A 121,788-nucleotide genomic window follows, 5' to 3' on the forward strand; every position below is an offset into this window, starting at 1 on the left:
AACCCCCACACACACTGAACCCACAAACACTGAACCCACCCACACTGAACCCACAAACACTGAACCCCCACCCACACTGAACCCACAAACACTGAACCCCCACACACACTGAACCCACCCACACTGAACCCCCACACACACTGAACCCCCAAACACTGAACCCACCCACACTGAACCCACAAACACTGAACCCCCACACACACTGAACCCACAAACACTGAACCCACACATACTGAGCCCCCAAACACTGAACCCACCCACACTGAGCCCCCAAACACTGAGCCCCCAAACACTGAACCCACCCACACTGAACCCACACATACTGAGCCCCCAAACACTGAACCCACCCACACTGAGCCCCCAAACACTGAGCCCCCAAACACTGAACCCACCCACACTGAACCCACACATACTGAGCCCCCAAACACTGAACCCACCCACACTGAACCCACAAACACAACCCCCACACACACTGAACCCACAAACACTGAACCCCCACACACACTGAACCCACAAACACTGAACCCACCCACACTGAACCCACACACACTGAACCCCCACACACACTGAACCCACAAACACTGAACCCACACACACTGAGCCCCCAAACACTGAACCCACCCACACTGAACCCACCCACACTGAACCCACCCACACTAAACCCACAAACACTGAACCCACCCACACTGAACCCCCAAACACTGAACCCACCCACACTGAGCCCCCAAACACTGAACCCACAAACACTGAACCCACCCACACTGAACCCACACACACTGAACCCCCAAACACTGAACCCACCCACACTGAACCCACCCACACTGAACCCACCCACACAACCCACACACACACTGAACCCACAAACACTGAACCCACACACACTGAGCCCCCAAACACTGAACCCACCCACACTGAACCCACAAACTCTGAACCCACCCACACTAAACCCACAAACACTGAACCCACCCACACTGAACCCCCAAACACTGAACCCACCCACACTGAGCCCCCAAACACTGAACCCCCAAACACTGAACCCACCCACACTGAACCCACACACACTGAACCCCCAAACACTGAACCCACCCACACTGAACCCACAAACACTGAACCCCCACACACACTGAACCCACACATAGTGAACCCCCACACACTGAGCCCCCAAACACTGAAGTCACCCACACTGAACCCACACACACTGAACCCCCAAACACTGAACCCCCACACACACTGAACCCACAAACACTGAACCCACCCACACTGAACCCACAAACACTGAACCCACCCACACTGAACCCACAAACACTGAGCCCCCAAACACTGAACCCACCCACACTGAACCCACAAACACTGAACCCACCCACACTGAACGCACAAACACTGATCCTCCACACACACTGAACCCACAAACACTGAACCCACACACACTGAACCCCCAAACACTGAACCCCCAAACACTGAACCCCCACACACACTGAACCCACAAACACTGAACCCACACACACTGAGCCCCCACACACTGAACCCCCAAACACTGAATCCACAAACACTGAACCCCCACACACACTGAACCCACAAACACAACCCCCCCACACACTGAACCCCCAAACACTGAACCCACACACACACTGAACCCACCCACACTGAACCCCCAAACACTGAACCCACCCAGACTGAACCCACAAACACTGAACACACACACACTGAACCCCCAAACACTGAACCCCCACACACACTGAACCCACAAACACCGAACCCCCAAACACTGAACCCCCACACACACTGAACCCACAAACACCAAACCCCCAAACACTGAACCCCCAAACACTGAACCCCCACACACACTGAACCCACAAACACCGAACCCCCAAACACTGAACCCCCACACACACTGAACCCACAAACACCAAACACTGAACCCCCAAACACTGAACCCCCACACACACTGAACCCACACACACACTGAACCCACCCACACTGAACCCACACACACTGAACCCACACACACACTGAACCCACCCACACTGAACCCACACACACTGAACCCCCAAACACTGAACCCCCACACACACACTGAACCCCCACACACACACTGAACCCCCAAACATTGAACCCACACACACACACTGAACCCCCAAACATTGAACCTGCCAAACACTGAACACACACACACTGAACCCCCACACACTGAACCCCCAAACACTGAATTCCCACACACACACTGAACACCCACACACACACTGAACCCCCACACACTGAACCCCCAAACACTGAATTCCCACACACACACTGAACACCCACACACACACTGAACCCCCAAACACTGAACCCACACACACTGAACCCCCAAACACTGAACCCACACACACACTGAACCCCCAAACACTGAACCCACACACACACTGAAACCCCAAACACTGAACACGTCAAACACTGAACCCACACACACTGAACCCCCAAACACTGAATTCCCACACACACTGAACCCCCAAACACTGAACCCACACACACTGAGCCCACACACACTGAACCCCCAAACACTGAACCCACACACCCTGAGCCCACACACACTGAACCCCCCAAACACTGAACCCACACACACTGAACCCCCAAACACTGAACCCACACACACTGAACCCCCAAACACTGAACCCACACACACTGAGCCCACACACACTGAACCCCCAAACACTGAAGCCACCCACACACTGAACCCCCAAACACAGAACCCGCCAAACACTGAACCCACACACACTGAACCCCCAATCGCTGAACCCCCACACACACTGAACACCCAAACACTGAATTCCCACACACACTGAACCCCCCAAACACTGAACCCACACACACTGAACCCCCAAACACTGAACCCACACACACATTGAACCCACACACACTGAACCCCCAAACACTGAACCCCCACACACACTGAATCCCCAAACACTAAATTCCCACACACACTGAACCCCCCAAACACTGAACCCACACACACTGAACCCCCAAACACTGAACCCACACACACATTGAACCCCCACACACTGAACCCCCAAACACTGAACCCCCAAACACTGAACCCCCACACACACTGAATCCCCAAACACTGAATTCCCACACACACACTGAACCCACAAACACTGAACCCCACACACACTGAACCCCCAAGCACTGAATTCCCACACACACTGAACCCACACACACACCGAACTCCCACACACACTCAACCCACACACGTACTGAAACCCCACACACTGAACCAACACACACACTGAACCCACACACACTGTACCCCCAAAAACTGAACCCCACACACACTGAACCCACACACACTGAAGCCTCAAACACTGAACCCCCAAACACTGATCCCCCACACACACTGAACACACACACAGTGAACGCCATACACACAGGACCCCCAAACACTAAACCCACAAAGTGAACCCCACACACACTGAACCCCCAAACACTGAACTCCCACACACTGAACCCACACACATTGAACCCTACACACACTGAACCCACACACACACTGAACCCACACACACAACACCACACACACTGAACCCCCAAATACTGAACCCACACACACAGAACCCACCCACACACTGAATCCACGCACACACTGAACCCACACACACTGAACCCCGACACACTCAACCACCAAATACTGAGCCAACACACACTGAACCCCACACACATTGAACCCACACACACTGAACCCCCAAACACTGAACCCCCAGACACACTGAACCCCCCAAAACTGAACCCCACACACACTGAACTCACACACTGAACCCCCAAAGCACTTAACCCACACACACTGAACCCACACACACAGAACCCCCAAACACTGAACCCCCACACACTGAACCCCACACAAACTGAACCCACAAACACACTGAAATCCCACACACTGCACCACCACACACACTGAACCCACACACACAGAACCCCCCACACACTGAACCCCCCCAAACACTGAACCCACACACACTGAACCCCCACACACACTGAACCCCACGCACACTGAACCCACACACTGAACCCCCAAACACTGAACCCCCACACACACTGAAGCCCCACACACATTGAACCCACAAACACTGAACCCACACACACTGAACCCACACACACTGAACCCCCAAACACTGAACCCACACACACTGAACCCCCAAACACTGAATCCACAAACATTGAACCCCAAACACACTGAACCCACAAACACTGAACCCCCCCACACACTGAACTCCCAAACACTGAACCCACACACACACTGAACCCACCCACACTGAACCCACCCACACTGAACCCCCAAACACTGAACCCACCCACACTGAACCCACAAACACTGAACCCACACACACTGAACCCCCACACACACTGAACCCACAAACACAGAACCCCCAAACACTGAACCCCCACACACACTGAACCCACAAACACTGAACCCCCAAACACTGAACCCACACACACTGAACCCACAAACACTGAACCCCACACACACTGAACCCACAAACACTGAACCCCCACACACACTGAACCCCCAAACACTGAACCCCCACACACACTGAACCCACACACACTGAACCCACACACACTGAACCCACACACACACTGAACCCACACACACACACTGAACCCCCAAACACTGAACCCCCACACACACACTGAACCCCCACACACACACTGAACCCCCAAACACTGAACGCACACACACACTGAACCCCCAAACAGTGAACCCGCCAAACACTGAACCCCACACACACTGAGCCCACACACACTGAACCCACACACACTGAACCCTCAAACACTGAACCCCCAAACACTGATCCCCCACACACACTGAACACACACACAGTGAACCCCATACACACTGAACCCCCAAACACTGAGCCCACAAAGTGAACCCCACACACACAGAACCCCCAAACACTGAACTCCCACACACTGAACCCACACACAAAACCACGCACACTGAACCCACACACATTGAACCCCACACACACTGAACCTCCACACACTGAACCCACACACACTGAACCCACACACACACTGAACCCACACACACAACACTACACACACTGAACCCCCAAATACTGAACCCACACACACAGAACCCCCACACACACTGAACCCACACACACACTGAACCCCCACATACTGAACCCACACACACTGAACCCCCACACACTCAACCACCAAATACTGAGCCAACACACACTGAACCCCACACACACTGAACCCAAACACACTGAACCCACACACAGAACCCTCAAACACTGAACCCCCAAACACTGATCCCCCACACACACTGAACACACACACAGTGAACCCCACACACACTGAACCCCCAAACACTGAACCCACAAACAGTGAACCCCACACACACTGAACCCAAACACACTGAACCCACACACACTGAACCCTCAAACACTGAACCCCCAAACACTGATCCCCCACACACACTGAACACACACACAGTGAACCCCATACACACTGAACCCTCAAACACTGAGCCCACAAAGTGAACCGCACACACACTGAACCCCCAAACACTGAACTCCCACACACTGAACCCACACACAAAACCACGCACACTGAACACACACACATTGAACCCCACACACACTGAACCCCCACACACTGAACCCACACACACTGAACCCACACACACACTGAACCCACACACACAACACCACACACACTGAACCCCCAAATACTGAACCCACACACACAGAACCCCCACACACACTGAACCCACACACACTCTGAACCCCCACATACTGAACCCACACACACTGAACCCCCACACACTCAACCACCAAATACTGAGCCAACACACACTGAACCCCACACATGCTGAACCCACACACACTGAACCCCCAAACACTGAACCCCCACACACACTGAACCCCCAAAAACTGAACCCCACACACACTGAACCCCCAAAACACTTAACCCACACACACTGAACCCACAGACACTGAACCCCCAAACACTGAACCCCCACACACTGAACCCCACACAAACAGAACCCACAAACACACTGAAACCCCATATACTGCACCCCCACACACACTGAACCCCAACACTGAACCCACAAACACTGAACCCCCAAACACTCAACCCACACACACTCAACCCCCAAACGCTGAACACACACACACTGAACCCCAAACACTGAATCCCCAAACACTGAGCCCCCAGACACTGAACCCAAAGACACTGAACCCACACACACTGAACGCCACACACACTGAACGCCACACACACTGAACCCCCACACAAACTGAACCCCCCCACACACACTGAACCCCCACACACACTGAACCACCAAATACTGAACCCCCACAAACTGAAGCCACACACACTGAACCCCCACAAAACCCCCACACACACTGAACCCACAAACACAACCCCACACACACTGAACCCACACACACACTGAACCCCCAAACACTGAACCCCCAAACACTGAATCCCCACACACACTGAACCCACACACATTGAACCCCCACACACACTGAACACACACACACACACTGAACCCCCAAACACTAAACCCCCACACACACTGAACCCACACACATTGAACCCCCACACACACTGAACCCCACACACACTGAACCCCCAAACACTGAACCCCCACAAACTGAAGCCACACACACTGAACCCCCACAAATCCCCACACACACTGAATCCACAAACACAACCCCACACACAGTGAACCCACACACACTGAACCCCCACACACACTGAACCCACACACACACTGAACCCCCAAACACTGAACCCCCAAACACTGAACCCCCCCACACACTGAAAACACACACAGTGAACCCCACACACACTGAACCCCCAAACACTGAACCCACAAGCAGTGAACCCCACACACACTGAACCCCCAAACACTGAACCCCCAAACACTGAACCCACACACACTGAATCCACACACACACTGAACCCACACACAGTGAACCCCCAAAACACAGAAACCACACACACTGAACCCACACACACACACACTGAACCCCCACACACTGAACCCCAAAACACTGAACCTTCTTACACTGAACCCACACACACTGAACCCACACACACACAACCCACACACACTGAACCCCCAAACACTGAACCCCCACACACACTGAGTCCCCACACACACACTGAACCCACACACACACTGAACCCACACACACAGAACCCACACACACTGAACCCCCACACACTAAACCCACGAACACACTGAAAACCCACACACTGAGCCCACAAACACACTGAACCCCCACACACTGAATCCCCAAACACTGAACCCCCACACACTGAACCCACGAACACGCTGAAACCCCACACACTGAACCCACAGACACACTGAACCCACACACACTGAACCCCCAAACACTGAACCCCCAAACACTGAGCCCCCAGACACTGAACCCAAACACACTGAACACACACACACTGAACCCCCACACTGAACCCACACACACTGAACCCCCAAACACTAAACCCCCAAACACTGAACCCACACACACTGAACCCCCACACACTGAACCCACGAACACACTGAACCCACGAACACACTGAACCTACAAACACACTGAAACCACACACACTGAACCCCCAAACACTGAACTCCCACACTGAACCCACACACACTCAACCCGGAAATGCTGAACCCGCACACACTGAACCCCCAAACACTGAATCCCCAAACACTGAGCCCCCAGACACTGAACCCACACACACTGAACCCACACACACTGAACCACGAAACACTGAACCCCCGCAAACTGAAGCCAAACACACTGAACCCCCAAACACTGAACCTTCATACACTGAACCCAAACACACTGAAGCCACGCACACTGAATCCGCACACACAGAACCCACACACAGTGAACCCCACACACGGAACCCACACACACACTGAACCCACACACAGTGAACCCCACACATTGAACCCACACACACACTGAACCCACACACACAGAACACACACACACACACTGAACCCACACACACGCTGTACCCACACACATTGAACCCCCACACACACTGAACCCACACACACACTGAACCCACACACAGTGAACCCCCAAAACATGGAAATCACACACACTAAATCCCAAACACACTGAACTCTCATACACTGAACCCACACACACTGAACCCACACACACTGAATCCACACACACTCAACCCCCAAACGCTGAACCCGCACACACTGAACCCCCAAACACTGAATCCCCAAATACTGAATCCCCAAACACTAAGCCCCCAGACACTGAACCCAAACACACTGAACCCACACACACTGAACCCACACACACTGAACCCCCAAACACTGAACCCCCAAACACTGAGCCCCCACGAACACACTGAACCCCCACATACTGAAGCCCCACACACTGAAGCCCCACACACTGAAGCCACAAACACACAGAACCCACGAACACACTGAACCCACAAACACACTGAACCCACAAACACACTGAACCCACACACACTGAACCCCCAAACACTGAACCCCCAAACACTGAACCCCCAAACACTGAGCCCCCACACTGAACCCACACACACATTGAACTCCCAAACACTGAACGCACACACAGTGAACCCCACACACATTGAACTCCCAAACACTGAACCCACACACAGTGAACCCCACACACTGAACCCACACACACAGGACACACACACACACACACACTGTACCCACACACACTGAACCCCCACACACACTGAACCCACACACACACTGAACCCCCACACACTGAACCCACACACACTGAACCCACACACACACCGAACCCACACACAGTGAACCCCACACACATTGAACTCCCAAACACTGAACCCACACACAGTGAACCCCACACACTGAACCCACACACACAGGACTCACACACACACACACACACTGAACCCACACACACACTGTACCCACACACACTGAACCCCCACACACACTGAACCCACACACACACTGAACCCCCACACACTGAACCCACACACACTGAACCCACACACACACTGAACCCACACACAGTGAACCCCCAAAACATGGAAACCACACACACTGAACCCCAAACACACTGAACCCCCAAACACTGAACTCTCACACCCTGAACCCACACACACTGAACCCACACACACTGAACCCCCAAACACTGACCCCCAAACACTGAATCCACACACATTCAACCCCCAAACGCTGAACCCGCACACACTGAACCCCCAAACACTGAATCCCCAAACACTGAGCCCCCAGACACTGAACCCAAACACACTGAACCCACACACACTGAACCACCAAACACTGAACCCCACAAACTGACACCAAACACATCGAACCCCCAAACACTGAACCTTCATACACTGAACCCGCACACACTGAACCCCCACACACACTGAACACACACACAGTGAACCCCACACACACTGAACCCCCACACACACTGAACACACACACAGTGAACCCCACACACACTGAACCCACACACACTGAACCCACACACAGTGAACCCCGAAAACATGGAACCCACACACACTGAACCCCACACACACTGAACCCACACTCACCGAACCCACACACACACTGAACCCACACACACACTGAACCCCCACACACTGAACCCCCAAACACTGAACCCCCAAACACTGAACCCCCACACACTGAACCCCCACACACGCTGAACCCACACACACTGAACCGCCACACACGCTGAACCCACACACAGACTGAACCCACACACACACTGAACCCCCACACTGAACCCCCACAAACTGAATCCCTACACCGAACACCCAAACACTGAACCCCTACACACTAAACCCCCAAACACTGAACCCCCACACATTGAACCCACATGCACTGAACCCCCACACACACTGAACCACACACACACTGAAACCACACACACACTGAACCCCCACACACTGAAACCACACACACACTGAACCCACACACACACTGAACCCCCCACACACTGAACCCCCACATACTGAACCCCACACACACTGAACCCACACACACTGAACCCCCACACACTGAACCCCCACACACACTGAAACCCCCCACACACTGAACCCCCAAACACTGAACTCCCAAACACTGAACCCCCACACACTGAACCCACACACACTGAAACCCCACACACTGAACCCACACACACTGAACACCCCCACACACTGAACCCACACACACACGGAAAATCCACACACTGAACCCACACACACTGAACCCACACACACTGGACACACAGTGAACACACACACACACTGAACGCCCACACACTGAACCCACACACACTGAACCCAAACACACTGAACCCACACACACTGAAACCACACACACACCGATCCCACACACACACTGAACCCACACACACTGAACCGCCACACACGTTGAACCCACACACACTGAATCCCCACACACTGAACCCCCACACTGAACCCCCACACTGAACCCGCACACACACTGAACCCACACACACACTGAACCCACACACACTGAACCGCCACACACGCTGAACCCACACACACTGAATCCCCACACTGAACCCCCACACTGAACCCACACACACACTGAATCCCCACACACTGAACACCACACACTGAACCCACACACACTGAACCCACACACACACTGAACCCCCACACTGAACCCCACACACTGAACCCCACGACATTGAACCCACACACTGAACCCCCACACTGAACCCCCACACACTGAACCCCCACACTGAACCCCCACACTCTGAACCCCCACACTCTGAATCCCCACACCGAACACCCAAACACTGAACCCCCACACTCAACCCCCACACACTCAACCCCCAGACACTGAACCCCCACACATTGAACCCACATGCACTGAACCCCCACACACACTGAACCACACACATACTGAACCCACACACACACTGAACCCCCACACACTGAAACCACACACACACTGAAACCACACACACACTGAACCCCCACACACTGAAACCACACATACACACTGAACCCACACACACACTGAACCCACACACACACTGAACCCCCACACTGAACCCCCGCACACTGAACCCCCATAAACTGAATACCCACACCGAACACCCAAACACTGAACCCCCACACACTCAACCCCCAAACACTGAACCCCCACACATTGAACCCACATGCACTGAACCCCGACACACACTGAACCACACACACACTGAACCCACACACACTGAAACCACACACACACTGAACCCACACACACACTGAACCCCCCACACACTGAACCCCCACATACTGAACCCCACACACACTGAACCCCCCCACACACTGAACCCACACACACTGAACCCCCACACACACTGAACCCTCCCACACACTGAACCCCCAAACACTGAACCCCCAAACACTGAACCCCCACACACCGAACCCACACACACTGAAACCCCACACACACGGAAACCCCACACACTGAACCCACACACACTGAACACCCCCACACACTGAACCCACACACACACGGAAACCCCACACACTGAACCCCCACACACGCTGAACCCCCACACACTCTGAACCCACACACACACTGAACCCACACACACTGAACCGCCACACACGCTGAACCCACACACACACTGAATCCCCACACACTGAACCCCCACACTGAACCCCCACACTGAACCCCCACACTGAACCCGCACACACACTGAACCCACACACACACTGAATCCCCACACACTGAACCCCCACACTGAACCCACACACACACTGAATCCCCACACACTGAACACCACACACTGAACCCACACACACACTGAACCCCCATCTGAACCCCCACACACTGATCCCCCACACACTGAACCCCCCGACATTGAACCCACACACTGAACCCCCACACTGAACCCCCACACACTGAACCCCCACACTGAACCCCCACACTCTGAACCCCCACAAACTGAATCCCCACACCGAACACCCAAACACTGAACCCCCACACTCAACCCCCACACACTCAACCCCCAGACACTGAACCCCCACACATTGAACCCACATGCACTGAACCCCCACACACACTGAACCACACACACACTGAACCCACACACACACTGAACCCCCACACACTGAAACCACACACACACTGAACCCACACACACACTGAACCCCCCACACACTGAACCCCCACATACTGAACCCCCACACACACTGAACCCACACACACTGAACCCCCACACACACTGAACCCCCCCACACACTGAACCCCCAAACACTGAACCCCCACACACACTGAACCCCCCCACACACTGAACCCCCAAACACTGAACCCCCAAACACTGAACCCCCACACACTGAACCCACACACACTGAACCCCCACACACTGAACCCACACACACTAAACCCTCACACACACACTGAACCCTCAATGTTGCCCGACCTCACTTTTGCAGTTACAGGCCAATCGGAAAGAATCCCACATAAAATAATACATTTCTTTCTGAAGTATTTTACCGAAAGATGAAGCTCAGAACTGCTGCAGACTCTCAGCAGGATGGTGCAGAGTGACAAGAGAAGTTGGGGGTTAGGTGGGCAGACAGGTGCCAGATGAAGTTCAATGTGGGGAAATGTGACGTCATTCATTTCGGTGGGCAGAACACAGAGACACAAAATGAAATAAAGGATACAAACACTAGAGAAGATTCAAGAACAGAGTGATCTGGGAGCACATGTGATGCACTATCATCAATCAAGCAAAGACTAGTTTGTATGCAAGAACAAATAGGCTTTTATTAGCAAAAGACTTGGAGTACACCCATGCCGATGAACTGGTCCAGAGACTGAGGCTGGGGGGTGGGGAGCAGTCACCTTTATACTTGGACCAGGGGGGGAGGAGTCCCAGACAGGGCCAGCAGGGGCATGTCCAGGCATGTCACACACACACAGGCAGTAAGCTAGCAGTGGTTTACCACATTCACCCCCTGCTTTTAAAAAAGAGTCCGGCGGAGGTGAGGTGGGTGGAACTTGTACTTCGGACCTGATAAAAGCCCTGTCTGCAGCACTGTACCGTCTGCTCTTGGTGGCGATGGGCTTGCAATCAGGGGTGAGATTTTCAAACAGTGAGGGAGGGACGACTTTAAGGCTGCAGGTGGTGCGCGGTGGGCGATCTAAGGCCCATTATACTCCATGGTGACGCTCTTAAGGTGACACAGGAAATCTAGCCCCAGGAGTACGGCAGCCGTAGAGTTGTGGCAGCACGAGGAGCCTGAAATTTTTGTACACTGTGCCCCGTACAGTCAGGGTCGCCACGCAGTAGCCGAGGACATCCACCGAGTGGGACTTTGAAGCCATGGAGATCGTTTGCTTCACTGGCAGTACTGAAAGGGCGTAGCGACTCACTGTGTTAGGGTGAATAAAGCTCTCCATACTCCCACAGTCAAATAAACAGTTTGTGGTGCGACCGTTTACCTCGATGTCCATCATGGACCTGGCGAGTTGGTGAGGCCTGGATTGGTCCAGCGTAACCGAAGCCACCGTTGGATTTGGCGACGCGGCTGACGGCGTCCAAGATGGCGGCCCACACGGTTCACACGCGGCTGATGGCGTCCAAGATGGCGGCCCGCACGGCTCACATGCGGCTGAAAGCGTCCAAGATGGCGGCCCGCACGGCTCGCACGCGGCTACCGGCACCCAAGATGGCGGCCCCCACGGGTCGCACGCGGCGCTACTGGGCTTGAAGGTTGATTTCGCCCTGCATACCTTCACGTAGTGGCCCTTCTTTCCACACCCGGAGCAGATCGCATCCTTCGCTGGGCAGCGTTGTTGGAGGTGCTTTCCCAGGCCGCAGAAGTAGCACTTCGGGCCTTTGGAGACTGCCGCAGCGGTCAGGTCATTGGTGGGACATGGCGTAGGCCTGTGGCCCTCCCAAGTAAAGAGGTGGCGGCGACTGCGGTGTCCACGATGCGCCCCCGTGGTCGGGGGTGTAGGCCTCGAGATTACGGAAGGCCACCTCTAACGAGTCGGCAAGCGCCACAGTCTTTTGTAGGTCCAGCCCATCCTGTTCCAGCAGTCGTTGTCGGATATAGTTTGCCCTGATACCCATGACATAGGCATCTCTGATTAAGTCCTCAGTGTTTTGGGCGGCTGTTACGGCCTTGCAGTTGCAGGCCCTGCCAAGTGCTCGCAACGCACACAGGAATTGATCACCCGATTCTCCTGGCTGTTGTCTGCGAGTAGCCAGAAGATGTCTGGCGTAGATTTCATTAGACTGTTTGTTGTACTGGCCGTTTAAAAGTTCGATCACATCCTTGTAAGTTTCAGCGTCTCTAATCATCGAGAATACTTGATCGCTTACCCGGGCGTGGAGCACGTGAAGCTTGTCGGTTTCGGTCCGGACGACGGAGGCGGAGAGGAAAGTTTCGAAACAGTGCAGCCAGTGATCGAAGCTGTTAGAGGCTCCTACGGCTTGAGGATCCAATTTGAGTCTATCGGGTTTTAGTATCTCATAAAATTGATGTACTATCAATCAAGCAAAGACTAGTTTGTATGCAAGAACAAATAGGCTTTTATTCGCAAAAGACTTGGAGCACACCCATGCCGATGAACTGGTCCAGAGACTGAGGCAGGGGGTGGGGAGCCGTCACCTTTATACCTGGACCAGGGGGGAGGAGTCCCAGGCAAGGCCGGCAGGGGCATGCCCAGGCATGTCACACACACACAGGCAATAAGCTAACAGTGGTTCACCACAACATGTACCTAAGGAAGGTGGCAGGATAAGTTGAGAGCATCTTTAATAAAGCGTAGTGTATCCTCAACTTAATTAATCAGGGCACACAAAGATAGAAGTTCGAAGCAGGACTAGGCCATATGGCCCCTTGAGCATGCTCCACCATTCAATCAGATGAAGGTAGATCTGATTGAACTTCAACTAAATGTGTTACCTACCCCTGACAATCCGGAACAAACTAGAGTCGCAGGCTAGCTATATGGACACCCACTGATTAGGGCAAGGTCTGCAACACACAATAGGCTACAAGATGAAGGCATGTAGAATCGTCAGCAAGAATACATCCCTCCCCAATGAGCTCAACTCATTCAATGCCCATTTTGAGCAAGAAGTCAGCAAGAGGACGCCTTCCGCCCTGGAAGCCTTGACCGAACCAGTATCCAAGGCCACCATCGCAGAAGTCAGATCAGCCTTCTTGAAAGTTAACCCTCTTAAAGCAACTGGTCCGGATGGGGTAACCGACAAGCATTCAGATCCTGCATGGACCAGTTGGCAGGTGTATTCGCAGACACCTTTAACCTCTCCTTACATCGATCTGAGGTCCCTACCTGATTCAAGAAGATATCAAAGAAAAGCCAGGCAATGTGCCTTAATGGCTATCGCCTGGTGGCTCTGACAGCCATCATTAAGAAGTGCTTCAAAAGTTTGGTCATGGCACTAATGCCTCTACTTTCTCAGAAGACTAAGGAAATTTGGCACGTCTGCGACGACTCTCATCAATTTTTACAGATGCACCATCGAAAGCATTCCTTCTGGTTGTATCACAGCTTGGTATGGCTCCTGCTCCGCCCAAGACCGCAAGAAACTACAAAGTGTTGTGAACATAGCTATCACGCAAACCAGCCTCTCATCCATTGACTCTGTCTACACTTCCCACGCCTCAGAAAAGCAGCCAGCATAATCAAGGACCCCACCCACCCCGGACATTCTCTCTTCCACCTTCTTCTGTCAGGAAAAAGATACAAAAGTCTGGGATAACATACCAACTGACTCAATAGCAGCCTCTTTCCTGCTGCCATCAGACTTTTGAATGGACCTACCTTATATTCAGTTGGATCTTTCTCTACACCCTAGCTGTGTCTATAACACTACATTCTGCACTCTTTCCTTTTCTTCCCTACATTCTCTATGAACGGTATGCTTTGTCTCTATAGCGCTAGAAACAATACGTTTCACTGTATCCCAATAAATGTGACAATAATAAATCAAATCAATAACCTTTCTTATTCACAGATCTATCGACCTCTGCCTTAAAGATATCCATAGAAACATGGAAAGTAGAAGCAGGAGGAGGCCATTCAGCCCTTTGAACTCCGCCATTCATTTTGATTATGGGTGATCATCAAATTCAATATCCTGATCCCGCCTTCCCCATATGCCTTGATCCCTTTAGCCCCAAGCGTGATATCTAATGTAGAAATTTCATTGACTCTGCTTTCACCGTTGTCTAATAATAATGTCTACTAGTTCCAGATTCCCCCACAAGGGGAAACACCTTGTCAGCATCAACCCTGCCAAGTCCCTTCAAATCTTAAGTTTCAATCTTTTCAACTCCAATGGACACAGGCCCAACCAGTCCAATCTTTCCTCATAAGGCACTACCCTGCCATCCCAGATTTCAGTCGAGTGAACCTTCTCTGAATTGCTTCTAATGCACTTATATCCTTTCTTAAATAAGGAGACCAAAATTGTACACAGTCCTCTAGACCTGGTCTCACCAATGCCCTGTACAACTGTAACAAAACATCATATTCAATTCCCCTTGCAACAAATGACAATACTCCATTTGCCTTCCTAATCATTTGCTGTACCAAGATACTAACTTTTCCTGATTCAAGTCAGGGTGGCACGGTGGCACAATGGTTAGCAATGCTGCCTCACATCTCCAGGGACCTGGGTTTGATTCCGGCCTTGGGTGGAGTTTGCACGTTCTGCCCGTGTCTGCGTGGGTTTTCTCTGGGTGCTCCTGTTTCCTCCCACAGTCCAAAGATGTGTGGGTTAGGTTGATTGGCCATGCCAACTTGCCCCGTAGTGTGCTGGGAGCTTAGGTTGGAGGGATTAGCAGGGTAAATATGTGAGGTTACGGGGATAGGGCCTGGGTGGGATTGTTGTCGGTGCAGACTCGATGGGCCGAGTGGCCTCCTTCTGCACTGTAGGGATTCTATGATTCTTTGATTCCAAGTGCCAGGACACTCAGATCACTCTGTACCTCAGCAGAGAATACAAGAACAAGGAGATTATGTTGAAAGTGCGTAAGACATTAACTCAACAGCAGCAGGAGTGTTTTACCCAGTTTTGGGTGTTGCACTTTCGGAAAGATTTGAAGGCAATGTAGAGAAGGCAGAAAAGATTCATGAGAAAGGTTCCAAGGATGGGGAACTTCAGTTGTCACGATAGATTGGAGAAGTTGGGACTGTTTTCCTTGGAGAAGAGAAGACCGGGAGGAGATTTGATAAAGGCATTCACAATAACGAGGGGTCTGGACAGATAAGAGAGGGAGAAAATGTTGCCACTTGTGAGAGGATCGGGAACAAGAGGGCACAGATTTAAAGTAATTGGCAAAAGGAGTAATAACAACATGAGGAAAATCTATTTTCAGGCCGTGAGTAGTTGGAGTCTGCGTGAGAGTGTGGTGGAGGCAGGTTCAATTGAGGCTTTCAAAAGGGAATTAGACTGTTAGCTGACAAGGAAGACTGTGCAGGGTTACTGGGAGAATGGCACTCGGATAACTGCTCGTTTGGAGAGGCAGAGCAGACAAGATGGGCTTAATGGCCTCCTTCTGCATTGTAACAATTCTGTGACTCTGTGATTCAATGATTTATTCAAATACATTTTAAAATTTATTTTACCAAAAAAAAGTTGCAATCAATACTCCACAACCTCTGAGTTCATTTGGAGTTGGAAACCCAATTGACTGAAATTTCCTGTTTGTATTTCTTCAGCATTCACTGAATCATCAGAAGCATATTTTGCAGAAGGATAAGCAATAGGCCAAATGGGTACAAGAACTTACAATTGCTAAAGGACCACACAGTAGTCTGTGTCAAGCCAACTTGTTTTAAAGCAATAGCTGACACTGTGACACTGACAGTAAGTCTGACACTGTGTATGTGCAAGTCGTGCTCCCCCTAGTGTTGTGGTACAAATAAACACAGCCTTATGAAGATAATAATCCAATATGTGGAGCATAAAACATCCCCAACATCCCTCGCACAACTAATACAAAGGCAAAATACTGCAAATGCTGGAAATCTGAAATCAAAAACAGAAAATATTGTAATTCCTGAGCAGGTCAGGCAGAATTCTGTGGAGAACAAATCACAGACCTTGCCACAGACTTTTTCTTTATTCATTCATGGGACATGGGCGTCGCTGGCTGGCCAGCATTTATTGCCCATCCCCATTTGCCCTTGAAACGTACCATTTCAGAGGGCAGTTGAGAGTCAACTACACTGCTGTGGTTTTGGAGTCGCGTGTAGGCCAGACCAGGTAAGGGCGGCAGTTTTCTTTCCCTAAAGGACATTAGTGAACCCAATGAGTTATTCCAACAATCAAGAATGATTTCATGGTCATCAATAGATTCCTAATTCCAGGTATTTTTTTATTCAATTCAAATTTCACCATCTACCGTGGTGGGATTCGAACCCAGGTCCCCAGAACATTAGCTGAGTTTCTGGATTAAGTGTCTTTCCATAATTCAATGTCCCGATAGATTTTTAAAATGCATTTGTGCGACATGGGCATCACTGGCTGGCCAGCATTTAGTGCCCATTCCTAGTTGCCCTTGGAGGGTAGTTAAGAGTCAACCACATTGCTGTGGCTCTGGAGTCATAGGTAAGCCAGACCAGGTAAGGATGGCAGATTTCCTTCCCTAAAGGGACATTAGTGAACCAGATGGGTTTTTCCAACAATCAACAATGGTTTCATGGTCGTCAATAGATTCCTAATACTAGATTTTTTTATTGAATTCAAATTCCACCATCTGCCTTGGTGGGATTCGAACCCAGAATCCCCAGAACATTAGCTCAGTTTCTGGATTAATTTTCTAAGGATAACACCACTAGGCCATTGCCTTCTCATGATCATTATTAGATGTAAAACCATGCCAAGCATCAAGTTCCCTGCAGAAATGTTTGTGCATGTCCATGACAATGTTTAGATGGATTAGGTTGGAGTGACGTTATGTATCAATAATGTATAGAATATGCATCCCAGTGGCCTTGATAAAAAGTGCAGCTTATTCACGTGGGATATAGAACCATAGAACATTACAGCATAGTAACAGGCCTTTTGGCCCTTCTTGGCTGTGCCAAACCATTTTTCTGTCTAGTCCCACTGACCTGCACCTGTACCATATCCCTCCACACCCCTCTCATCCATGTACCTGTCCAAGTTTTTCTTAAATGTTAAAAGTTCTACCTTAGTTTGTCCTTCCAAAGTGCAATACCTCACACTTGTCTGCATTAAACTCCATCTGCCATTTTTCAGCCCATTTTTCTAGTTGGTCCAAATCCCTCTGCATTCACCACTTCATCTGGCAGCTCATTCCACACTCCCACCACTCTCTGTGTGAAGAAGCCCCCCCTAATATTCTTTTTAAACTTTTCCCCCTTCACCCATGTCCTCTAGTTTTTTTCTCCCCTCGCCTCGGTGGAAAAAGCCTGCTTGCATTCACTCTATACCCATCATAATTTTATACACCTCTATCAAATCTCCCCTCATTCTCCTACGCTCCAGGGAATAAAGTCCCAACCTATTCAACCTTTCTCTGTAACTCAGTTTCTCAAGTCACGGCAACATCCTTGTAAACCTTCTCTGCACTCTTTCAACCTTATTAATATTCTTCCTGTAATTAGGTGACCAAAACTGCACACAATACTCTAAATTCGGCCTCACCAATGTCTTATACAACCTCACCATAACATTCCAACTCTTATACTCAATACTTTGATTTATAAAGGCCAATGTACCAGAAGCACTCTTTACGACCCTATCTACCTGTGACGCCACTTTTAGGGAATTATGTATCTGTATTCCCAGATCACTCCGTTCTACTGCACTCTTCAGTGTCCTACCATTTACCTTGTGTGTTCTACCTTAGTTTGTCCTTCCAAAGTGCAATACCTCACACTTGTCTGCATTAAACTCCATCTGCCATTTTTCAGCCCATTTTTCTAGTTGGTCCAAATCCCTCTGCAAGCTTTGAAAACCTTCCTCACTGTCCACTATACATCCAATCTTTGTATCATCAGCAAATTTGCTGATCCAATTTACCACATTATCATCCAGATCATTGATATAGATGACAAACAACAATGGACCCAGCACTGATCCCTGTGGCACACCACTAGTCACAGGCCTCCACTCAGAGAAGCAATCCTCCACTACCACTCTCTGGTTTCTTCCATTGATGTGGAGATGCCGGCGTTGGACTGGGGTAAACACAGTAAGAAGTTTAACAACACCAGGTTAAAGTCCAACAGGTTTATTTGGTAGCAAAAGCCACACAAGCTTTCGAGGCTCTAAGCCCCTTCTTCAGGTGAGTGGGAATTCTGTTCACAAACAGAACTTATAAAGACACAGACTCAATTTACATGAATAATGGTTGGAATGCGACTACTTACAACTAATCCAGTCTTTAAGAAACAAAACAATGGGAGTGGAGAGAGCATCAGACAGGCTAAAAAGATGTGTATTGACAATACACATCTTTTTAGCCTGTCTTGATGCTCTCTCCACTCCCATTGTTTTGTTTCTTAAAGACTGGATTAGTTGTAAGTATTCGCATTCCAACCATTATTCATGTAAATTGAGTCTGTGTCTTTATAAGTTCTGTTTGTGAACAGAATTCCCACTCACCTGAAGAAGGGGCTTAGAGCCTCGAAAGCTTGTGTGGCTTTTGCTACCAAATAAACCTGTTGGACTTTAACCTGGTGTTGTTAAACTTCTTACTGTGTTCTTCCATTGAGCCAATGTCTAATCCAATTTACTACCTCTCCATGTACACCTAGCGACTGAACCTTCCTAACTAACCTCCCATGCGGGACCTTGTCAAAGGCCTTACTGAAGTCCATGTAGACAACATCCACTGCCTTCCCTTCATCCACGTTCCTGGTAACCTCCTCGAAAAACTCTAATAGATTGGTTAAACATGACCTACCACGCACAAAGCCATGTTGACTCTCCCTAATAAGTCCCTGTCTATCCAAATATTTGTAGATCCTATCTCTTAGTACTCCTTCCAATAATTTACCTACTACTGACGTCAAACTTACCAGCCAATAATTTCCTGCATTACTTTTTGGGCCTTTTTTAAACAACGGAACAACATGAGCTATCCTCCAATCATCCGGCACCTCACCCGTGGATACTGCAGTTTCAACCCTAGTCTCCTTCAAGATCCGAGGGAATACCCTGTCCGGTCCTGGGGATTTATCTACTCTGATTTGCCTCAAGACAGCAAGCACCTCCTCCCTTTTAATCTGCATAGGTTCCATGACCTCCCTACTTGTTTGCCTTATTTCCATAGACTCCATGCCAGTTTCCTTAGTAAATATGGATGCAAAAAACCCATTTAATATCTCCCCCATTTCTTTTGGTTCCATACATAGCCGACCACTCTGATCTTCAAGAGGACCAATTTTATCCCTTACTATCCTTTTGCTGTTAATATACCTGCAGAAGCTCTTAGGATTATCCTTCACCTTGTCTGCCAAAGCAACCTCATGTCTCCTTTTAGCCCTCCTGATCTCTTTCTTAAGTAGTTTCTTGCACTTTTTATACTCCTCAAGCATCTTATTTGCTCCCTGTTGCCTCTACATGCCATACATCTCTCTCTTCTACTTTATCAGAGTTCCAATATCCAATGAGAACCAAGGTTCCTTATTCTTATTCACTTTGCCTTTAATCCTGACAGGAACGTACAAACTCTGCACTCTCAAAATTTCTTCTTTGAGAAGGCCTCCCACTTACCAATCACATCCTTGCCAGAGAACAGCCTGTCCCAATCCACGCTTTTTAGATCCTTTCTCATTTCTTCAAATTTGGCCTTTTTCCAGTTTAGAACCTCAATCCGAGGACCAGATCCATCTTTATCCATGTTCAAGTTGAAACTAATGGTGTTATGATCACTGGAACCAAAGTGTTCCCCTACACACACTTCCGTCACTTGTCCTAACTCATTTCCTAATAGGAGATCTAATATTGCATCCTCTCCAGTTGGTACCTCTATATATTGATTTGGAAAATTTTCCTGAACACATTTTACAAACTCTAACCCGTCTAGACCTTTAACAGTATGGGAGTCCCAATCTATATGTGGAAAATTAAAATCCCCTACGATCACAACTTTATGTTTCCTGCAGTTGTCTGCAACCCACTTGTTCAGATCCCACTTAAAAGATGAGATCAAAAGGTGCCTGCGAAGAAATAACATCCACATTACCGAAGGGTCTAACATCCATCTTTAGCTGTGCCCCAATAAGCCACTCAAGGATCATGTCCACGCCAAATGGCATAGGTGGTTGATGGAGAATAAATCCTTCAGTAAGAATGGAAATATATGTGCAACCCATTTTGATATTTTGCGTGGTTTCATTATCAAGGTAGGGTACAGCAAATGTTATCAGATCGTTCAAAAATGCAGAATATTCAACTGGAGGGAGAGAAAGGTGATTTGTTGTATAGGGTAATTCTGAAAATGAAAGCACCCCATCTGATCGAATGTGGAATCCTTACAATTATGTGATATATTAATTTGATGAGCTCTTTGCGTTGGGTGCCAAAGACAATGAATTTGACAGTTTTAAAATGCTTTGGTTGTGGCTAAAGGTTTTTTTGTAGAATTAGTTCATTCAAGAAGCCATGCCACATTAATTTAATATGAGCTACCCATGTTATGTTTTCCTTTCACATTTCAAAATGGTGACCATCCACACCCGAACCAGAGTTTAACATTTTATTCTCGGAATATAAGTCAACAAGTGGTTTTGGAAAGATTTTTGGATGCTTCAAAGATCAACATAATCACCACAAACTAAGGTACCAATTTTGGTGTCAAGGATTATCACTCTGTGGTCTCATTCTTTCAATAACAGCTTTTCCTGGGTTCCAGATTTTCATGATTACATTCTGTGCACATGCAGTTTGTCCTGTCATCAGCTTAGCCAGGGATTTAACATGCTTGTTGAAGAGTTGACCTCCATCTACCTGAGCATCAATAAGTTGTTGTCTTACTTCCTCCTGGTCACTTGGAGGGATGTTTCTTGATAATGTTGCCGTATACCTTTTTCCATTCAATAGCCCTACAGGCGATTTCATATCACCTTACGAGGTGTAGATTGGAATCATAATAAGGTAAGTCTTCTTTTGTCTACTAACATTTCATCAGATTTGCTTGATCTTTTAGAAGTGTCTTTCCATAATTCAATGTCCCCATAGATTTTTTTTATTCATTTGCGGGCACTGGCTGGGCAGCATTTATTGCCCATCCCTAGTTGCCCAAGGGCAGTTGAGAGTCAACCACATTGCTGTGGCTCTGGAGTCACATGTAGGTCAGACCTGGTAAGGATGGAAGATTTCCTTCCCTAAAGGACATTAGTGAATCAGATGGGTTTTTCAACAATCAACAATGGTTTCATGGTCATCAGTAGGTTCTTAATTCCAGATTTTTAAAATTGAATTCACCATCTGCAGAAGCAGGATTCGAACTCGGGTCCCCAGAACATTTGCTGAATTTCTGGATTAATAGGCTAGCGATAATACCACGAGGCCATTGCCTCCCCTTTAAATAACATGATGATGAAGTGATGGAACCTAAATTGTACATCAAATTTCTTAAATTTTCTGCAGGTGAATTGGGTTCTGATGTCGTATATTTTCTTTCAGGAATTCCTTGCTCAGTACACAGAACTCTTACTGCAAGGATGATTGTTGTAGCTCTCAAATCTTTCACCTTTCACATAAAAGGGAACTTTGAGTAATAGTCTGTAACTATGAGATAAGATTCTTGATTGTGTGTGAATAAATCAGCTCCCACAGTATGCCATGGTCTGGCTGATACTTCAGAAACTATCGTCTCCTCTTTCTGCTGTGTGTTTCCATACTTCTGGCATATCTTGCACTTTGGCACCATTTTTCCAATGTCTTTATGAATGATTATCCAGAGCACACAGTTGATCTGATTCTGAGCACATACTTCTCCTTTCCGATGTGGCCTTCACGTATCTTCTGGAGAAGGTCTTGCTGCATTGGGTTGGGTACGATTATTCTGGATTTGGCTAGTAGAACACCATCTTTTCGTGAGATATCATCTCTAATAGACCAATACTTTTGATTTGATTTGATTTATTATTGTCACATGCATTGGTATACATATTGTTTCTTGCATACTATACAGACAAAGCATACTGTTCATAGAGAAAGAATTGAGAGAGTGCAGAATGTAATGTTACAGACATAGCTCGGGTTGTGAGAAAGATCAACTTAATGTGAGGTAGGTCCATTGAAAAGTCTGGTGGCAGCAGGGAAGAAGTTTTTCTTGAGTCGGTTGGTACATGTCCTCAGACTTTTGTATCTTTTTCCCGACGAAAGGAGGTGGAAGAGAGAATGTCCGGGGTGCGTGGGGTCCTTAATTATGCTGGCTTTTCCGAGACAGCAGGAAGTGTAGACAGTGTCAATGGGCGGGAGGCTGGTTTGAGTGATGGACTGGGCTTCATTCACAACTCTTGTAGTTTCTTGCTGTCTTGGGCAGAGCAGGAGCCATACCAAGCTGTGATACAACCAGAAAGAATGCTTTCTATGGTGCATCTGTAAAAGTTCGTGAGAGTCGTGGTGGACATGCCAGATTCCATATGGCTGGCTGTGTTTGCTGTATCTTATCCGACCATCCATGGACACTTGCTGAGAGACCATCTGTAACTTCATCTTTGCTCTCTAATTTGATGCAGTTTCAGTGGTGTTACATTCATTAGGTGCTGGATCTTTAGATCTAGATATTTTATCTCATGTTTGCTGACATAATCTGCAGCTGTTCAGAACTGCTCAATGCCAGGATATCAGGACCATTTGTTTCAGTGACATAGAACATAATTAACATATTTTCCTTTGTATGTCTCTTTGATTTGGATTGTTCCAAGATGTCAAATCTCAGTTCCCTGTCTGCTGTTGACCAGATGTTGCTCGGTTCCAGAGCACCTTTCCTAGGTACCCATTTACTTACAAATTTTTAGGAAAGATCTTCTGGCATAGTCTGAGTGTCATGATGTTACTCTGTTCAGTGGCATGGTGGCACAGTGGTTAGCCCTGCTGCTTCACAGCTCCGGGTTCGATTCGCGGCTTGGGTCACTGTCTGTGTGGAGTTTGCAAGTTCTCCCTGTGTCTGTGTGGGTTTCCTCCGGGTGCTGTGGTTTCTTCCCACAGACCAAAAGATGTGCTGGTTAGGTGCATTGGCCATGCTAAATTCTCTCTCAGTGTAGCTGAACAGGCACCGGAGTGTGGCAACTAGGGGATTTTCACAGTAACTTCATTGCAGTGTTAATGTAAGCCTAGTTGTGACTAATAAATAAACTTTACCTTACTTTACTGCTCACTGCTATAAAGTTTCAGCTTCAGATTTATGGCTTATTTTCCACCTCTTCCACATCTGAACGGTCTCTGGGAATTGTCACATCCTGCCATTTCATGCAGTTGTATAGTTCCTATGCCTACTGTGATCTCAATCTCATGGTCATTTTTCAGGATATGGATGTTTTGTTTCTTTTCCTTCTCATACGCCTTGTTTCTCTGTCTCTTTCTTTGTCCTGCACATCTTTTCCCAGTAATTTGACTTTCCATAGGCTCTGCAGTTTGATCCATGTGTGGGCCATTTCCTTCTGTTTGTGAGCTGAGGTTTTTTTGTAGAATTAGTTCATTCAATAAAATTTGAGAAGTGCTGACGTGGAATATTCTGGGACTCACGGTAGTTGCTGAAATGCGCAGATTACATTCCCCTGATTTTGTGGATGATGTCCAGAGGCTCGCTATTAGGCCTGCTTGCAGTTACCTTTAGCAAGAATAGGGCGGCACGGTGACACAGTGGAGCACCAGGGACTCGGTTCAATTCTGGCCTTGGGTGACTTTCTGTGTGGAGTTTGCACATTCTCCTCGTGTCTGCGTGGGTTTCCTCCAGGTGCTCCGGCTCCCTCCCACACTCCAAAGATGTGTGGGTCAGGTTGAGTGGCCATGCTAAATTGTTCCTTAGTGTCAGGGGGATTAACAGGGTAAATACCAGGGGTTACAGGGATAGGGCCTGGGTGGGATGGTTGTCGGTGTGGGCTCGATGGGCTGAATGACCTCCTTCTGCACTGTAGGGATTCTATGATTCTAACAGAAGCTGACTTGTTTGCGCTCACAGAAAGGGAGAAAGTATTTTGGATACTTTATATCTGTATAGTGGATGGATAAGGTTTGTATAGTAGCTCAATGTTGGGTTTAAAAAATGCGGATTTGTCACAACCTAATTAATTTTGGACTTCACAATCTGTAAGCGGACTGCAGCGTTTCAAGAAGGCAGCTCACCACCACCTTCTCAAGGGTAACTAAGGATGGGCAATAAATGCTGGCCCCCAGCGACGCCCATGTGCCACAAATGAATAAAAAAAGTACACTTATGATACCTGAAAGCTGACAATCTTTCCCAAATTTCAGTACATGTTTATTTCTATGAATGCTGTTTTGAGTGGGAAAGGGTTAAGTTCACAGCAAAAGCTGAGCACAAGTGTTAGGAGCTGCTGTTTGAATTCTTACAGTTACGGTCCTTTGCTGTCATTGGATATGGTTTTATGATAATATCCTACTTAATATTAATGCAACATGCACAGCAGTCGCTCTCAGCTCTGAGGAATGCGATGATTCAACGTTTCCGTTAATACCTAACAGACTAATGTGATTATTATTGGGTGAGTACACTTTGACCGGCCTCACATTGTCTCAACGGGAAGTTTAACTGCAGCGATGTATCAAGACAGAAAGATCTGTTAAACAGACCAGAGATTATCCAAAGTCAGCTTGGAAGATAAACTTTGCAGACTTTAGTTCAATTGTAAGTGTATTTTTCGCCATGAATCACACAACTGTGCGATAATTGTCTAAATTCTGTATTCTATTATTACAGTGAATGGTTTATAAAATGAGGGGCACAATAACTGAAGATAAACATGGAAATAAACAATATTTAAAATGTTAAGTGCTTTACGGTAAAGAGTAGAACCACCGCCATTTATGGTGAAAAGTCAAGAAAACATGAACCATTTTTTAAAGTGCTTAAAAACGATCAAATTCAAATATACACAGTACAAAGTGCCACTTAAGTAACTAACAAGCAGGACATTTGCAAAATTAGCATTTTGTCTGGTAGTCTCTAACTCTGCTGAGGATGGACTTTATGTCTATCCATAATAGTTGACGGTAGACGTTTACTTTAATCGTTTCACTCGAAGGATAAGATCCTCAACAACATGACACAAGGATTCTGAAATGGCACTGACCAATGGACAGTTTTTTTTTTGCTCCGTTTCTTTCTGAACCATAACTGCCCTCTGGTCAGTCTGAATGAAATCATAACAGAGTCCACACACCTTTAAGCTTGAAATGTTAAATATTTCTAGAATTCTAATAATCATTAACTTCTCAGTCCATCATTTTCGAAAGCAGCTGGGTCGAATGTCAGTTAGTTTAGGATTGATGCCGAGTGACAGAATTGTGTCCTTTTCACCAAATCCGATTGCATCTTTCCCCCAGGAGCTTGCTCGTGCATCCATCCTGCTAGATGGTGGTCATGTGGTGGCTCGAAGTTAAGTTAATGTTAACCTCAGGACACACACTTTGAAAACATGTCGGTCAAAATCTTCCCCTCTTGGATTGCAAGCAACAAGGTGTAAAATAGAAGATACGCATTCAGGACACAGACCAAGAAATTTAAACTTCCGATGAGCGGCTCAGTGGCGCAGTGGTTAGCACAGCTGCCTCGCGGCACCAGGGACCGAGGTTCGATTCCAGCCTTGGGTCACTGCCTGCGTGGAATTTGTACGATCTCCCTGTGTCTGCGTGAGTTTCCTCCGGGTGTTCCAGTTTCCTCCCACACTCCAAAGATATGCAGGTGAGGTGGATTGGCCATGATCAATGTGCGGGGTTACAGGATAGGACGGAGGAGAGGGCCAAGGTGGAGTGCTCTTTCGGAGGGTCAGTGCAGACTTGATGGGCTGAATGGCCTCGTTCTGCACTGGATTCTATGGCAATTCTCCTCCAGCCTGTGATCTTATGCAAATGTCTCCAACTCTGAGCTTGAGTGGGAGACTTGGGACTCCAATTTACATTGATAGTTACCCAGGAAACATTAGTCAGTTTGAAGCCTGGTCTAACAACTGTGCAAATAGACAACTGACATTGTTTTCACACCCAATCTCCCGACCATCTCCCCGACCACCCGTCTACCCCTTCAACCCAACTTCACTACCCCTGACCCATCTATGCACTCACCCACCTACAAACTTACCCACACCACCCATCTACCCAGCCATCCAGCTAAATATTCACCCACGACCCAAATCACCCATCTACCCATCCATTCACCCACTCACTCACCCATTCACGAACCCACACTTAAAGACTGGACCTTTAAACTTATCTGAATATAGCAGCTAATGCTGTAAAAAGGGGATGTGTCCTCTCTGCCCCTGAGTCCACTCCAATCCAATGGAATTATGCCAGTGCAATAAGGCAAACTTGCTTGCATCACATTATCTTTAATCCATAAGACTGGTTTCATCTTTTCTACACTGACATTGTGGTACAGCTATGTCAGTTGTAGTTCAGTTGGTTGCACTCTGATTCACAAGCGTCCAGGCTCAAGTCCAACTCTTAGGGCGCTATATTACGACTTTTTGTCTAAGTGTTGGAAGGGCGTCGAACTGGGAGAGTTCCAGATCCATTGTTTGGGCGCGTTCTCAGGCCCCCCAATATGCATCCTGACTGCTCGCTGCAGAAGTCTGTGGGTGGGGCTTGTAGAGGGAGGTATTGCACATGTGCAGACCCCTGAGGCTGCACATGCGCATTAACAGTAGCAGGGGTCTGACAGACAAAGAGCGCTGTCAGGCCCCTGCTACTGCAGGCAGCCTCAAGTATCCCCCCTCAATTGTAGGGGCCCTCAGCCCCAAGGTGCAGCCCCTACCTCCGCCCCCGCTGCTGCCCAGACCGATTGCGGACCCTCTCCCTCCCCCACCAATCGTGGCCTCGCTGCCCTCCCCAGCAATCATGGCCCTGCTGCCTCCCCCCACCAATCACTGCGGAGTGGCAGCGGACCCCCCATCCTCCTCCACCAATCACTGCAGAGTGGCAGCGGACCCCCCATCCTCCCCCACCAATCACTGCAGAGTAGCAACGGACCCCCAACCTCCCCCACCGATCGCTGCAGAGTGGCAGCGGGCCCCCCTCCTCCCATTAGCCTTGCCCCCACTGGCCCCTCCCCACTGGCCTCACCGCCTGGCACTGCCCAGTGGGCATTGCCCAGGTGCCAGGCTTGCAGTGCCAAGATGCCAGGCATTGCCCAAGGGGCACGCCTGTCTTGCCCTTGGCCTCCCTGAAGGGGGGACCTTAATGGCCTCCGGTTCCACCAGTGAAGCCAACATGACTGTTCATGGGAAGCAGGTGTTTTCCTCGTCGGTGAGAATCTCTCCCAGTGAGGCCATAAAGGGAGTGAGCCCGGACGATTGAGGGCCGGGCTCACTAATCACATTAAAATGAGTATTTTAATAAATTTAAATAAATTAACCAGTCTCTTGCCCATTCCCGGCGAGAGGCTGACCGCACCGGAAATCCTGGGGTTGTAAAATCGTGCCAGTTGCCAAAACTGGCGGCAATCGGGCTAATTACTTTACAACCACATTGCACCCAAAAACAGGCATGACGCAGTTGTAAAATTCTGCCCTTAGAGTATAAATCAAGGCTGCCATTCGTACAGTACCTGAGGGAGTGCTACACTGTCAGAGGTGAGGCTTTTGGATATGGCCCATCTACCTGCTTGAATGAATATAAAAGATATTCTTGCTATACTTCAAAGGAGAGCGGTGTGAGGGCGTCCTGGGTGTCCTAACCAATACTATTTCTCAATTAACATCTTATCTGGGTGTTATTTTGTTGTATATTGATTTGTTTGGCAGCAAAGACCATGTCGGAGGTTCCTCTGGAAGGTCTAAAGCTACACTATGGGCCCTAAGACATGATAAAGTTGGGTGTGAAGCCATTTACGCGATCCATACCCACGTCCGCGTAGATTGCCACTTTACCGAGACCCGGGAATGGCCACGATCCGACTCGCACCCGAAACGGGCGCAACGGCGATTTGAATGCATTTGCATGCATTTAACTTGAATTAATGAACTGCCCGCCCAACTTTATCAGCATTTCCCCCTTTACCGCCGCGTTCGGTGATCCGGAATCGCGCCGAAATAAAAGTCTGAATCGGGTGCCCCAGCTGCTGAAGAGCGAGTTCAGAGCTTCCAACGGCTCTCCGACTCAGATCGGGAGGAGGAGGGGAGTGAGGCCAGATCATTTTCTGGGGGGAGGGGGGAGGGGGGACTGAGGCCAGATCGTTGTCTGGTTGCGGGGGGGAGGAGGAGGAGGTGGGTCAGATGTATCTCTGTTGGGGAGGGGGGGGAGAGGGAGGCCCGATCGTTGTCTGGTTGGGGGGAGGGCCGATCGTTATCAGGTGGTGGGGGGGGGGAGGTGATCATTGTCTGGTTGTGGGGGGGGGGGGCGGGGGCGGTGTGAGGCCAGATCATTCTCTGGGGGGAGGAGTGAAGCCAGATCATTCCTTGGGGGGCGGGGGGATTGAGGCCAGATCATTCCCTGGGGGCGGGGGGGGGGGGGGGGAGTGAGGCTAGATCATTCTCTGGGGAGGGGGGGAGTGAGGCCAGATCATTCTCTGGGGGGGATGAGGCCAGATCATTCTCTGGGGGGGGGGGGGGGAGTGAGGCTAGATCATTCTCTATGGGGGGGTGGGGGTGGAGAGTGAGGCCAGATCATTCTCTGGGGAGGGGGAGGGGGGAGTGAGGCCAGATCATTCTCTGGGGGGTGGGGGGGAGTGAGGCCAGATCGTTCTCTGGGGGCAGGGGGGAGGGGCAGGAGGGTAAGATGTATCTCTGGTTGGGGGGGGCAAGGGCAGGGGGGTCCACTGCCACTCTGTGGGCAATCGGTGGTGGGGAAGGGGCTCGGGCCCGTGATCGGTCTGGGTAGTGGGGGGGGTGGGTGGATAAGGGGGACCGTGATGTCTGTGTAGTGGGGCGGGGGGGGTGGATAAGGGGGACAGTGATGTGTGTGGGGGCCATTGCTCCCGCTTTTCATTCCTGGGCCGCTTCCTCTGCTTTCTGTGGCTTGGGAGCGATCTGACACGGGCGCGCTTTTTCAAAATTCTTTCTAACTGCGCATGCGCAGTTCAGAGCTCCAATCGTTTCGGGCGCGCTAAGCCCCGCCCACAGCGTGATTTGGACCGGCGATTTTTTTTTCAGGCTGAGTGCGTATGGGGGCGCCTGAAAGCAGATTACCAAGTCAGATCTGAATTGTGCCCAGATTCAGCACTTAGAATGAAAATGGTAAAATCAGGCCCTCTGTCTCTGGGAGGATTTCCTCGGCCACAGGAAGTAGGCGATTCAGGAGAATGTGTGTCAAGTTTTGCTGTAGACAAGATGGAAATACCTTGATGTTTTTCCATGGCATGATTAATCTCCCTTCCTGACGACAGTTATAATTATTACTTTATTAAAGTTGGTGGGGTCAAGCAAGGCTGTGTGATAGCCCCCATACTATTTACAATCTACCTGAAAGTGGCTAGTCACCTCATCAAAGATCAACCACCCTCTGGTGCTAGTATTAAATACCATCTAGATGAAAAATTCTTTAATCTCAGTTGCCTCCATGCCAAAACTAAACTGACCACCATAGACATATATGATCTATAGTTTGCAGGATGACTGTCATGTCACCAGATTTGTGAGCCACTCTCGATCCCTTCAATCCTGCATAAAAGAAACTTGGCCTGCCCTTGAATTTTGCCAAAATAAAACTCATATCAGCTCACACATGATCAGCCGAGTATTCCACCTCCTATATGTTGAAAAGTGACTCTGGAATGTGTTGAGCACTTCTCATACCTTGAGAGCTACTTCTCTCAAAAAGCCTCCACTGACAAGGAGATCTAACACCAGATCAGCTGCACCAATGCAGCCTTCCACAATCTTTGAGAACAAAGACCTCAGCAAATCAACAAATGTCCTAGTTTACGGAGCAGTTGTTGTCACCACACACCTCTCCAGCAGAGAGACCTGGACTGCATATCAACGACACATAAGTGTGCTCAAGAAATTCCATCAGCAATTCCTCCGCTGGATTCAATGGGAAAATCAACAAACACTCGTGTCCTTCCGAAAACAGCTCCACAAACATTTACGCAAAACTCCTGCAAAATCAACTTTGATGGATTGGATGCTGTGTCTGGATGGCCAAAAAGCCATCTCCCACCAGGTTCTGTTTTCTCAACTCTCAAACTGCAAATCGTTCAGGGGAGGGCAACGAAAGACATTCTGAATCTCTCCTCAAAATCCAGCAGCATTGACCTTAATGATTGAGGAGAATTTGCTACCAATTGTTCAAACTGGTGACAACCTGTCCACGAACCTGCATCACGCTTTGAGTCACAGTGTCGACACAGAGCAGCAGCAGAGAAGGGAAGAAAAGGAAGCAAATCCTTCACTATCTCGTGGGACATTCTGTCCCTTGTGCCCAAAGGTCTGTGGGTCAAGAATCAGCCTGTTCAGTCGCATGTAGAACCATGGCAGAAATGTGCAATTCTGAGTAGACACCATCGTTGAATCGAGGGACAGCCGTCACCGCTGATTATGGAGCTTCACTGCGTTGCCACAAACATTTCCTCTAATACAAGAGGCCACACTTCAAAAGTATTGAATGCAAAGCAGATTGAAATGTTCAAAGTTGTGAAAAGTGCATTATAAATACAAGCCGTTCATTCTTTTCTTTTACAGGGTCAAGAAGCAATGTACCTAAAATGTAAAGGTTGCACAAAACAAGGTTGTCTACTTGTCTCAATGAAGTATGTGTACTGCTGAAACATTGTCCACCAAACAGCCTTTATCCCCATGTGTGCATGAAGGAAGAGATCAGGGAAGGAAGGCCTGCCTGATGTGTTTTCTTCCCTATTCTGAAATGCTGAAGTCAATGCTGTTGCACATCCAGCTAAACTCCCGCAACTCAGCACATTCCAGGTATACAAGCTGGATCCTCCCTGATTTGTATGGGATTAGAAATACTGTACTCAGTATATTTAGTCACTGAGCCATCTCCCTGTCTCCCATCCAACGGCTTAGTTAAACAAATATATGGTGGGGGGCCAGATTGGTCTCCGTAGTACCTGTTTTATTTGGGTGCTGTGAGGCCTCTTAAGCCACCAAAAAGACAACAGCAATGCGCACACACACTTCTGATGGTAAGTGCAACTGACATCAAATGGATTAGAACCTATTGACCATCAGCAAGATGCAGAATAGGCAGATCATGACATCAATCAACATGCAATACTGATTATACACCAGAGGTCCCATTTTGGAGCTCCACACTACAGCCATTCCCTCTCTCAGCCTCTCACAGGTGAACAATGTATCCAATGGAATGAATGATCCCCCCCTCAGCTCCCATTGTGCTAGACCCACACCAGCCCCAATACCTTACCAGTGCTACATAAAGGGATCATTAACCACATGCAGGTCATTTCTTGAAATTTAATTTGAATGAAAGTGAAATTGAAATTTTTTGAAATGAATTTTGACGAAGAATCACTGCCACTGCGAGCGTGCTGGGAGGTGTGGATGTGAGGCTGACAACAATGTTAAGTGTGTGTGGGTGAGACGAAGTACATGAGTATTAAATGTGTGTCCCCAGTTGATAGATGATGTTGGTAGAGTGAATGATGTGTTGTGGAGAATCGAGCAGCAGCTGAGAATACAACAATTGCAAATTGTTAAAGTTAAAGATAAAGTTTATTTATTGGTAAGGCTTACATTAACACTGCAATGAAGTTACTGTGAAATTTCCCTAGTTGCCACAGTCTGGCGCCTGTTCAGGTCAATCCACCGAACCAGCACATCTTTCAGATTGTGGGAGGAAACCCAAGCAGACACAAGGAGAACGTGCAAACTCCAGACAGTGACCCAAGCCGGGAATCGAACCCGGGTCCCTGGCACTGTGAAGCAGCAGTGCTAACCACTATGCCACCATGCCACCCACTGTATTTATGTAACACATTTGACCTACTAAAAATATCTCGAAGTACTTCAGAGGGGCATTTTAAAATAACATTTGACACCGAGTCATGTAACAAGATATCACAGAATCACAGAATTATTACTACACAGATAAGGCCATTCTGTCCATTGTGTCTGTACTGACTCTCCGAATGAAAAATTCACCAAGTACCATTCTGTCACCTTCTCCCCACAGCCCTGCTCATTATTCCTTTTTGGATAACAGTCCCATATAAATGCCTCAATTAAATCCATCTCCACCACACTCTCAGGCAGTGTATTCCAGATCCCAATCACTTGCTGCATGGAAAAGTTTTTCTTCATCTCTTTATTGCTTCGAATGTCAGTTACTGTAAATCTGTGCCCGCTTGTTCTCAATCCTTCCACCAATGGGAATGGTTTTTCTCGATCCACTTTGTCCAGACCCCTAATTATTTTACAGATTTCTATTAAATCTTCTCTTGGCCTTTTCCTTGCCAAGGAAACAGTCCCATCTTCTCCAATACATCAATGTAATTAAAGTTTCTCATCCCTGGAACGATTTTGTGAATTTTTTCTGCACTTTCACATCTTCTCTGACGAGTGGCACCCAGAACCGGATGTAATACTCCAGTTGAGGCCAAACCAGTATACAAAACCCGCTCTGACGAAGGGTCATCCAGACTCGAAATGTTGGCTTTGTTCTCTCTCCACAGATGCTGTCAGACCTGCTGAGATTTTCCAGCATTTTCTGATTTTGTTTCAGATTCCAGCATCCGCAGTATTTTGCATTTATTTTACAAAACCAGTATTTTGTTCAAACTTAACATAACCTCCTTGCTCTTGTACTCTATGCCGAGGGAGGCCGTGACGTGGTGGTATTGTCACTGGACTAGTACTCCAGAGACCCAGGACAATCCTCCAGGGAACGGGGTATGAATCCCACCATGGCAGGTGGTGGAATTAGAATTCAATAAAAAAAGCTGGAACTAAAATTCTAATGATGACCATGAAACCGTGGTGGATGTCAGAACAACCCATCTGGTTCACTAATGTCATTTAGGGTCGGGGTATCTGCTGTCCTTATTTGCTCTGGTCTACATGGGACTCCAGATCCACAGCAATGTGACTGACTCTTGAATGCCTCTGAAACGGCCGAACAAAGCCATTCAGTTTTACCAAACCACAAATCAGTCTCAAAGGAATGAAACCGGACGGACCACCTGCCATCGACCTCGGCATCGGAAACAACAGCAGCAAACAGTCCTGTTGATCCTGCAAAGTTCTCTGTACTAACATCTGGGGACCTGTGTCAAACTTGGGAGAGCTGTCTCATAGACTAATCCAGCAACAGCCTGACATAATCATCCTCACAAAATCATACCTTACAAATAATGTCCAGACACCGCCATCACCATTCCTGGGTATGTCCCGTCCCACCGGCAGGATAGACACAGCAGAGTGTGGCGGCACAGTGGTATACAGTCAGGAGGGTGAGTCCTGAACATCGACCCTGGGCCGCATGAGGTCTCATGGCACCAGGTCAAACATGGGCAAAAAAACCTCCTGTTGATTGCCACGAATGGTGCCCCGACCATCAGCTGATGAATTCAAAGAATCCCTACCACTCTTGTCGAGATTCATCCTATTAGTGTGCACCGGCTCTCTGATGGAGTATCTTACCCAGGCCTTTTCCCTCACCCTATCCCTGTAACCCACACATTTATCATGATTAATCCATTTAACCTGCACATCTTGGGACACTAAGGGGCAATTTAGCACGGCCAGTCCACCTAACCTGCACATCTTTGGACCGTGGACAGAAACCAGAGCATCCGGAGGAAACCCACACAGACACAGGGAGAATGTGCCAACTACACAGACAGTCATCCAAGGCCAGAATTGGACCTATGTCCCTGGAGCTGTGAGATAGCTGTGCCAACCACTCTGCCACCATATCACCTCTCCATGTTGAACACCACTTGGAGAAAGCACTGAGGGTGGCAATGACACAGAATGTACTCTGGGTGGCAGACTTCAATGTCCTCACCAAGAGTGGCTCGGTAGCACTACTAACAGTCGTGAGTCCAAAGATGTGCGGGTTAGGTTGATTGGCCATGCTAAAATTGCCCTTAGTGTCCTGGGATGCGTAGGTTAGAGGGATTAGTGGGTAAATATGTAGGGATATGGGGGTAGGGCCTGGGTGGGATTATGGTCGGTGCAGACTCGATGGGCCGAATGGCCTCTTTCTGTGCTGTAGGGTTTCTAAGTTTCTAAGTTCTAACTGAACTGGTTAAATCTTGAAGGGCATACCTGCTAGACTGGGTTTGCAACTGGTGGTGAGGAAAATAGCAAGAGGGAGAAGCATACTTTACCTCATCCAGACTGTTACGAAGGGAAGGGCTGACCTCCTCTCTGACAGCTAACACCGAAATCCCTAAAGAGAAATACCTCCCTTCATAATCTGTTGAAGAGTGTGTGAGAAGGGGTAGTATCTGTGCTTCAGCAACTTTTAGTGGTTAAATCAAAATAACTACCTGAGACTCTCTTTGTAAAAGCAATAAATAACACTTCATTTATCTAATGAACAGTGAACAGGTTAACTAAACTATTAACAAACCAAATAAAACTAGTGGAATGCTGTTTAGATAAATGCAATTTCCACTTACTATCAAAAAAATAGAATTTCTAGTCACTCAAAATACAACCAGGTTTTATCTTCCAGAATCTTCTGTCTTCCTTGCTGATTTCTTCTGTCTTCCCGATCGAGATGAGGCTTTCTTTTAAGACATAAATGTGCTGTGGCAGAGGCAGTTGTTGGCAGGGGCAGTTGCTGGCTTGGTCTCTGGAGCTGGGAGCTGTGGCTCTTATACCCTTGATGCCATACCAAAATCCCCACAATAGGATTGGTTTACAGGTTACCAAAATATCAAATTCAAATCTGATAGGCTACTGTTATTCAAATTCCTTTTTAAAATTGATTGGTTAAAATTCAAAAACATGTTCTGATTCAAATGCCTGAAGCCTGTTACCAAAGCAACCCTGCTGTTTGGCCCCTCGATACACTGTTTCAGTCTGTGTACTGCATGTACCTGCATCTCTTCAGTACAGAAAAAAGCTACCTTTTAAAGGGACCATGCAATTTTACAACTCTTAGGACTGTTAACCTAAGGCAAGCAAGCCTGCCTGAGTTTTGCTATACCAGTTGTAGACAAAATGGCTCCAAAAAACTGCTAGGATTGCAAGAAATATCCTGCAAATAAACATGATTAAAATACATTTCTTAAAGGCAGGGTATTGTCACACTAGGTTAGCAGTTAAGAATTATATCGTCATTTTTATGCATTGTTCAGTTGTTAAAAGTTAAGCTCATTCATTTGTTATAATTAAACTGTGCTGTTAACATAAGAACATAAGAACATAAGAAATAGGAGCAGGAGTAGGCCATCTAGCCCCTCAAGCCTGCTCCGCCATTCAATAAGATCATGGCTGATCTGATAGTGGGTTCAGTTCCACTTACCTGCCCGCTCCCCATAACCCTTAATTCCCTTAATGGTTAAAAATCTATCTATCTGTGACTTAAACACATTTAACGAGGTCGCCTCCACTGCTTCATTGGGCAGAGAATTCCAAAGATTCACTACCCTCTGGGAGAAGAAGTTCCTCCTCAACTCTGTTCTAAAGTGACTCCCCCGTATTTTGAGGCTATGCCCCCTAGTTCTTGTTTCCATTGTAAGTGGAAATAACCTCGCTGCTTCTACCCTGTCTCGCCTCTTCATTATCTTATATGTCTCTATGAGATCTCCCCTCAACCTTCTAAACTCCAATGAGTACAGGCCCAATCTACTCAATCTCTCCTCATAAGCTAACCCCCTCATAGAACATAGAACATTACAGCGCAGTACAGGCCCTTCGGTCCTTGATGTTGCGCTGACCAGTGAAACCAATCTAAAGCCCCTCTAATCTACACTATTCCAATATCATCCATATGTTTATCCAATAACCATTTGAATGCTCTTAATGTTGACGAGTCCACTACTGCTGCAGGCAGGGCATTCCACGCCGTTACTACTCTCTGAGTAAAGAGCCTACCTGTAACATCTGTCCTATATCTCTCACCCTTCAATTTAAAGCTATGTCCCCTCGTGCTAGCCATCACCATCCGAGGAAAAAGGCTCTCACTATCCACCCTATCTAATCCTCTTGTATGCCTCTATTAAGTCACCTCTTAACCTTCTTCTCTCTAACGAAAACAACCTCAAGTCCCTCAGCCTTTCCTCATCTCCGGAATCAACCTGGTGAACCTTCTCTGTACTCCCTCCAAAGCTAATATATCTTTTCTTAAATAAGGGGACCAAAATTGTACACAGTACTCTAGGTGCGGCCTCACCAGTACCCTGTACAGTTGCAGCATGACCTCCCTGCTTTTATACTCCATCCCCTTCGCAATAAAGGCCAACATTCCATTTGCCTTCTTGATTACCTGCTGCACCTGCAAACTGAGTTTTTGTGATTCATGCACAAGGACTCCCAGGTCCCTCTGCACAGTAGCATGTTGTAATTTTTCACCATTTAAATAATAGTCTATTTTACTATTATTCCTTCCAAAGTGGATAGCCTCACACTTACCAACGTTATACTCCATCTGCCAGATCCTTGCCCACTCACTTAGCCTATCCAAATCTCTCTGCAGACTCTCTGTGTCCTCCACGCAATTTGCTTTCCCGCTCATCTTTGTGTCATCCGCAAACTTTGTTACCCGACACTCGGTCCCCTCCTCCAGATCGTCTATGTATATGGTAAATAGTTGAGGCCTCAGCACCGATCCCTGCGGCACGCCACTAGTCACTGATTGCCAACCGGAAAAGCACCCATTTATTCCGACTCTCTGCTTTCTGTTCGATAGCCAATCCTCAATCCATGCTAACACTTTACCCCCAACTCCGTGTACCTTTATCTTATGCAGCAACCTTTTGTGAGGCACCTTATCGAATGCCTTCTGGAAATCTAAATACACCACATCCCCTCTGTCAACCGCACTCGTTATATCCTCAAAAAATTCCAGTAAATTCGTCAAACATGACTTTCCCTTCACGAATCCATGCTGCGTCTGCTTGATTGAACCATTCTTTTCCAAATAATGTTTGTTTTGATAACAGCTTCCCAGTGTGTCAGTAGACTCATACCTGGAGTGAAACATCTTATCCTCACACTAATGCCAAAATAGAAAATATTGGGGTTGTGGTCTGGATTCATAATATACCTTGGGGTTTCTGATCTGGTATCCTATCAAGTCTCTTCTTCACATCGAGGACAGCCTTTTCTTGATATCACACGGAGTGAATCAAATTGGCTGAAGGCAGACATCTGTGATGCTGGGGACCTCTGGTGGAGGCCAAGATGCATCATCCACTCAACACTTCTGACTGAAGATTATTGTAAAAGCTTCAGCCTTATCTTTTGCACTGATGTGCTGGGGTCCCCCATCATTGAGGATGGGGATATTTGTGGAGCCTCCTCCTCCAGTTAGCTGTTTTATTGCCCCCCACCATTTAGGGTTGGATGTGGCAGGACTGCAGAGCTTCGACCTGATCCGTTAGCTGTGGAATTGCTGAGCTCTGTCTATTACTTGCTGCTAATGCTGTTTGGCACACAGATAGTCCTGTGTTGTAGCTTCACTAAGTTGACACCTCATTTTCAGATATCCCTGATATTGCTCCTGGCATGCTCTCTTGCACACTTCATTGAATCAGCTGTGATCCCCTGGCTTGGTGGTAATGGTAGAGTGGGGAATGTGCCAGGCCATGAGGTTACAGATTGTGGTTGAGTACAATTCTGTTGCTGCTGATGGCCCACAGTGCCTCATGGATGCCTAGTTTAGAGTTGTGAGGTGTGTTCAAACTATCCCATTCAGCACAGTGCTAATGCCACACAGCACAATAGAGGGTGTCCTCAATGTGAAGACGGGAATTTGCCTCCACAAGGACTGTGCGGTGGTCACGCCTACTAATACTATCATGGACAGATGCATGTGCGACAGGCAGGTAGGTTGGTGAGGATGAAGTCAAGTTTGTTTTTCCCTTTCGTTGGTTCCCTCACCACCTGTTGCAGTCCCAGTTTTGCAGTTATGTCCTTTAGGACCCGGCCAACTCAGTCTGCAGTGGAGCTACCAAGCCACCCTTGGTGATGGACATTGAAGTCCCCCACACAGAGTACATTCTGCACCCTTGCCACCCTCAGTGCTTCCTCTCAGGGCAATTCCCTCCTAACTGTATACCGCTGATTAGACTTTAAATTCCAGATGTCTTAGATTCGAACACAGTCCCCAGAGCATTACCATGGGTCTCTAGGTTACTCGTCCAGTGACAACACCAACACCTCCCCTCATTGGAATAGTCAAGTCTAGGGGTAACTAGACATGGATGAGTGTTTCAGCAGCAGGTGAACTGAAGTCGGGGCAGAGCCAGGTAGTGTTATACAGGGGATTTTCACAGTAACTTCATTGCAGTGTTAATGTGGAATTGCCAGTATTGTGATGACATAGCTATGTGGCCAGAAGTTCATCTTAGGTCAAAAATGACACTAAGATTACAAACAGTACGGTTCTGCCTCAGACAGTTGGCTGGGAGGAAATAGAGTTGGCAGCAAGGGATCAGAATTTGTGGCGGGGACCAAAGACAATAGTTATGGATTTCCCAGTACTTAGAGGAAATTACATCCATTACTGGCAGGCTATCAAGTTCGATACAGTGGAGGTGACGGTGAGGTAAAGTTTATATGTGGAAACTGATGCTGTGTTTTGGGATTACGTCACTGGGGTGTCCCATTCAGAATGCAAATAGGAGGAGGCAAGAACTAGATCCTGGGAACACCAGAGTTAATGGTGCAAGAGTGGGAAAGAGAGGCCATTGCAAGTCATGGTCAGGCTTTGATTAGATACATAAGAATGATCTGTGGTGAGTAGTAAGATGTGGTACTTCACGATGCATTTGCTCACCTTGACCAATTGAGTAAGACCATTAAACCTCTTGCATTGCATTCGCGCTGTTGGATCCATATTCCTGGCATTGATTTCCACAGCTATCTCTTGTCATTGCCTTCTGAGCATAGTGCCTGGAAGGTCTCCCGCCCACCCACCAACTCCACACCCCCATCTTTGTGAGCTACAAGAGCTCTAGTCCACCTCATTGACCTAGATTCCTATTGCCACATGCAACAACCTCAGTGTCCACTCTCTCACATGGTTTGCCATTGTTGATTTTTGGGGATAGTGTGCTGTACCACAATCTCGGCACCACCAGCAGGTAGAACGCACCTTTCCCCGAAAGAAACATAGGCAAGTTTTAAGTGGCACTGGACACTCACAATAACGTGTCGCTAATAAGCAGCTCAGGAAATGTTAACTGCAGGATGAAATCATGGTAATACATGGTCAGTATGAAGTTGGCATCTTGCCTGTAGTTCAATTAGTGGGTGCAGGTTAATCATGCATTGTGATCCCTTCACCCATTTTAGGGCATTATTCATTTTAATCCCCAGTAACTCCAATTATGAATAATTTGAGTGCTCACCTATCTCATGTTCAAAATGTCTATTTTTCTTTCTTCCATGTAATACTGGAAGAAATTATACAGTGTTGAGAAACAGAATGAAATGTAATAGAAATGTAGAGAAAGTGTATTTTTATTTCAGAACATCTTCTGTCCACATTTAAAATTTGTTTTTTTGAAGAAGTCTGCTGAGCTGGACTGCTACATTCTTTTAAGAAATTTAACACGTAAAGCTGAACAGAGGCTCTGTGTGCAGGCCTTGAATTCTTCTTAGCGGATACCCAATGATAAGATCAGTCAACAAGCACCTACATTATGGCCATTGACTTTTATTTCTGGTTGTTAGCAAGTTTAAAGAAAGCATTAAATTGAAAAGTTAGCAAAGGTGAATGGAGGGTTGCAAAGATGTAAGGGGGAAGACAGGTGGCATGGTGGCACAGTGGTTAGACCACTGCTGCCTCACAGCACGAGGGACCCGGGTTCAATTCTGACCTCGGGGCACTGTCTGTGTGGAGTTTGCACATTCTCCCTGTGTCTGCGTGGGTTTTCTCTGGGTGCTCCAGTTTCCTCCCACAGCCCAAAGATGTGTGGGTTAGGTTGATTGGCCATGCTAAATTGATCCTGGTGTCGGGGGATTAGGAGGGTAAATATGTGGGGTTATGGGGATAGGGCCTGGGTGCGATGTGGTCGGTGCAGACGTGATGGGCAGAATGGCCTCCTGCACTGTAGGATTCTATGACATTTTCTTCAAAAAGTAGTAAGATGCTAAACCTGTTCATTAATAAATTTTAGGAATGAAAAATGCTCCAACAGCAACAGGAATATTTCCATAGGAGCAAGTTAAAATGCATCTGTACAAGGAGCAACCACTAATCAACCTGGACTGCTGTTACTGTTGGGAATAGGTAACATAGGAAAATGGGAAGTTACACACTTTGGAAGAATAAAGGAACACAGTGGTTGGCACTGATGCCTCAGTGCCAGGGACCCGGGTTCAATTCCAGCCATGGGTGACTGTGTGTGGAGTTTGCATGTTCTCCCCATGAGTGTGGCTTTCTTCCGGGTGCTCCGGTTTCCTCCCACAGTCCAAAGATGTGCAAGTTCGGTTGATTGGCTAGGCTAAATTGCCCCTTAGTATCGGGGGACCAGCAGCGTAAATACATGGGGTTACAGGGATAGGGCCAGGGTGGAATTGTGTCAATGTAGGCTTGACGGGCTGAATGGCCTCCTTCTGCACTGCGGGGATTCTATGGTTTAAATGAAGAAGGACTGCAGAAAACAGAGGGGGATTTGGAGGGGAGGGGAGGGTCTTTGTGCATAAATCACAAAAAGCTCGCATGCAAGGTCAACAGGTAATTGGGAAGGCAAATGGAACATTATTTCAAAGAGAATGGAGTATAAAAATAGGGAAGTTTTGCTAAAACAATGCAAGATACTCGTCAGACCACACCTGGAATTCTGTGAACAGTTTTGGTCCCCAGATCTAACGAAAGATATACTGACATTGGGATTCCACTGTATCACATGCATGTCGTCTAATACTGTAGCTTCGCCAGGTTGGCAATTCATTTTTAGCTATGCCTGTTCCTTCTCCTGACATGCTCTTCTGTACTTCCCATTAAACCAGGGTTGATCCATGGCTTGATGATCCTGGTAGAGTCAGGGATGTGCCAGGTCATGAGGTTACAAGCTATGCTTGCACATAATTCTGGTGCTGCTGAGGGGCCACAACATTTGATGGTTGCCCAGTTTTGAGCTGCTAGATCGGTTCTGAGTTTTTCCCATTCAGCACACTGGTGTAGCTACACAACATGATGGAGGATGTCCTCGGTGCAATGGGACTTTGTCTCTGAAAGAACTTTCATGTTGGTCACTCCCATTAATACTGACGTGGACAATGCATTAGTGAGAATGAGGTCAAGTAGATATTTCCCTCTTGTAGGTTCATTCATCACCTGCCACAGGCCCAGTCCAACAGCTCAGACAGTAGTGCTATGTTTCAGCCACTCTTGATGGTGAATGTTAAAGTCCGTAACCAGAGGCTATTGCTTTTCCTTGCTACCCTGTATTTCTTCCCAGTGGTGTCCAACATGGGGGTTGGGTGCGGCTGGCGGCAATAAATGATGATCAGCAGTTGATTTCCTTCGATGTCTTTGACCTGATGCCATGAGACTTTAGGTGCGGATTAATATTGAAGACTCCCAATGGCACTCCCTCACATCTCTGCCTTTGGTGGCTCCGTCTTCTGGTGCCTCAGGACATACAGCCAATTCCCCAGTATTCCAGGGTAAGGTATGATTTGGTGTGTGCGACTGTCAGGCCATTGCTTAATTATTCTGTGAGGAAGCTCTCCTAATTTTGGCACTCCTGCTGTTTGGTTCGTGAGGTGATCATTGCAGGGTTGACAAGGCAATGTGTTCCTTTGTTATTTCTCAATGCCTTGGCTGATTCTGGATTGTCCATCCACTTTTTTTTTACTTTTCTGTAGCAACCGAGTGGCTTACTGGACCATATCAGAGGGCAGTTTAGAGTCAACCACGTTGCTGTGGGTCTGGAGTTACACATAGACTTGCTAAGTGCAGCAGATTTCCTCCCCTGAAGGACATTAGTCAACCAGATGGGTTTTTACAACAATCCAGTAGCTTCATGAACATTATTAATGCACCAAAAGGAAATTTAAATGTTTCATAGAGGTTAGTGCATAAATCAAAACTACACTTGTACATTGAGTGTTCTGTAAAACTCTGTAAAGTTTTGTTTCCACAACATAACCACTGTAGCAGTCACATTTACCACACCTGGCATGTGAAGGCAGTTATTTACAGATTCTTGCTTATTTACAAGAGCAATAAGCAGTCTCATATAGTTAAATTACTACATTGCATGCATCTTTGACAATTGCCAGTATATCTAAAAACATTCTGAAAATTATTTAATTCTTCATACAAGGTGGGAACAAAAAAAAGCACCTTTCTCTCTCAAAACAGGTCAACGACCATAATTTAATGGTTTCAAATTTTCTTGTACAAACGGATGCAGCATAATGTAAACAAACTAACCACTTCTGAGAACCACAGACCCCGGATCAGTACAGCCTTGTTTGCTTCAGTTCTGGGTCAATAATTTTTTTTCAAAAAGCTTTTAACCACTAAGTACATAAAGATGTCATAGAAATGACACATTACGGTTTGTCCAAATGACCGACCTTTTTCTTTACTTTATGTTCTATGTTCCACATTTGTGGATTTCTAATTGATCTCCTGTGCCATTGCTCACAGGCCAGGTGGGATTCTTGAGCATTGTGGCGATGTTTGACTGTTCAACCATCCTTTCCTCTTCGAGGTCACTAAACAGCTCCATCCTGTGGGAAAATGGTAGAAATCGATCCGCATGCATTTCAATTAGAACTTTAATGTTGTTTGATGAAGGAAGTTCGTTGATTGCCAGGTATTCGTGGCTGTATTGCACAACCTGATTTTCATTGTCCCACCAATGCTGCTCTCAACTTCCGCTACCTGAGCCTCAAGCTCTGGAATTCTCTCTAAATCTATCCCGCTCACTCTACTCTTTTAAAACATTCCTTAATCTCTTTTTGGCTTTGACCAAGCTCTGGTCAGCTGTCTAATGGCTCTGTACTGAGATCAGTATCAAAATATTTTTGATAATCCCTTGAAAAGGATCTTGGGATGTTTTACTATGTCAACAACACTATACAAATGCAAGTTGTTGTTATCAAAGTCTCAAACTGACAAGAGCGCCCCAGTATTTAATGATTCCAAACCTTCGCAAAACCCTTAGCTAATTTCATCCCCTCAGACACTATTTTTTTTCTGTGGGTATTACCATCCACTTAACAAAGACACCACCTTCCCTTTCTTTCCAAGGCTGCATTTATTTGTGTCACAACCCCAGGGAGAGCAATGACAGTAATGTCACTGACAGTGAGGCCCCAGGCAGATGCCTGCATGCATGAAGATATGTAATTAGGAAAACTGAACACTCATTTGCTTCCATCCCATGACAACTTGCTGATTTCTCACAACCCCCCCAACAGCCCCTCATTACCTTCGCACATTCCCCCCACTACCCCCATGTCCCCTTGCTGTTTCCCCAAGCATCATGTGCTCCCTCCTCCTTCCCCCACTGCCCTTCGCGGCTTCCTTTGCCATCTCCCCATGTATCACCTGCTCCTTCCTCACGCGATGGTGCATCACTGTTTTGATCAGGCTGGAAGGAGCCAGCTGTCAGCAGGTGGGAGCCAACAGCAGGCAGGAGTTGGCAGCTGCCAAGGGGTTGACAGGAGACCTAGGGAATCAGCAGTAGGCAGGAGAAAACCAGCAGCAGATTGGCACCAGATGGGAGGAAACCAGGAATAGGTGTGAGCCAAGGTTTCGGGATGCACAATGATGGCTTCAATAGTTGGAGAAACCGCACATGCACCGGCCACCAGAGTAGCACCTGGCTTTTCAATTTCCTTTTTTTGTTTGGCAACAGGAATTAGTGTTAACTTTAACCTCAACTTATATTTTCTTTCCAAGTATTAGTCAGTGGTAAACCAGCTTCCTGCTAGTGGCAGCTGCACAGTTATTCAGATGACCAGTTGAAACTCGAGTCATACCGCACAAAAACAGGCTCAGCATCCCACCACTTCTAGGCCAACTATTAAATACCAATCTATACTTCTCCCATTTATCAACATTTGGTCCGTAGCCTACCACGCCTTGGCAATTTAAGTGCCAGATTAAAAGAAAGGGCATACATTGCTGAGAAGATTAGTGGTCGGCCTAAAGATTGGTAGAAATTTCAAAACCAACGAATGACTAAAAAAAGTGGAAGAAATTAGAGTAAATGAGAAGAAACATGAAAATAAACAGCAAGATCTTCTACAAATATATAAAAAGACAAAACAGTAGTTAAATTAAATGTTGATCTCTTGTATGATGAGATTGAGAAAGTTATAGTGGGAAACAAGGAAATGGCAAAAAGTGTATTTTGTATCAGTCTTCATGGTGGATGACACTAAAAGCAGCCCAGTATTAGAGAATCAAGGGGCAGAAGGGAACATAAAACGATCGGTATCACGAGAGATAAAGTACTGAGAAAACTAAATGGACTGAAGGCCAACAAGTCCCCCGGATCTGATGTTCTGCATCCAAGATGTATAGATAGTGGATGCATTGGTCGCGATCTTCCAAAATTCCTTTGATTCAGGAAATGTCCCAGTGGATTGGACACCTCTATTCAAGAAAGGAGAAAAGACGAGAGAGAGAAAGCAGGATATTCATGGCTAGTTAACCTAAAATCTGTCATTGGGTAAATGCTAAAATCCATTCTGAAGGAAACAATAGCAGGGCATTTAGAATATCATTGTACAATCAAGCACAGTTAACACGGTTTTATTCAAGGGGGAAAATAGTGTTTGACAAATTCATCAGAGTTCCTTGAGAATGTAATAAGCAGGTGGATAAAGAGAAATCCGTAGATGTAGCACATTTTGATTTCCAAAAGGCATTCGATAAGGTAACACGCTAAGGTTACTCATCAAAGCTGCTTATATTGGGGTAATTAGTTTGGATAGAGAATTGGGTAAGAGAGAATCAGGATAAATGGAGTCATTTTCAGGTTGACAAATTTCAACCAATGGGGTGTCCTAGGTATCAGTGCTGGGGCTTCAACTATTTATAATCTATATTAATGACTTGGATGAAGGGGCAGTGTGCATTGTAGCCAAGGTTGCTGGCATCCAAAATATAAGTGGGAAAGTGAGTTGTCAGGAGGATACAAAGTGGGTGCAAAGCGAGAGAAGGTAGGTTAAGTGGACAAACATGTTGCAGATGAAGCATAATGTGAGAAAATGAGAGGTTATCCACTTTGGTTGGAAGAATAGAAAAGTGGATTATTTAAATGGCGAGAGACTGAAGAACTCTGCAGAAGAGGGACCTGGGTGACATTGTACATGAATCACAAAAAAGTTACCATACAGGTACAGCAAGTCATTATGAAGCCAAATTAAGTGTTGGCCTTTATTGCAAGGGAGATGGAGTAAAGTATAGTTTATTTATTTATCACAAGTAGCTTACATTCACACTGCAATGAAGTTACTGTGAAAATCCCCTAGTCGCCACACTCCGGCGTCTGTCGCGTACAGAGGTATAAAAGGAGGGAAATGTTGATCCAACTGCACGAAGCATTGGTGATATGAACCCTAGAGTGCCACAGATCGTGTTGGTCTCCTTCTTTAAGAAGAAATATACCTGCATTTGAAGCAGTTCAGAGAAGGAGTTGTCCTACGAGCAAGGTTGAGCCGATACTCCTGGGAGTTTAGAAGAATGACAGGTGATTTGATTGAAACACACAAGATTCTAAGGAGATGTCTGACAGGGTAGACGCTGAGAGGATGCTTTCCTTCATCGGGTAGTCTAGAACCAGCAGACACAGTTGCAAAATAAGGGGTCTCCCATTTAAGGTGCAGGTTGTTATTCTTTGGAATTCACTCCCACAGAGAACAGTAGATGTTGGGACATTGAAAATATTTGAGCCCGGGTTTGACATATTTTTGAACGTTAAAGGAGTCAGGGTTTGGGTAGGTAGGCAAGTAGCGTGTGGACACAATCAGATCACCCATGATCTTATTGGATTGTGGAGCAGATCCCTATGGATTATTCCTGTTCCTCTTTCTTAAATTATGTTCTTCTGGAAAAAGAAGCATTTATCAAGACACGAGTTTTAATAGATAATGTGGACATGAACACTTTCCTTTAACAGTTGTTTTAGCAACCAGATACTCAATACAAATTATCATGTCTATTTGCATTTCAATTAAAATTAATCTGCATTTGCAAACTTGACACAATCTCAATGCACAGACATGACCAGACGAGAACACAACACTTGCGGAATTTTGTATCTTTATTATAATTGATAAACTTTAGTGTAAAACAAGGGACCTCTGGAGCAAGACAAAGACAAAAGGAAAAAGTTCTACAAGTCTTTTGAAATATATAATAGAAGCTTGATTTCATGGAAAGCTCAACAAAATCACAAGCTCTCTTCAACATACTCAACATTTATGATCTTTTGTTTAGAAGTAAACATAGGGTATTGCTGAATTAAACTAACATTAAGCCAAGATGGATATATGAAAAAGCCACTATGCTTTCACTTTTTTCTGGGACAGGTTGATCTTGTCACCCAAACTGAGAGCCATCCCCTGTAAGATAACAGAAACATAGTGAAGGAAAGATGCCTTACAGGGCATTTGCTAGATGCTGAGAGTGTTCAAAGTTATATTTTAAACACACATGCAGTTTAAGATTCAGCGCTTACAAAAACAAGCATTTTCTGACCAAAATAAGTTGATAGTTAACCATTGTGGATGTGTATTTTACCACTTACCTGACTCTTTGCCCGAATGCGTATGTGACCAGTCACAGGAGCATCTGGCCCAAGGTGAACTGGTTTCTCTATGCTGACATTTGCAAGTGCATCCTCTCCAAATATGGAACGAGCGTAGAGGTTGGCAGCCATAAAGCCACAGTAACCAGAAAGAGCCTGAAATACAAGGAAAACTCATGTGAAGTTGTCAAGTTGTGCATAATCCAAGCTGTTTCCCAAGTGATTTAATTACTTGCCATCAAGAGTCTTTCTGAAAACAAACTATTGGAGGGAAACTCCCTGAGCAAAGAAATTACTTGAAATACAAATGAACTGCTGTGAGGCATGGCACAGGTGCAGGAAATGGAGAGATTCATGTCAAATAATTAACTGAAATATATCAGGAAAGTAAAAATGATAAACGATCAAAAAAGTGAATTTGCAAACAATTATTATTTTAAAGGTTCCCCCAAAATAATGTTTTTATACAATTAGAGAAATCCTTTACGAATTACATTTCAGACCTCTGCAATTTTGCAGTGGAAAGCTGAAGTTTGAGGGCCTGTGTGTAGAGAAGCAACCCATCTGCCCTCAATCGATCCTCAAGGCCAAGTATTAAGTAGAATGAGATTGCTTCATAAGCAAAAGCAAAGAAATAACATCTGTCATAAAAGAATAATGCACAGCTTTACATATCAAATGTAAATAAGTTTTTGTTAACTAAGAGGTTCCTTCACTCATTATATCTTGCCTCAGATGGTCTACACCTAGAATAATCTGCAGAAAGTGCACAATTTGTCCGTCATGTCAAATTGCTGCACATACTTCTGTTTGGTTCATTCTCCCAACGTGACTCACCTGGACTTCCAGTTGGCAACGTGCAACATGGAGCTGAGCAATACGGCTCTGAACAGCTTCGCTGTGCTCAGGCTTTTTGTTCTTTGAAGTGCTTTTACTGCACCTGTACTTTTATATTTTTAAAAGCTGCAGTAAAGGAGCAATGCTGGACAGATCCAACTCACCATCTGTGCTTGCGACACACACCTGTAATTGTTTGGTTTGATACCTGCCACAAGGCAAAGGGAAGGAATGGGTGTTGGGTCTGGTTCCCAAGCACATTCGCAGTCCTTATTTACCTGCAAAGCTACATGACCCATTGCTCATTTCTCCTACTCTCCTCCCAACCTGTGACAGGTCATCAGATGCTACTCATGAAACAGAAGCTTGATCCAAGCCTGAAGCTTTTTGTGAAGAACATTTCCATTAAGGAATAGGGTCTGGTCACGCTCTCTTGGGCTCAACGCTGCCATGTCACAACATCCATCTCTTTGCTCCCAGGACCAGGAACCGCACACACCCAGTTTTATCAGATTCTGGATATGCTACCCCATTCTGCTGCTAGGTTCAATCACCTGAGCTCCATTTTCTTAGTGGTGCCAGCCCTTTTTATCTGAAGCAGAGTAACACTCAACAGTTTTCATGCAACAAAACTCAGATGTCTGTGCCATTCTTGTATCTACTGTAGTTTGCTTACAATTTTGTGTTTCCCATCTTTTTAAAAAAAAAACAGAAATTGAACAAATAATGGATCATGGCTTTCAGAGAAAAATGGTTGGTCATGAAATTATTTCCAAAACATTACTTTAAACCTTGAAGTGGTATCAAAATCAGAATATGACTTACTCAGCCAGTGCAATTAGTAGGCAGAACAATGTGATTTACCAAAACAAAAGCAAAGGCCTATCGTGTAACATTGCCTCAAACTCCACCACTCTACCTCTAGCTGTGAAACTCACCGTCTAGAATGTAGCTCTGTGACAATTCCACTAGGTGGCAGTGCATTGCAAGGCTCACAAAACATATCCAATGACCTGCTCTCCAGATTTCTCTCCTCATACATAGAGTTACATAGAACACCACCTTTCAGAATAGGCTCTTTACCCCAACCACCTACACAAGCTCTAGTTCACAAATTAATTAATGTATTGTCCAGCTCACATTATCAAACCTCTTGCGATTATTCCAAGGGGGAGGGGATCTCTGGGGCAACTCACTGGTTGAGTCCTGTCATATTTCTCTGCTGCATAGAAAATTACAATGAAACTCACCTGTAGCTGCATAACATTATCTAAAGAACAAAGAACAGTACAGCACAGGAAACAGACCCTTCGGCCCTCCAAGCCTGTGCCGCTCATTGGTCCAACTAGACCATTCGTTTGTATCCCTCCACTTCCAGACTGCTCATGTGACTATCCAGGTAAGTCTTAAACGATGTCAGCGTGCCTGCCTCCACCACCCTACTTGGCAGCGCATTCCAGGCCCCCACCACCCTCTGTGTAAAAAACATCTGTCTAATATCCGAGTCAGACTTCACCCCTCTCACCTTGAGCCCGTGACCCCTCGTGATCTGTTGTACGAAAGGAACTTTTTCCTATCCTATTCACAGTCCTCTCCTCTCACCCACTCGGCCCACATTCTCCACTTCTCCTTCAGCTTGCTCAACCTCTGATCAATTCTCAGGACCCGGTTACCCCTAACCAGTGCAATCTATCCAACCCAGCCCCTTCATCTCACTCTGCTTGAACTGAATATTGCATACGCGACGCCTAGTGAAGACGACTGGTAGGACATTGGAAAAAAAACACATGAAACTCTGTATGTCATACCTTATCTAATGCAACCTTCTGCAGCACAGTTGATATCAGAACCAGAAATATCTGTAGCACTCTAACTGACCTCTCCACAAGATAGCTCGGACTCTTATCTGCAGCCTGACCGTTAACTGACCCTAAAGCTAAAAGAACGCAGAGCAATTATACCATGTAGTTAAAAAATGTACACACCAAAATTTCACACCAAAATAATATGTTGTGTTTCGCAATGCACAATGTTCCTGTTCTTAACACAGGCTCTGACTCAACATTCAGTATTAGCCTCAGGACTCCTCTCTGCACTGCCTCGACAGCTCAACTGTTCCCCTGAAGTCTCAAGTGACAGAAATGAACACAGTATCAAGATTCAGTGAGGCCTGGGCATAATTAAACTCAATTACAGATTGCTCAACTTTATGATTTACTGTTTCGAGTTAAACAGTTCAAAGTTCCTCAGCTTTATTGATTCCCACTATCTTGCTGAATATGTTGAGCCATGAGTTTATTAAGACTTTTTGATGCCCGGCTTGAGTCACTGTCTGTGTGGAGTCTGCACGTTCTCCTCGTGTCTGCGTGGGTTTCCTCCGGGTGCTCGGGTTTCCTCCCACAGTCTCAAAGACGTGCTGGTTAGGTGCATTGGCCATGCTAAATTCTCCCTCAATGTACCCGAACAGGTGCCGGAATGTGGGGCCACAAGGGGATTTTCACAGTAACTTCATTGCAGTGTCAACGTAAACCTACTTGTGACACTAATAAATAAACTTTAAAAACTTTTGCCTTTATCGTCAATGACTTTATCACAGATGTCACATGCTGTTGCTTTTCCTTCCTGAATGCAATACAGCTGCAGCCCTTGTTTTGGATCCATTTAAGCATTTTTATTCCAATTTTCAAGACGTTTCTGATTCTGACATGCCAATTAAAAACACTAGTAGCCCCAGTCCTGAATTCTGGAAGAATTCCTTTCTATTAAAAGGCCATATCTGTATGTTTCATAACAATGTATCAAGATTTGATGAGCTCCATTATGAGCTTACTTTCTTTAATTTTGAGTTATTTAACAAAAATCCGTGTGAAAATTTCAACGTAATGAAAAGATTTTCATCAAAAAGTTTCATGATGCTGAATCTTTTAAAGTTGGAGGCTTTTATACAGTTGTTCTCAGAGAGATTTCAAATGTTTTTCTGATGCACTTAAAATGAGAAATTGTTCTCCTGTCACCATGTGGAGGTTACAGAGATTGATAAAAGTAGAAGATTTGGGGCAAGTGCATGTATCGAGAAGTTATCAATTTTTGGATGGGCAGAAAAATACTTAACGGATTTTGATTAGTTGACAGGAGAAATGTAAAAAATGGAAAAAACCTGAAAGCTAGAAGATCTCCTGTGACATTGAACAGTCACAGGATACATTGATTTGAAAGAATTGCCAATAAGAGGTTTCTATACCAATCTGCGCTCACTTCTGGGAAAACACACAAGCAGAAATAGCTGATCTGTTGATACAGCACTTATCACAATGTAATTAAATGAATGGCCAAAAGGAAAGTGGTCTTACTTTCTGAAATCTGGTCCAAGGACAGAGTACACTGAATTTGTAACCTGACGCTTGAAATTAGAATTCCCATTCTAATCCCTTCATGGTCTCAACCCTCGCCATCTCAATATCCTGCTTCAGCTCCCAAGGGTCCCCCAAAGCTTTCTCAGACTTAGATCTTGTGCATCTCAATCCCTCCTTGCTCACTAGGCCTTCAGCCCAACATTCTAGAAATTCCTCAATATATGTTTATCCGCTGCTTTACCTTCCTTCCCTCCTTTAAAAACAGTCCCAAAAACTCCATGGACCAACTACCTTTTTAGCCTAGCATCCATTTTTGTCTGGTGATGCCTCGAAAATGCTTTTATATGTTTTTCTACGTTTAATGCGTCACATATATGAGAGGCGTCATTGCTGGTGTTGATTGGTCAAAGGGATTCCACACTACATCAGACACACATCCTCACATGTCTTAACAATACAGGTTGCTTTAAAGCCAATCAAGGACCATCCTGCAGCAAATACCACTTCAACCAACTGGAATTATACAACAACTTGCTTCAATGCTGGCAAAGCACAACACTCGATGAGCAAAATAGATCAGTATATTCCCACGTTTGATCATGGGTCAGTGCAAATTTCACTTATCGCGGCCAGGTTGGAGATAGGACAGAGAAGTTCAACTGAGGGTCTGATTGGCACACCATCCACACCCTCCACCACTGATGCACAGTAGGTGCAGTGTGTACCATCTACAAGATGCGCTCTAAAAACTACCAAGGCTTCCACAGCACCCTTCCAAACCCACAACCACTACGATCTAGAAGGATAAGGGCAGCAGACACATAGAAACACCACCACCTGCAAGTTCACCTCCAAGCCACTCACCATCCTGACTTGGAAATATATCGCCGTTCCTTCACTGTCACTGGGTCAGAGTCTTGCAACTCCCTCCTTAACACCAATATGGGCTTACCTACACTACATGGACTGCAGCGATTCAAGAAGGCAGCTCGCCAGTGCCTTCTCAAAAACAATTAGGGATGGGCAATAAATGCTGGCCTAGCCAGCAAAGCCCAGATCCCTGGACTAGATTAAAAAATCATTTTCCCTCCAAAATGCATCACTTCACCCTTCTCTTCGTTAAATTGTGTGTGTTTTCTCACTTCAGTCTGTCCGGGTTATTTTTAACTTCAACTTCATCCTCTACTATATTGTCAAACTTTTTGCCACCTGCAAACTTTAAAATTATACTCCTGATATCCCAAGTCCTGTCATCAGTATGCATCAAAAAAGATGACACCACTGACTACTTCCTTCTGGTCTGAATCTTTTTAAACCATTACTCTTTGCTTTCTTTCGCTTAGTCAATTTCCTCAGAATGGTGTCACTGCCCCTTCATTCCCACGAGCTTCAGATTTGCTCAAATATCCATTATGTGGTGCTTTAAACACCTTCTGAAACTCCATGTACACAACAATCATGGAGACATAAGCTTACTCAAAAAGATTTACAATAGTAGATATTAATTTTGCCCAAGATAAGAATTGGTGTTCCAGACTAGCTGGGGAGATTGGGTTTGTGGAGGAAATCAACATTGTATAAGAAAAACGATCAAGTGTTCAGGTTTTTAAAAGATGCACTGATTATTTTTAACACTTCAATATCAAAGCAATACACACCTTCTCTGGGGTCAAACACTTCATGTTGGTAGACTTAAGAATGTGCTGCAAGTATTCATTTAGGTCAGTAATGTTTGTATTAACTGTAACCTTAAAGAGAAAATAAAACAAATCAGAACAATTCAATCACTAATTTATGAAAACTTACTGTAATCAATAAGAGTGAAATATTAGTTTGGCAAATTGTTTCTCTACCTTGTTCTCCCATTCAAACTCTGCCCACATCTGACGAAACTCTGCATCAGTGCACAAGGCAGGCTGAATATAGTCCATGATATCAATGTGAATATCACTCAGTACCACGCAGTTTCTATCACTGGCAGCTCCAGAAATATCATACACTGCAAGCACAGACATGAGGCACAACTGTCAGTTAAATAGTTGGTCCATTTCTTCCATACGGGAAAGTCTTTTCATAAGTTCAAATTAAAAACTGCATTCAAATTTCAATTTCCCATTGCTCAGAACTTTGAATATCCCATTCTTTTCAATGGCCAAAAGACGACATGTTGCTGCTTCAAAACAATCCACCATGTTTTAATTTAATGACAGTAAGAAGTCTCACAACACCAGGTTAAAGTCCAACAGGCTTATTTGGCAGCACAAGCTTTCGGAGCGCTGCTGATGAAGGAGCAGCGCTCCAAAAGCGTGTGCTGCCAAATAAACCTGTTGGACTTTAACCTGGTGTTGTGAGACTTCTTACAGTGCTTACCCCAGTCCAACACCGGCATCTCCACATCATGGCTTAATTTAATGAGGCAGGAAGTAACAATTGCAAGAGTGCCATTTCTTTGGCAATAACACAAAGAACCGTCGGAGTAAACATATTCCTGACTCACCTATATTACCAAAAATGATACCATTTTCTGTTGAAGCTACTTTCACATTCGCCTTAATGTTAGCAAAATCATGAGGAGCTAGAGTCAGAGGTGAAGGTTTCTCGACCAGTTTAAGATCGCCTATTGAAAACAAAGCAAACACGATTCACATTTAAATGCCCACTGATCCCATTTCTTTATCAAACCTTGTAGAATGATCCATGTGTTCAAAAACAGAATACAGGGCATAAAACTTGTCCATGTTGGCTTCGGTGAAACACTCAACCCTTTGAGTCAGAAGATTGAGAGTTTAAAACCCATTTGAATTTAAACACAGACTCTAGGCTGATATTTCAGTGCAGTACTAAGGGAGCTCTAAATTGTGGTAGCTGTATTCTTTCAAATGAGACATTGAAATGAAGTTTCATCTGCTATTATTAACCAGATGCAAAAAATCCAATGCACTATCTGGAGAAGAGCAGTTGGTTGTGAAACACTTCAGAACATTCCAAAGACATGAAAGGTATAAAATCAGAACCACTGGTTTCTTCTCTGGACTGAAAACATTAACTGTTTCTCTCCACAGATTCTGCCAGACCCGAGTTTTTTTTCAGCAAGCCAAGGGACTGCATTGACACAATGTTGGGAGCTGGAGTGCATTATGTCTTTAAGGAAAATGTGATATACAGGTTTAAAAGAGGTTGGAATACCACGTTAACCCTTGCAATTTGAATATTTAAGGAAAATAAGAAATCAAAGAATGTCCTGAGATGTTTTACAACCAACTGCTCTTCTACAGATAGTCCCAACCTTGAACATTTAGTTCATAATAGCAGATGCTTCATTTCTGAAGAAATCAAATTGGACTTGAAACATTAACTCTGTTTCTCTCTCCACAGATGCTGCCTGACCTGCTGAGGTTTTCCAGCACTTGCCCTTTCAGAGGGCATTTAAGAGTCAACCATATTGCTGTGGGTCTGGTGTCACATGTAGGTCAGATCAGATGAGAATGACAGATTTCTTTCCCTAAAGGACATTAGTGAACCAGATGGGTTTTCATGACAACTGACAATGTTTTCATGGTCATCCTTAGATTTTCGATTCTAGATTAATATTGAATGCAAATTTCGCCATCTGCCAGGATGGAATTCAAACCCAGGTCCCCAGAGCAATACCCTGGGTCTCTGGATTACACGTCCAGTCACAATACCACTGCGTCGCCACTTCCCCATAACAACCTCTCACTCACAGGTCTGTGAACATAACTGAACATTAAAATATGAACTTCAGATCTTTGTGATCTGAAACACATTTAGTGCATTTACCGATTGAGTCAACAGGCTTTAATGAGGTTTATCACAGTTCTCCCCTTTGCTCTACAACCACCTTCCCCCCCCGCCCCCCCCCCACACCCGAGAAAGCAACAGATACCCACAATTTCTGACCAGCAGGATGAGTTCAGGACTGGAATGGGAGGTGGGACTGTCTGGGAACATCGGCAGGCACTTACTCAGGCATCAGGCGGGCGGAGACAACTCGATCATTGGCCCCCCTCTCCAAATCGGGTGCCAGGAACTCTCTGAAGCAGGACTTCCACTATAGGGGCAGATACCCTACCACCAGTCAACTAACGTTCCATGGAGTTTTAAATGGCTGCGGGGCTGCCGTGAGAAGTACAGATATGTTTCCCACCGACTCTTCAGGTGGCCGGGTGGGAAACCCTGCCACACAAATCCTGCCTAGTATCTTGGACTTAACTGTTAAAACCTACCCAACGTGGCTAACTCCAAAGTGCAGTTCTGAAGTGTGTCGCTTGTTTGATTGACCACAAGTACATCAAGTACAATATCATATTGGTTAACATGTACATAGGCTTCTGCATACACTGGATCAGAGAAACCAGTCAGCTGCGTAACCTGCAAGGGATAATAATATAATTAACACAATAATCCTTTCGAATAGACAGCTAAGGATAAGCTTGCATAACACAGGATTACTGTACCATGAATGAAACAGTATTTGCTTAATATCTGTTTATGATTTAGCTAATTTGTAAATAAAGTTTAACGTTTATTTATTAGTGTCACAAGTAGGCTTACATTAACACCGCAATCTCGTCGCCACATGGTGCTTCCATAATGTACTGTAGATTATCCATTTCCAATTACTGAATGCAATGGACATTGCATACCTTATGGATTTGACTGCATAATCATGGTTTATATCAGAAGAAAAATGCTTAAAATGCAGTCAGGTGACGCACAATGACCTATAATTTGCTGTCATAATAACAGCAAGACCGTCATTTATTAGCAAATGTTGCAGCAACTTCAAGCAAGGGCAAATATGAAGCTAAACACAGATACCAAAACTTGTTGTCCCGGAGATGCTCATCTACTGTTAACTTTGTAAAAACTGCATCTCCCAGACTGCTCCGCCACTGAAATGCATTCAGCAGCGTGAAGGTGTGTATTTCGGTGTTAGATACGAATTAAAACCATCACAGTGAGTAAAATCAAGTAATTTCTTGCCTGAGTACTATTACTAAGATGGAGTCTCAATCCTTCAGGTTGTATTTTTATTTTTAGGGAGATGTTTAAAAACGTAAAGATAATTTTCTTAAACTTTCCATTCTTTTTCTTCATATTTCTCTCACAATCTAATCTTAAAAGTCTTGGTTTCCCTTTCTGTACTTGATGTGGCATTGAATTTGCCTGTCTACATCTTCTATTCAGTCATTGTGCTGTCAATTTCACAATCTATCAATCTGATTGGTTGCCTTCACTTACATTCCAAGTGCCCTATTTCCTTTGCTGCACCATTATGGGCTCATAGCTCCAGCAATGTGCAAAAAATGTAAAAATCTAAACTTGCAAGGACAAGTCTAACTCACGGCAAACACTGTTAGTTTGTCCTGACACTTTAAATTATGGTCTACTGAAGTGAAACTATTTCAGATTAATAATCCATTCCCCAGAAAATTTCAGCCCACTCGCCTCCAACAAAATAAAAAACACAGATAGAGCTGTCCACCCTTTGGCCAACTGCACAATATCACTCCGAAGCGGGTGTGGGGGGGGGAAGCATCGTCAGAAGACTGTTGTAAGTTCAAGAAGTCATTACGTGGATAATCATTGGTGCAAAGCCACACAAGCGTCTATGTTGCAAAATAGGAGTACATTAATGCTCAACAAACATCATTATGCAATCAGAGGCAGCTTGAGCACAAAGCTGTCTGGTTTCAAATGTTCAAAAATGATTGGAGAAAAAAAAAAGTAAACATATTCATAACTATAACAAAACGAAAATCCACAGGGTCTGATGTACAGAGTTATACATTTTCACAGAATATTTCTCAGCCGTGCTAAGACAAACCTGGCTTAATGATTGTAAAAGGTCATGCATTTTCACAGTACCTTGCTGAGCTTGGATGTCAAGGGATCAGAAGCTTCCTTCCGCTGCGTGTTACCCATTGCAGCCAATAAGCTGAGCTGAAACTGGTCCTCCTTCGAGGTCATCTCATTCTTAGCCATCAGCTGCATGAAGGAAATGGGATCGTCTGCCTGTACCACTACGTTTCTCTTTTCGGATTGTTTCTAAATAGCACAAAGTAAAATGTTCGAAGTGGTCAGCACCCAAATAAATTTAACCAAACAAATAGGCATGTATACAGTACAGTAAAGTGAACATGAGGTTTCCCATTTCTGTGTTTAAGAAGTTAATTGTCAGCACGCATCAGAACTCCCAAATATCCATTTACTGGACTAGATTCACTGTGAAAATCACTTTTCTAACCCAAGTGAATCCGACATAGTTCACCATATTTCACCAGGTGCTTTAGAATAAAGTGCAATCAAAAAGGATGCAGAATAAACCCTTTCCAAAAACATTTAAAAAAGCACACTTAATTCTGCATTAACTAACATTTTGTAACACCTACGAAGATTTGCAAGCGAATAACAACTTATATCTGTATAGTACCTTTAATGTAGTAAAACACAGAATCCCTTCAGTACAGGAGGCCATTTGGCCCATCACGCCTGCACCAACAACAATCCCACCCAGGCCCTATCCCCCTCGTAACCCCACATATTTACCCTCCTAATCTCCCTGATACTAAGAGACAATTTAGCATGGCCAATCCACCTAACGTGCACATCTTTAGAGCGTGGGAGGAAACCGAAGCACCCAGGGGAAACCCACGGAGACACGGGGAGAATGTGCAAACTCCACACAGACAGCGCTCTGAGGCAGCAGTGCTAACCACTGTGCCACCCTTGAGTGTTATCAAAACAAACCTGAAACAGAACCATAGAGGCCGATAAGAAGACAGGAGAACTGGGTTTTACGGAGCATTTTAAAGGAGGAAGAGAGTAGAGAAATGGAGAAGTTTAGGATGGGATTACATGAACTTCTTGTTTAGCGCACCTAATGTGTTCCCAGAAAATGGCATGCTGGTTGAAAACACATGAAACACAAATAAAATTCCCATATGATAATACGTAATAAGGGGGAATTACATTCTGGACCTGTAATTTTTAGATTAAGCTGACTAACTCTGGTGGCTGCCCCTCTTGTTGGACACAGGAGTCTGCTTTTACTCAACAGCTGAAAATGATGGAGAGGTTACCGGGTCTCGACTTCCACCTCAGCGCTGGCAACGTGCTGCTGGCTGGTGGCAACGCGACAGGGGAAAGATGAGGCGCGAGTGCCGGTTCCAGAGTCTCGGATTGATACCCAGCCCAGAGTACGAACATATGTGATGATTCTACAGGAACTAGAGCAAGGGGCAAAACAAGCCTGACAGTGCTAATTTTTGAAAAACCTAAATGTTGTTTTTAACCACGGATTTCAAGTTTTATTTCAACAAACACCCTTATTCAGAATTATGCAGTGTCAACAGAACAGATGGAGAATTATAATTTGATTATTAACTTTCTTCATATTTGGATGATTTTCAGAGCTGTTTCACTGGCGAGCTCACTTGCTATTATCACATCGTGCTTTTACTGAGGTTATTTGAAACTTTAGTTTGATGGATTTCTTCATTTCATAGTCACAGAATGCTGAGCAACAAGAAATGTTTCAATTACTCAACACTCAGCACAAATATTACATGCTTGATTCCCGTACAAATATTACCTTCTGAGAAAGCTTTTCCTCTTCCAGTTTGGCTGATAGCATTTGAGAGAGAGATTTCCTGCATTCTTTGTTAAAAATGTTGCTCATCAGTGGGGAACACTCTGAAAGGACTTTAAGGCATAGCGAGATACGGTCCACATCATCATCTGTGATTGATTTCTTTGGGAGTGATGATTTACCAAGGTGTAAAATGGTGGCCATGATCAGCATGGCCTCTGCAGCAAAACTCTTTAAAAAAAAAACCACACACAACATAAGAAATAGGAGTAGGCCACGTCGTACATGGAGCTGCCATTCAATTTCAGGGTTGAACTTCTACATCAATTCCACTTCCCCATTCTATCCCCAAATCCCTCGATACCCTCCGCGACTGAAAATCTATCGATCGCAGTCTTGAATATACTATGGACTGAGCACCATAGCCCCCCAAGTTAGAGAATTCCAAAGATTCACAAATGTCCCTCATTTGCTTACCTAATTTCCCTTAAATACATTTGTTATTTGCCTCAATTGCTCCTTGTGAGTTCAGCACTCTGACTACTCTTTAAATAAGATCTCAGAATGGTTACTGTTCAGTCAACCATTCAACTAGTCATACTTGTGCCAGCTTTCAGCAAGAGAAACTCAGCTCATCTCTCTCCCCAATCTTTTCCCCACTGCCCTGCAATTTTTTTCTCTTCAGATAAGTACCCAATTCCCTTTGGGAAACCACGACTGAATCTGTCATCACCACAATTTCAGATAGTGCATTCCATATCCCAGGTATACACTGCATACATGAAGTTTTTTCTCATGTCGCCTCTGGTTCTTTGGCCACTGACTTGAAGTCAGTGCCCTCTGGTTTTTGGCCGCCCTGCCGATGGAAACAGGTTCTCGCTATCCAATCTGTTCAGACCTCTCACGATTCTGTCAAAATCTCTTCTCAATCTTGCTTTCCCGAGGGAGAACAACCCCAGATTCTGCAATCTATCCATGTACCCAAGTCCCTCATCCCTGGAACCATTCCCGTGAGTCTTTTCTTATTCTCTCTAATGCCTTTACCTCTTCCCAAAGTAAGGACATAAGGCTCCTCCTGAGGCCAAACCAGTATTTTAAAAGGGTTCAACATAATTCCTTGCTTTCATTCAACATTTGTAAAACCCAGGATCCCATATGCTTTGTTAATCACTTTCTCAACCTTCATCAGAAACAGATGACATTACAAAATAATAAATCACCACACCCATGCTGACATTTCACTTTTATACTCAGTGTATAAGTCGACCCACCAATTTGGGAGGGATTCTGAAACTTCAAATATCAACATCTGCACTGACATTGACAGTAACTTTGACCCAAAATATAGCTCCTAAAAACTTTCCCTCCATCAAGATTAAACTGACTGGCCTGTTGTTGCTGAATTCATACTTGCATCCTTTTTTGCGCTAGGGTGTAACATTTGCGATTCTCCAGTACTCTGAGATACCCCTTTACCTAAGGATGATTGAAAGCCAATGGTCAGTGTCTCTGAAATTTCCACCTGTACATGCCTCAGTATCCTCAGATGTATCTGATCCGGCCCTTCGTGATTTACCAACTTTAAGAATTGCCAGCTTTTCTAACAGCTCATCAGTTTTTCACCTACCTACTGTCACAACTACCTCCTCTCTCATTATGACTTGGGCAACATCATCTTCCTTGCTCAAGATAGATGCAAAGTACTCAGTTAATATCTCAACCATTCTCTCCATCTCCGTGCGTTAATCCCCTTTTGCTTTAGATGATTACCCAATTCCCTTTTGAAAGACACAATTGAATCTGTTTTGGTCCTAGCATCTTTTTACCACCTCTTTAATATTTATATGTCTGTACAAACACTTTTGATTTTCCTTTTATGTTAATTGCAAGGCTCTTCTCATACTCTCTTTGCTTTTCATTTCCACTCCCCACCTCTGAACTTTTGACATTCAGTCCGGTTCAGGCTTGCATTATCAACCTGACATCTGTCATATGCACTCTTTTTTGCTTCATCTTGCTGTCTATGTCTTTCATTATCCAGAGCTCTTGGCTATGTTTGTCCTTTCATGGGAGAAAGAACTTCCTCCTGAATTCTCTTCTGGATTTACTGGCATCTACTATATACTTGTGGTCCTTAATTTTGATCTTGTCCTCAAGTGGAAAATTTTGTCCAATTCTATCCTATCAAATCCTTTCATTATCTTAAAGACCTCTAATGGTCATCCCTCAGATTTCTCTGGTCTGGAGAAAAGAGCCCCAAGCTATTCTGTCTTTCCTTAAAGGGATAATCTCTCAGTTCTGGTATTGCCCACCTGCATTTTCTTTGGACATTTTCCAATGCATCTATATCCTTTAATAATGAGACCAGAACTGTTCAATGTGGTCAAGACAAATTTAACGCAACTCCTCTGCTCTTCAAATCTATCACTCCAGATATAAACCCCAGTGCTCGGTTTGTTTGTCTTCATGGCATCAGCTTGCATCCTGCCTATTCAGTGATTTGTATATCTGCACCCTGAGATTCCTTTGCTCCACTAATCCATTGAGATTCTGATTTTGCAACAGTACGTGGCTTCTTTCATATTCCTATCAAATGCAACATTGAAAGTTTATTAAAAGTCTTCTTGTCATTTGCTGCACTCTCTCTCTGTCATAGCCGCACCCCCAGTAGGTTGTTGTTCACAGATCTTAAAATTGTACTTCTGAATCCAGAGTTGCTAATATGAAGAGTGAACAACAACTGCAACTATCCATGTAGAACGCAAGTACTCAAATTAATCCTCAGTTGCACTAAATTTGAGTTGTCACCAGTACCACAATTCCTGCTCCAATCATGTCAAGTTGTCCAACCAACTACGCTTGAACTGTTCCATCCGCCTAAACGACCCATCACAATTTGTAACAGGAAGAGATAAGCTAGTGGGCGTTGCCCACATTCAGAACTTGAGCTTCTGCATACACCTTGAACACGAATCATTGCAAACTGTTTACAAATTTTCAAAAGCATTAACAATCCAAAATTAATTGATGTATTTGGCCAATAATTCTGATATGGGTAGATGTTCACTGAACAGCATAGAACAGTGATTCCCAAAGGATGCGGCGCACCACACTGGTGCGGCGAGAGAGGATGGCAAGTGTGGCGGGAAGATTCAAGGACAATCAAAGAAACACTTAAACATGGATAGATATTTTTCCAAAGTGATTGTTTTATACTTTCTGGATGTCCCATGATCATATTATAAAGTAGTTTTGTTCTATGTTATGAATCAAGCACTGCTAGGAGTTGTTTTTTTTTGTTTTTGAATGTATTTCTTATCAATAAAAAATTTGGTGTGGCGCAAGCAAATTTTTGTTGCGAAAGTGCAGCCCAGTGAAAAAAGTTTGGGAACCACTGGCATAGAATATCTGATCTATTTTTAAACCTATTTCAGTTTACTGTCCTTCTCATTTATACAAAGACACTGGAAATTATGTGTCCCATTTTCAAATTATGCCAATTGCTACTTACATTCTGTTTCTTCTTCTCTTGCACAAGCGTCACATAACGCAGAGCTATTTTAGTCAGTGTAGTTGCAAGGGCACCAGCCACAAAGAAATCCCCATCCAGCAGGAATCCACGCAGAGGTGGTCTTGAAGGAAGAACAGTTCATTTAAAATTGAGATAGTTAGAATTTCAGAGAGTCAGTGCAGAAGGAAGCCATTTAGCCCATGTCTGCACCAAGCATCTTACCAGATCCTTCCCCTCCTCCCCGCCCTACCTTGTAACTGCTTGCATTTAGCACGGCGAATCCACCTTACCTACACATCGTTTGGACACTAAGGGGCAATTTTAGCACAGCCAATCCAACTAACCTGCACATCGTTGGACTGTGGGAGGAGACGGGAGTACCAGAATGAAACCCACGCAGACACGGGGAGAACGTGCATACTCCGCACAGTCACCCAAGGCCGGAATTGAACCCTGGTGCTATGAGGCAGCAGTGCTAACCACTGACACCAAGAATCAAGAGCGAAAATATAAAAATGACTCATCTTCTAACAACTATCATTAGCCTTTGGATGATTAAATTTTACTTTTTTCCCTCCTAAATTTCGGCCATAAAAATCTTTGCTATCAGCACCTGCTTCTTCAAAAATCAAAAATAAAACATTTGTAATGTAGTCGTTCCAATTCACAAACTAAATTCTAAAGGGAAATAAGTCACTGATTAAATGTACAAGTGCTTACAACTGTTTTCATGAAACTTTAAGCTAAATGTTCATGTGCATTATAATAACTGTATTTTCAACACCTCTCCGATTATGGAACTTAATTCATTGCAGATGACAGGAGAAGCTGCAAAAAGATATATTTTATGTAGATGCTATCATTTGGATATTATCAAGTTCACTCCCCAAATCACTATTTGTCTCTATCCTTCTAACAAAAATGTCAGATTTCAAATCCGGACAGAAAAATTCTAATAGTACCTATCTTCTTCCTTTTTGGAAGGCCTTGTGCTCAGGGCGCTCTGAGTTGCATACGTCCCCATCTCCGTCACCAGTTTTTGTGTTGGAATCACCTGAACATCATCGTCAATTTTCATCTCGCCGGTTTCTTTCCTTATCTCAGACTCAACAATCGGAATCTATCAACATAGGGGTCAGGGAAATACAAAATACAGCATTTATGGTTTTAAAGAGTGTCAAACTATTTCAAATTCAAACCAATCGATCTGGCATTTCCCACATGATCCCGTTTCTTTTGAGAGAAATACAGCAATCACATTTTCACTTTAATTGAATAACATTTCTTCATTGGCATTCTTCAAGCTACTTGCTTCAAATTCAGCTTTCCTCCCAGGGAACATTAGAACCAGAACTTTTTATGGATGTTGGATGTAATTTCTGAAAGCAGTTTCAACGTGCGTGCGTCCTAGCAGGATATCATTTCTTGTATAATTAACATTTAAATTATCGATCAGTACAAGTTAATCTCTAGATTAATGGACAACTTACCATGTTATAATAGATTTTGTTAATATTATTTTAAATTGCTATTTACGGACATTACTTAATAATTCAAGGTCTAGGTTTAGTTAAGAAAACCACATATGCCTGACTTTTCATTGTCGGGCCTGTTTTGTGAATTTACGTCGAGAAAATTGGAAATGGAACCATAAGGGCTGTGCAGCAATTTTAAGAGAGTTGTGAACTTCCCAGGGAATTGGGCAAAGCGACCTAGAAAAGGGAGGAAGAAAATAAAAATATTCCACACACACACCTCGCCCAAGGATCGGCGAACCTCGGTCATTACACTCTGAATGTCATCCTTGGAGCTGCAATACTCTCCCAAAATCCAGAGAGCTCCCCGGTATATCCTGTCACAGAGAAGAAAATAGATTAAATGCTTTGAGGACTCGCAGGTGCTTTTGAGTTTTGATCTGGTCAGATTCACAGGATTTTTACTTCATTATAAATTCTACTTCTCTTTAGCAGAAAATCTAATATCACTTTCATGCTTACAATTAACTGAAGATGATTTACTAGGTGAAGGAAAACTAAATTTAGCAATTTAAGCGAAATCAAAACATTAAACGGCAGCACAGTGGGGGTTAAGAGAAAAACCAACATGAACAGCAATGAGAATATCACCGATTGAAATAATGTTTGAACTTTAAGCTTTTCTGATCTTGCTAAATTACTGCTTGTTTCTATTTCCATTATTCCGAATCAAATAAACAACCTTAATTCATTAAAATTACCATGAGCTTGCTGAGCAACACTTCTCAAAAGTAAAAGGCAACCTATTATTCCCCAACTGCATTGCCAACTCACTGGATCTTGCAACTGACACACTGCATACTCCAGTTACAATATTAAGATCGCATAAAACCCAAAAACTCATTCCATGATTTATTGATTCAATTCCAAGAAACTGTAAGTACATTTAGGCATCTCAGCTTTCCTAGCTCACACAGATAATTGCAAACATGCTGACAGGATTTGGAACATTAAGTCCCCAAATGGAAAAGCAGTGTATACAGCCACAACAATCAACCCTTTGAAAACCAGTAGTGAACAGACACATACAACATTAATTCAAACTGGTGGGACAGTGGGTGTACATTTACAGAAATAACCTTTCGATCAGTTTCTCCTACTGAATACAGCAAACCCAAGATTACACTCTGTCCAACTTAAACAACTTGCAATTGCAGTATACACAAATTATTAGCTCATACTGTAAGAATAAAACTACCATTTTATAAAAATGAAAATCAAGCACACAAGAATTTCAAAGACTGTTTTGCAACTAAGCTATTGTGTCTAAAATGCCTTCGCCCTTACTTGACAGATTTGATGGAATGGAACACCTCCAACATCTTCTCGATAATGACTGGCCGAAGGCAATCAAAACTCTGAACAGCTTCGCGCACAAACTCCAGAACATCAGCAGCAGCTGCCTCATTACTGTCACTGAGGAATTCCATCAGCTATGGAGAGATCATGCAGGTATTATTAAAACACTAAAAAAAATAAAATTGCACCCAGCACGTGACTGTATGTGCATCGTTCAATAAATATATTTAGAAATCCATTATTATTGACAAAGCATACAATGCTAAATTATCAGACATGTCCATGCGTCTTTTCAACAACCAACAAACAAATACTTGTTATCAATATGTTCTGTCAATTATTTACACTTCAATTGAAGAACTTAATGGGACTACCAAGTGATATTTAGAGTTAAATCAAATTCAGTGTACTAACAAAAGCAGAAAACATGAGCCTGCAGGCTAACAAAATACATAACAACATGGCTGCGTGAAAGACTAAGTGGCTAGGTTAGTGTGGAGGATACATGCTTTCACACAACCTGTTACAATCTTTTTACGAGGAATGCAAAGTTGAGGTTTGCTACAACACAGCTTCAAAATCAGAGTTCATCCAGTTGTCATCAGCTGTAAATGCACCACTTAAAATAGCCAAGACAAAGACCAAAAAGGAACTTTGTATGGTATTGAGGTAGCAGATTTCAGCAGGATGATGGAACAGCATTGCCTGGACTTCAGGAATGCAGAAGGTTAGCCAAGCTTCATATTTCTGACCGATATTGTGCCAACTGTACAGCAGATGGACAGTGATGAGGACATAGTAAGATCACCTACATCCACCCTCACTTCTTACCATCACACGCACAAGATTGCTTGTCAACACTCTCCATCTAAACTTACATGTGAAATCTAGAGGGTGTGATAATCTATGCAACTACAGCCCTGCATGAGTCAAAACATGAAGGACAGGATGGTAAGAAAATGAATAGATAAAACTCACTTACCACTGGGATAACATTTCCAGCCATGTCTGGAAAACGGACACTGCATGAATGTAATGTTCTGACCAGAAGTTGTCGATACTTGTCTGTGTCTTCATGTTCTGATACATTGTTTGTTTTAATTACTTCCTTTTTGAGAACGATGACGAGCTATGGGAAACCAACATTCAGTGAACTTGTTGTCAAGTACCGATTTGAGATTGGAAACTAACAATTAAACAAAATTACTCAGAAGCTAGGTGGTCATACCTCTTCAACATTACGAGAAGACACAAGGTCCAATGCCAACTGCAATGTCTTCTTGCGTACCTCCAAATCTGGAGTGGTCAGAACTCGCAGGACGTCCATTACCAAATCCTGAAAGGGACATTTTTAAACATAGACTCAATTAATGAAATACATTTTTTTTTATTTTAAAATTTCAAATCTCCACCTGCCTTCTCCAGAGAAGGTGTTAGTCATCAAATCTCTTCTGGTTCGCTGAAAGTTTTTTTAAAAAGTTTTCTTTCCAAAAATGTCCAGGGTAGGACTAATTCTTTTGGCACCCAAATGTCCTACCTACATATCTGATCAACTGTCAGAAAATTTATCCAAATTAAACAGCCAAGTTCAAACCCAAATGCACAAAGGTGGAACCTCTTGGAAAGTGCACTGCATGGCTGGGATGACAAAGCCTTCGTGTTAGGAGTTTTTCTTCTTTCTGGATGACTAAGAAAATGGGGCTGCATGGTAGCACAGTGGTTAGCACTGCTGCTTCACAGCTCCAGGGTCCCGGGTTCGATTCCCGGCTCGGGTCACTGTCTGTGTGGAGTTTGCACATTCTCCTCGTGTCTGCGTGGGTTTCCTCCGGGTGCTCCGGTTTCCTCCCACAGTTCAAAGATGTGCGGGTTAGGTTGATTGGCCAGGTTAAAAAAATTGCCCCTTAGAGTCCTGGGATGTGTAGGTTAGAGGGATTAGCGGGTAAAATATGTGGGGGTAGGGCCTGGGTGGGATTGTGGTCGGTGCAGACTCGATGGGCCGAATGGCCTCCTTCTGCACTGTAGGGTTTCTATGATTCTATGAGAAATTTCACATGCAAACCTCAATATTGCAACATGAAAACTTTTATACTGCAGCTTCAAAAATAATATCTTTAAATAGGATGTAACTGCCATTTACTTTCCCCATCCATCTTCCGGCTCTTGACTCATATTTTTCTTTTGTAAAGATTTTGGATTCCAACTTATCACTGCTTCTGTCTCTTTGCTCTTTATTACTATATGCCTGCTCGCTTGTTATTATCCCAGTAAATTTCTGCCATACCATCTCCATGGCCTTGGCTTCCTTCATAAAGTAGATGATAAAACTGACAACGATCATCTAACTGCAGTCTGACCAAGTCTAAAAGTTTGGCACCGCTTCTGTGCTTTTTTACTGTATTAATAAAAATCAAAAAACAAACCAGGTTTCATTTGAGAACAACTTTATCAGGCTGTCATCCAAAGCATTTGCTCGACTAAACACAGAAAACAAGTTGACCAGGCTGACAAGTTGAGCGTCCTCTGCAATCTGTGCATGGCTAATTTGTATCCAGGTTGCTAGTCTTCACTCATCAAAATAAAAACATTTCAGCTTTGAAAAATTCAACTGATACCCTCTGCATTTCCTTCTAAAACTTTTGACCACTGAGCATATATTCCGTTGTTAATTTGCTCTGTTAAAATAAACCACCTCACGTTCATAGAGAAGTGAGAGAGATGGTGCACAAGAGAGTGCAAAAGGAGAGAGAACAGGTGGATTTGAACAAACCAGATCTTCTTCAAGGTGCTGAAGGCAAAATCAAAGACAGTGGTCACAATTTCAAGGCATCAGTTCTGGATTTATTACCTGCAGCACTCTTTCATGTGTTGGATGCTCTCTCAGTTCAATAAGGCGATCCAGAACAATTAGCTTCACGTTGTTGTCACTTTCTTTAATAATCAAATCAATGTAGCACTGTGCAGCTGCCTAGAGTAAGACAAAGCAAGTATCTATTACATTTTTATTTAGGAACTATATCCAAGTTTTGAGACACATCTGTCACACATTAATGCACATTTCCAAAAATCAGTTTATATACAAGCGTTGCCGTATTGATTGTAAAGTAGTTCTGTGGACTGGAAAGGGTCAGGTCAGTTAACACACACTCGTCAGCAGCCAGCACAAGAATACATTACAAAATAGCCTATTCTGACACTGGCAATCTGGACATGTTTTGAAATTTATAAATGTGTTTAATAACCATGCACATATCATACTTTTGATGCTGGTCACCAAACCCATGGTTAAACCTTTTTTTAAAATCCATTTGCCGGTCATGGGCGCTGCTGGTTGACTGGCATTTATTGCCCATCCTTAGTTGCCCAAGAGCAGTTGAGAGTCAACCTCATTGCCATGGACCTGGAGTCATATGTAGCTCAGACCAGGTAAGGACGGCAGATTTCCTTCCCGAAGGACAATAGTGAACCAGATGGGTTTTTCCGGCAACCGACAAGGTCATCAGTAGATTCTTAATTGCAGATATATATTATTTTAATTGAATTCAAATTCCACCATCTGCTGTGGCGGGATTCAAACTTGGGTTCCCAGAACAGCAGCTGAGTTTCTGGTTTAATAGCCGAGTGATAATACCACGAGGCCACCTGGGCACATTCAGATAGGAACAAAACCTTCCGAGAACTGTTTTTGTTTTTTGGCAAATACATGCATTTGACTTTAGATCCATTGCCTATGAAATGGAAATATTACACAATTGCTACAACTGAAATAAAATCATGTTGCATCAACATAGAATTACAGCATTTTAATTTTCACAAGTTTACAGTCTTTGATATGTGTCTCTAAATTCTAGCATAATACGAGTTTTAAAAGTTTTGAGTCACTACATCATAAAATCCGTACCTTGACGGCTGTTGGAGCACTTGAGAGTGTAACTAAAGTGCCGGCAGCTTCATATTTTACTGCAGGGCTTGAAGACTGGAGTAAGTTGTAGATACAACGGATAAATCGGGCTCTCTCTGTTGGATTGGCGTGGCATACCTAACACAACATATATAGTTAATTCAGTTAATACTCAATTAAACATCCAGTTCCTCATTTATTTCAAGGCACTCTTACATCATGTTTGTAATTGCGAAGTGACAAACAATACCAGGTTTTCTAATAAACATATACACCGTATAATATAAATCCAAACTGGATTATTGGTACCGCCTAGCAATAGATAATCTCCAAGTAATTAGTTAAAAATAAGCACTAAAGAGAAATTGATCCAAAATTATCCACGCATTGTTTTATTCCTTCATGGTGTCGCTGGCTGGGCCCGCATTTATTATCAACTCTAATTGCCCTTGAAATTAGTTACTTGCTAGGTCATTTCAGAGGGCAGTTAAGAGTCGGCCAGTCCAGGTAAGGATAACAGATTTCCTTCCATAAAAGGGCATTAGATGGGTTTTTACAACAATTGACAATGATTTCACAGTCGTCATCATTTAATTCCATTTTTATTCAATTCACTTTGGAATGGCATTCAAACCCAGGTCCCTTGGATCTCTGGGTTAGTGTCCAGTGACAATATCACTACATCATTGCCTACCCTAACGATGCCACCAATTCCATCATCCTGTTTACATTGTACATGAGCACACACAATGAATGAAGCTGAAATTTTGTCACTTCACCTTATAAATTAGCTCAACTATAACCAGCTGCAGAATGTCTCCAAAAGTATGAACCTGATCAATACACGTACTCAAGTAATCCAGAGCTCGGTCCTAGGGAAAAATTAAGAAACAGTATGAGAAATAATTATCTTAAAATTACAATTTCTCATCTATATCAGTTCACAAATCAATTATTTAAGGATTAGATTCATTTAGATTAAGTGTGATCTGATTTAACTTTGCTTTCAAATCTTCCAATACTTACTGCATGTCTTACTGCAGATATACAGGGCCTTGGTGAGACCACACCTGGAGTATTACAGGCAGTTTTGGTCTCCTGCCTAGGAAAGGATATACTTGCCATCAAGGGTGTGCAGCTCATTAGGCTGGTACTGAAGTTGGTGGGACTGTACTATAGATTGGCTCAACTGGGCCTGTATTCACTGGAGTTAAGAAGGCTGAAAGGAGATCTGATTGAAAATGTGTAAAATTCTAACAGGGCTGGACAGACTACATCAAGGGAGGATGCTTTCCCTTGTTGGGGAATCTGGAACCAGAGATCACAGACTCAGAATATGGGGTAGACCATTTAGGACTGAGATTCGGAAACATTTCTTCACTCAAAGGGTAGCGAACCTGACCATTCTCTGCCATAGAAGACTGTGGAGGTGAAGTCACTGAATACATTCAAGAAAGAGATTGACAATTTTTTAGATTTTAATGGCATCAAGGGGTATGGGAGAAAGTGGGAATGTGGCACTGAGATCGAGGATCAGCCATGATCATAGTGAATGGCAGAGCAGGTTTCAAGAGCCAAATGGCCTATTCCTGCTCCTAGTTTCTATGTCTTTGGCTAATTAAAAACCCATCAATCTCAGTTAAATTCATTAGCTCTTCATGTTTTGAGCTGTGCATCCAACAGTGATGTTTTTTTCCCTCTCCCCATAAACAATCCTGCTATAAATCTCACATATCTCAAGTATGTTCAAGTAACATGGGTTGCTTGTGGCTACAACTGAAGAGGAATTTATTATTCCTGGTCAGAGTTTGCAAAGGATGCACGCATTTTACCTGATCTGCATGAATAAGCATCATGAAAGCATTCCGTTTACAACTTGCATCTTTTTCATTCACCAAGAAATCATGGATCAACTCAGGAGCATCAGGAATAAGGTTCTCAAAGTTCCTGCAAGAAAGGCAAACAGTAAATGAGATCCTAAAACACACCAGCCAAAATATGGTCATTGTTTCACGAAATTCTTTTTAAAAAGCATCGTGGGTATTCAAGTTCAGCATTTTCTGAAGCTTCTTTTAGAATCAAAATCAAACACACCTTTCAGTTGAAACAGCAACTTAAAAGCTCTTCATAATCAATATCTTGAATCTGAATGCTCACAATTTTGGTTTATGCCTTTGAATAAACTAAATTTCTACCAATGCTTACAATCAGTTCAGATTGCTTATGTTTTATAAGTTTATAAGTCTATTTATTCGTGTCACGAGTAGGCTTACATTACTGCAATGAAGTTACTGTGAAAATCCCCTAGTTGCCATGCATCGGCGCCTGTTTGGGGACACTGGGGGAGAATTTAGCATGGCCAATGCACCTAACCAGCACGACTTTCGAACTGTGGGAGAAAAATGGAGCATGGGTTACCCGGAGGAAACCGATGCAGACACAAGGAAACATGCAAACTCCATACAGACAGTGACCCAAGCCGGGAATCGAACCCAGGACCCTATCGCTCTGAGGCAGCTGTGCCATCGGAACTTGTCTTATAGGTATTGTTACTACATGCAGTTCTATTTCAGTGCCCACGAGAATACCCAAAGGCGGAAATCTTTAGTACTTATCTTGTTCAATGTCTCAATATACTGTACTCTTGAACAGTTATAATGTGGCTGGGGGAAAAAAAAAGTTGGGGGTGGGGAAAAAAACACAGAAATTTCTTTTAATGGTGATCTTCGGAAACCATTGCCATAATTTCAGTCTCCCATAGCCAGCAGGCCAATAAAATGAAAATTTTCAAATTTTATTGGACTAATCTCCCCTTTCCCTCTACCTCCCACCATAAGATTGCCTCATCGCCAGATTTTTGTCTTGCCATCCATCTAGTAAAAATATTACATTAATGATCGCGGTAGCACATTATCATGGAAATAGTTGCATGACATGTAAAAGTAGGACAACAGCATTATAGAATCATAGAAACCCTACAGCACAGAAAGAGGGCATTCAGCCCATCAAGTCTGTACCGACCACAATCCCACCCAGGCCCTACCCCCATATCCCTCTAACCTACGCATCTCAGGACACTAAGGGCAATTTTTAGCATGGCCAATCAACCTAACCCGCACATCTTTGGACTGTGGGATGAAACCGGAGCACCCGGAGGAAACCCACGCAGACACGAGGAGAATGTGCAAACTCCACACAGACAGTGACCCAAGCCGGGAATCGAACCCAGGTCCCTGGAGCTGTGAAGCAGCAGTGCTAACCACTGTGCTACCGTGCCGCCCTTAAGCTTCTCTTCCAAGACCTGTTCCAAAGAATAAAAAGCTCCTTGAAGAACTTTCAAACAAAATGCTGGGGGTGGCACAATGGTTAGCACATTTGCCTCACAGCGCCAGGGACCCGGGTTCGATGCCCGGCTTTGGTCACTGTCTGTGGAGTTTCCACGTTCTCCCCGTGTTTGCGTGGGTTTCCTCCGAGTGCTCTGGTTTCCTCCCACAGTCCCAAGGACGTGCTGGTTAGGTGCATTGACCCGAACAGGCGCTGTAGTGTGACGACTAGGGGAATTTCACAGTAACTTCATTGCAGTGTTAACGTAAGCCTTACTTGTGACTAATAAATAAACTTTACTTTACTAGTGAGGTCAATCCATCTTCAATTAAACTGAAGTCATTAAGAGAGTGATCTGCTGAATCATGTAGATTAACAAGTCTTTCTGAGTTTGATATATTATATGTGGGGTTCCCATAGTTGTTGCTTCCAATCCAAACAGGTGTGAACACTCAGAGGAGCATCAGTCAAATTTCCTATTTGTGAAAGAAGCTTTCTCGGTGTAGTACATTGTACATCAAAATCATTCAACATGTTCAGTCTGCTCCAATTCTTCAAGTGATACAAGTATCTTTATCCTCAGCCTATTAAGGTCCATGTTATATTCCTCCAAGTAAATAGAACAAGTACAACTCAAGCATAACAAATACTTGATCAGAATGTTTCCAGCCCGATAAGTAAAGCAGCATTGCTGAATCCCGATCTGGGGAATGAAGTAAAGTAAAGCATCGGGGTGCATTTTGTAGTGAACATAATATTGTGAGGTTTATAATAGTTTTGGAAAGATTGAGAAATAATCAATTTCAAAAATGCTGAACTGCAGAAGGACCAACTTCAGTGAGTTGAAATAGGATCTGGACCAAGTCGATTGAAATCAAAAATTGGCAGGCAAAACAGAAATTGAACAATGCCTTCAAAGAATGGATGGTTCAGATTCAGAATAGACACATCCTCACAAAGGGAAATGGAAGCGCATCCGAAGTTAAAGCTCCCTGTCCAACCAAAAAGAGAGATTAAAATGAGACAAAAAGGTTTATGACAAATGTAAGATTGATAATATATGAGAACAAGCTGAATATAGAAAATACAGGGGAGGATTTTTTAAAAAGGGAATGAGAAGCAGAGTGTGAGAATAGATTAGCAGCTAACTTTGGGGAACACAATCTTTTTATTAATATACTAATAGTAAAAGGTGGCCAAAGCAAGGGTGGTTTCAATTCAGGACAAAAAAGTAGATATTTTTGTGGAGGCAATGGACATATGTGCTAAATGAGCACTCTGCAACCAACATCGAAGGAGGAAGTAGCAACAATACTGGATAGGATAAAAATAAAAGAGGGGGGTATTTCAATGATCAGCAATTCTCAACACAGAAAGGTCACCCGGTCAGATGGGTTCAATCCTAAACAACTCAGGGAAGCAAGGTTCGAAATTGCAGAAGTTCTAGCCATATTCTTCCAAACCTCCTTAGATACGGAAGCAGTGCATGTGAACTAGAGAATTGCAAATCCTACTCCTTTGTTTAAAAAAAGTAAAGGGACAAACCAGGCAATGATAAGCTTTACACTGGCAGTGGAAAGACTTTGAGACAATACAACTAATTGGCATTTGGAAAAGTATGGCGAATAAAGTCAGCACTGATGTTAAAGGACGTTAAAACGTGTTTGATTAAATTGGTTCTTTGATGAAGAAACGGAAAGGGTTGATGATCGTACAAGTGTTAACGTTGCTCACATGAACCTTCAAAGGATGTTTGACAGCACCACAGAACAGACTTGATTGCAAAACTGAAGCTCATAGAATTAAAGGAAAAGTGGCAAGGTGGATTCAATATTAGATTGCTGGAAAAAAGTATAAAGTTCGGGCTCCAAAGCTCAGACTTGGGCATCATTTCAAAGTTTGCCGATGCAAGAAACTTGGAAATGCAGCAAACAATGAGGACTGTAAAAAAAAAATCATAAGGAGAGACTGCCAAAGTGGGCAGAAACACGGCAAATGAAATATAGCAAAGAAGTGTGAAGTGATACGTTATGCAGGAAGCATGAGAAGAAGCAATATGAAATAAAGGGTACAATTTTAAAGAGGGTTGCAAGAACAAGGGGATTGTCCTGACAAATCTTTGAAGGTGGCTGGACAAGTCAAGGAGGCCATTTAAAAAAAAAAGCAAATGGGATCCTTCGCTTTAAAATAGAGGCATAGAATCCAAAAGCAATGAAGCTATGCTAAACTTTAATGCAATACTGCTTAGGGCTCAGTTGGAGTATTTTGTTCAATTCTGGAATTTGAGAAAAGATAAAGCCTGACAGGAGAAGTGTAATGGAATGATTTTTAAAATCACAATTATTATTAGGTTATGTGGAGATTGGAAATATAGGGGTTGTTCTCCTCAGAGCGGAGAAGGTTAAGATGAGATTTTATAGAGATGTTCAAACTCATGAATGGTGTTGATAAATCATGAACATTTTGATGAAATAAATAAAAAACTTTCCAGTCCCAGAAGGATTATCAGAGGGCACATATTTAACATGACTGACAGAAGAATCAGAGATGACATGACGAAACATGTTTAAAAAATAGCCACTTGTTATGATTGGGATGCTGAAAGGGTGGTGGAATCAGGTAATTTTAAAATGGAAATGATGAAGTAAGGAAGGAAAATATCTACAGGGCTATGAGAATAAAGAGTGGTCCATGGTGGTGGATTGATACCGTCAGTGGGACTTATTGAGTAGCAGTCTGAAAGAGAGCTGGCTTCCGCATCTTCTGCTATATCATTCTATGGCTCTACCTGTAGATGGTGTAGATGGCCAGCACTGCATTTCTGCGTACATAACTGTGCCGATGTTCCAGGCAGGCACGAATGGCTGGCATCAGTGGCTCTAAAAGTTCCGGCTCCTTCAACTTGCACAAAAAACGCAAAGTGGACCCTCGAATAAACTCATTTGGATGTTGCAGATCCTAAGAAAATTCAAACAAGATCTTATTAGTACTTCCTATGCTTCAGGCAGCATATATATATATATTCACCTTATCACCAATCACACACACAGGCCTGGAATTCGGAGTTCAACTGGCAGCCATTCACCCAAAATAGGCTAACCCCAGAACAAAAGGAAGAGATACAGCAACGAAGTGCAAACGCATTTTCAACAATCTTTTATGTTAATTTATATGAATATTGTGCTGAAATCCGATCCTGCTCACAAAACTGGTCACATCCCCAGGCCAAAATAATCACGTCCATTTCTGCCAATTGTGCCAATTTGCAGGCCTTTGAAGAGTTTCTTAAAATTTTGCCAGGTTTTTGTTTTAAGACAGTAGCATGAAGCAGCAACTTTTGTTTTAATATGCTATGAAACTGATGATTGCATCCATAACTTGTAAATGGAAGCAAAATATTGAGGATGCTGGAAATCTGCTATCCTTATATGGTCTCGACTACGCATGACCCCAGACCCACAACAATGCGGTTAACTCTTAACTTCCCTCTGAAATGAGTGGGAGGGTGAGTTGTGAGGAGGATGCAGAGATGCTTCAATGTGATTTGGACAATTGGAGCAAGTGAGCATCGGTTGAGCTGATGCAGTATAATGTGGATAAATGTGGTGTTATCCATTTTGGTAGCAAAAACAGAAAGGTGGATTTTTTGATTAGCTATAGATTGAGAGAAGAAATGTGCAATAAAACCTGGGTGTCCTTGTACACCAGTCGCTGAAAGTAAGCATGCAGTGAAACAGGCGGTGAAGGCGGCAATTGGTATATTCATAGTGAGGGGATTTGAATAAAGGATCAGGGATGTCTTGCTGCAGTAATTCAGGTGAGACCACATCTGGAATAGTGTGGGCAGATTTGGTCTCCTTATCTAAGGAAGGATGTTCTTGCTTCCTTAGAAGCAAGCGAAGGTTTGCCAGACTGATTCCTGGGATGGCAGGACTGACGTGTGAGTAGAGATCGAGTCGGTGAGGATTATATTTGCTGGAGTTTAGTAGAATGATGGAGCATTTCATAGAAACCTGTCAAATTTCAAAAGGATGAGACAGGGTAGATGCAGGAAAGATGTTCCCAATGGCGGGGGAGTCCAGAACTCAGGGTCACATTGAGGATACAGCGTAGACCATTTAGGACTGAAACAGGAAGAAATTTTTTCACCCAGAGAGAAGTCAGCCTGTGGAAGTCTCTACCACAGAAAGCAGTTGCGGCCAAAACATTGAAAGTTTTCAAGACTCTTGGGGCTAAAAGGATCAAAGGATATGGCAGAAAAGCAGGAACAGTTTACTGAGTTGGATGATCAGCCATGATCATAATCAATAGCAGAGCAGGCTCAAAGAGCCTGTAATGGCCTACTCCTGCTCCTAATTTCTATGAAATAGCCTACCATGCTACTCAGTTCAAGAGCAATTAAAGACGGTGAAAGGTTGTTTCCCCTCGTGGGAGTGTCTCAGACCAGAAGGCATAATCTCAGAGTAAGGGGTCATCCATCACAGAGATGAGGAGGAATTTGCTCAGCATTGTGCCACCATGCCGCCCATTGCTTGTCGTTTGAAATTACAAAACTACTTATTGGTGAATCAGCATTTGAAATGTGCATCTACTGTATGTTTCACCAGTTATTTCCAATTCAAATTTTAAATTTAGTCTCCTCTTGCTAATTTTAAGTCACTTCATTACATTAAATTCTATATTTTGGGCTAAAAGGCCTTTTGTACTGATATTTTAGCAGTTCCGTTTTAATGATGGGTGTTGCAAAAACAAATTCTGTTAAAAATACTGTTATATTAACAAGAGCGAACTGCATTTCATACATTCTCCGTCTTCAAATTTTCTTTTGGAAAATGAAGCACTATTGTTCTGTTTTGTAGAAAAGCCAGGCAAGTGCTGTCAAACTGTTTGATTACTTGTCATTTTTTGAGAAAACATTTTTCACTGTCGAAGAGGCTTTTAGAAAAATATTTTTCTTTACAGAAGACAGAGACAGACCATATGGCAGAAACAAAATCATGCAGTCAAGGGTTTACTGTTCAAATCAATCTTATACTCAAACCATTTCTCAATCATTAAATTTCCTTTACCTTTCTGTAGGCATCACACACGAGAATCATCTCCTGCAGCAACTTGCCATCAGGGGTAGTTTTAGGGACAATCTCCCAAAAGACGAGAAGCAGTTTTTTGATTGTGTGATCCTGCTGTGGCAGCACGAACCGAATGATCGTCATCAGGAGCCCTGGAAGCTTTTCTCCATTCAGAATCATGATGATCACCTTCTTCAACGCATCAGTCTTAGTCTTCACATCTCCCTTCTCTGAAATGGGGGATTGGGAGGGAGAGGTGCAACATTTAGTTTTGGTAAAATTATGAAATTACATCATTTAGAATCACTGGACAAGAGGATGCCATCAGTCAATCATGCCTGTCCCAGTTTTATGTTTTTTTCCCCCACAGACCTGCAAATGCTTCCTCTTCAAGTACTGCTTTATAGGACCCTGGTTAGACCCCACTTGGAGTACTGCGCGCAGTTCTGGTCACCTCATTACAGGAAAGATGTTGAAGCCATTGAAAGGGTGCAGAGGAGATTTACAAGGATGTTGCCTGGATTGGGGGGCATGCCTTATGAGGATAGGTTGAGGGAGCTTGGTCTCTTCTCCCTGGAGAGACGAAGGATGAGAGGTGACCTGATAGAGGTTTACAAGATGTTGAGAGGTCTGGATAGGGTAGACTCTCAGAGGCTATTTCCAAGGGCTGAAATGGTTGCTACGAGAGGACACAGGTTTAAGGTGCTGGGAGGTAGGTACAGAGGAGATGTCAGGGGTAAGTTTTTCACTCAGAGGGTGGTGGGTGAGTGGAATCGGCTGACGTCGGTGGTGGTGGAGGCCAACTCATTGGGGTCTTTTAAGAGACTTCTGGATGAGTACATGGGATTGAGGGCTATAGATAGGCCTAGAGGTAGGGATATGATCAGCGCAACTTGTGGGCCGAAGGGCCTGTTTGTGCTGTGGCTTTCTATGTTCTATGTTCTACTGGCTAAATTTTCAGAGCTCAAGAGAAAGAGAAAGCAAGGCCTTGACAGAGCGTTTGACACAAGATGAATGCCTATATACTTAGTTTTATTAAAAACGATATGATGTGCATTGTTGCAAAATGTCACCCTAAACATGAAATATCCTAAGTCTGTTGTCATTGTTCAAATATTTTCACTTCTAACTGTTCTGCATGATGTAATATAGTTATATTGCCCTATCAGTTCACTTTTCCCATCCATTTTTGCTTTGCTAACTCACCAATGAAGGAAATAAACCGACAGACATATATATATCCCTTTCAGACTCCATCCTGAAAATTACTTTAAATTCCAAGGCTTTAACATAACCACATTTTCCTGCATGATACTGTTGCTAATGAGCACAAAATGACCATGCAAAGGACACTACTGTGGCCTGATGGAAAATATGGTTAGCTTCAGGACAAACGGTTTCAATCTCAGGCTGAATATGTGGACTGGTCTGTTTACTTTCTACAAATGTCTTCGGTCTTATTATGGTGATAAAGTCAGCAGGATTCATTCGCATTGATCATATGGACTGGAACCAAATACAAAATGGAATCAAAAGGGTCGAGGACAAATGTCCTAAATACAGGCAGCTACAATAAACCAATCTGAATGAGATGCTTATGGTCAACGTCTACGTATCAAAATGCACGTGCTTCAGCTGGACACAAAGGACAAATACAGAAGTTTTGAAGAATAGAATTACTAAAAGAACAGAAGCAATAAGAGGAAACCTCAAGCTTTAAGCTTGATCCAATTTGATCACTCGCCATGCCTGGTCAGCATGAGTGGTAGAGACATCCTTACAGGTCCATTAGCTAAGATAAGTAATTAAAATCTAGTTTTACAAACGTATCATAGATTTATAAGGGAATAGAAGCATTTACTTGTGATACAGTATAAGAGAATCAGTCTTGTCGCAGTCATTAGTATTTAAGGTTTCTTTAGGGCAGCACGGTGGCACAGTGGTTAGCACTGCTGCCTCACAGTGCCAGGGACCAGGGTTTGATTCCCGGCTTGGGTCACTGTCTGTGTGGAGTTTGCACATTCTCCCCGTGTCTGCGTGGATTTCCTCCGGGTGCTCCGGTTTCCTCCCATAGTCCAAAGATGTGCAGGTTAGGTGGATTGGCCATGCTAAATTGCCCCTCAGTGTCAGAGGGACTAGCTAGGGCAAATGCATGGGGTTATGGGGATAGGGCCTGGGTGGGATTGTGGTCAGTGCAGACTTGATGGGCCGAATGGCCTCCTTCTGCACTGTAGGATTCTATGACTTACATTTTCCTAATAAAGACGTGATTTGATTTAAAGATAAAGTTTTTGTGATTTGATTTAAATATAAAGTTTTTGTGCCTATCAATTAACTGGAGCAAAAGGTTGGAGCTGCCATTTCACTTCCCGGTGGAAAAGTTCCCAACAAAATTGGTCTTTCTGCCTTTGCTGACATAGAAACGAAACTTATACATCAAATCTGCACAGCCAGGAACAGCACTGGCATCCTTCTGTGGGGCCAATTGGGCTCCCAATGCGACTAAGTCACAAAACACAGGGTGCAGTGGAATTAAAAATGCAAGCTTAACTTACCCAAGTCAACTTTCAAACTAATTTCATTTGGTGGTTCAGAGTCCAAGGACACATTGATGAGCGTATAGCACACGTTTTCTGCAGCTGTCATGATGTCAGTTCTTGTAGGCAAATTGAAGTAAGAAAGCGTGTAATCTTAAGAGTGCAAGTAACCTGCGGGTGGGAAAATAAATAAAGCGATTAATTGTTCAAAGTTCTCTGAAAATGTTTTTAGAAAAACTAAAATAATAGATGCTACATCATCAATGTACTTATTGACCAGATTTTGCAGTCAGTGGTGAAGTGACCCACTCGCTGCTGACCACAAAGATCAAATGTTCTCTGTGGCAGGGATTTCACCTTTCCTGGTATTAAATGTAATTTGCCACAGTTGCCGGAATCTTTCAGGTCCAGCGATAATGATGTCATCAAGCAGCCAATCACACTGAAGAATCCTCATAGCCAGTAAGTCAGGAAGTACAAAGTGCTTATTAAGAAATTATCCTTCACCCGTTAATCATTTTACAGGGAACAAAGTAAAGATTGAGCCAGATATGAGATTAAGGCAAATGCAACAGCAGGCTTAAAAAGTATAATAATTCTGATTTTAAAATGTTTGCGATCTTATTTAATAAATATCACGAGAAATTTGACATTCCACAAAAATAAAAGCACTTTTTCAGACATAGAGAGGCTAATTATTACTTGGTACGCTGTTAAAAATATGCTGTTATAAACCCAGCTGCACCTCATTCAACAAAGCAAATTCTTTCAAGGGTTTTAACAACAAGATCAACAGCATAAATAGCAGATGCCCACATTATGGAGTAATTCCTAAAATTTCCATCTGCAAGGACTTCATGAGTACAATCAATGGCAGAGCGGGGAATTGCTGAAAGCAACTTCTGGATTTCTGCATTTAACCACACGTGTGGATGCCAGAAGTTGGAGTTAGTTTCACACATTAATGATAATTTATACTGACTGTTTCGACCTTGTTACAAATGCCAAATCTGAGCCATTCTATATAAAACCTGGCTCAAAATACATAGCAGTGAATAGTGAGCTGACAGAACCCATTATCCAAAAACAAGAAGTATTATTTTCTGGTTTGGATTTTTTTCATGAACTCAAGCCTCCATTTGGTATTCCCACCCCCCAACCAACCTGCATCAGTCTGTATCTTGTCCTCATATTTTACTTTCAGACAACATTGACCTTTATTCTGCTATTAACACATTCTACCAATTTCCTTTCTGCTAACACTGACCTTTATTCTACTATTAACACCTACTCTGGAGCAATGTTTTCTTCCTTCACTACAAACATTCTCACTCTCCTTGCCATTCATTCCATGGCATCTTTGTAATTTAATCTCCACTGCTTTCCAACCTTTCTCTGATCTTCCCTTTTTGCTCTATCTGATCCTCCCACCTTTTACAACAATATAAAACCGATCAGATTTCTGCCTCTCTTCAGTTCCAAAAGGGAGAAAATTGGACTCAACGTTAACACTGTTTCTCTCCCCACAAATGCTATCAGACCTGCTCAGCTTTTCTGTTTCTATTACTAAGGTAGACAATGTTACATAGATAGAAAAAAAGACTGTCTTGATTTGTAGAACAGGTATTAAGAACATGGCAGAGGATAAGTGCTGGGTTAATCCAAATCCCACAAGGGAAATTTGAAACAACTGCCTTCAACTGTATTTTGCAAGTTGATTTCATGTGAGAAAAGATTTGAAATCCAGAGAATGACATCCCAAATATTTCATGATTTTAAAAATAAGCTGATGGTTTAAAAAGTAAAATAATCAAGAACAAATTAAACGAGAAGTACCCTTCCCTAAGTCAATGGCAATACATAGTATCTCTAACTTTACCAAGTTCCAAACACCTTTATTTCATTAGCTTCAGAACTAATTTTCCCCTTGCGCTCTGCAACATCTGATAGATTTTTAGAAATGACGACAAAAATCCAGTAACAGGCAGGTGTATCTCTCAAGGACTTGATTCTGAGGTGTAAACAAGTGGTTTCTCAAGACAGGCTTTCTTAACAGACTTGGCTTGCTGGACGTTACAACAGCCATTTCTGGCTGAGGTCGAAAGCAGCTACCTTTGCATAAGTTTAGTCATCTCCTAGTATACAGTTTTCCCTTTTTGATCTTCTCTTACCGAATCCAACCTTTTCTGAAGTCAAATTGGAATTACCTTTGTTTTGTTAGTCTACTTTTTAGAATGTAAATTCCAAGTTCAAACCCTGTCTCCTCCGTTGAACCTCTCGCACCTTATTCAAATCCTTGATCTTCTGTTCCCCATTGTAACCAACTTGCCTTAGGTAAATATCTGTTTACAGTGTTGCTCGGCTCATCAACATCACAAAAGAACTAGGTTCCATTCGCAAAACCAAACTGTCCCTGGCTTCAAGCAGCTTACATTTTTCAATAGTTTTCAAAAAACATATACCAGCTGAAAACATTGCAATTTACTGGATTTCCCTGATACTTTTGTGTCATCACTAGTTTGAGGTCAGAAACATGACGTCAAGAAATGGCTGAAGGCACGAGACACTTCAAAGGCTATAAGCCCTGACAACATTCTGGCAGTGGCTTTGACAAAGGATCATCTGGACTCGAAACGTCAGCTCTTTTCTCTCCTCACAGATGCACAACTGCTGAGATTTTTCAGCATTTTCTCTTTTGGTTTCAGATTCCAGCATCCACAGTAATTTGCTTTTAACATTCTGGCAGTAATGTTGAAGACTTGTGCTCCAGAACGAGCTGTGCCCCGAGCCAAACTGCTCCAATGAGACTGCAACGCTGGTATCTAACTGACAATGTAAAAAATTGCCCAGCTAAGTCCATAAGAAAAAAACAGGATAAATCTAAATTGGCCACTTTTTGACCCATCGGTCTATTCTTGATTATCAACAAAGTGATGGAAGTGTCATCGACAGTGCTATCAAATGACATTTGTACAGCAATAAGTTGGTTGCTGATGCTCAGTTTGAATTCTGCAGGGCCACTCAGCTCCCCACCTCATTACAATCTTGGTCTAAACTTCACAAGTTCAGCTCTTTAATGCAGTGACATCGAGTCAGCATTTGCTTGAGTGGGCTTCCAAGGAGCCCTGGTAAAACTGAAGTCAATGGGAATCGGGGTGAAAACTCTTCCCAGCCTTTTATTGGCATTACCACTGCTCAATCCCCATGAACAACATCCTGGGGGGTTATCATTGAGCAGAAACTGAACTAGGCTAACCATATAAATACTACAGCTACAAGAGCAGATCAGAGATTGGGAATTCTGCAATTACTAACTCACTTCCAGACTCCCCAAAACCTGTCCACCACCTGCAAAGGTACAATTCAGCAACTTAATGGAATATTCCCCACTTGCCTGGACAAGTACAGCTCTAACAACATTGGCACAGTAGTTAGCGCTGCTGCCTCACAGCCCCAGGGACCCAGGTTCAATTCCAGCCTCGGGTTACTGTCTGTGTGGAGTTTGCACGTTCTCCCCCATCTATGTGGGTTTCCTCTGGGTGCTCCGGTTTCCTCCCACAGTCCAAAGATGTGCAGGTTCGGTTGATTGCCATGCTAAATTAACCCCAGTATCAGGGAGATTAATAGGGTAAATAGGTGGGGTTACACTGACTCCCTGGGTGGAATTGTGGTCGATGCAGACTCGATGGGCCAAATGGCCTCCTTCTGCACGGTAGGGATTTTATGAAAAAGCTCAACACCATCTAGGACAAAGCAACTCATCCGCTCGGCACACCATCTATTCAGCAGTCACTCCCCCTGCCATTGTGTTCAGTGGTAGCAGTGTGTGCCATTTACAAGATGCACTGCAGCAACTCACCATGGCTCCTTCAACAGCAAATTCCAAATCTGTAACCTCTATCATAAAGATATAAAGCATGAAAATAGGCCCTTCAGCCCAACTCATCCATGCCAATCGACCAGGGTTCCTCTGGGAACATCACCTGCGATTCACCCTCCAAGCCACAACTATCCTGACTTGGAAATATACTGCAATTCTTTCACTGTCGCTGGTCAAAATCTTGGAACGGCCTCCAACACCACACGGAATGCAGTGGTTTCAGAAGGCAGCTCACCAACACCTCCTCAAGAGCAATGAGGATGGGCAACAAATGGTGGAGATGCTGCCAACATCCTGTGAAAGAATTTTGATGAAAACAATCATCCTAGATCAAATAAACACAAAGGCATGGACATGAGCAATTTTATTTGACCTCAAGACTTTTCAAGGACAGTAAAAGGAGTCAAGGAGACTAAAGGGACTAAAGGAATCGCAGAATCCTACAATGCAGAAAAAGAGGCCTTTCGAATCTGCACCAACCACAATCCCACCCAGGCCCTGTCCCCATAACCTCGTGCATTTATCCTAGCTAGCCCCCCTGATACTAAGGGGCAATTTAGCATGGCCAATGCACCTAACCCGCACATCTTTGGACTGTGGGAGGAAAGCAGAGAAAAAAACACTTGCTTTTATATTGTGCCTTTCATGACCGCAAGATGCCCCAAAGAACTTTACAGTAATCAAGTACTGTGAAGTGCGGTCCAAGTGCTCATGTCGGCAACGCTGCAGCCAATTTGCACACAGCAAGCTCTCACAAACAGCAATATGATAATATCCATCAGTTAACTTCACAAAAGGATAAGTATTGGCCACACCATTGCGGATGAAGAGCTTGTGGCAGATACCAAAGATTATATCTAGTTGAAGGAATTTTTTGCTCATCCAGTACTGGATGTCAGAGGAGCAGCGTGACAAATCAGAAACAATGGAGGCGGTGAAGAATCGATTATTGGGCAACTGACTCCAATGTAACATCTAAGAGAAGCCACAAAAAACAATTTTCTTGTTCTGCCTGAACAGATAAGAATAGAACCAACGGCAGCTCCATCCAGCTGGCAGATGCTGTAGTGGGAATGCAATGGTCAACCATGTCAAAGTTTGAGAAGGATAAATTGTGATTTTTACAATGGTCACATGCACTGACAATGTCATTTAAAGCTTTAATAAGGGATGTTTCTATACTGTGCCAGAAATGCAAGGCTAGTTGATGCAATTCAAACAGGCAACTGCAGGAGATGGGTATGGATTTGGGAGGCGACAACACACTCATGGACTTTGGAGAGGAACAGGGGGTTGGAAATTGTGCAGTAGGTTGCATGGGCAAGGGCTGCTATTAAGCTAAGAGACCTGGTGGTCGATGTCAAGGGGAAAGGATAGCAACAACACTATCAGTTAATAAAGGGGCCGATGGAAAAGCTGGGCTATTGGCAGTTAATCAGATCCTATTAGGATTGAAGGAGCAAGAAGTGGGTGTTAGCTCTGATGGAGTACATCAGGAGGTGCAGAGAAAGAGTTTTGTGATTAGACAGGGGAAACCTTCGGGGAAGTTTGGTCTGGCAGGACAGGGGAAGTGGGGGAATCCACAGAGGAAACTAAACAGATGGTCTAAATCCCTTGTTGTTGGAGGAGATGGGGAGAGGATTTCAAAAGGATTGTTTGCCGTGGAGAAGAGATACCAGGGTTTTCTTTGAATGACAGGATGCTCCTGGAATAGTGAAAAGTTGTGGCAGAGAATACCCAGCAAGGGCTGATAAAAGCCATTTGCATTTTAACTGTCATCCATAGAGTCACAGAATCATTACAGTGCAGAATAGGACATTCAGCCCATCATGTCTACATCAGCTTAGTTATCAATTTCAAAAGCATGTTGTTTACATTGACTTTCAATACCTCTGCCATTTGTTCATGACTGGCTGAAGCCAAAAGGAATAAAGCAGAAGCCAATAGTTGGTCACATCTTCCTTCATAAGTTCTATCCATCGCCATGAAAATATCAATACTTTAAAGAGATTAACAAAAGCATTTTTCCACTTAAAATTTAACAATTAATGAAATAATGTATGCTTGCATTTTGTTTTCATCTAATTTCAAAAAGGGCATTGCATATTAAAATCAACTGCTCTTTGTAACAAATGTAAATACTGGACTCGTAGAGCACCTTGTATTAATACAAGTAGTTTGCAAAATTCACAACTTGCATTTATGAAATGTAATTCTTTTCAGGCATATTGTACCAATACAGTTTCATCCGATATCTAAATAGCAAGTACGAGGTTTCATTTGTAACTGTCAATATTCTATTGGAAGTTAAAGAATAAGGATTCTCCACATTGTCAAAATATACAGCACGTTTAAATGTGTTGTATAATTTGAAGCCAATCTAAGAGGACTTAATTATTAGCTAACAAGGCTCAGATCTGGCATTTGAATGCAGATTGCTGAAATTTGTAAATGCTAAATTAGAAGGGGCACCAAAATCAGGGAAGCAGCTCAGAAATTATAAAACAAGTGGTACAAAATATCCCAATGGTAAATAATGTTCAACATAAAAGTGAAATCGAAAAATCAGGGAGACACGTTCTCCATGAATAGCACAAAGGCTGAATAAATCTTTATAGAGCTGACACTCAACCAAATACAGAGTTCAATCCACAAAACCAATAAAATGAAGTACTGTAAGTACAAATCAGAGGAAGTCAACTGTTTGATCAGATCATGACCAAAAAAAATGAAGATAGTGAGAAAAGTGATACTAATCCATAGCATTAGGGATGTCTGAATTACGAGGAAGTACCGGGACTTCAGGCTCGAAAGGAATCGCAGAATCCTACAGTGCAGAAAAAGGCCATTTGGCCAATCGAGTCTGCACCAACCACAATCCCACCCAGGCCCTGTCCCCATAACCTCATGCATTTATCCGAGCTAGCCCCCCTGATACTAAGGGGCAATTTAGCATGGCTAATGCACCTAACCCGCACATCTTTGGACTGTGGGAGGAAATCGGAGCACTTGAAGGAAACCCACGCAGACTCCACACAGACAGTGACCCAAGCCGGGAATCGAACTCGGGTCCCTGGCGCTGTGAGGCAGCAGTGCTAACCACTGTGCCACCCTTTTTTTAAAAAAAAATTCCCATCGGATCAATCACCTCAGACTTATCAGTTGAAATATTGCAAGGCTCACCCATAGCTGCAAGACATCCAAGCAATCCCTTCCTAATACTCCCACCGATCATAGAATCCTACAGTGCAGGAGGCCCGACAGTGCAGAAGGAGGCATACAAGGTGATTCTGAAAGGTAACTAATTTGGAAATGGTAAAAGTAAACTGCCACATTAGGACAAGGAGGCAGACACAGACACAAACCAGTCAGATCAACATTCTTAGTGATTCGTGATGGAATGGAATCTCTGGAATAGTGGAATAATTCAATTTTATAAATGCATACTCCAACTGGACTTGAGGCTTCAACATAGGCTTTTCTGACCCCTGACATATCTTGTGCACAACTTGCTGGCAAAGTTAACAAAACAACTTACAGGAATAAGCCCTTTCATGTTTTTCTTCAACATAATATTTATGAAATAACAGTTTGCTCCTGCTCAGAGGCTTCGGCTCCGACAGCTTCTTTTAACAGCTGACCTGGCCACTTTGACCACTTGGCACTTTCGAGGGAAAAGCAAGTTTTACCTAAGGTCAAGAGGTTTGCAAAACCGGGTTCCAAACGTTCAGAGCGAAGCTCAGGGCTGAACAGAGAGCAAGAACTTCATGTTGTGGGAATGTTGAGCTACTTTCAGATAGAGTTTACATATTTAAAATAAAACAGGCAAGAGTTATCTGCAATTTAGTTTTGATGCCACCTCAATGCGAAGCCAAGCAGCCGCTGCAACTGAGACCTAGGCCGCTCCGGGCTGTGATTTAAAGGCTGATCTCCTGCTCCTGGGGCACGAATGGAGGGGACTGAGGGAGTGAGGCCGAGATTGGCTCTTAGGCCTCGGGCTGACAATCGCTGCTCACAGGGCTCTGCGGGGCGAAAGTGGGTTTTACCGCACCTGGCGTCCGGATGGGGCAGAGAGGGAGGGAAGGCAGCGGAGGTTCGGAGGCCGTGTCCCGGTCAGCAGCGGCGGCGGGCAGGCGGCACGGCCGCTCTGAGTCTCCCTCCGGGTTTCCCTGTCGCTCCCGCACCGGCTGACGTGGAACCTGCGAGCCGAGCGTCGACGGAGGCCGAGCGCGGACAGTACACGCGCATGCGCCTTCCTCCCAGCCACGTCACAAGCCCCAGTCACGTCACACACCCCTGGTCCCAGCCTGAGCCTGTCACTCACTCCATTCCAGAACCTGCTCTCTGACCCAGATCAATCATTCACCACAACCACCTCACTTTATACTTTTTAGTTTATTTATTCGTGTCACATGTAGGCTGACACAAACACTGCAATAAAGTTACTGTGAAAATCCCCTAATCGCCACACTCCGGCACCTGTTCAGGTACATTGAGGGAGAATTTGGCCTGGCCAATGTACCTATGATGTGGAGATGCCGGCGTTGGACTGGGGTAAACACAGTAAGAAGTTTAACAACACCAGGTTAAAGTCCAACAGGTTTATTTGGTAGCAAAAGCCACACAAGCTTTCGAGGCTCTGAGCCCCTTCTTCAGGTGAGTGGGAATTCTGTTCACAAACAGAACTTATAAGACACAGACTCAATTTACATGAATAATGGTTGGAATGCGAATACTTACAACTAATCCAGTCTTTAAGAAACAAAACAATGGGAGTGGAGAGAGCATCAAGACAGGCTAAAAAGATGTGTATTGTCTCCAGACAAGACAGCCAGTGAAACTCTGCAGGTCCACGCAACTGTGGGAGTTACAAATAGTGTGACATAAATTCTGATTCTAGGATCGCATGATCGCAGGATCTCCACTCCCATTGTTTTGTTTCTTAAAGACTGGATTAGTTGTAAGTATTCGCATTCCAACCATTATTCATGTAAATTGAGTCTGTGTCTTATAAGTTCTGTTTGTGAACAGAATTCCCACTCACCTGAAGAAGGGGCTCAGAGCCTCGAAAGCTTGTGTGGCTTTTGCTACCAAATAAACCTGTTGGACTTTAACCTGGTGTTGTTAAACTTCTTACAATGTACCTAACCAGCATGTACCCAGATTTAACGCGCCCTGATTTAGCGCGAATTCAGATATAAAGCAATGGTGTCATTGGACCCTTTTTTTCCACTAATAATTGGCAAATTTAGCGTGACCCTGCTTTTATGGACCCCAACCATCGCGTTATAAATGGGCCGCACTGCATGTTGGACTGTGGGAGGAAACCCACATAAACACAGCGAGAACGTGCAAACTCCACACAGGCAGTGACCCAAACCAGGAATCAAACCTGGATCCCTGGCAATGTGAGGCAGCAGTGCTAACCACTGTGCCACCAGGCCGCCATTTGATACATTGGTGTTGCCCCACCCTGTCAGCTCTCCCTTTTTTCTTGAAAAATGAGATCTCTCTGCTGTGTTTTGCATGTTCATTTTATTAACTTATTCACTTTCTCTGACAATTCATTCCCTCCTCAGCTGAATACGTCAACATCTTTGCAACCCACCCACTGTCAACAGTGATCCATCGCAACCATAGAATCCACACAGTGCAAAAGGAGGCCTTTTGATGCATCGAGCCTGCTCCAACAACAAGCCCACACAGGCCTATCCTTGTAACCCCACATATTTACCCTAGTCCCCTGACACTAAAGGACAATTTTTCGGGCAATCAACCAAACCCACACATCTTTGGAGTGCAGGAGGAAACCAGAGCACCCATAATTAGGGGGAGGTATTGTCCATCAAACATGGCATCAAGCCTGCCCCAGCAGATCATGAGTAAACACTTCTTCCCTGACCTCTCATCGCCCTAAACAAACAGCCAAGTAAATGTTATGTGGAAGGAGCACGTAGGTCCAAAACATTCTGTTTTTCTCTACAGATGCTGTCCGACCTGCTGAGCTGACCCAGTATTTTCTGTTTTGATTTCAAATTTCTGGCATCTGCAGTATTTTGCTTTTATTATAGCTATGTAACTAACCTCTTGGGAAAGGCAAAAGACCACGTCCAAAAGATAACTTGCATGTACATAACATTTATCATGACCGCTGGATGACTCAAAGCAAGTCAAATACTTTTAAAGGAAAGGGAAAAATACTCTACAATTCCTTTCCAGTTCCTGAGGTGATGTATACCTTTTATATCATGTCTGCCCCCTCTGGATCACTTGAAAGCATGCAGAGAATCAGCATCCACCATACCAGCTAGCAATGCCTTCTGAGCACTCTCAAATATCTGGGAAAAATGCCCAGACTGTTCCTACTCTTTTTTTCATTGAAATTCATGTTGTTTGCTCCTCCCCAATCTGTTATAGTGGAATAGTCTACCATTAGGAACACTGTAAAGCCCTTTAATTCCTTTAAAGACCTTTACCAGGTCACCTTCAAGGCCATGCAATTCGAAAGTGAATTGACCAAGGCAGGGTTTCCCAAATTTGTATGCAACCCTTCTGGCCACCATCTCCACACCCCCCCCCCCCCCCCCCCCACCCCATCCCATACCAAAGGAACCCCTGAGAAATATTGTTATTGTGTTGAAGAGTCAAACCATAAAAAATGATTGTTTTCACTCAATAAATACCAACATACTTTACAGAAGGATTTTCTATTTCTTATATTATACGTTTACGATAATTATTTTTTATTTGGACCTTGTCAGTATTACAACACCTACCATGCACAGGGACCAAAACCAGGTTCCGCATTCTCCATGTGGTTTGACCAGCCGACTGCTGAATGTCAAAATGTTGTTCTTTGGTTGAAACGGAATGATCCTATTGATATAACCCAACACTAAGCTTCAGCTCCCGTTTCCCTGCATCGACATGAATCTTTCGTGATGCCCACACAATAATTTCAAGATTAATTAATCACAAAGTCTTTCAGTTTTGTTGCCTGCAAATAATACTTGCATTCAGTTTGTCTTAGCAATATTTATGATGCTACCTTTATCTTAGCATCTGTTAACAATATCTAAATTTATTTGAATTAGATTATACTACTCTGTCTTAACCCTTGCATAATTTTTGTTATAATCTTCAAACTTACTTACCCAACACCACTTGGTCATTAATAGAGAAGGAAGAATAATGGGCAGAGAACCGATCCCTCAAGGACACAACTAGTTATATATCTCCAAGTTGAACCACATTGGATACCTATAACTTTCTGGCTGTGGGATTGGAGCCAATTCCGAATTTAGCATTTCAAATTGTGAATGATACTACAAGATTCTATCATGTGAAGTAACCTAAGGCAGTAAATACCTTATCAAAGGTTTTCTGAAAGTCCAGGTAAATATCCACCAAATTAAAAATAAATTATTTAATGGGATGCAGATGTCACCAGCTGGGCCAGCATATGTTGTCCATTCCTAATTGCCCTTGAATTGAGTGGTTTGCTAGGCCATTTCAGAGGGCAGTTAAGAGTCAACCATATTGCTGTATATCTGAAGTCATATGTGGGCCAGACCAGATAAGGACTGATTTCCTTCCCGAAAGGATATCAGTGAACCAGATGGATTTTTATGACAATCGCCAATGGCTTTACAGTCATCATTAGACTTTTAGTTCCAGACTTTTAAAAAATTGAATTCAAATTCCATCATCCATCGTGGGATTCAAACCCAGGTCCCCAGAAAATTATTCTGGATCATCAGTCTGGCGACAAGACCACTCTCTCTCTCACTCGTGTATCTTCACACCCAGACTGTTTATTCCCTTTGGGGAACACAGTAGGGGAAGGATTTCAGAGCTGATTATCAGCCTGTTGAATTGCGTTGAACGCTCTTTCCATGGCCAATAAGTCCTGGTGTTGGACATGAACCCGGAGCTTCTGGTCCAGTGGTTGGGGTACTACCACTGCACCACAAAGCCACCTAAACAAGACCACTATACCATCATTTCGCCTACTGAGTCTCCAAAACCACCATCAAGTTTGTTCAGCATGACCCACTTTCTTGGAAGCCTGACCTATTTTCTTGCAGTGTCGATATTTTCTTGCAAGCAGAGCTGTGCATTTTGCATAGCTCCTTTCCTTTCTCAGTGAATGTAATGAGCATCTCCTACAATTCAAACATGAAATTTTTATTGATTTTAAAATTAGTAAATTCTCTTCAATGAGCAATCCTCATCTGGAACAAAAATGTTACCTTTAGAGTTATAAACTGATGCAAAATAGACATTCAACAGCTTTGCTGTAACCTGAAAATCAGTTTGAATCTGCCCAACAGCATTTTTTAATGACCTTTGTGGTTTTCTGACATTGCTAGAAATCCTTTTGCTATTACTGCCATGATCACGCACAACCTTCTTTTCCTGAGATCCCTTGGCAATTGTTATGGCTGTTTTTAAATCTTCCTTAATTGCATGTAATACTATTCCCTGCTCTCCTGTGAGTTAAATGCTTTAGCTTCATAGAATGTCTTTTGTTTCAATCAAATTTGCCTCTAAACGTCGCTGATCAAGCATTATAGCTTTGTTTTATCATGGACCTTTTAAACATTTGAACATGTGTAGATTAATTCTGTTCGAGAATTGTTTTAAATAGAACCCATTTATCCTCAGTATTGATCGCTTATTGAATGATTGATCGACTCAGTCCACTCTTGATGAACTGCAGGGTCAACTCAACCCTGGAGAAATATGGAACCGGAAGAATCAACTTGCATTTCTATAAAGCTTTTCACGACTTCAGGACAATCCAAAGTGTTTTACAATCAATTAGGTACTTTTAAGAAGTAAATCATTTTTGTAATGTGGGAAGCTTCTGTGATCCTCTCTTTAAATAACTTTGCATTTGAAAAAATTGTATCTACATACTAATCTTTTAATCTCATAGATGGAGAGAGCCTATAACTTTCGCATGATTATGCAGAAAAGTATAATTGTTGCAAAAACCGTCTTTATTTGCATACAGTCACAGAAGCTAGTCAGTCAGCCAAAAGAGAATGATTACGATCTTGAGGTTTCCGGTTGAAATATACATGCAGTAAAATACTGTTAACTTCAAAGTTCATTCGATGATCAAAGTCGTTATTTTAACAATTTTGTTCTCGAGTGCTCCAGTTTTAACTTCCGGACACAACTTCATGTCCTCATCCAGGTGAGATATGCAAGTGGAAGGCAAATAACACCCAGTGTCAGCTCAGATGGATCAGTCAGGTGCACCTTCCTTCATAATGCCCCAGTAAAGACTCCCACATCAAGTGCAGCATGACTTAAATACAAAGAGAAACGCACCCTGACTTGTTTCATCAAGCATTCCAGGCCACATATATCTTGGATTAGGTGTGGTCTGAAACTTTCTTCATATGGTCCAAAAAACATCTCAATTCCAATCTCAAAAAAACACAATGGTGGATCACATTTTCAATCCTGGTAGAATTACAGCCAAGCCCAATCTCGCAGTTCTGATTAAAGGTCATTTCGACCAGAAATGGGAACTCTGTTTCCCTCCACAGGTGCTAACTGATCTCCTGAGTACTTCCGGCATTTTTTTGTTTTTATTCCTAAAATGTCCTAACTATATTCGGGGTTGTGGCTTTTACATAGAAAGAAAAGACTTGGTTTGCACACAGATTCAAACAACACAACAGGTTTTATTGAGGAGCTGTTCTCTGTGCACTGCAGAATACAGAACAGAAATTAGAACAGCCTTAGCAAACACCCAAATTACATCACCATCAGAACATGTGATCAATTTTAAAGCAGCCTGCAATCTTTCTAAATATATAACAATTCACTATCCAGCCTTCACACGACTTCCAGGAAGGGTCACCCGGCAGTGATCAGTTACAACAGTCCTGTATTTTTTTCCTTGCTAAACAAGTGGTGCTGAAGCACTAGTTTCCTTATTATTGTCCCAGCTGAGATTAGCTAACTCAATTTTTTATATTTGTTGCAAGGACATGAGCACTACTGGTAAGGACAGCATTTATTACCCATCCCTAAATACCCTTGAATGGAGTGGCTTGCTTGGTCATTTCAGAGATCAATTAAGAGTCAACCACACTGCTGTTGGTCTGGGGTACCATTTAGGCCAGACTGGGTTAATGAACCAGATGGGTATTTATGACAATCCAGTCATTTCATAATTATTCCAGATTTATTAATTGAATTTCAATTACCGCAGCTGTCATGGTGGGATTTGAACTTGGGTCTCCAGATCATTAGTCTGGGCGTCTGGATTACTATTCCAGTAACATAATCATGATGCTAATATTACCCCAAAGACACACTTTCCATTTACTTGTATGGTTCAAGTTTTATGTGTTGAATCAAGGGAAATATTTAGGATTTAATGTAATAGCTTATTTGTGACACATTTGAACTGTAATTCTTTTACTTAAAATATGCAAGTGCAATATCTTTCTATTAAATTGTGAGGGCTACTCCAAATCAGACACAAGACAGTAGTGCTGAACAGCATGAATATTATTGAATGAGTTTTCAACCAGTATCGATCAATGACATTTCCAGGTTAATTTGGACTTGAACTCCCAATTACAAAGTGATATTTCTTTCCAGATGTCAATTATACCTACCTAGTTTTATATTATTACACAACAATCATCCATATTACTAAACTTCCAAATTCGAGCTTTTCATAGTTTTTCAGACATATAGGGCACATTACTGCCCACTCTCAGCTTTTTCACTGCTGGTGATATATTACTTTGGTGGACTTCCATCTCAACAGTATTACAGCACCGAAAGGAGGGGTAACAGAATTAGATTGATGGCAGAGATCTTGGATTGAACAGGAATTAGGTGTTGAGTGAAAACTCAGCTGATCCATCAATTTAAGGTTAGTAAGAGATAGATATCTCATGAATAATTCGTATGGTGGGACAGATAAGGCCAGAATTGTGCACAACATACAAGGCATGGCTGTTTATGGATGCAAAGAACATCAATAAAAACCTCAAATGCAACAAGAATTTTTAGGTGAAGTTGGTTAAGCTTAGTTCCTGCTCAAAAATATGAAGCAGGTAAGCTTGGTAATGATAGATCAGTTAATCTGACAGCAAGGATACATTGCATAATGCAATAGGTGAAAGAGAGGGAACAAAATGCAAGTCATGTTTCAGGACCCAATAGTACAGGAAAGTGTTGGGCACCACAAATCAGTGACCAAGGTCTAATCCCCAATAAGTATATTCAACATTCAATAATTATGAATCTTCTGTTTCCTCGTGAATAATGCTATGGAATACAGTAATATATTTAAAATTCTGTGCGCATTTCTGGTCAACTTTTATGTTCACATTTAAAATGGAAATGGTCGAGCAACTTATCACACGATAATTGCGCATTCTCATCAGTCTCAGCACAACAACAGTGTCATTCTTTACAGTCTGATGAGTTTGAGGCAATTTTTATTAAAATTGTGGACAGGAAAATAGTTATAATTAAATATAAAAACAAGAACAGAATTTGTTACTTGAAGTTGAAGTCTGAATATCTGCATACCTTGGTCCAATTATCCTCGAACCCTATTTTCTTGACTTGAACATGACTGCCCCTCAGCAGCACCACTGCAGAACCAGCATCTCTCTCTCTGTGTATATATATATATATATAAAATTTATATATATATTTATGTTAATATTTCAAGTTCTTTTTGTCTGCCACCGCAATCAGAAAAATATCATTCCTCTTAAACCCATGTAGTCCCTCCAGCACGTTTCCTCCCCTTCAGCTTGATACTGCTCTATTTCCTCCCAACAACTTATAATCTTGTCTACCATCCCCTTCAATCTTTTTGCTCTCCCTTCACCTTTCATTCACCTTACTCTAACTCTGCTCTCATTCCCACATCCTAACATCCCCTTTCCCAACACAACTGGAGTCTAGCATCGCTCTTCTCAGTCATCCCGGATCCATTTATCCTTTAGCTTCAATCTCCACCTGACTCAAGAACTCCATTTGGTTTTAATTCTCTCCAGCCAACACCATGTTAGTAAACTTATCACATTTTAATCGAATGCCAGGTAGTCATGGATCAGTGTTCACCTTGCGCCACCAGTCAGTAGCCAAAGATTCTACAGCAAACCAAGTTCAACAAGCTCAGACTTCAAGAAGCCTGGTATCACATCTAAAACTACCAGCAAGATGAATTCCTGCAGATTCCCCACCATTAGATTTGCACTCTGCATCCAGCAGCTCAACATTGAGAGTCTAACTGCTGCCAAACAACAATCAATCATCACTCTTGCCCAGCAACACACAACTGATGTGATCTGTATCCACAAAAGCACACACCCCAACCAACAAAGCTGGGAGATACAAGATAGACAGGTTCACAAAGCATAGACAGGCGCTTATGATCAATAGGCCAATAGACTAACACCATGCCACTTAGCTGTAGATGCCAACAACATGGTGACTCATCTCCTCCATATAGGAAAGGTGCCCAAGAGAAAGAAGTGAATAAACAAATAAACACTGAGTGCCTTTTGAAGGCATTACAATTTCAGATCATACCCAAAACAGTGGAGATGGATAACGTTCTACAACAAAACAAAAGCTCGGCACTGCTGTCAGCAATGACAATAATCACTTGGGTCCATGTGCCCGCTGCTGGTTGGCTCAATTCCTCAAGGGTTATCTGCAAAGGAAGACTGCCGAAATGCTGGTGTAAATCCAGTCATCGGCCTCCCAAAACCAGGCAAAGACACAAACTTACCTTCAAGTTACTGACCAATACCTTGGCTCTCTGTGTGCTGCAATGTCTTAGAGCATCTCATCTTAAAGCGGATAAAGCCAGAGGTGGAGAAATTCTTGAAAGTTGAACAAGTGAGGGTGAAGCACATGCGACTAGGTCTTTGTTACCTTCACTGAAAATGGCTTTGAAAATAACCTCAAAACAGGCAGTGTCTTTCCTGATCTCACTGCAGCCTACCACACGTTCTACCACAATGGTCTCCTTATCAAAATCTCAAGTGCCCTGCCTCCATGCGTTACTGATGCCATCGAACTATTACTCCGATACAGATGGTTCAGGGTGCATGTGGGTGATCAGACATGCACCTGGAGGAAGCAGTCCAGCCAGCTCCCCAAGGGATCGGTCGTAGCTCCAACCCTTTTCAATCTTGATATTGACGATCTGCCTCCAACCCTGTCTCAGATATTAATCTGCTGTCTCTCTCAGACTTGAACATTTTCTGTACTGGAGGAAACAGTAAACAGCAAAGTTGGCCTACTCTAAGACATGGTGTCTTCAGCCCAACAGCAACAAAGCAGTCTCACGTATATTCCACCTCCAAAATGCCAATGCCACGAGGGAACTAAACATCTCCTTGAATTGCAAGAGACTGAATCATGAACAGCATCTAGTTATCTTGGCATTACCCATTACCAAACACTGATATACAAAAAATATCTGAACAAGACATCAGCAAAGATCAAAACACAAAACAATCTCAACAAACTTGCTGCCTCTTCATGGGGTGCAGGTGCTCAAACCTTAGGGGCCTCCGTTCTTGCCATCGTTTACTCGACTGCAGAGTACCGTGCCCCAGGATAGTACAACTCATCTCATACCAATCTTCTGGGTGCCCAGCTCAACACAACAATGCATATCTATTTTGGGAACCCTCCAATCAACTCCCCTGGCTCCCAGCCCTGGGCAACATCCCATCCCCTCACATAAGGAGAGAGAGAATGCAATAAGGAAGCTCCTGGAGAAGGTTAATATCAACCCAAACCAGCCACTACACAAGGACCTTATCTCTCTGCTGCTTGCTTCCCATCACACCAGCCTGTATGACTAAAACCACCATGCCAAGGAATAACAGCAGGGGCCCTTTGGCAGCAGGAATGAAACCAACATGCCACCATTCATCACACATCACCCACCTGGCTTCAACCTGCCATACCAACTTTGGGCACTTAGGCACTTCTCAACTGTTTCCAATTAACCTGACAGTTATCTAAATCTGTCTGTTTAAAGCAGCAGCTTAAAGCACTACGTCGGTTAAGCTGTTGAACATCCAAACCACATTCCAGTCCAAAAACTTGCCCTCAACAATGTTATTCACCAGTAAAAGATGTCCCCGTAAATTGAAGGAGCATAATAATCCTATGGAACCAACTGAGTTCCTTCCTTTCCAGTTCCATGTCCCCAGATTATAACTCAGTTCTATCAAATAAAAGGTCTTTAATGGAGTATTAATTCTGGAGACATGCTCTCAGATTACTGGATTGAAAAGCAAGATGCATCTAACCTAGATGGTACCACAATCAACCATTGTTAATACTTAAACTTTAACATTTCAATCTTTCCAGTTTTCAATTTCCATCAAAGTACAGTCCCACAAGCATCAGCTATCCTCCAACGTGCGGGCAATTCAACACTGGCCATACCACAGCAGAATCTGATATTGTCCTGATTTGATAACCAAACTTATCAATAGTCAATGGCCAGTAGGTAAGAACAGAAACTCTGCCAGATTTTTTCTTCCCTAGCCGAGTTATACTAATTCTACTGTCCTCCTGTCTGAAATCAGCAACTCAAGAAGCATAAGGGCATTGACTTCAAGTCTTTTGATTTGTGTTGCGCAGTGCATCTACCAATTGATTCATCAGCAGGTAAACAAATTTAAATCTCAAGCACATTTAAGTTCTTGGAATTATATTTAAACAAGGGACTCAACTATCACTGTATAAATTGTCTTGCATTTCATTTCAATAAACAACAAACTTCCAAATTTTGGGAATACATGAAGGATTTATTGGTTTTGCAGTTGGTTTATGCTGATAGGTTACAAAATCTTTATAGAAAATAACCAATTATAGTATTTTGCCCATTTAACTGAAATATAAGCTGTCTCAAATGCCCTGCTTCTGCTGTGCTGCAACTCTAGTCACAAAGCACAAGATGATAGGTCAACAGATTAATGCTCCATTGGTTCTTCTGGTTTTTCAGATGAAGCTGCATCATCAGCTGGAGGTGCCTGTAAGACATTTTCGTGAGATCAGTAAAGTCGCAAAAAAAAACCTGAATTATCATCCTGGTCAAGTAGCAAATAAGATTAAAATCAGACAGCAATCTTAAAAACAACCCTCAGCTCGACCGACAATAACGATAAAACAAACCTGTAACTATCAAATTTGCCATTGAATTTTAAAATGAACAGGATCAAAGGTGATCCAACTCAACAACAGTTCATCACCGACCGGAACATTCAAGGTTCTATGGAAAATGCAAACAGGATGCCTGAAACAAACAGGTTGCTAACACTCAGGGTGCTAAAAGAATTTGACCAGGCAAACTGACTCAACTGCTAGAGCCAGAAGTAGACCATCTTACCTGCTTCAAGAAAATCCTGCATGCCAGTGTCATTAAAAACAGAGATCCAAATCGGGTAAGAAACTTACAAGTTTCTTTTATGCTGGTAGGATGTGAGATTTTAGCCAATTAAACTCCAGCAATACTCCATGCATACTGAGGGATCCTCAAAGCTCTTACCTACTTGTCCCTAAGTTGTCTCAGCTCAGAAAAGTGGCAAATATCTCTCTGGAAAGAAATATCTCTCCCTATCAGGCAAACGAAAACCCCAATTTCTTATCAGCAGTTTGATTTTGAATTTGATATATGATGGGTGACAAGTTTCCGTGAGAGTCAGACAGCTCGCTGACCAAAATTAACAGTATAGAGCACGGCAATTTAAATTATGGTTGCAAGTAAACTCTTGCATCAAAAATATCTTCCACAAATACCTTTCTCTGAGGTCTTTCTTCCAAACCTTCCAAAAATGATGCAACATCATTGTCATCATAAATGGTGAAATCAATGTCTTTGCCCACAATTCCAATTGAGACATTCTGACAGGTAAAAGAACATAAAATACCAATATTTAGAATAAAGTTGCACATTGATCTGAACAATGAAAACAAAAAGGAACAGCTGATTTCCAGACCGAACTGAAATTGCAGCATTTTACAATATAATTTAGACATATAAAATTTTATTTGCACATACTAACATTTTTGTTACAAAACCCAATAACCCCCCCTCACAATTAATCCACAGCCACTGCTTCCTATGCAAGAAACTATATGCTTCCTGCTAATCTAGATGATTAAGTGTGCTGTTGAGTGGATGCACACCCGAGCAGGAGGCATTAAAATGGTTGGCATTTAGCACAAATTAAAGTCAAGCTGCGTCTCTTAATGGGGGGCTCAATGTGGCTACAATAGATGACAGAAGGCATTCTAAAAGTGATTCTGTTGCAAGAAAAGCATAATAATGGTGTAGCACAGCAGAGAAGGGGCTTCAAGGTTTCCCAACATTGCACTGGACGTTTCAGTGGAGGAGAAAAGACATCATTAATCAACAGGGAGCCAGGAGGCCTTCCAGGCAAACTTTGCGAACATAGTAGAACTAGGTATTTGTGAAAGTCAATGCCATGGGTCCAGCTCCAAGGACTTGGATGCACTGCTGCCAGAGGCTCAATGACATCACATTAGTGGTCAAGATCAAACACCACATTCCACCAAGGGTGCCATTAGCCTCAAACACTGCTCAATACATCACCCAATTAGCCTAAAATCTATTGTTGGAAAAAATGTTCAAATCAATTATTAAGGAAGCAAAGGCAGCACCTTTGGAAAATCATAATCTAATCAAGCAGAGTCAGCATGGCAACATGAAAGGGAAATCATGTCTGACTAATTTATAAGAATCTTTTGAGGAAATGAGCAGCACGGTGGCACACAGTGGTTAGCCTCACGGCAGCAGGGATCTGCGTTTGATTCCAGCCTTAGGTGACTGTGTGGAGTTTGTACATTTTCCTGTGTCTGTGTGGGTTTCCTCCGGGTGCTCCAGTTTCCTCCCACAGTCTGAAGATGGGCAGGTTAGATGGATTAATCGTGGCAAATACACAGGGTGAGGTGGATAGGGTGGAGGGGAGGGCCTGGGTGGAATGCTCTTTCAGGGAGTCGCTGCAGATTCGATGGGCTGAATCGCATTGAAACATGTAGGATTCTTAAGGCGTTTGACAGGGTAAATGCTGAGAGGATGCTTCCCCTCATGGGAGAGTCTAGGAACTGAGGACATAGTCTCAGAACAAAGGGGCATTAATTTAAGACTGAGATGAGGAGGAATTTCTTCCGACAGAGGGTTGAGTGTCTTTGGAACGTCTTGTCACATAGAGCTATGGGGAGGAGTTCTTGAGTATATTTAAGGGTGGGATAATTTTTTTTTAAATCAGTAAGAGAATCAAGGATTATGGGGAAATGGTGGTGAAGTGGAGGCGAGGAATTTCTGATCAGCATGATCCTATTGAATGGTGGAGAAAGCTCGAGGGGCCGAACGGCCTCCTCCTGTTCCTCTTTCTCACGGCCTTGAATCTTAACAGTCTGTAAATCTCCTTCAGAGCAATCATGACAGCGGAAATATTATTTAATCACTCCAATAGTCTGCACTGACATTTCATGTCATGTGATATGTGCTTCATTATATGGGGTACTGGTTTGTGTTTCTTTGGACTCACTATCATATTGCATTAACCAGAGACTTCAGTGGAGCACAAATACTAATGTGAAATAGCATGGCACTCTAACAGTTCAGCGTAACAAAGAACAAAAATACCTTTGTGGTAAGATCCTGTTCAGCAGGCAGTGTTTCCCTCAATGCACGCAGACCATGTTTGACCAATTCATTCAAGTTACCTGGTGAGAAAGAGCCAGTGAGATCAGACCAGGTGAGGTCAGTGGCAGGAGGGGGGGAGGGGGGGTAATGTGAGCAAGGAAAACAGTTAGAACAATGTTAAGTAAAAACCTGACACATGAGAAACACAATATGCAATTTATCATACTTACAATCCTGGAATTCATCCATATGTCTCTCCAGATATGTTCGAGCAGACTGTGAACGGGCACCAATCGACATGGCCTTACAGTCAAAATAGTTAGCCGATGGGCACGTTTGGAAAATGTGAGGGCCAATATCCTTCAGATGAAAAGGAAAAGTTGGTTTAATCTGACAAAAGGGCTATTCTCAGATACTGTGGTTTAGATTTTTAAAATATACACCTATATGTAGGCACTCATTCAAAATCAGGCCTCACTCTGGACAGGGATTAATCCAGCTTGTTTCATCTTCTGAATATATGAGAGAACTTACATCATAACCAGCAATAAGCAATCCCACACCATATGGTCTCCTTCCATACCGCTGTGTTGGAATTTGAGTTTCTGGACAAAAGTGGTTAAAGAATCATAATACTTTTCAGCCAAACACAAAATTAGACAAAATCAAATGTTAGTTAAGTTATTTTGCAGAAAAGACAGTGGTTTATAACAAGTCAGGAACAAAGTTCAAAACTCAAAATTTGCTTAAGGATTTTAAATAATTTTGGTGACAGCTATGTATAAAAACTTTGAACTTATTGCAAAGACAAAAAAAGCTGTGTTTTTCTTCAAAGGATACTGCTTCCAATCAGACTGACAAGACGTGATACTGGCAGTGGTCTATCAAACACAAATCTCGAGTCCAAACACTCTTGACGCATGAAGTTGCTGTCAAGCAAAGCAAGGGGTAGAGGCATTACAAATCACAAGCATGGATGTAAATTAAGCTAATAATACTGCGCTTGGAAAAGTTATTGATCAGCAATAGTCATTTGTAACTGCACAGAAACGTAATGTGATCGTATATCAAATGTATTTATGGTAGTTTGTTTCGACCCCCACTCACCTCACCTTCTGTTCTCCCCACCCCCAAGATAAGATATGGGCGAGATTGAGCAAAGCTGAACACAACGAATTGAGTCACAGATCAACCATGGCCTACTCTGAATTCAAGGTTTCTTTACTGAACATCAACATATTTTACTCCGTAGCCTGATGGGCATTTGTCAAGACACAAGCAAACTCTATGACTCGAAGACACCAGCAGAGCCTGATGGTTAAATTGGCTAACTCTATTAGGCTAAAGGCTGGGGGAGCAGCAAAGAACAGGATGTGCAGCTATGGAAACAATGTGTGAATTGTTTGGACAGTGGCTGTTGCTATGCCTTGAACAGACAGTGATTGAACACAGATCCCTGTGTGTCTTGTTCCTGAAAGAATTATGGCCTCTTGACAGAGGCATAACTCTCAGTATTCCTGACCTAAAAGACAGTGATTCGTCCCTGTCCTTGGAGTATGCAGTTGGAAGCATGACCAGTGCCAGTAGAATCTCTATAAGGAGACGACAAAAAGACATCAACAGCAGTAACCCAGGATCAACCACCGCAGAAACAAGACCCCAAGTCTGGTACTCGGGGACATTGGAACAAAACTGGTCGGCAGGGAATCTGATCAGTTTGTCTCACCACGGGTAATATCGCCAAGTCCAAAGGTTATGAGTGTGGATATTTTGTCAAGTCTTGATACCCTTTGAATACTTATGTGTATAACATAGTAGGTCAAAGGGTAGTTACTTTGTGTGAAACAAAGTGAGTCAAAGGTTAAATACTTTGTGTATAACGAAGGTTGATGCCTGGTGTAAGTTTGTGGTAACTTGGTATAGTACAATTAAGAGATTTGTTGCTCAATAATTCGAGAACTTGAGTGTCTTTGGCCACAGCATGAGTGCGAGGGCAATAACTCTTTCAAATGCTAATCAACCTGTTGTTCTCGGAACATATGGAATGGTGGCACAGTCTTTAGCACTGCTGCCTCACAGCGCCAGGGACCTGGGTTCAATTCAGGCCTCGGGCCACTGTCTGTGTGGAGTTTGCACATTCTCCCCGTGTCCACATGGGTTTCCTCCGGGTGCTCCGGTTTCCTCCCACAGTCCACAATGTGTGGGTTAGGTTCATTGGCCATGCCAAATTAACCCGAGTGTCAAAAGGATTAGCAGGGGTTGCGGGAGTAGGGCCTGGGTGGGATTGTGGCCTCCTTCTGCACTGTGGGGATTCTATGATCTATGATATGAACATTATTACTTGTGTGGGGACTGGTGCTGGTTAATATTCCCGCAGATAGTTTCGCCTAAGGCAGCATGGGAACGATACTCTGATGGAAAACTACAGGTAACACCAGAAAGGACATGGAATGATATAATAAGGCATGAAAAAAGGGGTAAAGTTAATGTTTGGAACAATGTACGAGTCCACTATTTAGAGTTCACCTTCACGGATTAATTTTCACTGAGTGCTCCATTTTAGAAAGAATAATCTTACTTCTAGAAACATTTGCTTTCAATAGCGTGCCCCTACGATAAAATAATTGCAGCTAAACAAACTAGTAACTGACTGACCAACTGTACAGATACTCACCACAACAGCCTAGCATCAGCAGTGAGACCAGCAATGGAGATGCCAATATGATTGTCAACATGGAGGACCTTTTTTTGGTGAGCAGCCAATTCTGACTGTGCTCTCTACAAAGCAAATGGTTCAGAAGATTAATTACAATAAAAGTTCATGCTGAATTACAAGAATTTGAAGGGTGGAGACAGGAAACAAAGTGGGGAAAGGGATGAGGAAAGAAAAGAGGAAGTACGAAAAAAAGGGGAGATGAGAGGAGGATATGGAGGAAAAGGCAGATGCATGGATCGTCTCAATCTTACAAATGAAGAAACCCACAAAGTTTTGGAATTTGAGGAGTGATGATGGAAAAGGGGTTTTTAGAGGCACTTTTTCAGAGAGAAAATGAACCTTGTCACTCCAGGAAAATTCTGGAGGACGAATTAGCCAAGACTAAGTTAATCGCACTTTCCTCCCACCTCTGAATGTAGTCACCAGTTGGGGTACATAATTTGTCACGCATGCTGAACATTTGAACGTCAGCAACATTTCTGAATTTAAAGGAGTGCCTGTATTACAAGTAGAATCTACCAAATTGTCATCTGATTTTTACACAAACGCCTCTCCAGCTGCATGCAATATATTCAGTATTGATTAGAGTTCAGAACACAAGGTACAATAATCATGTGGCACAAGGCACGCTTTAAGGCAATATGCTCCCCTCATTACCTGGTGGATAAAATACATAAAATTGTTCAAATTAGCAATGGAGAAGGTCGAGGTAGAGCTTCTCAATTGGAAGAGGGCTAACTTCAGTGGAGTGAGAGATCTGGTCAGGGTAAAATTGAACCAAGAATGGACAGGAAAAACTGCACAAGACAATGGATGATCTTTACATTGTTTCAGGAGCAGGCTAGGCACATTCCAACAAGGGCAAAAGGTAAGGCAACAAAAGTTAGAACTTTAGATGACTTGGGAGAAGGAGAGTATAATGAAATACAAAAATAGGGTGTATGATGCATGACAGGTGAATTCTACAAAGGCAGCCCAGGCCAAATGGCAGAGAAAAGATTTGAGATTAGAAGGCAATTAGCATAAAGAGAACCAAAAATATTTTCCTGCATGTAAGCAGGAGGTAGGGACTAAGAGGTTCAGGGCAAGGCTAGAATAATGGAAGACTTTCAAAGGAGAGATGAATAGGGTAAAGCTAGGTGCACACGCATGAAAACTAAATACGGGATAAGAGTACCCTGGATGACTAAAGGTATGAACGAGAAAATAAGGCACATGATGCATGTTGGATTAATAATAGCAATAAAAAGCAGGAAGAGTATCTCAAATGCAGGATAGAGGCTAAGGCTTGAATAAGGAAGGCGAAAAGGAAGCATGAGGATAGGATAGCAGTCTGCGCTAAAACTAACAGGAAAACGTTGCGGGTGTGGGTCACGAGGAAAAACGTTCGAAATATTCTGCCATTGTCAGCAGGGTTGTAGTTTGGGCCCTAAATCAGTATTATTTCATTTTTAATCTTGCTTCAGTCGCTGTGGATAAGGAGAGTAAGTATTCACCCGAGTTTTAGTCATGGATTTCTCTCCAAGGACATCTCCTGGAAAAGTGTCCTTATTAGAACATTCCCATCAATAAAACACCACAGTAATGTGGCTGTGTAATGTTGCCCACAATAAATGAATTGCAATCCGAGAGAAGAAACATGAAAGTGGCAACTGAAGGAATAAAAAAGCATATTTGCTTAAATTAAGGCTATCTAAATTTCAGTACAGAAGCTTTTTTATCAAACTTGATTTTTTACTATAGTAAAGCTAGATATACCAGCTTTAGTAAAACAGATCATGTGTTGAACCCTTGGATGACATGGTGTTAGGCTGAGATCAAGTAAGTGAAGAAGAGGCTTGTACAGATCATAAGGACCAGCAGAGGCCACTTCGGCTGACTTCTGTTTCTGGTGCTGTAACTACTATCTATTTCAAGAATCCCTCTCAGTTTAACAACTATTATCACATTTTCAAGCTGGTTCTTATTGATGTGACAATCAAAAATTCACAATGATCTTCGACACAAATGGCGTTTTCCCATTTCTGAGTTTTGACACCAATACACCTTCCCATCAAAAGTACAGTGTCTCGTCAGGGAGTAAACTATTGGCCAAACAGAATAAGTTGTTGTCTCCACCTTTATGCTTGCAGAAAGGTGCTATTATTTAATATTTTCGAATTATCCATATTACCTTTAAAGCGACTAGAACAGCATGGGTTTTTGACTTGAGCCCTACAGTGGCTGAACCTTGTTTCACTGCCTCCATAGCATATTCAATTTGATGTATACGCCCCTGTAGGAACAACATTTTTGAAAATTAAGTACAGCCAGTATTAACTCATACAGTATTTCAAAAACAATTTCTATAAAGAAATGAAACAATTCAATTCAATTAAGGAATTATACAATTTTTGTTTGTAATATTTCAAACTAAAATTATAAATGGTGTTACCTGAAACGAGTTGTCACCTTACAAATCCCTGCACATTTCCTGCAACTCCATATGTGACTTTCTCCAATGTGGTCTGTGCCTCATCATAGCACAAATAGCTCTCATCAAAATTACAAATTACATTCTCTGGTGCTGTAACTTAACACACTATCCTTTCGTATACCTCAAGCACTCCAAAGCCTTTGATAAAGTCAATAATATCACCCTCCTCCAACTTTCTTGTCAAAGCCAATTATACACATTGGCCTTTTGTTCCTGCTCATGCATAATAACCTTGAGTCAATCAAGGATTTATCCTTGTTCCCTCTTACTTCTCATCATTACATTCAAGGCCATAAGACATAGGAACAGAAGTAGACTATTCAGCCCATCAAGTCTGCTCGACTATTCACTGAGATCATGGCTCATCTGATATGATAATCCTTAACTCCACTTTCGCGTGTTCTCCCCATAACCCTTGATTCCCTTACCATTTTAAAAAATTTGTTGATCTCAACCTTGAACATACTTCATGACCCAGTCTCTACAGCTCCCTGCAGTAAAGAATTCTACAGATTCACGACCATCAGAGAAGAAATTCCTCCTCATCCCCATCTAAAGCGGGTGACTCCTGACTCTGAGATTATGCCTTTTGTCCGAGACTCGCCCACAAGGAAAAACAACCTCTCAGCATCTACACTGTCAAGCCCTCTCAGAATCCTATATGTCCCAATCAGGTCACCTTGCATTCTTCTAAATTCCAGTACAGTCCCAACCTACTCAAACTCTCCTCATAAGAAAATTCCTCCATATCTGGGGTCAACCTGCTGAACATTCTCTGGACTGCTTCCAATGCCATTATATCTTTCCTAAGATAAAGGGGCCAAAATTGATCACAGTATTCCAGGTGTGTTCTAATTTGTGCCTTGTACAGTTCTAGTGAGACTTCCCTATTTGTATACTCCACTCCCTTTGAAATAAAGACCAAGATTCCATTTGCCTTCCCTATGACCTGAACTTGTCTGCTAGCTTTTTGTGACTTATGCACAGGCTCCCAGATGCATTGGGAAGACAGTAACTTCAGCCACAGCACAAACTTTGTACGTCCAGCATAGCAGGCTGAACCAAACTGTTCAAAATCTCTGTGTCCTGTTTGTTCCTAACTAGAGCTGTAAACACCAATACCCTTTAGATCACAAAACCTGCTCACTTCCACCTCCATAACATCACCCATCTCCACCTCGACCTCAGCCCAACTGCCAGATTTTCGCAATGCTTTTGTCATCTTTAGATGAAACAATTCCAATCCTCTCTTGGCCATTCTCACACATCTTCCTCTGTCTATAAAATTGCTCAAGCTGATCTGCTGCTTGTATCCAAATCCATATTAAATTCTGTTAACATATCGCTGTGCTCAGTTCGTTACATTGGCTCCCATCTATCCATGTCTCAATTCTCATCCCTGTGTTCCAATGTATGCATGTTGTCACCTGTCCAATCTCAAATCTCCTCGAACCTGCATTCAATGTTCCTCTGCAGCTGTACACCAAGCCAAAAGATTCCATCCAGGCTGTGCAAAAATTGACCTCTAAGCTACTGCATACAGCCATGCAAAATATAAAGAGGCAGTGAAGAAGGTGCTGCGCACCATAAAACTATTACAGGGTATATTGCCTGCAACCTTGTAAGAACTCTTTCTCCCAGCTCTGGCCATTCTCTTTGATCCACCACTGGGGGATGTCCCTTCAGCTATCCAAATTCTAAGCTGTGAAATTCTCAACCTTATCCTGTCTCTCCTCCTTAAAACCTACTTCTTTGACCAAGCTTTTAGTCAATCATGCTTACTGGGTTAAATGAAGAGAGGTGGTTTGTGGGGAGCACAAATGGTGGAACAGATAAGTTAGGCCAACTGGCTTATTTTTGTGTTGTAGACTCAGTGTAACTATTTACTGGGCATTAAAAAATTAATGAGCACCATAATATTTCGACTATATTATAATCACTGATTCACTGCATACAATGACAGTTCATTAACAAAATTCTGATCTGTCTTGCCTTAAAATGCAATGCCAATCAACCACCATATTTAATTACACAACTTTGCTTATTATGCTGCAATTGCTGTTCAGTGATGATACCATCAAGCATCAACTGTATATCATTGGTCTCATGCTGAAGAACCACAAATGAAATTGAAGAATTACCCTTCTGAATATAAAATAATAAATGCCTTAAAAAAATTTGAAGAACAAATTGCATCTACGTTTATGACAATCTAAATTCCTTGCAAAACTTCTGTGGAATAGAAAGTAAAGCAAACTTTTCTTACTTGCGGGCTCCAAACTGTGACATCATTGTCATATTGATTACGGAACTGTATGAAGGAACAAATATCAAATTTAAGTACATGTAATGAACACAAATACAGATCTTCAAATCACACTGCAATCAAGTTATTACTGAGCACAGTGAAGCACAAATATTGCCAGTAAACTGCAGCATTCTTGGAAGATGCTGCAACAGATTTCTCTTCTCCATTTTACAATGATCAAATGCTAATTCCAAAGCTTCAATATCCACAGAAACAGGAACGGGACAATTGGTCCAATTCGGATCTATACTTTCTGCAGTTTACAATGAACGAGAAGTGATCTTATTGATACATACAATATCTTAAAGGGTCTGACAGGGTAGACACTGAAGTTGTTTCCCAGCTGGGGAATCTAGAACAGTGCAACACAGTCACAGAATAAGGGGTCAATTAGGACTGAGATGATGAGAATTTTTGTCACAGTGGTAGGTTGTGAAAATTTGGAACTGTTTACACTGGAAGGTTGTTGTTCTCTATCAATGAGTACATTCCAGATGGAGATTGACATTTTTTATCTCTCAGGGAATTAAAGGATATGGGGAGCAGAGGCAAATGGAACTAAGATGGAAAATCAGCCAGCATCATATGGAATGGAGGAGCAGGCTCAAGGTGCTGAATGTCTACTCCTTGACTTATTACTTACATTCTTATAAGCTTTTTTTAATCCCAGTCACAATACTATTAAACGTTTATATATATACACATAAAAATGCACAGTTTGAAAATACATAGTTTCCAATAATAACTAACATGAATGCTCATGTTCTTAAAAGAGAATGCCTCATTTTATTTGCCTGACAGAATCCAAAGCAATCCAGATTATGACGAAAGTAACACCAGCAGCAGCTCTAAAGGGTTTCATTTTAGCTGTAATGTAAATGCAAAACCAGGATCTAACAGGACTCCAAAGTAGATAAAGGGCCAGTGAATAATTTTACCCCACTTTGCTTAAGAGTCAGATTGGGTGCAAACTCCAAATTGCACGGCACAACTACACCCATGTGCCAAATAAATCACTTGCGTCAACACCACAGCAGCACTAATGCAGCATAAAACACATTTAAGCACATAAATAATTCAGACCGGTGATGTAAAATATGAGTAATTCTTAACCCAGATTGCACATTAAGATCAGTGAGGCTAACAGCACTCTAGTTTTTTGGGGAGTGAAATGGTCAGCAACGTTTGGAGACTGCGTGTGTGGTTAAATTCAGAGATTTCTGCCCTGCTCTCCCAGAAGCTGTACTACACCGGTACCTTGCCAAGAGACTCAGCACTGAAATTCATGCAAGGGCATGAAGCTGCTGCGCTGACCCACGAGTCACCCACTAAACATCCGAGGAGAAGTTGGAGCCGATGGATTCAGGTACAAGTGAATTTTTAATCGTGTGACAAGTCTTAATTGTTGAAAAGATGACGACAATGGCCATGGAAGGAGTGTTCACATTACAGCCAGTCACACTCTGAAGATGAATCCAGAGCATGAGTAGGCCACTCAGCTCCTCGAACCTGCTCCGCCATTCAATAAAATCATGGTTGATCTGATTATAACCTCAATGTCACATTCCTGCATACCTTTCACATCCATGAAGAATATATTTACTTCTGCCTGAAGCATATGCAAAGACTCTGCTTCCACCACCTTATGAGGAAGAGTTCCAAAGACTCTCAGCTCTCAGGAAAAAAATTCTCCTCGTCTCTGTCTTAAATGAGCAATCCCTCATTTTTAAACAGAAGGGTCTTAAAGCATCTTAGGAGAGGGGGGAATTCCAGAACTTCGGGCCGAGGCAGTTGAAGGCAAAGCAACCAATGGTGCAGCCATCAAGGATGCTCAAAATGCTGAAAGTAGATGTGTGCAGATATCTTGTAAAGTTGCTGGATCTAAAGATTAGAGATGGGGAGGCGTAAGACCAGAGAGAGATTTGAAAACAAGAATGGAATTTTTAAAATTGAGGTTTTGCTTAATGGGGAGCCAATGTAACTCGGGGCCAATCGAGGTTAGGCAATGATGATTGAACAGGACCTGGCGCATGTAAGGATACAGGCAGCAGAGTTTTAGATGACTTTATTACTTGCTTATAATTACAAATTGTGTTTGACAACATTCTTCTGAAGCACCTTGGAACACAATACCATATCAAAACAAATCCTTTGGCACAATTTCAATTAGCAGAAAAATACTCTGCATGTCCGGACCAATTTCTCCCACTGAACCAGCATCGATCAAAAATAGATAAACCTGCCAGTTGCTCTCACCCCAAACTGGAAAACTGTCAACTTTGTTTCCAATTTCTATCCATTCCTTGCCTTCACACGATCCATCTTCTGACCCATTTCTTCCTCAACTTCTCGGTCACCACCATTTCTGGGGAGTGCACATCAACCAACATCACCACAAGTCCAAGGGCTTGCACAACTAGCTTGAGCACACTTCCTCCCATTCCTCATCCTGTCGGGACTCTACTCCATTCTCGCAGCTTCTCAGTCTCTGTCAGAACTGGCCTGATGATGCAACCTTCCTGACCAATGCTTTTGATATGTTGTCCTTGGTCCTCAACCTGTGTATTTCATTCCACTCTAGTTGACAGGGTCCTTGGCCATGTCCACCCCATGTTTGTGCTTCCCAGAATCACGATAGTGTTGCCCTAATCCTCAGCTTCCATCCCACCAGCCTCCAGATTCAAAAGATCATCCTCACCATTTCCATCAACTCCAACACAATATCATCATGAAACACATATTCCCATTCTCCCTCCCCCTTTCAACATGACAAAGGGACCATTCTCTGCCAACTCCTCTATCACACCAAGCACCAACTCCTCTTCCGCTAAAAGTGAAGATGCAAACATTTCCCCTCCCACCATCCAGGGCCCCAGACACTCCTTCAAGATGAAGTCGAGATTTACTCAGAATTCTTTTAATTTAATCCTGTAAGCATTGTTCACAATGTAGCCAGAGACATGAACTGCAGATTGGATGATTGGCTTGTGGAACAGTCCATTCAGTTGGCAAGTGTGATCCCAAGTTTCTGGCCACGTCATTTTAATTCTGCGCTCTGGTTCCACTTGGACCATGACCTCCTATTCCAAAAGACCCTAAGATATAGGAGCAGAATTAGGCCATTCAGTCCGTCAAGTCTGCTCCACCATTCATTCATGGCTGATATAATTCTCATCCCCATTTTCCTGCCTTCTCCCCATAACCCTTGATCCCCTTATTGATCAAGAACCTATCTATTCTGCCTTAAAGACACTCAATGACTTGGGCTCCACAGCCCTCTGAAGCAATGAGTTCCACAGCTTCACCATCCTCTCGCTGAAGAAATTCCTCCTCATCACAGTTTTAAAGGAGGGTCCCTTCACTCTGAGGTTGTTCCCTCAAGAAATCTGACACATCCCTCACTTCTGATAAAAGGTCATCAACCAAAATTCCTTAAGGCCAATCCAATGACCTCTGGTCATAGCATGGCCAGAAACCATGGTACATGTTGTATGTAAAGTTTCAGTGCGGTATTGTTCTTTGTAAAGAAACTGATCCAGTTTGCGTTTTATGTCAAACTTAAACTCTTTATGTACCTTGACAATTTTTTATGACGGATGTATAATTTCAAAGATGTCCAAAGATAAGCAGGTGAGGTGGTTTAGCCATGCTAAATTGCCTCTTAGTATCAGGGGAATTAGCAGGGCAAGGGTGTGGGGTTTTGGGGATAGGGCCTGGGTGGGACTGTGGTAGGTGCAGACTTGATGGGCCGAATGGGCACCTTCTGCACTGTGGGATTCTATGAATTTTGATTTTTTTAAAAATCCTTCCAGACATGCTGCCGAAGCAACACTTTCTGTTTCAGATTTCTAGCAGTTGCAGTTCTTTGTATTGCCATTTATCTCATTGTGGGATATGAGGCCTAACTAGCTATAACAAATCGAAAGCAATGAATTAGGTGTCAGCAGCGAGGATGTGAGGAAGCACCGTACAACTGTAATCTCTATAAATATATTGTACCAAAAGAATAAAAATGTGCCAAATCAAGGAAACAGAACAAGTACTCCCAAGTTAATGGGAAAACGAATTTTCATCTACTTCCTTGATCCAAAAGAAAAATTGCAGAATATCCTCATTCGCCCAGCTTAATCAGACAACCTGTGTTGAGATATTTGCACCGACACTCAACCATTCAAAGTAAATGTAAATCACGACAACTGTTTCAACGAGAAGCTCAGTGAAAGATCTGGGGCTTCAGGAAAGTCCCGGGACGTGTGTTGATCAGCGCCGAGGCCGATTCGGCAGCTTCCACACACGACTTCCGCTTTTATCAAAAGCCAAGGCCCCATCCCCGGGGGTAAAGGGGGCCGCCCGCCCTCAACGGTGAGAAAGTAGCGGCGGCGAGGCCAGGCCCGGCCCGGGGGCCTGAGGCAGCGGCTCAAGCCCATTTCCAGCAACATGACTCGGCACAAAAAAAGCCGCGACCCTGGAGGGGGAGAAGAGAGAGGAAAGGGGCACAAAGAAAACAGCCAGGCCGCCGAACACGCTCCATGAATGACTAACAGCGGCCCGAGCTGGGCCGTGCCGGCGGCCTGGCAGCCAGACACACCGGGCATTTCCCCTACCATCTTGCTGCGTCCGCGCCGCTTTCTCCCTCCCAGCACAGTGATCGATAGCGCCGCTGCTGATCGATGGATCACCCCTGGACGCCAGCCAGGCCAAAGAGGAAGACTATCGAATTATCGAGCACCGCAGATTGTAACCATTTCAGCAATGAGCAGGTCCCACTGAACCACAGGGGTAACTCACTGAACAAGAGTTGTACTCAGGACACAAGGCCTGGAGATACTTCGAACTCCTCAATGTTTGACGGAAGGAAATTGTGGCTCATCTAAACTGGGTCCCTGGTCTGTGGAACAAGATGCCAACTTGGGCTGTGACCACTGATTCACTGAACAAGAGTGGCAATGGGAATTCAGTGCAGGGAAGTGGGGCAACTTCAAGTACCTTAATCGAAAAGGCAAGAATAAATGAGCAAATATATAAACTAGAATAATTTACAACTAAGGGAGAAAATCAAAATTAAGTTGATAACAGTCTTCAATAGATATAATTAGCAGTAAGTAAAGTTTTTTAAAAAGTTTTTATTTATTAGTGTCACAAGTAGGCTTACATCAACACTGCAATGAAGTTACTGTGAAAATCCCCTAGTCGCCACACTCTGGCGCCTCTTTGGGTACACTGACGGAGAATTTAGCACGGCCAATGCACTTAACCTGCACGTCTTTTGCACTGTGCAAGAAAACCAGAGCACCCAGAGGAAACCCACGCAGACACAAGGAGAACATGCAGACCCCACACAGACAGTGACCCAAGATGAGAATCAAATCCCAGTCCCTGGCGCTGTGAGGCAGCAGTGCTAACCACTGTGCCACCCATTAAAGTTCAGATACATAAATAGTTAATAATAAATCGATGTCATGGGATATTCAGCTAAAATATCTATAACTTTAGTAAAAAGACTTCCATTAACATTATGGGACAGCTGAGACCCATTGCGTGAAACACCTGTGCTGCGTGGGAACTTAGGGACACTTCACATGTCCTGGATAAGATGTGCCTCCAGTGCCCCAACAAAAGCACAGAGCCATTGAATTTGCAGAGCGGCTGGAGTCTTGGCAAAGCTGATAGGAAGCTGAGAATTTCCTGAAGTGCATATCCCAGGAGCTGGCCAAACCAGAGCCTGAAACAATTCAGGAAGTCCCTAAGTGGCTGCACATCTTACAGGGCAGGAAGTGCAGTAATCCTCTGGATGTGTTGGTAGAGCTCAGGGCACCTCATGGGGACAGCAGTCTAAGGGACATCCAAAGCATCATGGGGAAAATGACTGCACAGGAGCAGAGAAAAGTGTCAAATTGGTGTGGTCACAGGCGATTTGATACTCAGTAGGATAGACTGGCATTTTAGCAACTGCCAATCTGAATCTTGTATTGTGCATGATAGGTGACAGGACAGGTTTGTGTCAAAGTAAAGGCCAGGACCAAGAGTGTGTAAAGCATTTTGAGGGTAGGAAAGGGAACAGCCAGAAAAGATGGTAAGGGAACTAATAGGAAAAAAAGGGCTGAGGTTCTGCAAACAGAGTTCCAGGAGCTTAGGAGGACATTAGTGCAGGACCTCAGAGGAAGTAATCTTTGTTTACTGCCAGTACCATACACTAGCGAGTATCAGAGCAGTGGGTAAGATGGATTAACTTGTGGCTGGAAGAAATCGAATGAGGATTTCAGATTCTTGGGCGGCACGGTAGCACAGTGGTTAGCACTGCTGCTTCACAGCTCCAGGGACCAGGGTTCGATTCCCGGCTTGGGTCACTGTCTGTGTGGAGTTTGCACATTCTCCTCGTGTCTGCGTGGGTTTCCTCCGGGTGCTCCGGTTTCCTCCCACAGTCCAAAGATGTGCAGGTAGGTTGATTGGCTATGCTAAAATTGCCCCATAGTGTCCTGGGATGCGTAGATTAGAGGGATTAGTGGGTAAAATATGTAGGGATATGGGGGTAGGACCTGGGTGGGATTGTGGTCGGTGCAGACTCAATGGGCCGAATGGCCTCTTTCTGTACTGTAGGGTTTCTATGATTCTATGATTCCTTGGGGCATTCTGGAACAGGATGCGTTCAAGGTGAATGGGTTGTATCTCAACAGATCTAGGATCAATGTTCTTGGAGGATGGTCAAATGCATGCTGTGGAAAGGATTTAAACTAATTTGGCAAGGGAATCGACACAATGCTCCAGCTGAGGTCTAACGAGTGTTCTATACAAAGTTAATATAACTTCCTTGCTTTTGTACTCTATGCTCCTATTCATAAAGCTTAAGATGCTGTCCGCTTTATTAAATGCTCTCTCAACCTGTCCTGTCACCGATCACGCACATATAAACCCAGATCAGGCAATGTTTGAATTTGTCAGCCAATGCAGTGTTATAGCAGAAGATACTCCAAAGAGAGCAAAACCTCTGTACTGAATGGAAAGGTGTGTTGCTAATCATGACTGTGGGTTCTTGGAGTACGTGGAAAGGGGTGGGTTGATACAAGATCTCTTTCTTCTTCAAACCTATTGTCAAGTCAAAGTGTTCTGAGGCTAGGGCAAAACGATCGACAAGTAGCTGAATGTCCTCCGGAATATGTGTTATGAGAGAGCAGTCCTCTGCGAACAAGAATTCACTCGGTAGTCATTCAATAACCTTTGTGCAAGCCTGGAGCCATTGCAAACTTAAGAGGTTGGTATCTGTGCAAATTAAATGAATCACAAGTATAAGAAAAATTGTCAACAAACCTGAGACATCTGACAAGATAACGCGTTCAATGTAAATAATTTTGTACCGTCAGTAAAAGAGAAAGGACAATTCAAAAGAGAACTGAATTAAATATATAAGGAATTCGGCGGCAAAAAAATCATCAAAAAAGGTAAGTAATTCTGTATTTCAAAATACACATCATTTTTGAGAGAGGTTCAAATTAGAATTTTAGAGGTGAAAGGCTAAATTATAGCCTTTATACAGTATATTTTTATAGAGTATAAAAATTCGCAGGTCATGCTGCAGCTATACAGAACCTTAGTTAGGCCTCATTTAGAATATTGCATGCAATTCTGGTCGCCACATTACTAGAAAGATGTGGATGCTTTGAAGAGGGTACAGAAGAGGTTTATCCAGATGTTGCCTGGTCTGGAGGGTATTAGCTATGAGGAGAGGTTGGATAAACTCGGTTTGTTCTCACTGGAACGACAGAGGTTGAGGGGTGACCTGATAGAGGTTTACAAGATTATGAATGGCATGGATAGAGTGGATAGTCAGATGCTCTTTCTTAGGGTAGAAAAGTTAAATACTAGGGGACAGAGGTTTAAGGTGTGTGGGGAAAAGTTTAGAGGAGATGTGCGAGGCAAGTTTTTTACACAGATGATGGTGAATGACTGAAACACACTGCCCGGGAAGGTGGTGGGAGCAGGTACAATAGCAGCATTTAAGGGGCAACTAGACGAATACATGAATAGGATAGGAATGGAATGGAAGGATACGGACTCTGTAAGTGCATACATTTTTAGTTTAGGCAGGCATCATGATCGGTGCAGGCTTGGAGGGCCAAAGGGCCTGTTCCTATGCTGTACTTTTCTTTGTTATTTGTTTTGTTATTGCACCATCCCACAAGACAAAATCATAGTTATTTTTGAGAAAATGCAAAAATAGAAGACAAACTAAAAAGTGCGGTTGGGAGATCACGCTTGCTGATATTAAAATTAGCTCACTATTTTGGCTTTAAATGCACATGTTTACAGTTCAGGCTCACTGGACTTCCTGAGTAAAGTTACACTGACAGCACGACCAACAGGCACAGTGTCGCTAGAATGTTGGGGCCACCCGTCGTTTTTAATGTGAGACTTTTGACAATAAATGGTGAAAGCACGAAATGCATTGCTCGCAAAGGAAATCCGAAAACGTGCATGAAAGTTCTGAATTAAATATTTAGCAATAAAAACGAAAAATGCTGGAAACATTCAACCGGCCAGGCAGCATCCATGGGCAACAGAAGATAAAAAAACCCCAACAGGTCGGTGACCTTTCATCAGAACTCAGTAAGGTCGTAGTAATGTTAAAGAACCCGCTGTTCAGCAAATAAAGGCAGTGGCCTGAAACACATTTGTGTGACAGTCTTCCGAGGACAATGGTAGAAATTTGGAAAGGCTGCTTCGAAATTAAAAACATGCCAATTCACTAACAATAATTAACAACAGGCGTCCTTGATAAAAACGTGCTCAGAATATGTAAAGATCGGCACAGCTGCAATGAAATGTTGGTCGCTTCTGTCTTAAAAGTCCGCAAACTTGAGCTATTAACCTAATTACGCATGCCCTTATTTTGGGAATGAGGAGAAACATCACATGATCTCTTTGCAAGCTGTCCATTGCACTTCATAACTATTCAGATGCCCCATCAGATCCAACAAGTGTGTGGGGGAAAGGACAAATGAATAGATAATACCATGTTGGTCCCTTGGAGTGGCAGTTCGTAAAGTACATTATTCTGGTATGTTTGAAGCAAGCAAACTAAAAACCAAAAAAGAAAAATCCCCAGTCACGTTAAACCTGGAGAAAAAATCCATAAAGTATCAATAGGGCGAGAAAATCCGCTGGTCAAAACATGTTAATAAAAAGGCGTTATACAAATCTTGCTTTCGTTTTTGTATGTTTCTCAACAAGTAGCTTTGTGGCCCTCGTGGTGGCGCCAGACAGTTCAAAACGCATGTGCTATACTTACATGACAACGTTGCTTACTCAGAGCGGACAATTCATCTATCTAATTAATGTTTTCAGTCCAGCACTCCTCCAGCACCCACCACACCCGATCCCACAATATTTTTATGGAAATACGCTGCCATAGATTCATAAGCGTTTACAGCACAGAAAGTGCTCATTCGGCCTAAAGCATCATGTATTTGATATATATTTCAAAACAGTTTTGTCTGTGTATTAAGTTCATATTTCAGAGATGTTGCCTTCTTTGACGTCAGTAGCATCTGTTCAGTTGTGTTCAGCCTAAATATTGACGATTCGCCTTACCATCCAACTTTTTCTCAAACGATTATCAGACTGTGCAGTACATACTGCACTCTTTTAAGTTCATGAATTTTTAAAAATACTTTGATAACATTTGGTTTTGGAATTAATTGCTTGAAGGCAAAATTGCCCCAATAATCAATGTTGTAAATAATAAATACACATTTTTATGGATGTGTACATTTAACAAATGCATTTCAATTTAACAATGATAAAACGCCTGAGTTTAAAACATGTTAATGAGTACAAACTCTTTCAGATATATGTACTACATTATTGAGGTTTAAAGGATTTAAAAATAAACTTACTAAAGATTTCCTTTCATTCCATTTTTTAGATTTATTGTTAAGGTGTGGTATTTGAAGGAGGAAAGAATGGTACAGTGCCGAACATGTTAATTACATTATAAAAAGATATGAAACCAAACTGGTACACATTATAATAAAAACAATACTTTTGATGCTGGAGATCCTAAATAGAAACAGAAATCTGAAACAGAGCCCAGAGCCCCAACAAAGGGTCATCTAGACTCGAAACGTTGGTTCTACTCTCCCTCCACAGATGCTGTCAGACCTGCTGCGATTTTCCAGCATTTTTCTGTTTTTGCTAACTTCTCCAAGGTCATTCTAGCATTTACCTATTAATTGTCAACAACTTATCGAAAATACTGCATCCAACACCTTCATCTGACCTCATCACTCAAAGCTCTCTGACATTTTAACATAAAGATTTCAAAATGTACCTCCTTATTTTCAAATCATTTCAACATGATTCATTTCACAAACTAGTACATTTTTTTGGAAGCTCTTAAAATAAAAGTTCAGTTGAGGTTGAAAATGTGAAACAAACGTATGCTCATTTTTGGAAACAGTAAACACACTTTGAGTGTTTCACACTTGTCGGTGCAGACTCAATGAGCCAAAGGTTCTCTTCTGCACTGTGTAATTCTATGAATGTCTAGTGTGGTGGATGGATGACAATTCTGTGATTACCTTAAGCATATTTTGAACAATTATCTTTTATAGTTTTCCTTTATTCCCTCATAACAGTGCAAAAAGCACCCCAAATTACTTGGAAGATTCCTCATCTCAAAAGTAGAAAAATACAAATAG

At 43.5% G+C, this 121,788-nt stretch overlaps 2 protein-coding genes across 5 annotated transcripts; both read right to left on the reverse strand.

Annotated features, from left to right (window-relative positions):
- Nucleotides 1-48,532: 48,532 nt before the first annotated feature.
- copb1 (COPI coat complex subunit beta 1) lies at nucleotides 48,533-90,166 on the reverse strand. Of its 4 annotated transcripts, XM_078220748.1 has the most exons (23): nucleotides 89,948-90,104; nucleotides 89,080-89,197; nucleotides 82,035-82,187; nucleotides 79,480-79,709; nucleotides 77,199-77,368; nucleotides 72,919-73,033; nucleotides 71,866-71,958; nucleotides 71,087-71,224; nucleotides 70,034-70,153; nucleotides 68,417-68,524; nucleotides 68,171-68,317; nucleotides 67,177-67,322; nucleotides 66,110-66,206; nucleotides 65,317-65,474; nucleotides 64,355-64,475; nucleotides 60,847-61,074; nucleotides 59,121-59,300; nucleotides 57,476-57,620; nucleotides 55,726-55,845; nucleotides 55,082-55,227; nucleotides 54,887-54,976; nucleotides 49,039-49,194; nucleotides 48,533-48,853 (listed from the first exon to the last, which is right to left on the reverse strand). In XM_078220748.1, exons 3-23 carry the CDS (start codon nucleotides 82,123-82,125, stop codon nucleotides 48,794-48,796), a joined length of 2,859 nt encoding a protein of 952 aa, XP_078076874.1. In that variant the 5' UTR covers nucleotides 82,126-82,187; nucleotides 89,080-89,197; nucleotides 89,948-90,104; the 3' UTR covers nucleotides 48,533-48,793. The 4 variants fall into 4 exon arrangements, with proteins under 4 accessions (XP_078076874.1, XP_078076873.1, XP_078076875.1 ...); XM_078220747.1 differs by lacking the exon at nucleotides 89,080-89,197 and having other exon boundaries at nucleotides 89,948-90,166; XM_078220749.1 differs by lacking the exon at nucleotides 89,080-89,197 and having other exon boundaries at nucleotides 89,756-90,108.
- A 10,543-nt stretch (nucleotides 90,167-100,709) lies between these two features.
- On the reverse strand, nucleotides 100,710-116,026 carry psma1 (proteasome 20S subunit alpha 1). Its single transcript, XM_078220751.1, has 10 exons — nucleotides 115,699-116,026; nucleotides 111,053-111,097; nucleotides 108,484-108,585; nucleotides 106,269-106,372; nucleotides 104,435-104,523; nucleotides 104,129-104,199; nucleotides 103,825-103,954; nucleotides 103,595-103,674; nucleotides 101,722-101,826; nucleotides 100,710-100,955 (listed from the first exon to the last, which is right to left on the reverse strand). The coding sequence occupies exons 1-10, from the start codon at nucleotides 115,699-115,701 to the stop codon at nucleotides 100,896-100,898; spliced, it is 789 nt and encodes a 262-aa protein (XP_078076877.1). The 5' UTR covers nucleotides 115,702-116,026; the 3' UTR covers nucleotides 100,710-100,895.
- Nucleotides 116,027-121,788: the final 5,762 nt, after the last annotated feature.

Source organism: Mustelus asterias, chromosome 9 (genome assembly GCF_964213995.1).
Source record: "Mustelus asterias chromosome 9, sMusAst1.hap1.1, whole genome shotgun sequence".
NCBI classification, from domain to species: Eukaryota; Metazoa; Chordata; class Chondrichthyes; order Carcharhiniformes; family Triakidae; genus Mustelus; species Mustelus asterias.

Coding starts and splice junctions, on each gene's coding strand:
- copb1 (XM_078220747.1), bottom strand. CDS start 82,125: ATGACAGCTGCAGAAAACGTGTGCTATACGCTCATCAATGTGTCCTTG. Junction 73,034..77,198: donor GCCATCTACACCATCTACAG/GTAGAGCCATAG, acceptor CCTTTCTTGCAG/GAACTTTGAGAACCTTATTC. Junction 68,318..68,416: donor CTTCTCGTAATGTTGAAGAG/GTATGACCACCT, acceptor GGTTTCCCATAG/CTCGTCATCGTTCTCAAAAA.
- psma1 (XM_078220751.1), bottom strand. Junction 108,586..111,052: donor TCACAGTTTGGAGCCCGCAA/GTAAGAAAAGTT, acceptor TTGTTCCTACAG/GGGCGTATACATCAAATTGA. Junction 104,524..106,268: donor GCTGATGCTAGGCTGTTGTG/GTGAGTATCTGT, acceptor TTTGCTTGACAG/CAACTTCATGCGTCAAGAGT.